The sequence below is a fragment of the Sorex araneus genome, chromosome 8 (genome assembly GCF_027595985.1).
Source record: "Sorex araneus isolate mSorAra2 chromosome 8, mSorAra2.pri, whole genome shotgun sequence".
In the NCBI taxonomy this organism is placed as follows: Eukaryota; Metazoa; Chordata; class Mammalia; order Eulipotyphla; family Soricidae; genus Sorex; species Sorex araneus.
This window is the reverse complement of record NC_073309.1, coordinates 24,350,520-24,493,429: the sequence shown is the minus strand read 5'-3', so window position 1 is coordinate 24,493,429 and position 142,910 is coordinate 24,350,520. Positions and strand designations below refer to the sequence as shown.

The window sequence follows — 142,910 nt, the reverse complement described above, 5'->3', positions numbered from 1 at the left end:
AGAAGAAGAAGAAGAAGAAGAAGAAGAAGAAGAAGAAGAAGAAGAAGAAGAAGAAGAAGAAGAAGAAGAAGAAGAAGAAGAAGGAGAAGGAGGAGGAGGAGGAGGAGGAGGAGGAGGAAGAGGAGGAGGAGGAGGAGGAGGAGGAGGAGGAGGAGGAGAAGGAGGAGGAGAAGGAGGAGGAGGAGGAGGAGGAGGAGGAGGAGGAGAAGGAGAAGGAGGAGGAGGAGGAGGAGGAGGAGGAGGAGGAGGAGGAAGAGGAGGAGGAGGAGGAGGAGGAAGAGGCGGAGGAAGAGGAGGAGGAAGAGAAGGAGAGGAAGGGGAAGAAGAAGACAGTAGCAGCAGAAGCAGCTTGTTATCTCTGTTTACCTGCATGAGTATGTAATATTCCCACTGCACAGTTTGGGGTCTTCCCTCCATAGAACCCATATTCTCCACCAAACCGCTCTGTGTTCGCAGCCGGAGCCGAGGTCAGATAGATACATTGGTGTGGACTAGTTGGCTAGTTTCTGGACACCAATTCTCTTTCTCTCCGCCAGTTCCTAACACTGTGTGTGTGTGTGTGTGTGTGTGTGTGTGTGTGTGTGTGTGTGTGTGTGTGCGTGCGTGCGTGCGCGCACCCTGAGAGAAACAGGGAGGGATTAAAAAACAGGCCACCGTGTTTTTTTTCTGCTCTGAGCGCTGTTCCCTTTACCTCCTCTCCCTTTGTTGGCAGCAAAGCGCTTGGGGGAAGATGCGGGGTGGCCAGAAACGTGGCAGCGCTTCCACAGCTGTGTTCTAACAAGAGGGGACACGCAGTGTGCCGCCCGTCTGGCCATAGTAGTTGTTTCATTTTTCTCATCTGAAAACAGCTTTGGATCGCCAACCTTTAATTAAGAGACCGTTTTCCTTTCAAAAGCAATGCGTGCTAATAAATACCATCTGAGTCGGGGTGGGGGATACAGAAATTATAACTGCAGCTGAAAAACCCCACGACTGGCAGCGGCCTCACCAGAAAAGCCTTCTGGGAGCGAATGGTTTCCATGTGCTCTGGGGAGGAGGACATGCCTCGTGGCCCGTGTTCCCGGCTTCAAAGCCAAGCCACCGAGCTGTGGGTTCTGCCTTCTTGTGGAGGAAGGACAGGAAGAGGTGGGGCCTGGCCCCGGTATTTCGTGACCTTTGACTCAAGGAGTCACGGGGAGCGGGGAGTGGGGATGGGAAACTTAGCATGTTCTTTTTGCAGCTGCCACCCCTGAGCTTTGCAAAGGAGGTTTCCAGCAAAAGAACAGTTTCTGCAAAGAGAAAGGCTCGCCCGCGTCTCCACACCAGTCCCCCATGCAGCGTTGCCAAGAGAAAGTGCAAGCTATCCGGTTCCGTGTGAATGTCAGACAAACAATGAATAAGTTCTTGTTTCAGTCTGTTCCATGCAAATACACTAAAAATATATACAAAAGCATGAGACGTGTGTATCTGAAATTCAAATTTCAGAGAGCATCCCGACATTTCATTTGCTGAATCTGCGCCATCCCTCTCCAAGCCAGATTCTAGAGCATCTTCTCAGGATCTTTGTAAGGAAGCACGGGAGAAGGTCAGTCTGGGACACATTGAGGGGCAGCCTAGAAACTTCTCCAGGGTGAGCACAGCTGCTGTGAATGTGAACTGAGAGCAGCGTCCAGCTCAGGCCTCTCGCTGCTGGTGGGTTGGTCTCTCGCAGAGCTGACTTGGCCTCCTAGAGACCCATCTTTGCCTTCTGCAGAATGGGGAGACTGAAAATCAGAGCAGATGTTCAGCCCTGGCCATGGTACATCCAGCACTCCTTGAACAATGGAAATGCTTCCCAGCCAGCTGCTCCATGGCCAGCCCTTAAAACCAAACCAAGCCTCCTCCAGGTAGTCCTCCAGTCCTCCACGTTGAGGAGAATCTGAAAGGAGCCTGTGGAATTGCTAGAGACATACTCGCCCATCTTTGACCCTTCGCCACAAGCTGACTGTTCCTTCAATGGCCCACTGTGACAGTTGTACATTTGTGTCCTTGCATAGTTCAGAAGGACAAGATACCACTAGTACTGATGATTTCACTCCAAAGACCGCTGAGAAGCGGCTGCCACCACCCCACACACCCACCACAGACACAAACACCTGACGCGAAGCAAAACTAAGATTTTCTTACATTACTGGTCAAGGGTTTTCAATTGGATGGAGAAAAATGTGTTTTCACACATCTATAAAGCATGCATGATAAAATCAAAGCCCCCAATATGAAGGGGGAAAAAACTGTAGCCAAGCTTGTCTTGATTCATTTGCACAAATTGGTGTCCCCTCGGGTTAATGCTAACCAGCCACAACAGTTCAGTCGGCCTTGTCTTTGGGTATATCATTATCTGCTGTCCTTTAAATTCACTCCACCTAAATGCTACTTGGGCGACAGGTGGTAAAAGCGAACCAGCTGCCAGTATAGACTGGACCATTGTCTTCAAAACACAACAAACACAGCCTCTAATAATTCACTGGCTTGATAGGAAAGATCAGAGCCTAGGGAAGTGAAAAAAGAAACTTCTAGAAAAAAACGGGAGTCCCAATTCTGGCATTTTCTCCCAATAACAATATTTGTGACTGATTAATTACCAATGGATGATCACTATACAATGATTTTTCCCAACAGTGTCTAATTAATTTCATTGTCTTTTCTCTGAGTTCTATTGTTTCCCACTCTACTCATCAGCCGCCTGTTTTAATTAATTTTGCACTGCATTCAAAGGTTTTGCTTTTGTGCCCCTCTGTTTGATTTAAATTCCTTTTTGCAAATAAATAAATAAATAAACATCAAAGCTAATGAGACTCTGAAGATTTGAGATGTAAATATCATATGCAGATTCCTTTTTTTGGGGTCCCAGCTCAGCGGAAGACCAAAAATAACACTTGGAAGTTGATTAAGAAATCTCAGACTTTCCCTACCTTGCCTCCCTCCAGACAATCTTTCCACTGGCAAGTTTAGTTATTTGACAAAAAACATGCCCCCCACGCTCAAAATCCCACAAGCCATTTCCTTTCAAGAACAGCTCAGGCAAGACTGTGCAGAGGTGCTCTGAAGATTCAGCTCCAAGGCTTTGCGTCTGTCCTGAGAGCCTCCACTCTGTGAGCGAGCGAGCAAGCGAGAGAAAGAGAGAGAGAGACAGAGAGAGAGAGAGAGAGAGAGACAGAGAGAGAGAGAGTGTGTGTGTGTAGAGTCTCTCACTGACACACCCTCTATACACATATTCTTATATTCTCAGACACACACACCTCCACTCACACACAAACCTACCCATATTCCTACACACACACACACACACAGAGCATTCCATACACATGCATACAAGTCAACTCAGCACCCACATTTTCACACTCACAAATTCACTCATATCTATGTACACAAGTTCATTCACTCATCCACATACACAGTCACACACATACCACCCCCCCACACACAAATAATATATATTACTTTGACTGGCACTCATAGTCGCACATGTACCACCACCAACACCACACACACACACACACATACAACATAATTTTGGCCAACATTCACAGTCACACACATACACACAAACACACACAGTATACAACTTGGTCAGCATTCACAGTCATATAGGACATAGTGTCCCCCACAGTCACATAGTGTCCCCCACCCCAACACACACACACACACACACACACACACACACACACACACGTGCGCTGCACAACTGGCCACTTCAGGCTTCCAGCCGCACTGTGCTTTGGACCCGTAGGAAGTCTTCCCAAAGACACCTCTGCCACCCATCCCGGGGCCCCTCCTCTCAGGCCCCCCCTTGAGCCACGGGGCCTGATGAAACTGTCTCTGAAAAGCTCTTACGTGGTGCAATCTGCTTTTCTCGGGGTGTTTGTATCCTTTCCCGAGAAAGTCTGATTCACTTCCCAGAAATTCTCATCTGCTATTAATCTTTCAGGATATAGTTAGTGTTGTGATATTTTCAGATATTGTTTTCAGAGGGGGGGCCGGGGGCGGGGCGGGCGGATTTCCAGTGCTGTCCCCTGCCATTTGCTAAGATTACTCTGTGCTTATAAGCAGCTCACAGCTTTGTGACAGCCCTTCCATGCAAGAGACTTACAATCATGTTTCATTAATTCGACGTGAATGAAGCCTCATTTCTGGCCTTGAGGAGCTTAAGATTTATGTGAAATTAATAACAGAACAGATGTCTTCACAATTTGGTTCCTCTGGAAAAAAAAAAAAAGGAGAAGAAGAAGAAGAACCTGATTACTTTGAAAACTTCAATGCTTTCAAATGCAAAGCCGGGGAGTTTTCACTCCAGGGTAAAACCCCTCCTGGATGGTGTCCACGTCTCAGAACTAAGTGGAATTTAAATGTCAGACTTATATTAAATAGTCATATTCCCCATTATGACATATAATAAACAACAGCTTATTACTTTCATTAATAAGAGGTGTTGGACATTTAAACTAAAGCTTCCGAGATAAAACTGCCACTTCATAAGCAGGAGGCACGGGGTGGGGGGGGCGGGGGGGGCTCTGCAGCAGCCGGTGTTTTATCTCGGTTTCTGATAATTTAATCATCGAGTCCTCCTAGGAGAACTAATGGTTCCTGTGCACTCACGGGACGCCCTGTAGAAGGGAACCAAGGTGCCTCCCGAGAGGACCGCGTGCAGGGGCCCGAGATGTACACAGCCCTGCCTTGCCTCTCCTGTTGATTTCTTCCTCTGACCTAAAATCTTTTTTTCTTTTTTTTTTTAATGTAGCTTCTGTGGCATGAGATGTGGTATGAGTCCTCTGCCTTGATGGAGCTGGGCTCATTTCTCCTGTTCCAGAAAAAGAGCATAATCGTGGGCTGAGGTGTGTAATAGAACAAAGATCCCAAACCCAGGCCAGAACACCCACCTTCTGGCCAGACAGAGGGTTCGTGAGAATTCTTTACTCTGGCGTGTGCCACCATCCAAAGGGGAGCACAGGAGTTCATGTTAAAAGGTGGCTGAGCATGCTCAAGGCCACTCTCCACATGCTCGGACGAGCCTCACACATGAAGGAATTGTCAGAGGAACCCAGTTATGCAGGACCCGTGGCTGAGATCTCCAAGCCTGCTCAGATCGGGACTGGGCCTCCTCCACCCAGATCCCCATTTTTCCAGTAGCTTGGCAGTCACACCCACAAACTTCCCCTGGAGCCATGCAATCCTATCAGCGGCCAAGACCCAGAGACTATAAAACAAAGTTCCCGGAAGAGAGCGGTACAGTTTTTCCTGGAGCACATGGCTGCATTCGCAGCCACGCGACCTTGTATACTCTAGCCCACTGATTTACCTAAAGCAGCACACATGTGTTTGGTTTTAACATACTCGCTAGTATTCTTTTATATATGGGCTTAAAGGGCCCCAGAATGAAATCAACAACCTTTACACACTTCCCTCTTATCGTGGTAGGAAGATGCTTGCTGGTTGGGTGGGTGTTTGAATATTATCTGTAATGAACTATTGTGAACTACTTTATGAAAATTAAATGTATAAAAATCGCAAAGAAAAAGGTGGCTGAGGTCAGCTGTCAGGGTTCGTCAGGAGGGAGATGCTTATGAGACTGAATGACTGTAGGAATCTAGGTTCCAGCCCCAGTATCGCATAATACACACATACACACACACACACACACAGCACAGCAAGCACCACTGGGTGCTTCCCCAAACAAAAAATAAAAAATGATGTTAGATTTCAGAATGAGGCTTCTCCAGCATCTGTGAGGATCCCTCTCCTACTTTTTTGTTTGTTTGGAGGCCCTCCCAGAGATGCTCAGGACTTCCTCCCTGTTCTTGGCTCAGAGACCCCTCCTGGCAGGGCTCTTGGGATTGAACCAGAGTCGGTGACATTCAAGGTCAGAGCCTGAGTGCCTTAAAGACTAATATCCATTGGTGCCTAGGCTGCACTGCTTCTTGGTCCAGTTCTAGTTCCAGCTGGACTTCGGGGAACCATGAGGGGGACTGACAGGAGGTGGGAAGATGTATGTTACCTCGGGGACCGGATTGACCTTCTCATTTCCCTGGACAGACTCAGAGTGGAGCAGAGCTGGCCAAGACCACACACAAGAGACCTCATGGCTGGCGATGGATGCTGGGTGGGGCCCAAGCCCAGGGCTCCGACCTCCCTGGCCTACTCCCAGCCTTCCACTCCCTTCTGCTCCCCACGCAGCTAGGAGGAAAGCCAAATCTCTGAAGGCCCACGAGCACCCTAAAACCCACGCACCAACACCGAAACAAATGTGCTCTGCCTACACATCCTTCAACCCATTCCCACACTCTACTCTCGATGTCTTCATTTCCACCTGCGCGGACCCTTTCCTTTGGACCCCCACTTCCCTTTGGGTGGGGGGCGGGTAGGGAATCACTCACTTATTCCTGGCTCTGTGCTCAGATCCCCACCTCCTGGTGGGGATCGGGGTCCCTACCGGAGGACAGGGATGGAACCCCAGGTGGCCACGTAGTGAACAGGCACCCTCCCACTGTCCTATCACTTCAGCCCCTTTTGTTTTATTTCGTCTTCCTTTGCCTCCGATCCACATTCATCCCAGCCCAACCCCAGGGCTTCCCAGTGTGCGGGGAACTCAGTTCACTTCCTAGGTGGAATTTCACTCTGTTTGTCCGAATAGGAAACAGATTCCAAAGCGGGACTGTAAGCCATGTCCTCCCCTCAGCCCCTGGCTCCGCTCCTTGTCCGCCGAGTCCTCCCGCCGGTCTTCTCCACAGCCGGGAAGACCAGCGTTCAGGTCTCCCCTGTGGCAGCCACGAGAAGCATGTGACTCTTCCAGGCCCGCCGCCAGAGAGACATTTGCTCTCTCCGCGTGCTCTGTCTTCCTTCTTTCTCTCACGTCTGAGGCTGCGAGGGGCTTGGCGAGCGGAGGACACAGGAGAATGGACAACAGGCCTCGGGGATTAAAGTCCTGTTGATGGGAAAATGCTTCTCCTTGGGCTGGAAACTATGTTGGCGACAGTTAACGGAAAAGAGTTTGGAGCCTCCAGCGGCGCTGTGGAGAGAGAAGGAGGCGCTGCCTCTCCCTGGGACTAACCCAGGCGCTGGTCTGGGCTTTTTCAGGGATGGAAAGTCTCTCTCACACTTTCACCTCCTACCCAGCTTCTCTCCTTTGAGACAAAGACTTTAGTTTCTCCTGGTTCTATCCAGGGAAGGTAAAGCATGGAGCCCCAAGACTTGGACTCCAGAACCAGTCCCAAACAATATACGATCAAAACTAAGATATTTGCCCTCCAATCAATGAAAACCATGCTCCTCGCTCTTAAATGGAGCCATCCTAGCTAAGATAACATCTTCCTCTTCAGTATGGCTCTTTCTTGTTTATTTATAGACACTCTAATTTGATGCAGTAGATTTATCTTTGTATGTTATGAGTTCTAAGTATTTTTCTATATTTCTGTTGCTTTTAACTTGAGTGTAAGCATTAAAATGTTTTCATAAAGAATACCTTTCTAGGGGCTGGAGTGATAGTACAGCCGGTAAGTTATTTGCCTTGCACGCAGCCAACCCAGGTTCGGTTCCCAGCATCCCATATGGTCCCCCAGCACCGCCAGGAGTAATTCCTGAGTGTAAGCCAGGAGTAATCCCTGTGCATCGCTGGGTGTGACCCGAAAAGAAAAAAAAAAAGAATACCTTTCTATATACATTGATTCATGTTTTTCTTTTGGTGCCTGATGTCTGATTATCTTTTGAAAACTCTTACACATTTACAGTTATTCTCAAGATTGCCCCATATTTTCCTTTTATTCTTTTATATTTTATTGTAAGGATAAAAGCAGGAAGTTATGCAGAGCCTATTTGTTGTAAGATGTGAGGTAAGCATCTAGTGTTATATTTTCCAGGTGAATATCCCGTTGTCCCAAAGATACTTATTAAATAAGGCACTGTTCCCCATCCCCAGTTCTTTAAAATCCCAATCCTTGGTAGCAACTGCACTTAGCACCCTTCACTTACACATCTCTCTGCACCTACGATGGGTTGGTTTGCCGCTAAATCTGTTCTCAAAGTACCACACGTCAAAGATGCGTTTAGAACACCAAACATCAAATGCTGGGATGCATTTAACATCAAGCTCCCTAACTCGGAAGCTTAGCTTGACCTGCCTTGTATGGGCTCCACCTAGTTCCGATGCAGTGTTGGGTATGTTAGCTGACTCCACTGAAAGGGAAAACTAGAACAGGTGTTTTCGAGGGCCTCGCGAAGGCCCAGGGCAGAAGCACAGCAGACCCAAGCAATACTGGGGACCGTGAACTGAAGTTTGTCTCTGGATGATGAAGATGCTCCAACAAGAAGACCTCCAGAGATCTTGTAGCACACCCGTTATTCTCCTTGCTGGCTGAGTGGTGACTGAAGCCGGGCCTCATCCCAGCGCAGTCTCACAAGACGGTGTGAGACTGTGTCTCCTGGGGCTAAGGAAAGACCCACCTTCAAGTCTGCAGTATGGAGAGAGAGAGAGGGCAGCAGGTGCGGCACTTGCCTTGCGTGTAGCCGACCCAGATCTATCCCCAACACCCCATACGCTCCCCTGAGCATTTCCAGGAGTAGGTCCTGAGCGCAGTGCAGAGCCAGGAGTCATTAACCCTTGAACACCACTGAGTGTGCGCCCCCCCACAACCAAAAAACACTTGAAATCCGAAGTATGGTTTTTATGGCACACGTGTTGCATGTTGCCATCCCAAGTGGAACCATTGTAAGCGGGACCCATGTGCCTTCCAGGGTATCGTGGCTCCTGAATGATCTCTGACTGAGACTGCTGTGCTTACAGAAGCCATTTCGCATGCCATTTAGAGGATCCAGATGAAACGATTTGATAGAGAAGGAGGGTGGCAGGGTGGCGTGTGTGCATCCACTGAAGCGCAGCATCAGACTGATGTAGCAAGTGAAAGCATGTGGCGAGCCTCGCCTCACCCCTCTCTTGTGGCATTTGGGCTCCAGCCACCAACAGGAGCAGAGGACGGTACTGAAACAAGACATAATAGACTGTGCGGCTCTGCCAACACAACTGTGCAACGTGAGCACCGAGGTGGTTCTTGGGGGAGATACACTTCCTCGCACCCGTGCATACGTGGGCAGCTCACGGAGCTTCCGGAGCACATGGGGACAAGCGTGCCTCTCCCGCCGTTGTCCCACCCTGCCCCCTCCGCTGGATGCCACCTCGCTGCTTAATTCCCGGGGGCAGACCTGTGTGCCCTTTAATCTTCTTAGAGCAGAATGCACTGAGCAAAATTCTAATTTGATATGGCCACACTTAGCCAATGGAAACTCATAAAGCGTCTTAACCTCCTAACGCTTTGTGAGAAAGAATCGCTAAGTACCATGAAACATACGAGGACCCCAGGCTTCTATTCATCTCCGGCTTTATGCAAGGGCAGCATATTAAAGTGATTTCAACTTCAGAGCAGAGCTCCCCAAAGAGTGCTCCAGTCTTAATTAAAATGTCAATGAAATACAAAAATGCATCGGGGACGTTCTCAGAAAGCATTCCCTTTTAACTTCCGGCTGGCGGGCTGTTCCTTCCCCAATCTGGCCTGCCCGTCCACGAGGCACAGGCCCTGCAGTCACCTTCTTCTCTGCCACAGGAGCCCCTTCCCAGACCCTTGCTCTGCCCCGTGGGGACTTAGAGGGCGGCGGCCCACCAAGGCTGCCTGTGGCATCTCTGTACCCCACGCTGCCGGGGTAGAAGGGCAGAGGTCAGCACCAGCTGGACCTACGCACTACAACCGCTGAAGCGGGGAAGCACAGAGCATGAGGCAGGTGTGTTTGGGCTGAGGGAGGGAGGAGCACCAGCCGCAGTCTGGCTGCAGCCAGCCTCTCGCACCCAGGGCCAGAAGTGGAGCAGGATTCTCTTTCACTCCGGAGTCAGGAAGGCAGATGGCAATGGGGTTGAGTAGACCATGTGACTGAGAGTGTGCAGAAGCCACGGGGATAAGAGGGAATGGTGGGGACTGAGGCAAACTCGAGTCATTCTCCCTCAAAGAGGCAGGAGCTTCTCACTGCACGGCTGCGAGCATGGGAGAAGCAAGAGGGTGTCAAGCGTGTCTTCTGTTACTGTGTTTAAGAAAATCCAGGGATATGTATTTTTTTTTAATGAAAAATCTTTTGACTTTGTATTGGTTACTTATTAAATACTTGGGGTGGATCAACTCTGTTTTCAAAATAAAACAGAGTTCTTGGATGAACTCTGGATTTCAGTGCGAAGGGAGGACTGACGCCTCAACCTCACCCCTTCCTTTAATTTAAGTATCAATCCATACATCCATTGACTTATCCACCACCCACCCATTCATCTTTCTGTCCATCATTCCATCCATCTATCTCTCCATCCATCCATCTTTTCATCCATCTATCTTTCCATCCATCCATCTTTCCATCCATCTTTCCATCCATCTATCTTTCCATCTGTCCATCTTTCTAGCTTTGTCCATCCATCCGTCTGTCCATCCTTCCATCTGCCTATCCATCCATCCATCCATCCATCATTCATCCTTGAGCTTATCCACACACTCATTCATTCATCTGTAAATCCATCCTTTGACTTAGCCAGCCAGGCACCCATCTATCCATCCATCTGTCCACCCATCTATACTTGGAGTATCCATCTACGCATCCATCCATCCATTCCATTCCTCTGTTCATTTCTCTGTGCATGCTCCATTGGATATTTGCTTATGACTCCAAGTGCAATCTATGCCATTATGGCCCTAGCTTGGCCTTTGAGAGCGAGGCAGCCAGTTATAGTTTTAAAATAATATTGTGTGCACGTATACTTTTTTTAATTGAATCACTGTGAGATACACAGTTCCAAAGCTGCTCATGGTTGGGTTTCAGTCATCCAGTGTCCCAACACCCATTCCTCCACCAGTGTACATTTCCCATCACCAGTGTCCTCGGTTTCCCTCTCGCCAGCCTCCCCACAACCTGTCTCTGTGATAGGCTCTCTCTCTCTCTCTCTCTCTCTCTCTCTCTCTCTCTCTCTCTCTCTCTCTCTCTCTCTCTCTCTCTCTCTCTCACACACACACACACACACACACACACATGCATGCTCACACATGTATATGTTTTAACCACAGCCCAGGGATCAAAAGTCAAAACTTTTATACCAGTCCTACCTTGGCTTCTACATTTCATCTGACCTGCTGCTACCCCATCCCTTCTTCGGGCTACTCTTTCCTCATAGAAAAAGCTGGAGAATCTTTGAGGTTCCTTTTAGTGGCCATCGTGGCCATTTCTGGGCCAGTTCTCAACCTCAGCAGACCCCAGGCCCGGGCTCACCAGTTTGCCCATCCCTCTGCACAGCTGAGCTACTCTCCCCACCTGCCCAAACCGGGAGGCCTGCTGGGACCATCCCCCCGAGAGAGGCCTTGAGGAACCATTGCTGAAATTGTGCTTTTAACCCGAAGTGTCATCTGTCATCTTCCGAAAGACGCGCCCACCAGGCTGCAGTCAAAGCGCTCCTGCTGAGAGGCTCTTCCTCCTGGCTCCTTCCTGTCCTGGGCCCTGGCAGTGCGGGCGGAAGGGGAGGGGGTCCCTCACTAACTTGAGCAATGCAGACCCTGCTCTGCAGGTGGTAGCCGTCCCTGTTTCTGGCGTGCCCGCCTGGGGGAAACGCCAGGCCTAATCGGCCCCCGCTGGACTCCTGATGCTGGTCCCTGAGGTGTCTCACGCTCTGTGAAGTGCTGAGCACAGGCAAGGCAGAGGACGGGCGACCTTCTTTCATCTGCGAACAGACCCACCGGGAGGAAAATCATTCTGCTGAGGACTTAGGAAGAGAAGGGGCTCGCCGGAGGCCTGGTCCTCTTTTCTTTCTCACTGTCCCTGTCTTCACACACACACACACACACACACACACACACACACACACACACACACACACACACCATAGGCATGTGTACACAGGCAGATGCAAAGACTCAGACACACAGAGGCTCAGATAACAGGTATCCACACACCTGTATACACAGACATTAACTACAGAGAGGCACATACATGCACACATGCACTCAGCCTCCTACATCTGCTGTCAAGCAAAAGTCAGGGGAAGACACAGATGAACATTCTGCCATGCCTTATACGTGGACAGGCACATGTCTACTCACACACATACACACACACACACACAGACACTCTGCAGATACGTGTTTGCATGCACAGATATGTGCACACGCACATACCCGTAGACACACACACACACACACACACACACACACATGCCCTTGGACTACCGAAGCCACTGCTGTACCCACAAGTCACTCCCAGTCTCAGGCCCTCTGTCAGCGGGGCAGGCTCTGGGGGTCTGGGACTCTCGCTGACGTTGCCGGGCTCTGGCACACGATCCCCTCAGCAGGGACCTCCTGGGCCCCCATCAAAGGAACACACCCAGGGGAGCATGATGCAGGGATGGGGAGGAAGGCACCTCGGTCTTGAAGAACCACTGAGTCTTGAAGAACCCTCTGGAGAACCACTTCCCCGTGCCACGGCGTGAGGAGTGGGCACAACCCAGCAGGGTGGGCAACCCGCCCCGCCCTGAGCTGCGGCATGAGACACAGATGCCCAGAGAGAGAAAGCTGCCCCCAGCTTTTATCTTAGGGGTGATATTTTTTTTGGGGGGGGAGGTGGTGCTTAGGACTCACCCCTGCCTCTGTGCTTAGAGACCACTCCTGGCAGGGCTCGGGGAACCAAATGGGATCTGGGGATTAAACCCAGGTCATCTGTGTGCAAGGCCGAGGCCCTCCCTGCTGTCCGGTCTCTCCAGCCTTTACAGGCGATTCTTCTCTCCACTCTCAAGGTGGTCGTGTCAGAGAGCTCGCAGTCTCTTTCCCGGACGCAGAGATCTCTGTTTTCTGTAGTTCCTCATTCTTTTCTTTCAATAGGTCTTCAGCTGTGAGTAGATCTATATTCACATCATGTCCGGGTTCACGTCTGTTTCCATACGTCTGTCTTGTCCAGATTCACACCCAGATCCACGACCATCCCTGCAAAGAACTAGAACCACACACACACACACACACACACACACACACACACACACACACACATTTCCACACCCAGATTTCTATCCACGCCCATGTCGGGGGTCTCTATCCACGTGCACATGTTCCCATACCTCTGCCAGGTGCATATTTAGACCCAGACCCAAATCCCTGTCCCTGCTGACGACAGCTGTGACCATACCTATGCCCAGATCCATATTTCCCTCCTTCTCCGTGTCCACACACGTCTATATCCACATCTATGTTATTGTCCATGTGGCTGCCAGAGCTACCTCTACCTGTCTACCCACACACTCACTAACTTGAGTCCTGGTAGGGTCTGTTTGTTAAGCATTCAGCCTCAGACCCTTATTCAACTGCTTCTGATGTATTTGCTTATTTCTTTTTATTTTGAATTTTGGCTTGGAGACCACCCCTGGCCGTGCTCAGGACTTAGTTCTGGCCCTGGGCTCAGGGATCACTCCTGGAGGGGCTCAAGAGGATCCAAACACGATGCCTGGAGATTGAACCCAGGTTGGCAAGGCAAGTGCCCTACCCACTGCACTATCTCTCTGGCCCTTAACTGCTTTGTAAAATGTATGGCTCTGCATCTTCTCCAGCAGATAATGTGGCCACAGCTTTAAATCTGTGTCTCTTCTACTGCCTCATTTCTCCTTCCTGGGGCCAGCTGCTGCTCCTCTGGGCAGGGGCGGGTGGGAGTGGACAGTGCAGTTCTCTCGGCTGCATCTGAGCCTGTTGTGAGAAAATCAGGGGTATTTTGTTCCTCGTTTCTGGCTTCCCAGCTTTTGATCAATAACAGTGTGTGTTTTTCACATGAGACCTAGTGAAATTCATTCTACGGATTACACATTAATTTTTACCGCTCTGACATTGGACGAACAGATAATCCACCCCAAAACGCTTTGGATTCTTAAAAGTGAATTTAATTATAAGTAGTAATGTGTGCTGGAGAATTATAATTATGAAAAACCATGTTCCCTAAGTCTGAAACGACAGATTATATTTCAAAGGCTTATGGCAGCGGAATTAAAGGACCAATTTATTAGTTGTAAATGTATGATTATTGCAGCTTTGCTTTAAAAATACACACACACATCCACACGCGCACACACACACACACACACATACACACACACATGCGCGCACCGGCATATTCTAGCAGAATTGAGTCTCCCTAATCCTTTGGACAAGAATTCTGGTTTGTACCAGAAGCTGCCACTCTGTTAATTTACTCGTGAGACAGACAGCAACTAATCTTTGCCTTCTGACCCCTCTGTGGCAATCATTTCAAGTGCTTGGGGGCAAGAGTGTCCTGTTCTCCCATGCTCCTGGGGTGATAAAGAGGTTGGCGGGAGGCGTCAGAAAACAGGTGAGCTGATGTCAGGAAGGAAACAGAGAGGTTCTGTGGGCGCTGGTGGGGAAGATCCCAAGCTCAATGCTTCCACGCTTTATTGAGCACCTGCTTTGTGGCAGAGCACAGTCCATGATACCTCTGCGAGCCACCCTAGGGGTAACTACACTGTGACTTTATTCTACAGATGGGGAAACTGAGGCACAGGACTCTGTGCTGCGCTGTGGAGTCCCCTGGGGCCCTTGGAGCCCTCCAGTCCATCCAGATCCTGCAACTCTGCAGGATCACCATGTTGATGGGGAGGGGGGCTCAGATTTGGGCATAGTTCAATCTGTTCCCCAATGTCCTCCTCCTCCCCACAGCCTTCCATCCTGCCCAACCGGGACTCACCCCTACCTGGGGAGATGGAGGCAGGAGTGTCCTTTTGTCCTTAATGCCCAGGGTGGCATTGCTTAGGGAGGCCAGGGCTGTGGCTTGGGGGCACCCAAGTGGTACCCAGAAGGCCTAGGGGCCCCATGGGGGATTCTCAGCCAATCAGACCCCCAGTTTCATTCAGGACCCCAGAATGAGATGCCACAGGGTCCCTGCAGGACCAGGGATACTGGGCCCCCCAGAGCCGTGCCCCGTGGTGCTGGGGGCCCGTGTGGTGCCAGCCATCGAGCCTGGGCCGGGAGCTTGAGAACTGTTGTGCGTCTGGGAAGCATCCTGGCGGACAGGGTGGAGGAAGGGGTGGAGGGAGGCAAAGTTCTGCAGGGTGGAGTGAGATTTCACAGCCCGACCCCGACCCTGTTCACCCTGCAGGAAGGAGAGCTTGGGAGGCGCGCAGAGAAGCTGCCTGCTGTGCGCAGACTCGGGGAGGAGGGAGGAGGGGTGCGGGGGAGGAGGCTGAGGTGGGACGGTGGGGAGCCGAGAGGGTGAAGCTTCTTCCCGTAGACATGGACGAGCCCAAGGTGCTGGTCCTGGGGGCCGGGGTCGCCTCTGGGGTGAGGGACAGGAGACAGTCAGGCCAGGAGAGGTTCTGTGCTCGCGAGGAAGCAGCCCCAGGTGCCCCTCCGCGGCCCTCCGCGGAAGAGTGAGTGTCCAGAAGCCCAGCTGGCCGGGGTGGGGGCAGCCCCGAGTCTCGGCTCCTGGGGGGGCGTTGTCTCACGTGCTTGTCCCCGCTGGGTGCCACGAGGCTGCCCTCCTCCCACGTGCCCCAGGACCGTCCAGGGAAAGGGCAGGAGAGAATCTGGGCTCCCGGGGGCTCCTTATTCCCTCCACACCTGGGGAGACCCCGGCTCCACCCTGAGGGTAGCCGGGCAGAGGTGGGGGGTGGGGGGTGGGATGGGAGGAGGGAGCCCGCCCCCACTCTGCAGGGAGAAGACTCCACTCAGTATGCACCAGGGAGCACTGCGTGAGAGCTCTGGATCTGCGGTGGCCCCAGGAGACCCAGGACTTCCCTCACGCTGCCCCCCTGTCCTGTCTGCCCCCCCCCCACTCCTGCCTGCCGAGCCCCCAGCGGCGACCTCTTTCCCCAGGACCACCACTGCTGGCTTGTCCGCGTCTACAGGAACAAGTTCTCCCTGACTCAGTCCAGACCCGTCTCCCATCTTCCCAGGAGGGGCCGTGCGCGGTGGAGTCCCCTGGGGCCCTTGGACCCCTTCAGTCCAGCCTTGCCTGAGCCCTCCCCCCAGCAGGCCCCCTCCCCCACTTCCCAGAGCTGCCTCTGCACCCAGGCCAGGCCCCAAGGGGCGGAGCGCGGCCCTAGGCATCAGAACCCCAAAGTCAGAGATGGGATGGAGGTGCAGCAGACCCACCGGAGTTCCATCCGCAGCACCCCACGGGGTCCCCTGAGCCCTGCGAGAGTGAGCCCTGAGCACAGAGTCCAGAGTTAACCCTGAGCACCTACAGGTGTGCCCCTGCCCCCCTCCCAAAATGGAAGCCAGCCCCCTCACCTGGGGAGAAAGAGGTGCTGGTACCTCCTTGGAAGGGATTGACCAGACCTGCTTTTAGAACAACTCCCGGGCTGCATCTGGAAAGGGGGCAGGGTTGGGGGGTGCGGGTGGGGGTGGGGGTGTCACCAGCTGGCTGTTTGCTATCCTGTCTGGGTCCTGCTGCTTCAGAATCCAGGGCAGGAGGCCTATGGGGGTCTGGGAAACTCGGGCTCCACCTCCCACCCTGCGTCCCCCAGATCTGTCACTGGCCAGATTCCCCCAAGTCCTGCCCAGAGTGTGGGAACAGAGCCCTGGGGGCTGGGGGGGGGGCAGGTACCTGTTGATCAGGCTCTCTGGGGAGCTGAGTTAATTTTTCACACTGGAAAGGCTGGAGAGATGGTTCCATTGGAGTGGAGCAGGCAGGAGACCCAGCATTTGTTCTTAGCATGAAATTTGGCAGGGTGGAGGGTGGGGTGGGGTGGGGGAAACAAAGTGAAAAACTGGACCTGAACCTTCCAGCTGTGCCCAGTGGGTGGCGATTGTACGACTGGGTGGGTGGAGAGACAGATGCTCAGAGAGTAGGAAGACTCATTAGCTTGCATTTCTCCAAAATCGAACTTTCCCAGAGTTAAGAATCATCTGCGGGTTTTATATGAAGGGTAGGCCCTAGAGATGCTATCCTGCCTCGATCCTGCCCCAAATCTATTTCAATCGCTCTACAGGGGAGTCCCGCATGGCCTTAACATTTTCTTCCAACTTTGCGCCTGAAAAATCCTTTCCCGATTCTGCGGCTGAAGCTGGGTGTGATTTCATATTCTCACCACAAGATGGAGCCACGAACCCAGAACAAGGTCTGCCCGGGAGGCGCCAAGCCCTGAGGCTGCTGCGCCTAAAGTAGCCACCAGATGGCGCAGACCGTATGCAGAAGGAGCCTCATTTCATTTCGGTTCCTAGTCTGCCCGGGAGGGCCCAGCCTTACAGAATCAGGGGTCTGTCCATCCTGAGTTGAGTGGGATCCAGCCCCCAAGGACGAGTTTTGAGGCAGGGGAGATCCAATTGTATTTCATCCAACCCGCTCCTCCTTATCAGAACTGACAGCAGGAAAAAGATCTTACATTCATAGGTGCTTAATAAAGTCTTTCTCTCCCTTGAAGACGTACAACATTCTCTCTCTCTCTCACACACACACATATGCACACGCACACACATGCAAGCACGCACACACATACACACACATGCACATGCACACACGCACACACATGCGTATGCACACAGATACACACACACTCACACACACACACATGCATACACATTCACACACACACACACACACATGCACATGCACACACTCTCTCACACACACACATCCGCACGCACACATGCACACCTGGTTGGTGAGCTCTTTGGAGGAACACGTTTGGAATGAGTGATCCATGATTAAGTGCCAAACACAGTTTCATAGGCACCAACTGTTCTCGGTCCCACCCCCTTGATGGCACCCAGGACGAGAAAGGAGAGAAACTCCCTGAAGCAAAGTCCCCTAGCGGCCACTCGGTCAGCCAGCATCGTCCACACCTGACTGCCTGGTCTCAAGCGTGGTTGCCCTAGTAGGGCTCAGGCTCAGAATTCAGGACAGAGCGCTGGTGCCTGAGTTGTGAGGCAGCTGTTAATGTAGAGTGGCGCTGTACTGGCCCAGGCAGAAGGCCAGGGAGCAGGGCCCAGAGCTAGGGCACAGCACGGAGGGTCCGTGCACACGGCAGAGCCTGCTCAGGTCCCCGGGGCCCCAGGCATTTCCAGGGGTGATCCCTGAGTGTAGAGCCTGGAGTAAGCCCTGAGCACAGCCAGGTGGAGCCCAGAAACAAACAAACCAAAGCCAGGATTCAACCCCTAGTGTCACCAGGGGTTGCACTCTATAGTTGTCTGAGTACCAAAATAGATAAGAGAGAAAGAAAGGAAGAAAGGAAGGAAGGAAGGAAGAAAGAAAGAAAGAAAGAAAGAAAGAAAGAAAGAAAGAAAGAAAGAAAGAAAGAAAGAAAGAAAGAAAGAAAGAAAGAAAGAAAGAAAGAAAGGAAGAAGGAGGAGGAGGAGAGGGAGGGAGGGAAGGGGAGGGGAAAGGGGAAGGAGAAGGAGAAGGAGAAGGAGAAGGAGAAGGAGAAGAAGAAGAAGAAGAAGAAGAAGAAGAAGAAGAAGAAGAAGAAGAAGAAGAAGAAGAAGAAGATGATGATGAAGGAGGAGGAGGAGGAGGAGAAGAAGAAGAAGAAGAAGAAGAAGAAGAAGAAGAAGAAGAAGAAGAAGAAGAAGAAGAAGAAGAAGAAGAAGAAGAAGAAGAAGAAGAAGAAGAAGAAGAAGAAGAAGAAGAGAATGAGAAGGAAGGAGACAAGGAAGAGAATGAGAAGGAAGGAGGAGGAGGAGGGGTGGGCCCGTCGCTGTGCTTCAGTGTCCCCATCTCCCCAGGGAAGCCGTGTGCCATGGGGGCTGGGTACAAGGACTCTGATGTCCTAGAGGAATGGACTGTCCGGCTGTCCAGCATGGCCTGTTCCCGCCGCGCATCGCCCACAGCTCTGGGTCTCGGGCACAGAGCAGCACCTGGGGCAGAGGAACGCGTGGGCACTCAGCCGCTCTGCCCAGCGCAGGGGTCTGGCGAGTCTCTGGCTCTCTCCGCTGCTCTTCCCTCTCTCCGCTCCCCCCAGACCAGGCGTGGCCCTCCTAGGGCACCGGGGAGCCTCCCCACTTACACGAAGGCTGGTCTGAGGGATCACAGAGGGTCCCCGGGCACAGGGACCCCCAGCCCGGTGGGGGGGCCGCAGGAGGGAAAGCCTGGCACGCAGGTCTGCAGTGAGGGTGCTGAGTAGGAGGCACACTGGCTTAGGGAAGCCGGGCAGAGCGCAGAAGGGGGTCCTGCCCCCAGCCCCAGCCCACTGTGAGTCTTCTCGGAAGGCCCATCAGAGATGCCCAGATGGGGCAAGGGCACAGAGGCTGACCCGGCCTGGCCCAGGCCAGGGAGAGCACTGTCTTCGGAGCCAATGCCCTGAGTGCAGGCAGCGTGTGCAGCGGGAGTAGCAGGTCCTCCAAGGCAGAGAGGAAGCAGGAGGCCGGGGCCAGGTGGCAACCAGGCGTGGCCCCTGCAAAGGGCTCTTGGCAGGAGACGTCTCTGCAGCCTCCCCGCAGTGGGCAAGCCCAGCGAACCAGAGCTTCCTGCCAGTTTCCGTCCACCTCCGGGGAGGGCGTCTGGGCCCCTGAGGTCACTCACGCAGCCCCAGGACCGGGTCACCTTCCTGGCCGGGCCCCTGCTTGCCGGGAGTGAAGTGATGCGTCCAGAGCAATTGCGGTCAGCCCAGAAGGGAAAGTCCCTATTGAAGGGCAGGGGACAGGGGGTAACAGCTGAATCCACGCAGACCGCGGCCGCCCCTTCCCCCGCGTTACAGGAAGAAAATTCCTTGATTAAGAACCTGTGGTTGGGGCTGGAGCAATAGCACAGAGGGTAGGGAGTTTGCCTTGCATGCAGCTGACCCGGGTTCGAATCCCAGCATCCCATATGGTCCCCTGAGCACTGCCAGGAGTAATTCCTGAGTACAGAGCCAGGAGTGACCCCTGTGCATCACCGGGTGTGACCCAAAAGGAAAAAAAAAAAAAGAGAACCTGTGGTTTACAAAATTGATTTCTCACGCACACAGTTTCAAGACCACGCCCTTCACCCATGTGCCCACCTCCCTCCCCCAGGGTCCCCGGCACCCCCCCCCAGCTCAGCGGTGGGGGTCAGATCCCCCAAGTAGTCACCGTTAAGAAAGAACAGCACGCCACTGGCAGCGACACCGATGGCCCGAGAGGACCAGGCTGAGTGACACCAGTAGCAGGCAGGGGACAGAGACAGAATGACCTCCCGGGTGGCGGTGGGGGGACTTGAACACACACAGTAAGGGTGCAGCAAAGGCCCTTGCAAGTTTGTTTCAGGGAATATTGACAGCCACGGGAAGGCATAAAACTTCTCTCTTGTCTGTCTCTTGAAACACTACCGCTGGGCTTGGGGACCCAGCGGGGTGGGGTCTTAAGGAAAAGCGGGAGGCCTGACCCTGGGAGCCGTCCGCCGAGGGCCGGTGTCCACCCCGAGGTCGGGGCCAGTCACCTTTCCTCTGGTTCGGGTGGTCCCTGAGCTCTGCCGAGAGGCGGCCTCTCGCTCCAAAGGCTTCACTCCTTCTCCCTTCTCGACACAAACACACAGAGTATAGGGGGGTAAGCTGTACCCCTGAGATCCTATGGTGTTGGAGAACCATAAAAATAAAGTATTTAAAAGTGAAAACAACAACAACAACCAAAGACAGACCCAAAATGCCTTCTACGTTATTCCCGCAGGTAAGGCATCGGCCCTGCACGCAGCCGACCTGGCTTCAGGCCCCAGGTCCCCTGAGCCCCCTGGGAGTGCTCCCTAAGCACAGAGCCAGGAAAAGCCCTGAGCCCCCCTCGGGTGTGGCCCCCAAACCAAAGCACCTACAGGCCCGGCAACAGTGAGGGTCAAGCTCACAGAATCTTGCAAATTCACTCTTGAAAGATGCCAGCGGCCACCTCCACCGGCCAGCTGGCTCCCCGCGGAAGCCATCTTTCAGGAACAGAACGGCCAGAGCCCAGGGAGAGGAGCCCAGGGGGCCGGGCACCCCCCTTTGCAAGTCTAGATGGAGCGTCACTGCCCATCGGGCCACTGAGTCATCTTCGTCTCTGGCCCTGGCTTGGGGGTTTGAGCCCAAGAAAGAATGAGGGTGAGACCAGGTGCTTACTCCTGGCTCCGTTCCCCGACGGCTGGGGTTGCCCGTTTCATCTCAGGTGTCGTCTCCTTGCACAGCCTGAGGTTCCCCCGCACACACAAATACGTATCCGCACACACGCACACACGGGCCAGCACATTCGCCGTCCCTCCCGCTGCTGTGGGCTGGGGTGGCCGGGGCTGAGGCTCCTGCCCCGTCCGCCTGCTCTGGGTTTAATCTCTGTCACTGCGTTGTTGCCTTTGACCTGACCGCACCTGGAGTGGCCATCTGCTCCCTCCAGGCAAACCCCTGGCCGCTGGGGGATGGTCCTGGCTGGCCGTGTCAGACTCTGCCGCCTAGAAACATTAGGAAAGAGGTTGATTCGAAGAGTGCGTTAACTCAGTGAGAGTTCCAGGCAGATCCAAGGAACAGGGCTGCCAGGCCTGGGACCCAGGGGCCGGGTATGGGGGGAGCCCCTGCTCCTGAACCCAGACGGGGCTGGCTCTGCTTCTGTGGTGCCCCTCTATCTGGGGTGTGTGTGTGTGTGTGTGTGTGTGTGTGTGTGTGTGTGTGTGTGTGTGTGTGTGTGTGTGTGTGTGTATTGGCATCTTGTGTGCTCAGGTGTTTCCAGATGTCCCTGAAACTGAGGGTTGCTCCTCAAATGCCTGTTCCCAGAGGGCTGATCTGGGGAAGGCCGCGGGAACTGAAGCGGATGCAGAGAGGAGCCTGCCCAGAGTGGGCAAAAGCCCTGCCAGTCCCGCAGACAGCTCTCAGGCTGGGTGCTTGGCCCCCGCCCCCAGCCCCCCCTCCACCGGGACCGTAGGACTCAGGAGCCGTGAAACTTGAGTTAGAGCAAGACTTTCTTCCTTTAGTGGAAGGACAGGGGAGTGGGGGTCTTAACCTGGACCCCAGGGCCTTGGCGTCGTAGAAGAAAGAATTCACGTGGGAGACAGCGTTTATGGGAAGGAAACGGATTTATAAACCGATGTCCCAAAGGAGGGCGGGTGTGGGCGCCCCCAGCCGAGGGGACCCGCTTTGAGGTTTGGGGTCAAGGGTGAGCGAGCAAAGGTGTGAACTAGCTTGACCCATGACACTGGGCTAGTCCGAGGGCAGCTGTGCTCATGAGGCTAGTGGCTTTGTGGGCTCTCTTCCCTACCCCCTGCGCAACCACATCTCACTCCACGGTGAGGGCCGGGGGAGAGAACGTGTGTCTCAGCCTCAGTGGGGTGCAGACGGGGTTTGGGTCTCCCTGGTGGCGGTGGGCCGGGAAGCTGTTAGAGTCCAGTTCCTCTGAACCAGCCGGCAGGGGGCTTGCCCTGCACACAGCCACTCCGGGTTCAAACCTGCGTACCTCAGACAGTCCCCTGAGCACTGCCAAGTGTGATCTCTGAGCTCAGAACCAGGAGTCAGCAAACCCTGAGTGCCACCAGGTGTGGTTCATGCAGAAAAATAAAAAGTAGAACATTAAGAAAGCCAGAAGAGGAAGGATAAACCCAGGGTGATGTCGCCGCTATGTGGTGTTCAGAATAGCTGGATGAGGGATGGCAAAGGTCTGAAGGGGGTGGTGTGGGGCTGGAGCAATAGCACAGTGGGTAAGGCGTTTGCCTTGCAGGCAGCCGACCCGGGTTCGAATCCCAGCACCCCATATGGTCCCCTGAGCACCGCCAGGAGTAATTCCTGAGTGCAGAGCCAGGAGTAATTCCTGTGCATTGCCAGGTGTGACCCAAAAAGCAAAAAAAAAAAAAAACCAACCAAACAAACAAAAAAAACTAAAGGGAGTGGTGAGATCACCCTTGGAGAAGGGAAGAAAGTGAGTGGAGAGGGAAAGAGACGGATGAGAAGCAACAGGGGGTGGGCCAAGGGGATTCAGGAACATGCGTGGGGTTAAGGATAGAGCCAAATACCCAAGCCAATGGCATGGAGATCATTAGACCCAAACTTGAACAACCAAACTTAGGAAGGATCCTGTCGAGAGGGGTCATGGAGAGAAGCTGCGGACACTGGTGGAAGGAAGTTAACCCTGATGGAGGGATTGGTGCTAGAACGTTGTGTCTAAAACTCAACTATGGACAACATTGTAAATCATCACTGTATCACTGTCATCCCATTCTCTGTTGATTTGCTCGAGTGGGCGCCAAGTAACATCTCCATTTGTCCCAGCCCTGAGATTTTAGCAGCCTCTCCTTACTCGTCCTTCCCAACAGTGCCGCATTGGAGGCTCTTTCAGGGTCAGGGGAATGAGATCCAACATTGTTTCTGTTTTTGGCAGATCGAATATACCACGGGGAGCTTGCCAGGCTCTGCAAGCTCTACAATCTATGGTTGCAAATCATAGTGCTTTAAGAAAAAAGAGAGAAAGAAAAAAAGACCCTAGTTCTTCTGAGTTCCCTTATTATTTCTGGAAGCTGATCATGTCAAAAAGACTAAACTAAACAATCTTAAGAATCGTGGTTCTCCGCCAGGGAAAATAGGAGCTAGGAGGACCAGTCAATGGTTAGAATCAACCACAAGTATTGTGTGTGTGTCGGGGGGGGGGGGGGGGGGTGGGGGGGGGGGGGGGGGGGAGGGTAGGTAAGAGAAAGGACCAGGATGGCAATAATAGCTGGAAATGATCGTGCTAGATAAGAATTGGGTGTTACAAGTAGGTAGAAGAATATACCAGGTAACCTTTGGGTATCTGTATTGCAAACTACAATATCCAAAAGGAGGGAAGGGGGAGTAGGGGAGAGAAAGAAAGAGAGAGAGGTAGGGAGAGAGAGAGGGAGACAGAGGGAGAGAAGGAAAGTTCCCCATGATAGAGGCGGGGGGGGGGGGGGACAGGAGGGTTGATGGGAGGGAACCTGGGGACACTGGAGCTGGGAACGTACCCTGACGGAGGGGTGGGTGTTGGAACAGTGTATGACTGAAACCTAATCATGAACAGCTTTGTAAGGGTCTATCTCCCAGTGATCCAATAAAATAACAAATTATTTTAAATATTTAAATAACAAACGTTTAAAAGATTAAAAAATAAATAAAAATAGTTTATTGTGGTTCTGGGCATCAGGTGCTGGTACCTCTCTGCCACCTCACCTGCAACACGTCCCCAGATTAATGTCCACACTTTGCAAGGAGCCAGAAGCCCACCCTGAACCAGGACGCCAGCGGCCCCACAGGGCTCTGCCTTAGGTTGCAGGTGGATCTCACCCACCCGGAAGTCCCGGGGGAAGTAGTTCATTCCCACAAACCTTGTAAACGAAACAGCTGGGGAGAGGCGGATCCTCGGAGGGAAATTAAGGGGCAACTGCCAAAAGTTGGAGGATAGATCCCACCTGACCAGGCCCTCTTGCAATTCTTCTATTCCTCCTCCTCCTGCTCCTCCTCCTCCTCCTCCTCCTTCTCCTCCTCCTCCTTCTCCTCTTCCTCCTCCTCCTCCTTCTCCTCCTTCTCCTCCTCCTCCTCCTTCTCCTCTTCCTCCTCCTCCTCCTTCTCCTCCTTCTCCTCCTCCTCCTCCTCCTCCTCCTCCTCCTCCTCCTCCCCCTCCTCCTCCTCCTCCTCTTCCTCCTCCTCCTTCTCCTCCTTCTCCTCTTCCTCCTCCTCCTCCTTCTCCTCCTCCTCCTCCTCCTCCTCCCCCTCCTCCTCCTCCTCCTCTTCCTCCTCCTCCTTCTCCTCCTTCTCCTCTTCCTCCTCCTCCTCCTTCTCCTCCTCCTCCTCCTCCTCCTCCTCCTCCCCCTCCTCCTCCTCCTCTTCCTCCTCCTCCTGCTCCTCCTCTTCCTCCTCCTCCTGCTCCTCCTCTTCCTCCTCCTCCTCCTTCTCCTCTTCCTCCTCCTCCTCCTCCTCCTCCTCCTCCCTTTTCCACACCTGGCAGTGCTCAGAGCTTACTCCGGGCAGTGCTTGGGGGACCATGTGTGGTGCCAGGGATAGAACCCAGGTAAGCCACGTGTAAGGCGAGCACCTTACCCACCAAGCTATCTCTCCCCTGCCAGCCTGCGCCAAGCCTGTTCCAGGGGGTGCCAGCCCCTTCCGCGTGCTCTCTCCTGGGATTCTCACCTTCTTTATCAGGTTAAATGCCACCTTGGTGCCCCTGGCTCCCGGCACCTGGGACAGTGTTCAGGAAAGTCTTTGCAAATGTTTGGGTGAGTGAGTGACTAGGACAGAAATTTCTGTCGCACACTTGAACGCTGTGTTCAAGTCCAGAGCAGCTGCTTCTGAAGGTCACCAGTCAGGAGGCGGAAGCCACTAGCAATGGACTCTCACGCAGTCCAAAGCCAAGGTGGGCAGGGGGACGGGTGGGGGCAGAGGCTCCCTCGGGAGGTTCTCCTCCCCTCCACTCCCTGGTGGCGCCCAGCCACCTCCAATATTCTTTATTTTCAGTCTGTGCCAGGTCGTGCGGCAATCTGTCCCAGATGGTGCCAGTCTCACCAGGTAGTGCTGGCCTGTGCCAGTGGGCACCAAGTAGTGATAGTCTTGCCACATGGCATCAAGCAGTGCCAGTGTCTGCCAAGTGATGCGAGGCTGTGACAGTCTCTGCCAGTGCCAATCCATGTAGTGGTGCCAGTCTGTGCCAAGTTGTGCCAAGATCCCTCAACCAGTGCAAAGCGACGTCAGTCTGTGCTAGTCCATGCCAATCTGTGCCAGACCGAGCCATCCTGTGCCAGTCTGTGCCATCTGGTGTGGGGCAATGTCAGTGTTGCCCATCTGTATCAGCCTCTTCCGGGAGTGGCAGATGGTGCCAATCCATTCCATTCTGTGTGCCAGGCAGTGCCAGTGATGCTAAGTGTGCCAGAAAATGCCAGTATTTTCCAAGTAGGTGAAGTCTATGCCAAGTGGTGCCAAGTAGTGTCAATCTGTACTAGTCTATGCAAAGTGGTGCCATGCAGTGCCAACTGGTGCCAGTGTTACCAACTGATGCTAGTCTGTGCCACAGTGCCAGGTGATGAAAATCTGTGCCAGGTGGTGCCAGCCTTGCCATACAGGCCACGTGGTGCCAGGCAGCACCAGCCTCGTCAGTCAGTATCAGCCTGTGCCAGGCCATCTCATGTGGCATCAAGCCATGCCAACCTGTGCCAAGCTCTGCCAGTTTCTTCCAGGTAAAGCCAGTCTGTGGCAGATGGTGCCAATCTGTGTCATGAGACACCAGCTTTACATCCTGTGCCAGGTGGTGCCATCTGTGCCAAGTGGTGCCAACTTGTGTCAAGAAGTACCAAGCTGTGCCAAGAGGTATCAATCTATGCTATATGGTTCCAGATAGTGCCAGCCTGTACCAAATGGTGCCAACCTCCATGATGGGGATGACAAAATTCTATATTCAAGCGGCTGGGTCTGTGATTACCCTACCACAGCATCAGGAGGGCCAAGGCAGAGGAGGCAGGCCAGAGAGGGCAGCTGGCAGGGCAGACGAACGGCTTCTTCCCTGGCATTGCCAGGGGCAGCCATCTGCTGCCACTGTGAGCAGCTTCCAGGGGCGACTTCTGGGGATCGGCATGCACCAGATCAAGAGGAAGAGGCAGAGAGGCAGGGGAGACACAGGATGTGCTCGGTGGAAGGGAATCGTGGCCAACCCAGGGACTTCCAGAATGTTCTGAGTGGACGAGAAGGCAGAGCCCTGAGATCCCCCACTATAAGCAGACTCAGGAGGGAGGGAGGTCACCCACGAGAGGGAGAGGCTTGGGGTTCCTGCCTTGGGCGTTCGACATAGCGCTGGTACGGTTAGTCCCCCCCGGTGCACCCCGGTGGTCAGAACCATCTGAGTCCCTGTGTCTTGGGACACAAACTCCCCTCCTGAGAAGTCCCGGCGGGCCCTGTCCAAAGCCGTGATTTGGTGCGGAGCAAACTTTCACAGGTGCATAGGCGAAGAAGAAAATGAAGAACAGCAACATTTTCCTTCTGGGGGGTAGGGGTGCATAATTCTACATGACACCACCCCTCTGCGCCTGCATTTGGAGTATCTAAACGCTGCTGCAGAAAATAAAACAAAAACAAACACCCTCTCAAATCTCAGCAGCTTGTTTATGAAGAGGTTTGTTTCTCCTGTGCAAAGTCTCCAGTCTTCCATTTTCCAGCTTCTGCTAATGTGGGTCTCTTAGGGCCGTGTGAGCTAAAGGGGTGCACCGGGACCCCGGGGTGCATCCTCAGTTGCTCACGAGTCCATCCGCACTGGACACTCCCCTTGTGGCTTTACTCAGCCCCAGGTGGGACCATCACCCCGCTGGGAACTGACCCCACCCCTTTCTTACTAATGGCTACTCCTGCTTCACTCTCTCTCTCTCTTCGTGGGCATCGAGCCCCCACCAGCCCCCCTGGGAATGAATGCCCAGGGCATTAAGGTGACAGCTAGGTGGTATGGCAAAGTGTCCTCTGCCAGAGCACAGCCCTGGGGCAGGTCTTGTTTAGGGTCCTGAAGACTTTGGGAAGTGCTCAGACTTCATAAGGATCGTGTGGTCACGTGACATGCACGGGGCGCCGGAGAACGGAGGTTCTCTGCACAGCCCTGGCCCTCTGCAGGGGACAGCTGTGGTCAGCGGCAGCTCAGGGGTGCTGCAGGGAAATGGGTACCTGGTATCCTCGCATCTCTGGGGACTAACAAAAACCCCAGGCCAGAAAGTCTGCTCTGACCTGAAGTTTCCCAATTTTCAGGATGCCGTTGAGGCTGGACTCAGCCCACAGGCCATGAGCCTGCAGCTCGGCCCCAGTGAGACAACTTTTTCCATCTCCACTCGCAGCCGCTCTTGGCCCTAGGACTTGGCTCTCAGACCGTCCACAGGACGTGGCCTGTGGCCAAGGGGGAGGGAGCCAGGAGGCCCCCCAACCCCCGCCCCACTGACCTCAGGCTCACTCCCCTAGGGCAACCAGCTTCTCTGCTCCCTCTGGGGGTGTGGGTAGAGTCCGTGGTGCCCCAGAGACCCACCCCTTCACGGGCCACTTCCAGCTGCCCTGCACGCGCCCACCGGGCAGGCCTGAGGCCCCCTGGACTTAGCAGCAGATAAAGGGCAGACTCCACAGGGACCACTGAGGTCCCTCCTCTCCTCCCTTGATGACTGCTCCCCCCTCCCCCCTCCAACCCATCTCCTCCCTCCCAGTTGCTCCCACCCCAGAGAGTGAGCCCAAAGCACCCTCCCCACACACACACACCCCCAGCACATCTGGCCTCTTCTCCCTAGCTCTGTGCGACCCCATCCCCCGCTGTGTCCAGACTCTCCCCCATCTCCGCTCAGGTCTCAGCCCCCAGGTCCCTTCTTCTTCCAGGTCCCATCTGGACCATTTGTTTTAACTTAGGAGCTGAGTTCAGGCATTTTTTAAACAGCCTGCAGGAGTTCCAGGTCTCAGTGAAAAAGACATTCCTCAGGGGACAGAGGCTCTGCAGCTGTGTGTCCTGGTAGGCACGGAAGGTCTGGTGTGCACAGCCTGAGACCAAACGTATAAGCATTTTAGGAAGGAAGGGAGGGAGGGAGGGAAGGAGAAAGGGAGAAGGAGATGGAAGAAAGGAGGAATGAAGGATGGAAGGAAAAGTGAATGGAAGAAAGGAAAGGAGGATGGCAGGAGAAACGGAGGAGGAAGGAGGAAACGGGGATGGAGGGGAGGAAGGAGGAAGACGGGAGCAGGCGCCCCTCCACAGCTGCCCCATCTCCATCTTTCCATCTCTCCGTTTGTCCATCTCCTTTCCGTCTAAAAAGCCTTTTCCGACGACATCCACCGGAGCCAACAATCTGTTTCTGGTCATCTCTGCCCTGAGTCCCCCCGGAGTGCAGGGAATCCTGGCCCCGGGCCGCCCTCCAAGAGCCGGGGCTGCCCTCCAACCTCCGCACGTCAAGCGTCTCGAGGGGTCGCGCCAGATGTTTCCCCCGCGGGGGAGCGCAGGCTTGCGCGTCGGGAGAGGAGGGTCCCGAGGTCACGCGCTGGAGCAGCTGCGGCGGCGGCGAAAGAGGCGGAGAAAAAGGGAGAGAGCCGAGAAACGGGAGGAGAGGGGAGGAGGAGGAGGAGAAGGAGGAGGGCGGGGCGGGCGCGCCCCCTCCCCCCGCGCTGCCCGCGTCCTCCCAGCCCAGCCGGCCACATCTGGGGGGCGCCCGCCCTTGGTTTCCGCCGCCTGCAGACTTCCTCCGGCGGTGGCTGGAGGCTGCGCATCTGGGGCTCGGCGCATACAAAGGGGCCAGCCCGGGCGCGAGCGAGCAGACGGCGGCGGGCCATGAGCCGCTGAGCCCCCGCGGAGCCCCTCGGAGCCCAGCGCGGCGGCGGAGCAGGCGCCAGCCCGGCGGGGACCCAGCGGCGCGCACCGAGCCAGCCCGCCCGGCCCCACTCGGGGCCCCGGCGCGCAATGACCGCGGCGCTGGCCGGCCCCCTGCGGGCGCTCTGCATCCTCGGCTGCCTGTTGGGCCGCGCCCCCGCGCCCCCCGCGCCCATCATCAAGTTCCCCGGGGATATCGCCCCCAAAACGGACAAAGAGTTGGCCGTGGTGAGTGAGAGTCACGCTCCGAAGAAGTTGGTCTGAACTTGGCTCCGGATGGTGGGGGAGGAGATCACCCTGCCACCTTCCCAGCCCACCCCCCACCTCCACCCCCCCCCCATCCCTCCCCTCCTCGTTCCTGCAGTGCGCACCCGGCGAGGGGGAGGGGCTCTCCTGGGCAGCTCCGTGGGGGGCGGGGGGCGCGCGCTACCCCGATCTCTCCCTCCCCGGCGGCCCCGGGCCGCTGCGCTCCAGTGGAGAGGCACTTGGCTAAAGCACTTGACAACTTTGGGGGGGGCCCAGCGGGGGGCGGGGAAGGCGAGAGTCCAGCAGCGGAGGGGGAAGGGCCCTTTTGTCAAAGAGGACTTTGTCTGGGAGTCCAGGGATACGGCATCAGCGCGCAGACTTGGTCCACAACTTTGGACACATCTGGGGGAGGCTAGCCTGGCCCTTGGCAAGATTCTTGGCTCTACGCGGAGGGTGTGTGGGGGGAGGGGACTCTTTTGCAGACGGTGGGGGCTCCTTTTTAAGCCTCTTGGGGGGCACTCGGGATCCGTTGGCACATGATTCGGTTACGCGTTTGCAGCGTCGAGGAACGGAGCTCGGGGCAAGGTGGGGCTTGGCAAACGCCGGGCAGCTTTGGCACACGTCGGGAGCGCTCGCGGGGGCCTTCTGGCTGCTCCGTGGACGGCAGGACAGCGCACCTTTCCCTGTCTAGTGGCTCCAGCTGAGCGGGAGGGTCAAAGCTTGCCCCCTTGGCAAGTTTCCTGGGACTTCTGTCGAGGGGTCGGGAGCTCGGGAGGGGAGCGGCGGGAGGCGGGCGCGTGGGGCGGGGGCGGCGCGCTCCCTCCTGGCGCCGCGTCCAGCGCCGGCTTAAGCGGTTTACGAGCGCCCCTGCCCGTGCGGGCCGGACGCCCTGGCCCCGCGCTGCGCCAGCCGGGCACTGCCCCTGCCCCAGGTCCGCAAGGAGCCAATCCCTGTATCTTCTCAGCCCCCCAGGAAGTCTCTTCTTTAACCAGGACCCCCAAACTTTCCAAGGCCACCCTGCCAAGCCGAGAGCCCCGGGAATAGCACCCCCAGGAAGGCACTCCCCTCCCCCCTTCTGTCATCAAGGCCTAGGTACCCCTGGGAGCTGAGGGGAGGGGGGGGCAGAGAGACCTGAGCCCCTCCCCCCTGGGGGTGAGAGGGTGGGGCTGATGAGCTCCTGCGCCCTTCTACAGGCCGTGGGGGAGGGGCGCATGTTGCACTGGGGGGCACAGTGGGGCTAGGGGACTCAGCTCTGGGCTTGACTGCCCGAGTATCTGCAGTTCCCGAGCACCTGGGTCTGTTATTAACAGCCCGCCCCGTCCCCTCCTTCAGACTGAGCCCCTAAAGGGTAAGGGGCCTGGGGCCCCTTTTGCTCTCCTTCCCCTCCTCCACTCCATCCTTCCCTTCTCTCCCCAACCCTCCCATCCCCCTTACCCTCTCTTCCTCTCCCTCCCCTTTCCTTCCCTTCCCCACTCATTCTCCCTCCCTCTCCCGCAGGGCCCCCCTCCTCCTTTCTTTCCTCTCCCCCCTCCCTCCTTCTCTCTCTATCTCTCCTTCCTCCACCCTCTCTTCCTTTCTCCCCCTCCCTATACTCCCCTTTCTCCTTCTCACCTCCCCCCTGTCACCCTCCCCTCCCCACCCCTTCTCCCCTCCATTGTCTTCCCTCCTCACCCCTGCTCCTCTCCCTTCCATCATGCTTTTCCTCCTCTCACCCCTCTCCTCCCTCCCTTTCTCCCTTCATCTCCTCCCCTTCTGGTGTCACTCAGGCAACCTGCCCAGATGGTCCAGTGCAGACCCTAGCCAGGCCTCCAGAATTAGCCTGGTGGGGACTGGGGGTGGGGGGCCCATGGTTCTGGGGCCGGACCTCAGGGCCTGGTCACTGCTCTGGCAGCCTTTGAGCTGGCAGCCCAGCCCCTGCACCGGGAGCCGAGCCCCAGAGACTGGAAACAGGGCTTGCTCGCCGACATGCCCCTGGCACTCACACAAGGCTTGGCCCACGCAAGTGCCAGGGAGCGTTTGTTGAATGGCCATGGGCGGTTATCACTGACCCTCTGCCCCGGCCTTTCTGCCTGTGGCCTCGGGACGCCCCTGAAAGACAGGGCCATTGTCTTCTCGGAAATGGCAGCCGGAGGGTTCAAATCCAGCCTGCCGGCAACTGTGCACAGAACCCCTTGGGTCCCCTTGTAGGGAGAGGGGGCTGGGTGGCTGCTGGGCGGATCCCTGGGGGCTCTGGGGTCCCTGGCACCCACCGCAGAGCCCAAACACCAGGACACTCTCAGGCCCGCTGTCATATGGAGCTGCCCAGTCCTGAAGGCCTGGTGACCCCAGGGCCCCTCACACTGCTTGGAAGTCACCCCCCATCCCCACCAGAGGGCTAGAGAGAGAGGTCGGGCTGAGCAGGTGGGCTGAGCAGGTGTCCCTGCGAACCTCATGGGCCCCGGGGCACCCTCAGGAATAGCCTCAGGTGTGAAAACTTAACCCTGGGGTCCACCAGGGTATCCCCCAAACAATAATGTACTTATAAAACGAAGAATAGAAAAATCGCCCTTTTGTCACGGGCAGGGAGGTGGATTCAGAGGGTGCCGAGGTAAGGGGGTGCCGGGACTCGCCCCGTCTCTGCCTTCCATGAGCTGTGTGGGCCTGGCCAGTCTCTTTCTCTTCAAAAAAATTTTTTCCATCTATTTATTTTGTTATTTATTTACTTTCATTTTATTTTTATTTTTTAATTTTTTAAAAAACTGGGTTACGGTGAGGTACACAGTTACAGAGCAGTTCATGATCGGGTTTCAGTCATACAGTGATCCAACACCCCTCTCTCCACCAGTGCACATTTCCCACCACCAGTGACCCCAGTTTCCCTCCCACCACCCCCCTCTCCTAGCCTGCCTCTATTGCTCTATGCTCTAAGGCATGCACTTTCCTTCTCTCCCTCCCTCTATTTCCCTCTCTCTCCCTCTCTGTCTCCCTCTCCCTCCCTCTCTTCTGTCTTCCTCTCTTCTCTCTCTCCCTCTCCCTCTCTCCTTCTCTCTGTCTCCCTCTCCCTCCCTCTCTCTTTCCCTCTCTTCTGTCTTCCTCTCTTCTCTCTCTCCCTCTCCCTCTCTCCTTCTCTCTGTCTCCCTCTCCCTCCCTCTCTTTCCCTCTCTTCTGTCTCCCTCTCTTCTCTCTCTCCCTCTCCCTCTCTCCTTCTCTCTTCCTCCCTCTCTCTCCCTCTCTCTTTCCCCCTCCTCTCTCTCCCTCTCTCTCTCCTTCTCTATCCCTCTCTCTCCCTCTCTTCTCTCTCTTCCTTTCCCTCCTTTTCCCCCCTCTCTCTCCTCTCTCCCACCCTTCCTCTCTTCCTCTCTTCTCTCTCTCTCCCTCTCTCCCTCCTTCTCTCTCTCCTTCCCTCTCCCCCTCTCTCTCCCTCCCTCTTTCTCTCCCTTCTTCTCCTTTCCTCCCTCCCTCTCTCTCTTCTTCACTCCCTCCCTCGCTCCCTCCCTCCCTCCCTCTCTTCCACCCTTCCCCCACCCCTCTCTCTTTCTCTGGCTGGTTTCTTTTTTTTTTTTGCTTTTTTTGGGTCACACCAGGCGATGCTCAGGGGTTATTCCTGGCTCTGCACTCAGGAATTACCCCTGATGGTGCTCAGGGGACCATATGGGATGCTGGGAACTGAACCCAGGTCAGCCGCATGCAAGGCAAACACCCTATCCGCTGTGCTATTGCTCCAGCCCCTCTGGCTGGTTTCTTAACCCCTCTGGGCTCTAGTTCCTTCCTCCGGACTGTGGAAGCTGAAGCTGGTGTCTGGTCCATGTCAGAAGGTCTCTGGGAGCATTCACTGACCCACATCCGACACGTGCCACCAAACCAGGAGACCTGCTGTGAGCAAGGACCCTTGGGTTCGAGAGACCCCCGGCGCACGTGTGCATTGCGGGCTGGGCTGGGCTGGGTGTCCGCCTTGGCCGGTGTGGCCCAGCCTGACGGGGCTGCCCCCTCGGGGGCTGGTTTCTTCCAGAAATACCTGAACACCTACTATGGCTGCCCCAAGAACCGCTGCAACCTGTTCGTGCTGAAGGACACGCTGAAGAAGATGCAGAAGTTCTTCGGGCTGCCCCAGACGGGCGACCTGGACCAGAACACCATCGAGACCATGCGGAAGCCGCGCTGTGGCAACCCCGACGTGGCCAACTACAACTTCTTCCCCCGGAAACCCAAGTGGGACAAGAACCAGATCACATACAGGTGCCCAGGGCGGCGGGGGCGGGGTGGGGGGTCACAGGGCACCTGGGCCCTGCCCTCTGCTCATCTATGCACGAGGGTTTGCATCTTTGGGGGAGGGCAAAAGGGGCTGGGCCACACCTGGCACTGCTCAGTGGCTATGCCTGACTCTGTGCTCAGGGGTCACTCCCGGTGGGGCTCACGCACCCTGTGGGTGTTACGGATCAGTCAGGAATCGGCTGCGTGCAAAGTGAGCACCTACTCTGTCCTAACTTCTTTTTTTTTTCCCTTTTTGAGTCACACTTGGCGATGCTCAGGGGTTGCTCCTGGCTTTGCACTCAGGAATCACTCCTGGCGGTGCTCAGGGGACCATATGGGATGCTGGGAATCGAACCTGGGTTGGCTACATGCAAGGCAAACGCCCTACCCACTGGGCTATCGCGCCAGCCCCTATCCTGTTTTCTTAATCCTTTTACATTTTGTCTTCTTGGGGGCTCACCCTCAGCTATGCTCAGCTGACTCTTGGCTCTGTGCTCAGGGATCACTGTTGGCAGTGCTCAGGGGCCCGTATGGGGTGCTGGAGACGGACCCCAGGTTTGCCTGGTGCAGGGAAGCACCCTCCCCGCCGTGCTATCACTCCCGCCCCGGGGCTCAGCAAGTCTTAAGGCCCTTGTAGGCAAGTTCTGAGGAACTGGGGTCAGGAGATCTGAACTTGAACCTCACACTTCTCTGTCGTGGGACGGAGGTTGGTGGGGTAGTGGTGGGGGACACAGGGACAAACTTCTCCCCACTGTCCCGGACCTTGACTTTCCTGCCTGCCGAGTGGAGAACACCTCCCTCGTGAGGCCGGCTGGAGGTGAAACTGAATGTTAGTGGTGACCAGAGGGAGAGGGAAGCAGGTGTCCATCGTGTCGCTGGCCCCGAGTTGTGGCTCGCTGGTTGCTCCCTGCATTTGCTTTGACATTGGAGCGTGGTCGTGGCCCCTGGGCTGAGGGTTCTGTTCCGCAGGGCTCGTGCTGAATTCCACAGGTGAGATTTCTGCCCGGTGGCTCTTCCTATACCATGGATGCCTCAGACCACTCCCCACCGCTCCCCGCCCCCCACTCAGGAGTGAGGATGAGGTTCCAGGGGCCAGAGGGGACCGGCTGACGTGGGCCCTCCACGGGCTGCTCTGGCAAGGGCTCTGGCACTGGGTGGAAGTCTGTGCACAAGGCCACGAGCTCTCACTTGCTCAGCGCTCGCGTCCGTGGCCTGAGTGCAGCCACCTTCCTTGGCATGCACATGCCCACGCCCCCCGCTTCCCCTCCCCCCCCCCCGACACCTCTAGGATCATTGGCTACACGCCCGATCTCGACCCAGAGACGGTGGACGACGCCTTCGCACGCGCCTTCCAGGTGTGGAGTAACGTGACCCCGCTTCGCTTCTCCCGGATCCACGATGGAGAGGCTGACATCATGATTAACTTCGGCCGCTGGGGTAGGGGGCTCAGATCAGGGGAACAGGGAGGACACGGACATGAGGGAGGAAGTTGTCTTGGGGGCAGGAGAAGCTACAGACAGCAGAGGTGGTGCCCGAGGAGGCAGACACGGTAATTACGGTCGTGGATGGAAGTCAGATGACGCACCGGAGCAGCCTGAGCTGGCAGCACGTGGCCCTCCGGGGCCATCTCGGGCAGCTCCTGGGCCGGCCTGCAGGGCCCCGACCCCGTTGCCTTAGTTTCAATGACATGGCGTTGCGTCTTCAGTGACGTTGGCCACATTTGAACTCGAGGAGTAGACTAGCCCGAAGAACTTTCCCCGGATCACAGCTTTAGTCGGTAAAGCGGGTAGACATCGAGGAATCCCAGATGTGGGGGCATGCGGTGGGCAGGGGGGGTTGGTTGTGTTCCCATACAGGGCAGTGGTGTAGACAAGAGCGAGAGGCCCTTGATTCTGGGGTCAGGTGGTGTGAACACTGACCATTGCCGAGTTGAAGGCAGGCGGTGTAGACACAGGGATGAGGGCAGGCGGTGTTGGCATGGGTGACAGCCGGTGACGGGGGCGGGGAGGAGCTGAGGGGCAGGTAGACGAGCGGTCATGTCGGGGTGCTGAGCCCTTGGGTGGTGTGGTGAAGAGGGTGGAGAAGACAGAAGGGGGGTGGGGGGACAGTAGGGGTGAGGGGCGAGGGCACTGGCTGTGCGGGTTGGCAGACTGCCTCTGGCGGTCGTGTCGACAGTGAAGTCGGTGGTGCCCGTGCTGGGCACTGTGTGGACCTGAGCGAGGTGCTGAGCACCAAGGCCCCAGCTCTCCGCGGCGCTTGGATCATCCCGTGAGCCAGGGCGGGGACAAGCGGAAGGCGGATGCCGAGCGCTGCTTGGATCTGAGCCCCCATGGGAGGTGGACGCTGGGGGCCGTGTGTGTTTCAGAGCACGGAGACGGGTACCCCTTCGACGGCAAGGACGGGCTCCTGGCTCACGCCTTTGCCCCCGGCTCTGGAGTCGGGGGTGACTCCCACTTCGACGATGACGAGCTGTGGACCCTGGGCGAAGGGCAAGGTGAGACAGTGACGGGCCACCCCCCCCCCCCGCCTCAGTCTCCACCTGCCACGGGGAGCTGGGGAACGAGGCCCCCGTGGTCTTGAGGCTCCATCACCGCGGGAGGGAGGCTGGCCCCTTAGCAGGGGTGCCAGAATGGGCGGGGGGGTGCGTCGTGGAACCATGGTCCCGTCTCGCCTGCAGTGGTGCGGGTGAAGTACGGGAACGCCGACGGGGAGTACTGCAAGTTCCCCTTCCTGTTCAACGGCAAGGAGTACAACAGCTGCACGGACACGGGCCGCAGCGACGGCTTCCTCTGGTGCTCCACCACCTACAACTTCGACAAGGACGGCAAGTACGGCTTCTGCCCCCACGAAGGTGAGCGCCCCCCGGAAGCCTGCCCGCGCCCAGCCCCTCCTGCCATATCCCGCACTCCACACTGGCACTGCCGGTCACCCATGGCCCCCAGCGTCCATCCTTCAGCCCCCTCGCCACCGGGCACCCTCGCCCGTACGCTGTTCACGTAGGCGTGCGCGAGTCAGGCCCGAGGCAAATCGTTTCTTCTGATATACACTAGAGTGAGCTCAGAGCCGCTCTCTCCCCAGGACTGGGCGTTTGGATCTGAAGGGGGGCTAGATAGGCTGGCTCAGACACCAAGGCCCGCTGGGGGAAATGAGCAGGGAGCTTCAGCCTTTGTTTCTGCTCCTGAGGTTGATTGTGAGTGTGTGTGTGTGTGTGTGTGTGTGTGTGTGTGTGTGCGCGCGCGCGCGCGCGCATGAGTGTCTGTGAATGAGTGTGCGGGAGTGTGTATGTGTATGAGTGAGCATGTGTGAGCGTATTTGTGTGAGAGTGTGTTTGTGTGTGAGTCTGTGTGTGAGCATGGGTATGTGTGTGTGTGAGCGAGAATGTGTGTGAGTGAACATGTATGTGTGTGTAAGTGTATGTGTGTGAGTATATGTATGTGCGTGTGTGAGTGAGCATGTGTATGTGTGTCTTGGTATGTGTATGAGTGAATGAGTGTGTGAGTGAGCATGTGTGTGAGTATGTGAGAGCATGTGAGTGTGTGTGTGTGTGTGTGTGAGACAGAGAGAGAGAGAGAGAGAGAGAGAGAGAGAGAGAGAGAGAGATCTATCTCTTCCTCTTGGCAGAGACCCTAGGTTTGACTCAGTACATCTTTGTCTCTGGAATATAACATTTTCAGAAACTTTAAAGCAAAATTTTATTTAAAAAGGAAAAGCTTGAAAATGCAGTAAAGGTATATTCAGTCTTTTTGTTTGTGTGGGGGCCACATACATCCAGCAGCACTAAGAGCTTAACCTTGGCACTCTGGGGGAGCTCGGGGAATCATATGGGGTGCCAGGTATCGAACCCAGGTCACCCATGTGTAAAGCAAGCGCCCTTCTCACTGTCCTATCTCTTGCGCCCCGGTATAGTCAGTCTTTAAAAAGTACCTTGGTCAGGGCTGGGGAGACAGTGCCGGAGGTGAGGTGCTGGCGTTGCGTGCTCTGAGCATGGTTCAGGTCCCCAGCACAGCCAGGGACCACGTGTGAGCACAGAGACTGAAAGAGCCTTTGAGCACTCTGGGTGTGACCCCCCTAAAAATGCCCTTGACAGAAAGCATTGCAGACGGGGTTTGGATAACTTCCTCCTCGTATGTGCCGTCGTACTTGCTGGTTCTGAAAATGCAGAAGTCAGGACTTTGAAGTGAGAGAGCATCTAAAGATTTTCCTAGTTTTTATTTCCCATCCCATAAACACATTTTGGTCTCCCTGCGTCTTTAGGGTGGCCTGGTGGCGGGTCCGTGATTCTCTTGACCCCTGTGTAGTGGAGCAGGCTGCACCAGGCACTTTGGCCCCAGAAGGCCCGTAGCACTCTTGTCCCATTGTTCATCAATTTGCTAGAGCTTGCACCAGTAACGTCTCCATTGTGAGACTTGTTGTTACTGTTTTTGGCATATCGAATACTCCACGGGTAGCTTGCCAGGCTCTGTCGTGCAGGCGAGATACTCTTGGTAGCTTGCCAGGCTCTCCGAAAGGGGATGGAGGAATCAAACCCGGGTTGGCTGCATGCAAGGCAAATGCCCTACCCACTGTGTTATCATTCCAGTCCGTTGTTGTTTTTTTCAAGTTATTATATTATTTCCTTGATTTATTTTTTCTCTTTGGGGCCCTACTCAGTCAGACTCAGGGACTCCTCCTGGCTTCGTACTTGGAGAACCAGCTGGTGCTGAGGTTGACCTGGGCCTCCTGCCCACAAACCCTGTGCCCCCGTCCTTTGGACCCTCCCCTCGTTTAAGAATCACTAGTATTTAAACCAACAGGACAGCCTATTAGGAAGGAAATGAGCATGGGGGTGGTGGAACAGCGCACAAGACTTAGGCTGGACCGAGAGTACTGCTCAGCCAAAAGTTACTCACAAATCTTACTGAAAAAAAGGACCAAAAAGAACCCACAAGACAAAAGGAAAAGCGGTTCCACTGAATAAGATGTTTTGTACAAAACCATCACCACAGAAAAAGAAAAATCAAACTCCCAGCCCTACCACCCAGTAAACACACCGCAGCCCACGCCAGGCGTGCCTAGGTGAAAATTGTCAGTCTCTTGCATTCCTCCGCGAGGACCGAGGTGCTCCTGTGACCAGTCAAGTCCTGCGGTTACAACAGAGACCCTCGATATCAGGAGTGGAGACAGCTGGCTTTCAGATGTGCGAGATTAGGGACAATCCTCTGCATGGGACAGCACCCCCCCAGCCCCACCCCCCTCTTGCTTAATCTTCAGTCAGATGCAAAAAAAAAAATGCCTCGTGCTCTGGCTCGGGTTGTCCTGGCCGAGGCTCCCGTGACTCTGCGTCTCCTGGTGCTGAATCAGTGTCTGTGTCTTCATTGGGGGCAGGATCCGGGAGGACAGGGTGCTTCCCGGGTGGGACAGAGGCTGCTGGGGGGTGTCTCGAGGTGGAGACGGGCCTCTGCAGCTTAGCACACGCCCTCTCCTGTGTATCTCCTGATGGGGAGGAAGAGCCCCCCCAGTCATCGTCGGTGGGGGGCTGGGGCTCCCCGCTCCGTCCTGGCCATGGCGGGGTTAACGGGGGCTGGTGAGGTCACCGCTGGCTGGCGGTGTTGCACACAGATGGTCCTTGTTACGCACTTGCGGTTTTGCTCCTTGGCAATCCCAGACCCACACCATTCTGTAGCTTTGGGGGTGGCTGAAGGCTTGCGGGGGGGAAGCAGGGGAAGAATCCAAGACAGATGAGCCCCAGACGCTGGATCCCCTCACTCGCCTCCCCGACTCGCCGTTATGGCCCTTGTCTCCGAGAGAGCGGAATGGGAGCCTTTAGAAGGTTCTGGAATAGAGAGGTGCCTTCTCCCTCCCTCTGCCTCCCCCGCCTCTCTTCCCAGCAGGGTTTAGGAGGGACGCATTGTCCCTTCGTGAGCATGTGTGGACGTGCCTGCAGGCACGGATGTGTGGGTCTGCGTGTGTCTGTGTGACGGAGCGAGATGAATGCGTTCTGGACTGTCAGCTCCAGCCCTCACTTACTTGGCCTTTGTATGTGCCCTTAAGTATTCCGGAACTTTCTCAGAGCCTCAGTTTCCCTGCTTGTGCATGGAGAGACTCTTGCCCCCAAGCTGCCCAGTGATGACATATTTAATGGACCGTGTGGGCGCCGATCAACGGAGTGGACGACAGTGGCCTTGAGGCCGAGGCCGGGTTCAGAGTTCGTGTTCTGCTCTGGGCCTGGTGCTCCCCATTGTCCTGTCGGGAACTAGTCCCAAAGACCCCAGATTCCCCGGGACGAGGGATGGGGTTGGCCCCTGGGGGCTCAGAGCAGCAGGAGTTTCCCTGAGCAGAATCAAACACAGTTTTGTACTGGAGTCAGCCCCCTGGGTGGGTGACCGGCCGGCTCCTGGGGTGGTATCTCACCTTCGCACCCCCTCTCTCGCCCCCCCTCCCAGCCCTCTTCACCATGGGTGGCAACGCCGACGGGCAGCCCTGCAAGTTCCCGTTCCTCTTTGAGGGCACGTCCTACAACAGCTGCACCACGGAGGGCCGCTCCGACGGCTACCGCTGGTGCGGCACCACGGAAGACTACGACCGCGACAAGAAGTACGGCTTCTGCCCTGAGACCGGTGCGTGCCCCGCCGCCCCCACCTGCCCCGGGCAGGCCCGCGGGCGCGTCCTCACGGTTGGCAGCCGCTGCCCAGATCAAAGCAGATGCAGGGCACTGAGAGCCAGTGACGCCCAGGGCAGGCTGCCAGGGCACACTCGGATTGACCCAGCCTGTGCCCGCGTGGCCTCAGACAAGCCTTGCTCGCTCCACCTGTCTGGCCTCCAAGTCTCCTCCCTGCTTCTTCCTTCCTTTCCTTTATTCCACACCCCGTGCTGTTCAGGGGCTACTCCAGCTCTGCTCGGGGAGGGATCCTGGCAGTGCTGGGGGTCCAGCCCGGGCCTCGGGCTTGCAGTGCGTGGGTGCCAGCGTGGAGCTCTCTCCAGCCTGCCCTGCCATCCTTTACCATCGTCTGCCTCTCAGTTGCTCTCTTTTTCAGTAATGACTTACTCCCCTCCTTCCTTCCTTAGTTCCTTTCTTTCCTCCCTCCTTCCTTAAAAAAAAAAAATATTGGGATCACTCCTAGCACTGTGTCCATTGGCAAAGTATGATCCCCAAGCTTAATCTACTTCCCTAGCCCTTCCTTCCTTCCTTCCTTCCTTCCTTCCTTCCTTCCTTCCTTCCTTCCTTCCTTCCTTCCTTCCTTCCTTCCTTCCTTTCCTCCCTCTTCCCTCTCTCCTTTCCTTTCCTTCCTCCCTTCCTCCCTTCCTCTCTTCCTTCCTTCCTCCCTTCCTTCCTTCCTTCCTTCCTTCCTTCCTTCCTTCCTTCCTTCCTTCCTTCCTTCCTTCCTTCCTTCCTTCCTTCCTTCCTCCCTCCCTCTCCCTCCTTCTTTCCTTCTCTCCTTCCCTTCCTTCTCTCATTTTCTTCCTTCCCTCCTTCTTTCCTTCCTTCCTTCCTTCCTTCCTTCCTTCCTTCCTTCCTTCCTTCCTTCCTTCCTTCCTTCCTTCCTTCCTTCCTTCCTTCCTTCCTTCCTCCCATTTTCCTTTCTCCTTCCCTGCACCCTTCCTCCATCTAAAGGTAGTTCCTGCATCCCTGCTCCTGCCAAATGACATTGGCAGATGACACTGTCAGTCCCTAATACCAGCTCACTGCCCTGTTCCCATTGGCTCTCCCCAGCCCCCCACTGGCCTGCCCCTAGAGCCCCATTTATGGGTGGCTACAAGGAAAGTTGGACTCTGGGTGCCGGGATCTGAATCTCAGCCTCTACTGGGATCTGGCCAACGGTCTTTGTTCTGGCTTCCTAAGCCCGGTCTCCCCTCTATAAAATGGGGTGACGTCCAGTTCTTCTGGCTCAGTGCTTCCCCGCGGGGGCTGAGATAGGCCTATATCTCACTGTCAGTGCCTGGGACGGAGTGTGGCCTTTGAATGTCCGTCTCCCCGCACCCTGACCTGCGTCCTTCACCCCACAGCCATGTCCACCGTGGGCGGGAACTCAGAAGGGGCCCCCTGCGTCTTCCCCTTCACCTTCCTGGGCAACAAGCACCAGAGCTGCACCAGCGCGGGCCGCAGTGATGGAAAGCTGTGGTGCTCCACCACGACCAGCTATGACGAGGACCGCAAGTGGGGCTTCTGCCCGGACCAAGGTACCAGCGGGCAGGGGCAGAGACACGGGGCTCCCGCCCCTCCTGAGAGCATAGACCGGAGCAGGAGACTTCCGGAGGCCCTGCCCATCCGCGGAGGCTCCGCCCACTAGCCCCGCCCACAGCAGAGGCCCCGCCCACCCCCTAGTGGGCACCCTTCCAGAACCCTGGACACGCACCAACTCCATCTCTGGTGGAGCCGGTTCCTGCTTCCTGCTTCCGGCTTGCCCACTGGGCAGAAGCAAGGTCTCCACAAATGGCACCTCTCGTCCTTTACCCACTGGCCCGGGGGGAAGCAGACAGCCTGCCCGTCGGAGGAGAGGCAGCCCAGTCCACTTCCACCTGCTCGGGGCAGGGCTGCTATGCTCCCCTCGGTGTCTCAGTGCTGGTGCAGGGATAGGAGTGTCCCAGGAGCTCGCTCCCCCCAGCTAGAACCGCTGTCCAGGTGACTAGGCTGACCAAGCAACTGCTGGGGCCACAGCGACCTGGAGACAGACCAGAGCGAGCTCTGGGTCCAGTGGGTGCTCAGGGCCTTGTGTCCACTCCCGCAAGGCGGGCTGTGGGCAGAGGCTGGGGCTGAGCAGGCAGAATTCGGTTCTTGCCCCTTTGCCCCTTGGGGACTGGGGCGAGAGGAGAGACACCCCTCGTCTTGGTCTTCCCTGCTCTGTGCTGGCCTCTGCCTGGAGCTGGATCCTCCGTCTCTCTGAGTGGCTAGAGGCTCCCAAGCCAGTGGCACCCCTAGACTGTGGCTGGTGGTGTGGGGGGGAGGGGGATTCCTAATAGTCCCACGTGCTGCCCTCACCGAGTGCCACAGATGGCTTAAGCCACAGAGACATCCACACCTGCCTTCGGAGGCACCACGTGTGAAAGTGGGTGTGGGGGTACCGCTCTGAGGCCACACGGCCAGGCCTCACTTCCACCGTTAACTTAGGCGTGTGGCCTCCCGTGTCCCTCTCTGGGTGGCGTCCCTTCCCCGGCCTTGTGAGTCACTTGGGAGGCAGGCTCGCCCTGCGCCAGCCTCCCTTGGGCTGACATCTGAATCACAGCTGTAAGGACCCTGCTTCCAAATAAGGGCCCGTCTCTGGCACCCGAGGGAGGGCTTTGATCAGCATTCAGGGGTCACAGTTAAGCCACACGGTGTGTGCCAAGGGGTTGTGCCCTCTGTGGCTGCGCCTGGGCTGTGCCTTTCCCCAAGCAAGAGTGGTTTTTCCTGTTTTCCTTGGGAGGAAATGGTGGCACCCTGGGCCAGCCTGCCTGGGCCACCATTACCGCAGAGTAATGGCTCCCCTCGGCCCCCAATGGTCTTTGTAGAGAAGCACAGACATGCAGAAAGTCCCATTTTTAGATTTGAGGGAGTTTTTTCTAGTTGGGGGGTCACACCCAGCAGTGCTCAGGGCTGAATCCTGCTGGCATTGTGCTCAGGGATCACTCCTGGCTGGGCTTGAGGGACCACACGGGGTGCCAGGAATCAAACCCAAGCAAGGCCAGGCGAGCACCCTACCCAGTGTACTGTCTGTCCAGCTCCAGAAAATTCCATCTTTAGAAAGTGGGAATTGAGGGGCTGGAGTGATGGCACAGCGGGTAGGGTGTTTGCCTTTCACGAGGCCAACCCTGGTTCGATTCCCAGCATCCCATATGGTCCCCTGAGCACCGCCAGGGGTAATTCCTGACTGCAGAGCCAGGAGTAACCCCTGTGCATTACTGGGTGTGACCCAAAAAGCAAAAAGAAAGAAAGAAAGAAAAGAAAGTGGGAATTGAAGCAGGGTGTTTGCAGAAACTCTTCATTATAGCACGGAGCTGGAGAAGGGCTAGGGTCCGGGACAGTCCCCACTTGAAAGCAGTGGACGCCATCTGGTCTGTTGATCCCAGAAGGCTCAGAGAAGGAAAACTCAGTGTGTCCCACTTCCCGTGTGTTGGGATAAGGGGGTGGTATTTGGGGTGACAGATCATCACCTCTCTTTTCTCGCTCCCCAATTCCTCTGCTTCCCCCTCCCCTCTCTGTGGCCCCAGGGTACAGTCTGTTCCTGGTGGCAGCGCATGAGTTCGGCCATGCAATGGGGCTGGAGCACTCCCAGGACCCCGGCGCCCTGATGGCCCCCATCTACACCTTCACCAAGAACTTCCGCCTGTCCCAGGATGACATCAAGGGCATCCAGGAGCTCTACGGTGAGCCTCCGCCTGGGCCCTTGGTGGGGGGTGGGCAGGAAACACCTGACCTCTAACCAGCGCGAGGGCGGACCTGCTCGGAGCACTCAGAACCGCACTGCCGGGGGACCCCCAGGAAAGCCCCTTCCTTTCCCAGCTCACCCCGGGATCGACGCCCCTTCCTGCTCCCAGAGCCCCTCGGCCAGGCGGGTGCAGCAGCCCCCGGCCCGGAGAGGCCGACACAGGCCGCTTGCCTGGCCTTAGGGTACCCGCTCTGGGCTGTGCTCTATTTAGAGAGTGGGACGGTCGCTCAGTGGCACCCCCCACCCCCGTTCACAGCGCGTGGGATCACCCCGCTGCTGCTGACGTCAGCGGATGTTCCGAATGGACCTTAGCGAGCAGAGGGACCCCGAGGGTTGGTCCCGGGAGCCTGCGTGTTATATCCTATGTGGCTCGCATCAAGGGGTGTCTGACGGGAGTGGGGAGCATATTGTTCTCTATGAGTTGGTTTCCCCCTGGCTGACCCCTGCCTGCTTGCCGCGAGGGGTGGCAGGGTGAATCCTTTGCTCGTCAGTCTGCCCACAGGGCTCCAAACCCTGGGTTCCTAGGGGTGCGGTCTGGTGGGGGGAACTGCTCGAGCCGGGCGAGTCTGACTCAGTGACCTTCCCAGGAGCCTCCCCCGACACCGACATCGACACGGGCACCGGCCCCACCCCCACGCTGGGCCCCGTCACTCCCGAGATCTGCACACAGGACGTCGTCTTCGACGGCATCGCGCAGATCCGGGGGGAGATCTTCTTCTTCAAGGACCGGTGAGTGCTGCAGGCGGCACCTGCTTCTCTCCCCTCCCTCTGTGCTGGTGTCCCCCATCTCCCGTGTATGGGCTTGGACTGGGAGCCTCGAGGAAGCATCTGTGTTCGGTGGATTTTATCACACACTAGGGCCCCATGGGGCTCCACACAACACATTCCTAGTCCCGACCAGTCTGTGAGTTGGAGGGGGGTCTCAGCTTTGGGTTCTGGTTTGAGCTACACGGCTCTCTCTCTCTCTCTCTCTCTCCTCACTCTTCTCTCTTATCTCTCCTCTCTCTCCTCTCTTCTATGTCTGTCTCTCTCTCCTCTCTCTGCCTCTCTTCTCCTCTCCCCTCTCCCCTCTCTCTTCTTTCTTAGCTCTCCTCTCTGTCTCTGTCTCTCTGTCTCTCTTATCTCTGTCTCTCTCTCCTCTCCTTTCCTCTCTCTCTCCTCTCTCTTTTCTCTTATCTTTCTTTTCTCTACTCTCTTCTATGTCTCTGTCTCTCTCCTCTCTTTATCTCTCTCTCCTCTTTCTTTTCTCTTATCTCTCATTTCTCTCCTCTCTTCTCTGTCTCTCTCTGTTTCTCTCTTCTCTCTCTGTTTCTCTCTTCTCTGTCTCTCTCCCTCTCTCCCTCTCTCCCTCTCTTCCTTTCTCTCTCTCTCTCTCTCTCTCTCTCTCTCTCTCTCTCTCTCTCTCTCTCTCTCTCCCTTGTGGGCAGCCCATGACTGATGATGGAACAGCATGAGTGAGAAGTCAGCACATCAAACCACTCAGCTCTGGGGCTTTGTTCTCAGGCACTCAGCAGTCCTCAGAGGCCACACCTGGCTGGGGTTGCTCATGGTACTCTCAGGGGAGCGTGTGTACGAGGAATCAAATCTCCCGCAGGCTACACAACACACCTAAAACCTTCTGGTATCACACTTAACTTTTTTTTCTAGGGGTTTTTGGCACAGAAGCACTTGGTTACATACATGGTGAATGATCCTAAAGCCAGGATCAGGAAAACATGGGAGCCTCATCCAGGCTCCTTCAGGCCAGCGGGAATGACTTTAACCTCAAATGGCCTGTTTTATAGAGTGGGAGCAAAGAACCTCCAGAGTAGAGAGAGACAGCGTCCTTAGTTCTATGGACAAAGGCCTCTCATCGATAATCAAGGACTCAGACTAATCCTACTGACCTGCTCCTCCTGAGAATGGTAGGCAAATTCTAGAACTTCATGGAAAGGTCCATCCATGATCTCTGTGCACATACACATCTATGCAACCATTCATCCTCATCTCCTCAGGAATTACTCATTATCTGTCCGCATCCATTTTTCTTTACCAGCCCATTCATCATGGCAGCCATCTATACACTCATAAATCCATCCATTCATCATCTATCCACTTATTAATCCATCCATTCATCATCCTTCCATCCATCCACTCATCCATCCATCTCTCCACCCATAATTCTGTCCACCTATCCATCCATTCATCTCTCCACTCATCGATCCATTCATCCATCCATCTGTCCACTCATCCATCCATCAATTCACCATCCACTCACCATCCATCCACTCATCATCCTTCATCCATCCATCCATTCACATATTTATTCACCCATACTTTCTACCCATTCGTGCGCTCACCCATCCTACCATGCATCTACTCATCCTTCCATCTACCCATCTGTTTGGAGAATATGGGACAGAATGAACTCTGGAGCCAGCAGGCCTGGATTAGAATCCAGGAACTGCTGCTTACTGGTTGCATAGTCATGGGACATTTAACTATTTATCTTATTTTGTACATAAGTACTAAGGACTCACATCCGGTTGGGATGTTGGGATGTTGTATCTCATAGGGTTGTTGAAAGAGATGAATGAGTTTGGGCTTAGAGCAGTTCCTGACACAGAGTGTCCAGCCTCTGGCTGGAGCAGGGTTTCCCAAAGTGGCCAGTCCCACCCGCTGTGAGGAGCACTGGAATGCCCCACGAGTACAGTCATACCCCTAGTCCAGAGGTGCAATGTCAGGGAGGGGGGACACATTTTAGTGGGTCTCCTTGATAATTTGGAAACACAGTTTGAGCCTCACTGTCTCCTTTGGAAAGCAGAGGCCTTGATAAATGATAAGACCGTGAGAGAATGATAGAAAAGTACTAGCAGATGCTCTGGCACATGGTCGAGTCAGCAAAGGCTCCAAGGATGAGACAGCCCTTGAGCCGGGCTTTAAAGGAGAAGCAGAGATACCAGGAAGACAAAGCAAAGGATTGAAACATCTGGTCCCAGCCCCCACATGCCTCCCAAACCCCGTAAGGCACGGCCCTGGAGCACTGAGCCAGGAGTGGCTTAAAACCCAAACATAAGATAACGAAGCAGACCTAGGAAGGGGCCATCTGAGACAGGGAAACTGCAGGAGTGAAGCCAGAGAAATGTGAAAGCTCTGGGTGTAGTTAGAGGAACAGAGAGTCAGACCGGAATGAGGGATGTGCCATGACCGTGGGTGGGCCCTTCTCTGCTCTGGGTGCAGGGCTGGGTCCTGGGAGCTAAGGCTCTGCCCTCAGCCAGAGGGAAAGGCTCCCCGGGCAGAGAGGAGTGGGGCACAGTGGCACAAAGGAGATACCACCAGGCCCAGAATCCCAAATGAGGTATGATGAGATGGCGGAGCTACCTGGATGGGGCAAAGGCCAGGATGGGGCAGAGGGACCCCATTGCCCACCAATGACTTGGTCCAGAGCACTTCCTACCGAGGAGGGCCTGCCCATATAAACAGATGTCAGAACCTCGGGCCTAGGGAAAGGTGAGGCAGGCGTCTAGCCAGGCTAGCTCCATCCCTGACCTGAGAGATTCCACTTTCTTGCAAAGGGAGGTTGAGTGTTTAATGGGCTCATTCAGTCAGTCAGTCAATATTTTAAGTGTCCACCATGTACAAGAGTTGGGGTGAGGTTCTAGGGGTTGGAGCGATGAGTTCAGCATCCCGCATTCTTCAGGATGATGCGGCTCAGACTTTGGATTCAGATCTGGCTTGGAATCCTGGTTATGCTGTAGTGCCTCTGAGTGCAATAAGGATGATACTTTCCTGTACAGAGTATCTTGGCTGCAATGAACAGAGAACCACTCTCCCCAAACTCAAATTAGCATAAACATGGGAGAGAAATCTCTCATTCAAGAATAGGGGTCTCTCCCTCAGTGAGCGACTCATAGATGTCGGTATCTACTGCACTCCTTTGCGTGAACCCTAAGGCTAGATCCCTCATGGTCCCCAATGCTTGCCACTGGCAGTTGGGACAGCAGGCTTCCTGGGCCACATCCAGCAGGAGAGAGATAGATTGCCAGGTGGGAAAGACCAGGTCTGTTCATCTAACTATGCCAACGCTAGTCATAGGACAACTGCCGGGAACGCTGAGCTCTGATAGGCTTAGCCAGTGTTCCTCTGACTTGGGCATGCATCGAGTCATCTGGACGGTATGTTAGAACACAGTCAGATCCGCAGCTATCAGGTGAGACCCAATCATTCGTATTGCTAATCATTCCTAGGTGATGCCAGTCCTGCACGTCATGTTTTGAGAACCAGGAGCCTAAACCCATACCAGTGGCGATGGGGTCCCCCAGTGGGGAAGGATGAATCTTGAGTGTGGGGTTCTGTGAAGAAGGGGGGTAGGGAAATGGAAAACAGATGTGGGGAGCCTCTGAGCTTGCTGTTACGAGTCCCAGGGTTTAAAGAACAGGGAGTGTTTGGCACTTAGTAGCCCCTCGGTCACTGAGAGTTCTTGCTTTGGTCAAGGTGTTTAAATCCCTTCCATCTCACTTCAGAAAATGTTCTTCTGGGCCAGATATGTAGTACAGCGGGTAGGGTGCTTCCCTTGCAGCCTACCTAGATTCTCTCCCTGGCACCACTTATGGTCTTCAGAGCCCTGCCAGGAGTGAACCCTGAGCACAGAGCTGGGAGTAAGGCGTGAACACTGCCAACTGTGGCCCCCAAACCAAACCCAAACAGAAAAAAGTCTTGCAAAAAACCCTGTTGGCTCTTAATCTGGTAAGAGGAATACATGGTGACAGAAGGGACGGCGGTTGGGTGTAAATCGTATTCAGCTAAGGGGGTGGATTACAAGGTGACGGGTGAAACCAGACTTAGGGTGGGGATCTTAATGTAGTAGTAGCAGATGTCAAATTAAAATGTCACATGTCTACATGTCTGAAACTTAAATAATGTTATAAATCAATATTATCTCAATAAAACCCATTTTAAAATATGAATTAAGCTTTCAGAGACAGATTCAGATCCCCATATCTCATTTTATTTTCTAATTTTTGGTGGTTGGTTTTTTTTTTCCTTTGGTAACACCTGGTAGTACTCAGGGTCTACCTCTGGCCAAGTTGTTTTTGGCTCACTCCTGGCAATGCTTGAGGGATGGGTGGTATCAGGAATTAGAACCAGGGCTTCCTGCATGCAGAACATATGAACTGGGCCTTTGCACACTCTCTAGCCCCACAGAACTTTTAAAATTTGTTTTTCTAAAATTGCTCATGATTTATTAACTTCAATATTCCAACACCAATTCCGCCACCATTGCACCTTCCCACCACCATCATTTCCAATTTTTCCAATCACCCCTCAAACCTGGCCCTATGGCAGGCTTTGGATAATTTATTTTATATTGCTTGTTATAATTCACAAAAGAAGAATTAAAAAAAACATTTCCTTAAAAGAAAGTGTGTGAAATATTGTTGTATTTCACCATGGAGCCATTAAGCCCTTGTACTAACACGTTGTTACAAGTTAAGCCTTGTGTTATTTTTTTTTAATTGAGATTAGCTGCCTTCTACTTTATTTCCCATCCAATCCCACAGATCTCATTTGTAATAAAATTTGATTGGAAGGTCTTAAAGTACATATAATAGTGAAATCCTGTTTTTAGGAACTTAAAACTATTCTAGTTGTTCAATGTGGATGATTTTGAGGCACTCAGAGGAGGTGGAATGCAGGATGGACAGAGGTAGTTAAAAAGGCTTTCTGGAGGAGGAGGCAGGAGGCATAGCCCAAAGGTAGCCCCTCAACCCTGGCATCTTGCTCAGGGGGCACAGCCCCCCATCCAGCCCTCCCCCTGGACGTCTGCTGGCTGCTTCCAGGTGGGCCTGGTGGCCACTGCAGAGACTCAGACGTGGTTTTCTGTGTCTTCCCCTCGGCCCCCAGGTTCATTTGGCGGACCGTGACTCCGAGTGAGAAGCCCATGGGGCCGCTGCTTGTAGCCACCTTCTGGCCCGAGCTCCCGGAGAAGATCGATGCTGTGTACGAGGCCCCGCAGGAGGAGAAGGCGGTGTTCTTCGCAGGTGTGTGGGAAGGGGCGCCGTGCTGGGGTTCCGGACTTCCCCTGTGTCTCTGGGGTGGTCCCGTTCATCTTGGGCCATTCTTCTTGTGGCCAAGTGTGGGATTTTTCCTGGGAGGTGGATTCAGAGCATAGAGCCACAGAGTGACATTTCCTCCTCGGGCCTTTTGTTTTTAAAAAAGGCTTTATTTATTTATTTATTCATTTATTCATTCATTCATTCATTTATTTTTGGTCTTTTTGGGTCACACCCAGTGATGCTGAGGTATTACTCCTGGCTCTGTACTTCTGGCGATACTCGATGCTCGATGCTCGGGGAACCATGCTGGGGATCGAACCTGGGTCACCGGTGATGCAGGGCAAATGCCCTCCCCACTGTACTATCACTCCGCCCCCCACTTCTCATGCCTTTCAGACTGTTTGATCTTTGACTTTGGGGGAAGCACTAATGGCCCGAGGTCTCTTAACACTTTTCTAACAAGCGTGCAACTAGCAGGTAACAGTTTCAGTGAGAATGGTTGCAGCACCGATTGGCTTTCATTAAATATTTCGAGTCAGGTTATTTCTAAGGAGTCTAGGATGAATTCCTTGAAAGCAAACTTTAAAAAAAAATGGGGAGCCATACCTGACTGTGCTCAGTGCTTACTCCTGTCTATGTGCTCAGGGGTCACTCCTGGTGGGGTGGGGAGCCAGATGAGTGCTATGGGTTGAGCTGGGTTGGCCTCATCTCAGGCAAGCGCCTTACCTGCTGTCCTGTCTCTCCGGGTCCTGGAAGCCGGGAAGTGGCCCGTAGGATACTGTAGTCTTTGGGGGCCCAGTCCCTGGAGGTGTGGCTCTGTGGCTCTATGGGAAACTCTGCTCACTTAGCATCTGAGCACCCCCCCCCACACACACACAGCCCAACCATGGGCTAGGGAGCTCGTGAACTAGTTTGGGGCTCACGGGGGCCAGGCTACACGGAAGGGAGGACAGCTGAGGTTGGCCATAATGATAGTAACCAACCAGCTCCATGCCATAATCTCAGGAGGGATCCAGGGTGACTTCCAAGGGGAGCTGCGGGTTTGGTCAACACATGGGTGAGGTGGGGCACTAACCGCTACCCCTCTACCACTATCCTAGTCCAGTGACCTGCTGGCACAAGCTGCTGCTTCGTGGCAGGGTTATGTGTGCAGGCCTGGCTCGTGCCCGTCTCACCTGGTGAGCCTGGCATCTTCCAGAAGCCACCACCAAAGCCGTGTCTGGCCGCTGTGATTCTGGCCTCTGGACACAGCCAGGACCCTGCACTTCTGTCCCTGTTGGGAATGATCCCGGGGGGAGGCACAGACAGACCTGGGATGGTCACACTCATACACTCATGCGCACGCGCGCACACACACACACACACACACACACACACACACACACACACTCACACACACCACACCCTACCTTGGCATCCTCCGCAGGGGACCAGTACTGGGTCTACTCAGCCAGCACCCTGGAGCGAGGGTACCCCAAGCCCCTGAGCAGCCTGGGGCTGCCCCCCGAGGTCCAGCGTGTGGATGCTGCCTTCAACTGGAGCAAGAATAAGAAGACTTACATCTTCGCTGGAGACAAGTTCTGGAGGTAAGGGAGTGCGCTGGGAGGCTGAGCACACAGCTGGGTGCGGGGGTGGTGTCCTTCTGGGTTGAAGTTCAGAGGTTACAGGCCTTGGGCTTGGGCCTACTGAGAAATGGATGAATGGCCCTATGTATGTGGCTAGTCGGACCCTCTCTTCCCTCTCAGACATGGATTGAACCCCTGCCTGTGGGATCTGTGGCTCCTCTCAGGGGGTCTCGCTGCAGGGGGGAGGACCACAATTGAAGATCATTGCTGGTGCCAGAGCGATAGCACAGCGGGTAGGGCGTTTGCCTTGCACGCAGCCGACCTGGGTTCAATCCCCGGCATCCCATATGGTCCCCCAAGCACCGCCAGGAGTAATTCCTGAGTGCAGAGCCAGGAGTAACCCCTGAGCAACACTGGGTGTGACCCAAAAAAGCAAAAAAATTTAAAAAAGATCATTGCCGTGATGATGAGGGTAGAAATGCTGATGCTACAATAATAATAGTGTGGCCATTTCAGAGGAGGAAGTGAGTGGGGAGCGGTGGAGAATCGAGCTTCACATCAGGCCGCTGGCGAGTGCGGGCAGACAGGGCGGGATTTGCACCCTGGACTCCGTGGGCCTCCACTTGTCTGCCTGGCGGTGCCAAGGCAGCTGTGGTGGTGGAGGACGTAGGGGCTGGATGGAATATGCTGGCATCTATGGGAGGCGCACGGTGCCCCCGGGGGCCCTCTCTCACAGATGTCTGCAGGCCCGGAGGCCTGCTTGGAGGCAGTGGCCCAGGACAGGACTAGAGACTGGAAGGGCGTGTGGCGGGGGAGGGGCTGGCGGGCTGAGACCTCATCCCTCCCTTCCTCTCTGTCCTGGAGCAGGGCACTAACTTAACAGCCTCACTCAGATGCAGGCCGGTGACCCACAGCCAGGATTCCAGCTGGGCTGGGGTGTGTGTGTGGGGGGTTCTCCCCTAATCCTCAGCCCCACTCTCCCGTAGGGGTTGTCTATTTGGGGGGAGGGGGAATCTCTTCAGCCCTCCCTCCTGGTGTCCTGCCCTCTGTTTCTTCTGTGACTGCCGCTGCCAAAAGTTGGCCAGCTCTGGAACATTCCTGCTTCCCTCACAGGGCCTCTCGGGCCCCCCTGCCTCCTCCCGCCACCCCGCCCCCAACTGCCCCACATTCAGAAGCTGTTTATGTCCAGGCTGCCCGTGTCCGCCTGGAATTCCAGAGCTATTGCTAAGATTCTTAGCCACTTAAGCTGATTGATATCTCGAGGCTCGAGAAAGAAAACAGGAGTCAGCAGCATGGAGCGGGCGGGCCGCCCACAGGCCCGGAGTGCCAGGCGCACCCACGCACGGCGGGCTGGCTGGCGCGGGCACAGTCGCCCGTCGCCAGGACTCTGGATTGTAGACGGCGAGAGGCACAGACCGCCGAGTGCTGGCAGCCGGTGAACGGACCTCAAGCTCAAGGGCATTGAATCTGGGTGTTTTTTTTGGGGGGGTCACACCTGGTGATGCACAGGGGTTACTCCTGGCTCATGCACTCAGGAATTTCTCCTGGGGGTGCTGGGGAGACCATATGGGATGCCGGGGATCGAACCCAGGTTGGCCGCGTGCAAGGCAAATGCCCTACCTGCTGTACTATCGCTCTGGCCCCTGAATCTGGGTGTTTTGAATCGAGGGACCAACCTCCATCTCCCATGATGGTGCCTACCTGGGGGACAGTAATGTCTGTGGGCAAATGAGGGGTGCAGACACACATAGACACACACAGAGAGACACGTGCAGACACACACACTGACACCTGCACAGACATACAAACACAGACATTCACAGACATACACAGACTCACATAGACACAGACATTTCCACACGGATATACACACTGACACACACAGACACACAGAAACACAGGCATACTCATAAACACACACAGACACATATGGGCACACACACAGTCAGATAGACAGGAAACAGACTCGTAGAGATACATTCACACAGAGAAACAGACATACTGACAGACAGACACTCTTACATACAGATATGCACACTCACACTGATATACACAGACGCATTCACTCACACAAAAGCACATTGCCACGCTCAGACACATCCGGACTTACGGAGACACAGAAACATACTCATGCAGAGACAACGGAGACACACAGAGACACACAGAGATACCCACAGACACACTCACTTATACAGACATATATACACAAGCACACACACACACACACACACAAACACACACACACACACACACATTTTCAGGCTCCGGCAGTACCTTGCTGGATTATGGGCAGAATTAGTGACTTGCCTTCCCCTGTAGAAAAGGATGCTTAGGAGGAAGCTCGTGGAGAGAGGCAGGGCGCAGACTGAGGCACATGTTTAGAACAGCACGATTGTGGGCAGATAGCCCGAGGGGGTGGAGTGTGCACTTCTGTGTGTGCCCTGAGTTCTGACTCCGGCACCACATGGCCCCAAGGCAGGCTGGCCCCCGCAGCTAGCGAGGCCACAGAGCAAAGGCTTCCCCTCAAACGAAAAGACAGAGGCCCTGCTAGCCCAGAAGCGGACACACCAGTTAACACTCCAATTACTGGTGGAGATTGAAGGTGGGGCGCAGGAGAGAGGAGTGTCTGGGTAGCTGGAGCTGGGCAGAGGTCGGGAGAGGTGACTAACGGATCTGAGACCCAGCGTCCCAGCAAGCAGACTCTGGGACACGCTGGACCAATGAGGAGGGAGCAATTTGTCCAAGTGCCCAAGAGAAAGAATGATGGGGCAGGACCTGCACCCCTAGACTCCTGGTCCAGTGCTCCCCATAATACAGTAGGGATCAGAACTTGTCAGGGACCTAAACTTTCCCAGACCTACACAGTATTGGGTGCAGGGAGGGGAAATGCATGTTATTTCATTTGATGTGTCCCTTAGACACAAGCCCACTTCACGGTGGGGGAAACAGGCTCACAGCAGCCTCCAAGCAGACAGGCTGGGTGGGGGTCCCACTCAGAAGCCTGATGCCCCCTTATGTGTGGGGGAGGGATTTGGGACTATGGCTGGTGATACACAGGACTCTGCCTAGGGGACGCATACGTGGTACAAAGGATCAAACAGGGGTTGGCTTCATGCAGGACAAATGAAGCCTCTGCCCCCCTATACTGTGTCTCTGGTCCTGGGTGTCCTCGTTAGCCCCTGGGCTGGAACATGAGAATCACAGCAATGGCACTGAACAGGGTTGCCCTCCATCCGACTGGATGAGAATGTTTGTGAGAAGTCAACACAGTGCAAGAATAGCACCAGAAATCGCTTTTATAGGACTCCCAGAGGTGACATTTTGAGGGCTGCTGCCCAAATCACATCTATGTGACCGAGGTGATATGCTGGGAGTGTCTGAGATCATCCGTACGGGACATCACAAGGTCACGCTTGATAGGACAGCCCAAGGTCACACAATGAGTAACCATGTCACTGGATTCCAGTCCAGGTCTTCCTGTCTCCCCGGCTGCTGCCAGCTGCCTCCCCGAGGAGCTGACCCCTGCTCCCAGCCGAGGTGGGGGGAGAGTGCGGGGGGACGCAGGGGGTGCCCGCCTCAGGAGGACCCCCCTGTCTCACCGTGTCTGCGTTCTTGCAGGTACAATGAGGTGAAGAAGAAGATGGATCCCGGTTTCCCCAAGCTCATCGCAGATGCCTGGAACGCCGTCTTCGACAGCCTGGACGCCGTGGTGGACGTGCAGGGCAGTGGTGAGCGTCCCGGCCTCCCTCTGCTTTCTAGGACTCCCTGCCCCCCGTCTGGCCAGCTCCTGCACGCGCCCACATACTTATCACACAGGAAGCGCTAGGCGCCTGGGAGAACAAACCGGCCCCTTCAGCCCAGCGCTGGGAAGGCATCCAGCCCCCTGACCTCTGCTCACTCAGCCAGCGCCAGGCAGAAAGACCCAGAAAGGCCCCTCGCTCGCAGCTGCGGGGCCTGGAGCCACGGAGGGGGGAGGGCCAGCCTTCCTGGGACCAGGAACGTGGGCTCCGTGCCCTGACTTCATTCCAAGTTGGGTCCAGGTGCTTCTGGGCTCTGCAGAAGGCCTCGGACTTCCTCTTCCACACGGAAAGATGACCCTGTCTGGGACGGGACAAACTTGGTCATGCCTTGTTGGTGCCCTGGTTTTTATTACGCAATAAAAACACTACCGGTGGGAATAGAATGGGCAGTTGGGAATCCTCTTCCCGAGGAGGCAGCCCGGGCAAGTCTTCCAGGCCTGGCGATGACTCCAGTTTGGCTCTCTCGAGGAGGTTCTTTTTTTTTTTTTTTTTTTTTTTTTTGCTTTTTGGGTCACACCCAGTGATGCTCAGGGATTACTCCTGGCTTTGCACTCTGGAATTACTCCTGGCAGTGCTTGGGGGACCATATGGGATGCTGGGGATCGAACCCGGGTCGGCCACATGCAAGGCAAACACCCTCCCCGCTGTGCTATCGCTCCGGCCCCACGAGGAGGTTCTAATGACATTGTTCCATGATGTTTTTGAGCTGAGAAGAAGCAGAGTTGGGGAGGGGGTGAGAGGTTCCTTGTGATCTCCTGTTGAACTCCTACTATGTGCTTGGGTATCTAGAAGAAATAAAGGAGACCATGGAGGTCATAGGTCACACCATGCTTTACCCACTGGGCCCCAGACCAGAGCCTGGTTGGAGTGTGGTAGGCCAGGCAAGTTGTAAGGAGGGGTGAGGTCGCCGGAACCAGAGGTCCCCTGGGCCATCGAAGGACAGTGGCTTTTCTGCTTCTGGTGACTGCTGGCCTGCCTAGTGGGATTGCTTTTTTCTTTTTTTTTAAGTAGTGATTTGGACATACCCACTGATGCCAGGAGGCTATTCCCAGCTCAGTACATGGAGATTGCTTCTGGCAGTGCTGAGGCTCGAACCTGGGTCTCCTGCATGTACCAGTCCTTTGAAAAAGTTTCTGCTCCAGCCCTGGTATTCTAGCTGCTTTCAAAGCAAGTCAGAGTCTGTATGTTCATGTGACATTTCCACAACTTCACTTGGGTGGTGACTTCTAAAACAAAGCCATTCAGATGTGCCATGTAAAGCCCACTCTTACAAGCCTCCTTTGTCACCTCTGGTTTGTGGGAAATGGCTTTGTTTGGTACTGTTAGTTAGCCTAATGGGGGTGTGACTTCTAAGTGAATCCTCACCCAAGTCCCTGGCGGTTGGTCTTAAAGAGGGGGAGACAGACGCAGAGCTTACCTCCCTCCCCATTTCCCTTTCTCCAGCCTCTGAGAGGGGTCCTTGGGGGCAGGCAGACGTGCCAAGCTCCCGAAACCTCCTCCCACGAGCTGTCATATCTGAGGATGGGGCAGTCACAGCCGCTCTCCTGTCTCCTGCCAGGTCACACTTACTTCTTCAAGAACACGATTTACCTGAAGCTGGAGAACCAAAGTCTGAAGACTGTGAAGTTGGGAAACATCAAATCCGACTGGCTCGGCTGCTGAGTTGACTCAGCTCCCGGCCCTGCTGCCTCGTCCCCTTTCTGCATCCGGAAAGGCCCGGATGGGCTGGGCAGCCTTCAGCTCTGTAGTTAACCAGCAGCGCCTGGAAGTTTAGCATTCCAGAGTGGCTCTGCTCTGTGTCCACGAAGGTTCTCCCAGATGCCCACGCCCCTCCTTGAGTTCCCCAACCCTCCCCGCCCCGTCACCTCGGACTCGCCCTCTCCAAGGATGGGTCTTCTCGTTGCAGCCCTGTCTGGGGCTGCCTGGTGCTGTGACCCTTCAGCCCTCTGCCCCCTTCACAACCTCGGTGGCTCACAGCACCCGCAGAGCTGACAGAAACCATCTCCGGGGGGCCACTGGTGGCCCGACAGCCTGGCCTGACGGGGCCAGCGAGAGAGAGGGCTGAGGCTGCCCCCGTCCACTTACAGTTTCGTTTTGCTTCCGGTGCACTTTGCCCTTTCCTTTGGATTTTGGAAACATTTCCACTTTAAATGCAATTTCCTCACTGAAGGACTCCGGTCTGAAGTCACTGCAGCATTCAGCCCAAGTCCCCCGTACCCTCCACCCCGACCCCTACCCAAGGGTCCCACATTCTCTCTCTCTCTCTCTCTCTCTCTCTCCAGTCTGTCCCCGTGCTTCCTCCACTGGCTGGAGGGAAGCCTCCCCTCCCACTTCTCCTGCAATTCCCCCCCACCCCCTGAAGTGCTACTAAGTGTGAATAGACACAGGGTTTGAGCCACACGGTCCACGCCATCCAGGGCTGCAGAGGATCAGCCCAGAGCAGGGGCAGGGTCCCGAGGGCATGCAGACACTTCCCAAGTCCAAAATCATGGCTCCCTGCTGGGCACAGGTGGCCACTGCTGGAAAGATTAAAGCTGCCAAAGGAAGTAAGTAGGAGGCCACGGGGTGAATGAGTCGGAGCTCCGCCACCCTGGGCAGCCCTGGCACCAGAGACTCTCTTGCTGTCATTGCGGTCCCGGGCTTCCTTCCTCTCTGGGGCTCAGCTTCTTCCCCGACCACACTCTCAGCTCTAGTGCTCCCGCCAACAGCGGGGAGCAGTGACAGTAATAAAGAGTGCTTCCGATGGCCCAGGTATCTGACATGCATCATTTACTCTAAGCAGAGGGTCCCAGATTTATTTGCCTGACTGCCCCCTTTTCAGGACTGGAAACAGCAGCTCCCCCACCCCCTGGAAATCTGCCTTAAGGAAACAAACAGAAAACACTGGCCAGTTGAAACGGACACTACTCCAGCCGCTGGCTCTCTCCCAACTCTCAGGGCTTCGCCACATAGCTAGGTGAAGGAGCTGAGACCAGGAGGAAAGGAATTCCCAGGCACCAAGGCTGCTGGGTCTGCAATGCCATTCAGTCTCCAACAGGGCTCCCAACCCTCCTCCCCCAATCACCCTGAGTAAACACAGCTAGGGGAGGAATGCCTGTTTGCTTTCCAAGCCCAGCATTACAATAGCGCACTCTCCAACTCTTCACCCCTCCTTCCCAACCGTGGCTTATTGCTGATTCTTCCCTATATATAGTTCTGGGGCTGTCATTATTTCAGGGGCTTCCTCTAGTTCGCATAGGCTGGGTAGACTTGCTCCAGGCATCTTGCAGGGAGCTGGTGGGAAGGATTTTTTGTAGGGAGACAATGGGGGAACCCAGAGACACCTTCATCTTCGGGGCCAGCCCAGTGGCTCAGCTTCCGGAGAGGCGTGGAGGGTTCGCCCGAACAGCTCTTGGGGTAAAGAGTCACAAAAATCCACCTCCTTGAAGATCCCCCCAAGACTTGAGAGGCACAAATGTTACATCATGGCTGCAACAGGCTGCTCCTTAGAAAACACAGCTGTCCATTAGACCTGCCAGGACTTCTCAAGGTCTTTTTCCCTGCACGTGGCACATGCATTCTCTCCTTGCTATACACCCTTACGGGATAGGACTGAATCTGTTCCCATTCCTACAGGAGGAAATGAGGTCAGAAAGATGAAGTGCATAGCTCAAGGACCCCTGACTGGGTGTCTCTGGAAGATTCTGAACTTTGACAATGGGCACCTTGGGAAGGTGCAGAAATCTCATCACGGCTCACAGCCTGCCATGAGCAGGCCATCTCGGTCCAGACTCTCAGCCCTAGGAGCTGGGAAAATCATTCTCCCTCAACCCATCCCTCCTGCAAGTTCAGACAGACCAGGGACATCCTCGGGATGAGAGGGAATCATAGCCCTAGTCACTTCGCCTCCGGAGGCGGGCCTCTTCTTCATTTAGCACAGAAGGCAAGCGTTTTCTTGCCTCCCCCTGCGCCCCAGTAGAAGCAGCAGCATTTTCCTTTAGAGGGCCACTCCTCCACCGCCCGTGTTCTGAGTGGAACAGACCAATTTCTGTATTCATGAAGACTGTCTGCTGTTACTGACCAACATCCAATCCAAACTGGCTTAAGCCAAACAAAAACATATGCCAGCTAGAAATCAAACCCATAAAACCCGCCCTCGGCACATGAACTCAAACCATCCAAGGCTTGCCAATAGATCTGTGGCATGCAGGTTATTTATCTGGGCTCAGTCACTCCCCTTTTACAGGAGGCAACTGCTGTTCCTGGAGACAGTGGTTTGGCCAGCCCGAGCTGGAGGCAGATCTTTTGCCTAAACTCCCGCTGGCTCTTGCGGAGGCAGAAAGTCACCTCCGAGGGGCGGAGCTGTTTGCCAAGATGCAGAGCATGTCACCTAAGGGGGGCGTGGCCAGGCGTTGGTGTCGTCGGGCCGGGGGCGGGGCGAGGTCCGAAGGTAACCGGCGCGTGCGCAGAGGCGCCGCCGCGCACCTCGGGCTGGGACTCGGGCGTGCTCCGACGCGTCTCGGTGCCCGGCGCTGGCTCGCGCGCTTCGGCTGCTGCCTTCGGTCCTGGTCCTGAGCCTGGTCCGCGCCACCATGAGCCGGTGCGCCGAGGCGGCGGCGGTGGCGGCCACCGTGCCGGGCGCGGGCGTCGGAAACGCGGGGCCGCGGCCGCCCATGGTGCCCCGCCAGGCGTCCTTCTTCCCGCCGCCGGTGCCCAACCCCTTCGTGCAGGAGACGCGGGTGGGCGCGGCGAGGCGCATCCAGGTGAGGGCGCGGGTCCGACCGGGGAGGCAGAGCCAGGGGAGGGCGCGGGTCCAACCGCGGAGGCATAGCCAGGGCAGGGCGCGGGTCGTACCGGGGAGGCGCATCCAGGTGAGGGCGCGGGTCCGACGAGCGTCGGGGGGCGCAACCAGGTGAGATGCGGGTCCGATCGGGGAGGCAGAGCCAGGGCAGGGCTCGGGGTCCGACTGGGGAGGCGTATCCAGGTGAGGGCGCGGGTCCGACTGGGAGGGAGAGGCAGGGGAGGGCGCGGGTCCGACTGCGGAGGCATAGCCAGGGCAGGGCGTGAGTCGTACCGGGGAGGCGCATCCAGGTGAGATGCGGGTCCGATCGGGGAGACAGAGCCAGGGCAGGGCGCGGGTCCGACGGGGGAGGCGCATCCAGGGGAGGGCGCGGGTCGGACAGCTAAGGCATAGCCAGGGCAGCTTGCGGGTCCGACGGGTGAGGCGCGACCAGGTGAGGGCGCGGTCCGACCGGGGAGGTGCATCCAAGTGAGGACGCGGGTCCGACCCGGGAGGCAGAACCAGGAGAGGGCGCGGGTCTGACCGGGGAGGCCGAGCCGGTTGAGGGCGCGGACCCGACTCGGGAGGCAGAGGCAATGGGAGGGCGCGGGTCCGACCGGGAAGGCAGAACCAGGGGAGGGCGCAGGTCCGTCGGGGGAGGCGCATTTGAGTAAGGGCGCGGGTCCAAGCAGGAGGTAGAGCCCTATGACAGGTGGTAGTCCCACCGGGGAAACAGAGGCAGGGGAGGGCGCGGGTCTGACCAGGGAGCAGAGCCCTATGACAGGTGGTATTCCCACCCGGGCGCCAGGTCCGAGTGCCTGGTGTGGATCCAGTGCGGGAGAGGGGCTGGTCTGAGGGAGGAGGTAGCTTAGATGACAGGTGTGGGTCTGAAAACTCAGGGGCACCAGGCGAGGGGAGTGACCTGCTAGGGGCGCAGGGGCAGCTCTGTGAGGAGGCTATGTCTGGCCCCAGGATGGGGGCGCCTGAAGGCCCAGGGGGACCTGGCCGGGAGGGCACCAGCCTGGGTAAGAAAGAGATGGGGCTCCGAGAGGGGTGTGTGCCAAGGGGCATGATGGAGTCTGAGAACCGAGGGTGGGGAGGGTCGTGGAGGATGCTCTGGGGGTGGGAGAGTGAGAAGAGAAGGTGCCAAGAGCCGGAGGGGCTACGAGGACCGGGGCTAAGGGGAGAGGGGCCAGGGTCTCCCAACTTTAGCCATTGTCCGGGTGTGCGAGGGGTGGTGGGAAGCCAGCCTGCCTTCCGCCCCAGAGAGCTTCTCTGCCTTGGTGGAGGAGAGGGGGCACCGGGGGTGGGAAGCGGCAGCTGCAGGTCTGGAATGATTCGGTGGGACCCTCAAGCTGAGCCGGGACGTCAAAGAACAGGTGTAAGGATGAGTCCACTTCAGGGGACCAAGAGTTTGGGGGTGGGGGGGTCAAATCTTCTTCCCCAAGCACTTCTGACTCCTGATGAGAGCTGGACCCAGCTGTCTGCTGCTGTTCAGAAATGACTCTCTGCAAAGCGGAAGTTTCTTTTTCTTTCTCTTGCCAAGAGCTGCTTTTACTGTAGCAACACTTTGACTTCCTTTTTGGTGAGGTTAGTGACCAAGAAACAAGACAGACGATCCAAAATAACACGTGTCCATTGTGTTCTGCAAGAAAAACCAAATGATTTTAGTGCTTTCCTGTCCCTCACACATTTCTTTACTTTGGATTGCAAATAGTGTAACTTTCTACATAGCGTACTGTATGTGCTGATAACATTGTCCATTATATTACTGTATGCGCTGATAATGTTGTCCACTATAGTAGAGGGAAGTGCTGGGCAAAGCATTTAGAGGAGCCGATAAGCGTGATGGTAGATGGGTATCTATCTGGCAACAGAGAAGTGGGAGAGGAAGAGGAAGAGGAAGATAAGAAACAGAGTAACAGGCTTTAGAAAGGAACTGAGTATTTAGAAACTTGATCTTTATGCCTTTAAACGGGTGCATGTTCCCTTTGTATCTTAAAACTTCTGAAACTTCGAAACACTACTACTTCGATTTAATCAAATCAGTCATGCTTCAAGTAGGCTTATCTCTTTGGTTTTAATTTTTGGAAGGTGAACCAAAGTGACCTGTTTGTCATATTTATAAGCATCTTGCATGTAGAGTAAAATTGTCTAGTAAAAATTTATTTTTTGCAGGGGAGCCACACTTAGTGTGCTCAGGGATCACTCCTGATAGCGCCCAGGGAAACATATGGGGTGCTGGGGATCGAACCCATGTCAGCCACGTGCAAGGCAAACCCACTGTATGACCCCAGATTTAATTTTTTATTAAATATATAGCCCATTATTATTTAACGAGAGCTTTCAATTAACCCTAAACATGTGGTGGTGTAATGGAAATATCTCCTTAGTCAAAAAACCCATTTAGACTGTCATTTACTAGTCACATAAATTTATATGACATTTAACATCTCTGAACTTCACTTTCTTCATCTATTAAATTGGAATAGTAAACTATCAGTGGAAACTTAAAATTAAGTGGAATAATATACTAGGAATCTTACTTGATCATCGCAATATTGACAGCTATGCTCCTTTTGTCTACAATTTACATATTCTTAAATTTTACTACATGGATTAATAGAACTTAATATGGTCTGAGTATATTTTTAAAATCTCTATATACCCATAGGTCCATATAAAGATACCAGAGATTTCAGTCACTTGACTTATCTAGGGAAGAGTTAAATAAACTCTGATTGAAAATATTTTTATTATCCGGTTTAAACGTTAAAAATATTTCCTGCATGATTTAATTTTAAAAGTGGTAATTAGTCTTGATTGATGACCGGTATCTAATTAAGGATTATTGCCATGTTTATATTTAATTATAGGGTTTAATTTTGCGACTTTCTTTTTCATTTTTGATTATTTCAGAGTCTACTACTGCATGGTTTGGGAAAAGTAGCCTAACTTTCATTTCCTCAATAAAATGTGGAATTGAAATGGATTTTTTTGGTTGTAGCTGTGTTATCATTTATCAAACCAAAAATATTTGTTTAGTCCTTTTTATGTATGAGACACAGAGCTGATTTCTATCTGGGAAGTAAATCAGTTAAAAATAAGAACCATGCTTATCTAAAGTTTATCTTTCATTAAAAAGTTAAATGAACATGAAAATATATTAATGAAAATACATTAATTCCATGTTTTAGTAAATGCTGATCAGCTAGCTTGAATGGATGTCGGCTGAAATTCTTTGGTCTGAGAAATAGTAAGAAAGAATGAAAGCAAATGAACTGAGTCTCAGAGACTAAGAGACTCAACACTAACAAACAAACGGGTACAAATGTAATTGGAGTCCAAACACAAACAGAATGAGGAATAAGAGATAAAATGAACATTAAAGAGAGCTGAAAATTTGCCAGATTTTGTTAAAGAAAGCATGTAATCTACACCTTTGAAAAGCTCAATGAATACCAGATACTAAACTCAGTTACCTATAGGCAGCACAAACGGTTGAAAGCCAAAGAGAGACTGGTGGAAACATAAAATAGAAACAATTGTCAGGTATAAGTGATCCTCAGTAAGATTATTGTCTGATTGTTCATCGGGATTCTGGATGTGAGAAGTCAGGAGAAGGTTACTGTTAAAGTGCCGAAAAGAGGAAACTCATCCAAAAATAGCCAGAGAAATTATCCTCAAAGAATGAAAGGGAAATGAACAAAATCAGAGAATATGTCAGTAGCACATGTTGAAATTCCTGAAATAGTTCAGTCCTTCAGACTAAAATGAAAGGGCTCTAGAGAGAACAATAATCTACACTAAGAACTAGAATACTGATAAGAGCATCTTGATATGTCTATGAAAAAACAGTATAAGTCTGGGGTGAACAAATATATGAATTGAGGCTTGTGCTTTGCTAGTGGCAGGGAAATGAAAATAGAACACCATAACATATCTATTTAGCACAGGAGAAAGTAGAAATGGAGACACATGGAAATAAAATCATACATAGATATGTGGTGGTGGTGGTGGGGAAGCCTTATTTATCTTATAAGGAAGTATATCAGATATAAATGGATTAAACAGTCCAATTTAAAGGCAGATATTAACCAAATAGCTAAAATACATAATCCAGCTATATGCTTTATAAAGAGGCATGCTTTAGATTATTCAGAGAACCAATAGTTTGAATGTAAAAGAATAAAAGAAAGATAATTCTATGCAAATAGTAACTAATAATGTGATATTAATATCAGAAAAAATAGACCGTAAGGCAGAAATTATCAGAGATAATGGAAAATGTTTCCAAATAACAAAAGGGTTAATCTGTCAAGAGAGGTTATCTATTATAAATATATGTGTGCCTAACAACAGACCCTTCCAGGTACACAAAGCTGAAACATTCTGAAGTGAAAAAGTATACAATTCAAGAATAAAAGGTGGCTTCAATTCCCTACTTTCATTTGTGGTAGAACAATGAGACAAAAAAGTGTCAACAAGGAAATAAGAGACTTGAGCAACTAACCCATTGGCCCTAACAAACAGGTAGATCATTCTACCTAACAATAGTAGGAGACATGTTCTTCTCAAGTGTCCATAGAACATTCTCTAAGATAGATCACTACTAAGTTATAAAACAAAGCTCAGAATATAGATTACTATAAACTACATATGTTCTTCAACCATAATATTGCATTAAAGTTAGGTATCAATACCTAAAGAGAATTTGGGGAATTCACAAATATGTGAAAATTAAAAAAAAATTCCCTGCATCATTGGATGCAGAGAAAAAAATTATAAAACTAGTAGGGGGCTGGAGCAATACCGAAGTGGGAAGAGCGTTTGCCTTGCATGCGTCCGACCCGAGTTCAATTCCCAGCATCCCATATGGTCCCCTGAGCACCGCCAGGGGTAATTCCTGAGTGCAGAGCCAGGAGTAACCCCTATGCATCGATGGGTGTGACCCCAAAAGAAAAAAACCTAGTAAAATCTAGGTGATCACTGATAATGAAGACACCATTTACCAAAAGGAATTGGAAATATATTTAGAAGAAAATCTATAGTTATAAAATGTCCATATTTTTTTTGATGAAGAAAGGCTAGGGATGTGGTTCAAAGTGATATAGCAGATGCCTTGCTTATGCTAGGCTCTGGGTTTGATCCCCAGCATTGCTTGGTATTCCTGCTGGGGTATTCCTGGTAGACTCAGTGTACTGCTGGGTCTGGTGCTTCCAGCCACCATAGGGGACCCTGGTGACTTCCAGCCACCCCTGGATTCAGTAGTCCTGAATTACTTACTAGTAAAACAATGTAGGGACCTCTCAAGTAGTAATTAAGGAGACACAGGGGACACTCCCAGGGATGTTGGCCCAGGAAAGCAGTGCTGCTTTGGTCCAGTGGTACTGGGGATGGGGGCTCCAGGGCCATGCCCAGTGATGCTCAGGGGGCCCTGTGGTGCCAGAATCAAACTTGGGGCCCTGTGATACAAGGCATGTGTCTGACCTCTGAGTTATCTCCCAACCCATCTCCCCAGTTTTAAATTAACAAATGTGAAAGACCTGAAATCAATAACATAGGTTTCCACCTTAAAAAAGGAAATGATTGAAGAGCTGGTGCCCATACTTTATGGATTGATTCTGCGAGACCAGTACTACCATGATACCAAACACCAGAGAAGTACATCAAAGAAAAAGAAGCCATGGATCAATGTTCCTAATGAATCTAAGTGTAAATGTTCTCAACAGAATGCTAGCAAAGCAGAATTACTGAAACATAAAAATTATTATACCATTACAAGATGGGATTTGTCACGTGAATGTGATTTTGGTTCAGCATAGATAAAGGTGAATGGGATATAGCACAATAACAAGAATTATGAAAATACATATGCAAGAAATTATCCATAGTCATTAAAATAAATGATCATCTCAATAGGCAGAAAATGTATACTTTCATGACTAAAAATAAAACCCCTTAAAAACGTAGGAAAAAAGGAACTTGTGCAATCTGATAAAGGGCATGTATGAAAAAATAAGAAAGTAGATAATAGTAGAAGAGAGAAAGCTTTCTCCCTAAGATTAAGAACCTAACAAGAAGACTAGAGTGATAGCACAGTGGGTAGGGCATTTGCCTTGCACACAGCCAACCCAGGTTCGATTCCCAGCATCCATATGGCCCTCAAGCACCACCAGGAGTAATTCTTGAGTGCGGAGCCAGGAGTAACCCCTGTGCATCGCCGGTGTGACTCAAAAAAAGCAAAAACAAAACAAAACAAAAACAAGAATGTTCACTAATTACTTCCATTTACCATTGTACTGGAGGTTACAGCAAAGGAATTTGGCAAGAAAAAGCTTCTGCATTAAGAATAAAGCAATAAAATTATTATCAAATGGTATGATTTTTTTAAATAAAGAAAACCAGGAGGAACTGACAAAAATATTAGTTAACATGTCTAACAGGGTTACAGAACATATGAACAATATAGACAAATCACTTGTGTTTCTTTTCATAAATAGTGAACAATATGAAAATTAAATGAAAAAAATTTCAGTTGACAAGAGCATAAAAAAACACATTGGAGCAAGTTTAACAAGATTTGAATATAAAGCTTCAAAACATCATTGATAAAATGTAAAGAAGACCTAAACTAAATGGAAAGACATTCCATGTTCTTGGATTGGGAAATACCATTAAAATGGCATCACTCTGCAAACTGTTCTACAGGTTTAATATGATTCTTTTCAAATTCTCAACTGATGTTTTTCACAGAAATTAGCAAGCTGACTCTAAAATCATGTGGAAACATGAGGGATACCAAATAGCAAAAGAATATTGAGAAACACAAGATTGAAGTATTTCTATTTCTCAATTTTGAAACTTACTATAAATAACTACAATAATTGGAACTATTTTATATTGGCATAAACATAGACATACAAATCAATAGAATCAAACTTAAAGGATCTGGAAGTAGTACATAATTTTTGACAATGGTACCACGACCATACAGTGGAGGAAAGGCTTGTGTTTGTATTTTAACATGCACCCCTAGAACTGAAATGAGGGTAAAAGAAGGTTCCTTATGTCACAGCTCATACACAAAAATTAATGAATGGATCATAGCCCTAAGTGTGATGGTTAAAATGCTTACAAGAAAACACAGTTGTAAATATTTATAATTTGGAGTATAGGCATTAGACCTTTGGAAAGACATTAACACAAGCAGCCAGATAAATAGCTAAGACTTCATCAAACTTAAAACCTTGTGTTTTCAAAGTACAAGAGATTGAAAATCCAACCAATAGAAGAAAAGAATGTTAGTTGTGTGTCTGGTACAGGTCCAGTGTACAAAATATATAGTGAACTCTCCAAGTTCGCCAACATTCTAGACATCACAACTGTCAATCCAGAGTTCTATATTCAAAGAAAATACTCTTTAGAAAGGAAGGAAATGAAGACATCCCCAACTAACTGGCAGAGGAAGGAATTTGTTACTCAGGACTGCATGTGAGAAATGAGAAAGGAAGTTCTTTAGACTGTGAGAAAATGATGCAGAATTGAGACACAGATGTATAGGAGGAAGTGGAGAACATTAGAAATCAGATGTGGGGGAAAAGTTTTTTGTTGTTGTTAAAGAGCTAGAAAATGTTACCATTTTGTGTACTAAAATGATAGTACACAAATGACATTAACTTCTGAGGTTTAAATAGGGGTCCATGTGAAAAAAGCATGATGGAAATACTAAAAGAATGGGGAAAGATGGAATTGTACCATATTTCTAACCTTTTATTTGACATGGCACAATATTAAATTTTGGTAGATTTTGATGTGTTAAGTAAACTCATGGTAATTCTCAGAAGAAATGCTCACTAAAATTACAAAAATGTATGGCAAGGAGCCAGAGCAGAATTTAAAGGAATTCTTTAACAAATGGATAAATGGACCCAAAGAAAACAAAGAGAAAAATATGAATGAACTATATAGAAAAGAAATAGTAAACCAGTAATAGACTTATACCCAAATACATCATCAGTATTGCATTATGTTAAAAGGAACTAACCATCCTAGTTTTACAGCAAATGTTTTCAGATTGAGCAGAAGAACAAACTTAGTTATGCATTATCTGTGCCACATGCATGTCAAAAATACATGAGGCCTAAATAAAAATGGAGGAAATGATAAATATACAAGTGGAAAAAGTTGTGCCATGAATATAGTATGAAAAATTTATGTGAACATATTAATACCAGAGAAAAATCAGCTTCCAGGGATTATAATACCTGATATAAAGAGAGGCTATTTGTGAAAAGACAAAAGGGTTCATTAGGAAACTTCGCAGCTCTTTATTTATTTATTTATTAAATTTTCAAAAACTTTATTGAGTCACTGTGAGATAGTTGCAAGCTTTCATGTTTGGGTTACAATCACACAATGATCAAACACCCATCCCTCCACCAGTGCACATTCCCCACCACCAATATCCCAGGTATGCCCCCCTTTTCCCACCCTCCCTCTGCCTCCATGACAGACAATATTCCCCATACTCTCTCTCTACTTTTGGGCATTATGGCTTGCAACACAGACACTGAGAGGTCATCATGAGGAAACTTAGTAGCTCTTAGTTCATTTAATTTCAGAAGACATGAAGGTAAAATTGAGAGGGCTAAAGAGAGAACAGAAACTTGATAGGAGGTATTAATATCTGTTCTCAGTAACTGATAAGCCCACTGGACTAAAGATGTCCAAGTCTGTTGAAGGTATAAGCACTTTGCATGATCCTCAATAACTGCGGCATTCTTTCTAAGAAGAGGAGAATGCTTACCAAAAAGAGAACAAATGTGGCATCGGAGAGATAGTACAACAGGTAAGGCCTTGCACGTGACCGACTCAGGTTTGATCCCTGGCATCCCATATGATCCCCCAAGCACCACTAGGCGTGATTCCTGAGTGCAGAGCCAGGAATAAGCCCTGAGCATTGCCAGATGTTGCCCCCAAACAAAAATCCTAAATAGAACAGATATTTTTTTTTAATTGAATCACCGTGAGCTACAGTTACAAAACGTTCATGTCTGAGTTTCAGTCATACAATGATAGAACACCCATCCCTCCACCAGTGCACATTATCCACCACCAGTGTCCCAAGTACCCCTCCCCCACCCCACCCCACCCCTCCCTCTGCCTCTATGGCAGACGATTTCCCTCTTACTCAATAAAGCAGATGTTATAGGGGCATGCAGCTCAGTGATAGGGTGCCTGCCTCGCATGTAGGAAGGAAATCTTAAATTCAATACCTGGCATTAAGATGGTAATAGTAAAGCAAATGCTAGACCATAAAATGTTTCAATAAATTTCTAAAGATTGACATACTGTTGAGTCGTTTCCTCACTGTAATAAATTAAATGGGAAATCAATGACAGAAATAAATCTTTTATTTTAATTCCTTAATTCCAAGTGCCTAGCCAGTCTATAAAATTAATGCATGTTGGTCTTCACGCCTCGAATGCCTTAACTAATGCTCTTACTTATGGTTCTCAAAGGGGAAATTCCCCACCTTCCCTTGCTACTTTCTGCTGATCTTTTAAGACTTTTTAAGGATTCGGCTCTTCCAGGAAGCTTTTCTAGCTGCCAAGTGGAATGCACGTTCTTTGTTCCGCCAGCATGCTCTATCTGTTTTCAGATATGCAGATAAAGTTGCCTTCTAGTACTGATTTTCTTCGCTTAGCATGTTGATGCCAATGACCCCACCAGCAGCCCACACATGAATGTGGCTTAATTAACATGATCACAGGACTGATATCTTCATGCCAATAGGGAGCTTTGTGGCATCAGCCAAGTCTTTTTTCCTTGTGCTTAGATCCTTTTCTAACAGGGTCTTATGTCCATTTCATCCTTGGGTTCATGCATGAATAGCATAAAATTTTCCTCTTCCATGTGTCTATAACTACAGCATTAAAATAAAACGTCCATGCATCCATTTTTATCAACTTTGATTTCCAGATTTTCTTTCTTGGAATTATCCTGCTTCCAATTCGTGCCTTCTTGATTGCATTCATTCTAGTGCTGGCATGGCCCTTTGCTGCAATTCCCACAGCATGCTGTCCCGAAAAGCTGACCCACCCGCTAACTGGTTGGAGGAGGTAAGAAATAATTATACTTAAGCACTAGGCAAATCAAGATGAAGAGGAGGAGTTTGTTTTGGCTTAGTCAGGGGACAAGTTTTCTCTGATGGCTCCCTACTTAATTTTAATCATTTATTTTTGTTTCTCAGATGAAACTTTTAATTTATCAAATGTAGAAATTACTGCCCAGCACTTTTGAATTTCCTGTTAAAGCTTTAATTTTCTGGGCCAGAGAGAGAGAAAGAGGGAGGAGAGAGAGAGAGAGAGAGAGAGAGAGAGAGAGAGAGAGAGAGAGAGGAGAGAGAGAGAGAGAGAGAGAGAGAGAGAGGGAGGAGAGAGAGAGAGAGAGAGAGAGAGTGTCCAGGAGACATACACTTGCCCTGCATGCTGCTGACCTGGGTTTGAGCTCTTGTACTCATGTAGGCCCCCTGAGTACCACCACGGGTCCCTCCTGAGTACCGCCCAATACCCGCCTCCAAAGTTGTAATTTTCTGATAGCAAAATATTTTATTTTCTGAGTTACCTGCAAAAAGTGATAGATTTCAAGTTCTGAAAGACCCAATTAGTGTGCTTAAAACATTGGCACTGAAAAATCTGACTTCCTTTTTGCTTTCTCCTCATTTTTCACATTTGCCGTTGTCCCCCAATAGTAACTGTATATTTTAAGCAGTGATATACTTCAGTGGAACAGTTATGTAGTCATTATTACTAATAGCAGTTTATCCATAAATGTCACCTAGTTTTTAGAATCATCAATTATTGAGGCAGAACGGAATTGCTTCTCTACCTAATTAGCATGAAGGAAGAAGCTGGCCATGAGTTAACATTGGTACAAGTCTGTTCCTTTTGGGAAGAGCTGACTCATAATCTCTGTCCTGAGAGCGAAGCTCTCTCAGGATTCTGGAGAAATCTGGAAAAGGATTTCAGGGCACTGTAATGAGCACATAGGGCTACTCCTTTCATCTAACTCATGCTCCAAGACTTTTGGGAAACACCATTCTAGAAACTAAGAAATACAAAGTTTATTGGTATGCTGGCTTCATGTACCCACCCCTTACACACCCTGGGGGGTATAGGAATGATCCAGGGGAGCCACTGTAGCCTTGGGTGCAGTTGGTGGTGTTTTACGTCTTTTCTCTTAAGGAAGGTTGATTTCCAAGGGGTTGGGGACCATGCACAGAGTGTTTTTTGTTCATTATAAGTTTGGGGACCCCTGTTCCAATGAATGAGCAAATATCAATGTTGAATACAGGCTGGTGTGAAGTGAAACTAATGACACCTCAGTCTTTACAAATTCTCCTCTTTGATTTTAGACCTCCAGTTCATGTGTTGTTAAAACACACACACACACACACACACACACACACACACGAGATGTTTTTCATGATTCATCTATTCCTTCAGTTTTCTATTAACAATAGCAATCAAATGAGAAACATATGATGTTGGATGATAACCTGAATCAAGAAATCATGCAGGGCTGGAGAGAGAGCTAAGTGGTAGAACATTTATTTATTTACCTACTATCTGTAAGGCCCTAAGTCTGTTTCCGCTGATCCTGGGTGGTTCTCAGTGCTCCATCCCTGCCCCACACCAATCAGTATAGCCCTCGTTTTCCCCCAAAGCTGCCAGTGTGGCCCTGATGGCTTCCAAGTGTTACACTAATGGGCTGATCATGGCTAGGAGTGGCCCCAGCCCTGGAGCACAACTGGGTGTGGCTCCTATGTTTAAGAAGTGTTTACATCTATAAAACAGGGATGAGTGTGAGTAACCCCTGTTAACACCAGCATGGGTTCTGGTCTCTCTCTATATATACATATATATCACTGTCACTGTCATCACTGTTATTCCGTGGTTCATCGATTTGCTCAAGTGGGTGCCAGTAACGTCTCCATTTGTCCTAGCCCTGAGATTTTAGCAGCCTCTCCTTACTCGTCCTTTCCAAGGTACCACATTGGAGGCTCTTTCAGGGTCAGGGGAATGAGACCCATCATTGTTACTGTTTTTGGCAGACCGAATACACCACGGGGAGCTTGCCAGGCTCTGCCATGATAATTGATATTGATATATATTATATATAATATATATGTAAACATAATATATAATATATATAAATATAAAATACATCACATATATATAGTGTCTGACAGGAAAGCTCCACACACGTTAGCTGTTCTTCATAGCTCATGTTTTTTCAATTCAGCCTTTGAGCATGTTCGGGTCTTGTGTTGTGTTTTAGGGTAGAGTCTTCCCATTAGCACTTAGCAAAGCTAATTCTGTCTTTGCAATGCTTCTTTCCAAAGGACAGTGACCCTGCCTGTTCTGAAGTTTCTGGCTCACGCCTTGTTCTTTGTCATGGGATTCATGGTTTCCGTGAAAGGCAAGATGGCCAGCGCCGCGGAAGCACCAATTTTTGTCGTGGCTCCTCATTCGACGTTCTTTGACGGAATCGCTTGTGTGGTAGCGGGGCTGCCTTCCATGGTGACTCGAAGTGAGAACATGCAGGTGCCTCTGATTGGCAGTAAGTACTGTTAAGAGCACGTGCCCCTGCTTTTTAAAAAAAATTTTATGCCCCTGCTTTAAGTGGGAAGTGTCATAGATAGCTTATAGGCAGACTTTTTCAAAAATAATTTTTTAATTTTTATTTTATTTTTTATTTTGGGACCTCACCTGACGATGCTCAGGGTTTACTCCTGGCTCTGCACTCAGAAATCTCTTCTTAGGGGTTTGGGGACCATATGGGATGCCAAGGATTGACTGATGCCAAGGTCAGTCTTTTGCAGGGTGAATGCCCTACCTGCTGTGCTGTGGCTCCAGCCCCCTTATTAGTAGCTATTTTAATAGTTTTAAAATTAACAGAGCCTTTAATGCTTTCCTTCTTTCAGTGAGGTACTATATCAAAAACTGAATTTGGGAAAATAATTATTCTTCCTTTCTGTTACCTTATAATTTGTTGTTTTTTTAATGAAACTTAAAATTTTTGTTGTTGTTTGGGAGACATCTATCAGTGCTCATGGCGCACTCCTGGCTCTGCACTCAGAAATCCTTCCTGTCAGTGCTTGGGTGACCGTATGGGGTGCCAGGGATTGAACCCAGGTTAGCTGTGTACAAGGCATGCACCCTACCCACTGGACTATCTTGGTGGCCCCCCTTTATAATTCTTAAAAATAATATTTTTAACACTGTACCATCACCACTTTCTGTTGTTTTGTTTTGTTCTGGGGCCCCACCCAGCAATGTTTGGGGGTTACTTCTGGCTCTGCACCCAGGAATTACTTCTGGCAGGTCTTGGGGGACCACATGGGACATATGCAATGTTGGGGATTAATCCCGGGCTGGCCACATGCAAGGCAAGCTCCTTACCCGCTGTACTAGGGCTCCAGCTCTGTATTATCACCGTTTTATTTTCTTGTTTGTCTGTACATTTGTTTTTGAACCACACGCAGCAGTGCTCAGGTATTATTTCTTCTCAGTGCTTAAGAATCACTCCTGGTGATGTTCACAGGCCCATATAGAGTATGGGGATCAAACCAGGGTCAACTCCATTCAAGACAAGCATCTTAATCCCTGTACTATCTGGCCACCACGTTTTGTTTATATATGTATATGTATATATGTGTGTGTGTATATATATATTTAGAAATAGGTAACATATATGATTATATTTATTTCAAATGTACCACTTAATGATTTGATACTTGTACTCATTATGAAATGCTCAGAGTCATTTTAATTAGCATATGTCAGCATGTAAAATGTACTTTTGGCATTTTCCCTCTTGCTCCTTTCCCCATTTCACTCTTCCCTTTTGTAACCACCATTCTCTTCTCTTTATAAGTTTCATTTTTATGTGTTCTAAGAGATTTTATTTTTAAATTTCACAATAAGTGAAATTCTATAGTATTTTTTTTTCTGACTTATTTCACTTTCTTTATTCCCTTCAAGCCCATTCAAGGGCTGGAGCCATAGCACAGCGGTAGGGTGTTCGCCTTTCACGCGGCCGACCCATGTTCGATTCCTCCGCCCCTCTCGGAGAGCCTGGCAAGCTACCGAGAGTATCGCGCCCGCACGGCAGAGCCTGGCAAGCTACCGGTGGCGTATCAGATATACCAAAAACAGTAACAATAAGTCTCTCAATGAGAGACGTTACTGGTGCCCGCTCGAACAAATTGATGAGCAACGGGATGACAATGACAGTGACAGTGAAGCCCATTCATCTTTTCACAGATGACAAGATTTCATCATTTTCTATGCCCAAATGTATCTTTGTGTGCTTATGAACATGCATGCATGTATAGATGGACACGCGTGTGTGCACACACAACACACACACACACACACACACAGTAGAGTCCTGTATCATTTAGCTGTGGGGATTCCATTCTGAAAAATGTGTTACTAGGAAATTGTCATTGTGTAAATGTCTACATGGTATATACCTGTGCCTTGTGTCACTGGCTGTAAAAAACTAAGGCACGCTGTCGGGCGCGCGCACTTGCGAGCTCTCCGGGCGGACTGGCAAAGTACCAGGTGGCACCTGCCAGTCAGTTCCTTGGGCATTCACCTACTGCTGGCCACTTTGGTTGTTTCCATACCTGGGTAATTGTGGATAATCCGTGAAAGAATCCAGTGGTGCACGTATCTTTTTCAAGCAGTGTTTCTATTCTTATACAGAGCTGCAGAAACAAGCTTTTAATACCACACATGGTTGATTTTTGTTTGTCGATTTGTTTAAGCAAAGGAGGATTTAACTAGAGAATTCGTGAAAACATCCGACCCACACTATTTCAAAAATGTCTCTTTGGGATCTTAGGGCTGATAAACACACTAAGTCTTTTTCTCCTAACTTGGTTTTCTTCATTATTACCCCAGAATCTCCACAAGGGAACAATGTGTAACTCTTTGAAAATGATGATGTGGAACAGTAAGTGCTTCCTGCCATAAAAAATAATGAAGCAAGTAAAATGTTTTTTCCCACCCGGTGCTTTGGTCTCTCCCTAGGGGATTAGTCTCTAAGTAACTGGTCTCAGATGTCCCAGGTTATTGCCAGCATGAGCAGTGACAGAGAGGGCGTGTAAGTGCCGTCTGATCGCCTGGGGACACAGGAGAAATAAGAGGATCTTTGCAACTTTATTATTCGACTATGAAAGACTCTTCCTTTTTTCTTGACACCCCTGATTTGTTTAAAAAAGAATTCACCTAAAATTTTTTAAAATATGTCACAACAGAGTTTTAGTAAATAATAATTATAATAATTGCCCCTTAATCAAGAATTCACATGATTCACTTTCAGGATATTCCTAAAATAAAACAAGATAGTCTTGTAGTCTTTTCCCAAAGCTAAATGTCATCTGAGGGAGAATGCCGCGAAGGAGAAAATTGCATTGTTGTTTGTTGTCACAAAGACCAGGAGTTACATGGACGGACACACAACACACACACACAAGCACATACACACACACACAGCAGGATTTGCTGCTTGCACTGTTAGTTCTGGTGCCTGCACACTTGGGTTACACATTCTGTCTTTTCATAGTCTTGCTGCTGACTTCTGTTAAAACAGTTTTTTTTTAGGTATAAGTAAATATTCACTACTCTTTTTGGAATATCACTGGGAGCCCAGTTCGAATAAACTCTGAATTGGAGGATTTTCAAAAAATGACTCTGATCTCAATTTTTCTATAGAATTTGTTCTGTAATTTATCTATTGTTCATCTGTTGGTTGCTTTAGCCAATATGATGACATCATTGTGACTTTTTGTTTGTTCTAAAGGATTGTTGCAGGCTATTCAGCCAGTGTTGGTGTCCCGGATAGATCCAGATTCACGAAAAAACACGATAAATGAAATAATAAAGCGAGCCACGTCAGGAGGAGAATGGCCCCAGGTAGTATGCAGGTGTTTATTGAAATGTATTGAGAGTTAATTTTTGTACATTCTACACATGTTGTTGGCATCTCAGCAAAATCTGAGGATACGTGTGATAGATGGCTTTAGCTTAATAGAAAGAAGCAGAAGAAATGAATGATTTTAAAGATGTCTTCTTCCTCATAAGCTACTTCTTGGACTTAAATATGTCACTCATTAAAAAAAATTTTTTACATTGTTTTGGGGCTGCTATAGTGCTCAGGAGCCAGCAAACGCCACTTTAGGTGCTGTTTTTTGGGAGAAGGGCTTATCAAGTGCTGGGGATCGGATTCAGGGCCTCGCACATGCAAACTGCATGCGTGATAGACCCCATTCTGGCTCTGTCATTCTCTTTGAAGTCTCCAGATTCTTCAAAGCAGCTTTTGTTTCATGTCAGGTAAAACCATTCCTTGCATCTGAATTTATTGACTGCTTTAGGAGGAGGTCCTAAAGTTAACTCAGTTATGTCAACTCAGTTATGGTTGACTCAGTTATGTCAACCATATGGTGGGTTTAAAGAAGAAAGTGGTTGAGATCTTTAATCTTTAGTGAGGAGAATTGGGCACGGATTTTCATGGAATCGGTATATCAGAGTATCTGTAGAGCTCCTTCAAGGAACAGTTACTCCTTTTACGTACCACTTCCTCTGGATTTCCTTTTCTTGTTTTTTTTTTCCCTATTTAATTTTGGAACCACACCCAGCTGTGCTCAGGGGTTATTCCTGATTCTACACTCAGGGATCACTCCTTGGTGGGCTCAGGGGACCAGCTGGGGTTCTGGGGCTCGAACCTGGGTTCGCCCTATACAAGGCAAACATCCTACCCAGTGAATAATTGCTCCAGCCTAGATTTCCTTTCTAAAGAGAAAGGAGGGCTGGAGAGAATACAGCTGCCAGAGCTCTGTTTTCGCATGCAGCTGACCCGGGGTTCGATCCCTAGCACCGCATATGGTCCCCCAAGCTTGCTAGGAATGATGCAGCTCAGTGGTAGGAGTAAGCACGGAGGACCCCTGGGTGTAATCTGAAACAAAAATAAATAAATAAAATACCAAGGGTTGTTGACTCTTAAGTCACTCTTAACAGTCAAGGCATTTGAGAATGATGTTTAAATAGAAAAGAAAAGAAAATGCTTGAGAAGAGCTAATGTTGGGGGGGGGGGGAAGGTTGATTTTTTTTCTTGGTTCCAAGAATTTTATATAGTGCTTGTAGGTGAAAGTGAACAGTTAGATCTGGTTCTGCTCATTTTGTTCATCTCGGTAGCTTTCTCTCCAGAGGTAGACGGGTATCTTTTGGAATTCTTGCCTGGAATTTTCAGGCATTGACCAGTCAACCACTTGGGGGGGATATTGTAGAAAGAATTCCTCATTAGAGATAGGAGATGACTATTCATGCTCCTGCCAGCCCCGAGAGTTTATGATTTATTCTCTGTTGGTCCATGGGTAATAGTGTAGCTGTAGGGTTTCTGCTGAATGAATCAGACTCAATAGTGGATCCTTCTGTCATAAGAATGTCATAAGAGGGGCTAGAGCAATAGCACAGCGGGTAGGGCGTTTGCCTTGCATGCGGCCGACCCAGGTTCGATTCCCAGCATCCCATATGGTCCCCTGAGTACCGCCAGGAGTAATTCCTGAGTGCAGAACCAGGAGTAACCCCTGTGCATCGCCAGGTGTGACCCAAAAAGCAAAAGAAAAAAGTATGTCATAAGAAACCCATTGTTTTTTGTTGGAGGGTAGAATTTTACCTGTTCATAATTTTTACTTTAGAAGTAAAGGGTTATTGTTTCAGACTAGCCTGGTAATATTTTTATTCTCTTATAAAATTGCACATCATTGCCTACTTTGAAGGTAGAAATTGTCAATTTTAATTTTAGGTACTTAGCAATTTATACATAGCTAAATTCTAGAAACTTCAAATAAAAATCAAGCTGCTATTTTTATTCAGTTAATGGGGAAAGTACATGTGCATATTTTTAATATGGAATGCATAAAGAAGTATGTCAAAAGCTTAAAATACTCCCTCAAAAAGATAGTAAGTGGTACTTCAGACATCAACTAGTTCTAGTACATATAACATATTATAAGCATTTCTTCTATTTCCTCAGTACATCTCTATTATATGACATAGAAATTAAAACCATTAATAGAAAAACAGAAACAAATAAGAAAGGATTATATATAGAAGTAGAAGAAATACTTTAATATTATCTAATGTACACTTAGAGCATGATTTCAGATCTTTTATATTTGTTTTTAATCATTAGAATAATTATTAAGAAACATTTGCTAAGTATATCCTCTAGTCAAAGTTTTAATCATTATCTATTTTAGTGATCAGACTACACTTTTAGAGTAAAATTAGGTAATCTATTTCTAGCTTTCATTAGAATCAGCTATCAGCTTTTATTTTATTTTTACTTTCTAATAATTGGGAACTACATGAGAAGTCATAAGAAAGTGAGTAAAGAGGTCATCTATTAGTTAGACTGAATTTGTAAGTAATCTATTTCTTTTCTCCCAAGATACTAGTTTTCCCAGAAGGTACTTGTACTAATCGTTCCTGTTTGATTACTTTTAAACCAGGTAAGATAAATTAAATTATGTATTATAGCAAAGTAGTATGAAAGTGCTCTCAAATTATTTGACATTAATACACAAAATACTCCTTAGATTTGTTCTGAGAGTTACTTTCTTTTCTGATAAAAGGTTGTGTTTAAGGTTGTGAATCCATAAATTCACTACTTTCCTTCTGAGTCATACCCTTTCTTTCTTGAAGTAAAGTGTAAGAGTTGTGAATAGAGGTTTAATTGTGTGTATATGTGAGTATGTGATAGTATTGTGAATGTATGTGAGAGAATGTGTGCATGTGTGTGTTTATGTTGATGTGTGTATATGTGTGTGTGTTGGAACCCAGAATACGCACAGAGATCTGGGCTCATCAAGTAGAAAACTTGTGTCAGTGCCCATAACACTATCTCTCAAGGTTCTTTAAAAAAATATGAGGTTGTACATTTCATACCGATTGCTAAGACTTTAAAATGCTTTGGTCTTGCCTGCTAGACTGCTCAGAGCCAAAGTCAGAACTCACTTCTTGCAAGTGTGCTTGTTCTTGCTTCAAACATTAGGTTTCAGTTAGATATTTCTTTCATATTGATCTTAATGTTTTGTTTTGTTGCTTTTTGGGTCACACCCAGCGATGCACAGGGGTTACTCCTGGCTCTGCACTCAGGAATCACCCCTGGCGGTGCTCAGGGGACCATATGGGATGCTGGGAATCGAACCCAGGTCAGCCGTGTGCAAGGCAAACGCCCTACCTGCTGTGCTATTGCTCCAGCCCCTGATCTTAATGTTTTTAAAATCTTCTTGAATTAGGTATTTGGAAAATGAAAATGTAGGTATTTGGAAAATGAAAACATAAGTTAATATATTTAAGTAACAGCTACCACATCCCTTTGCTTACTTAATTCTGAATTTTAAAATGCCCAACGTAAAAAAAGAATGTTCAACATGATAAATGCTTAAAATTTACTAACATTTAGCAAAAGGATTTTTTTTTTGGTTTTTGGGTCACACCTGGTGATGCACAGGGGTTACTTCTGGCTCTGCACTCAGGAATTACTCCTGGTGGTGCTCAGGGGACCATATGGGATGCTAGGATTTGAACCCGGGTTGGCCGCGTGCAAGGCAAACGCCCTACCTGCTATGCTATCACTCCAGCCCCAAAAGGGTTTTTTTTAATCTTTTTTGGCAAGTAGCTTCTTTTATATGTATTTTAAGACATTTAATATGAATATACCGTTTATTACTAATGTTTGTTTTATTATAAGACTTGTGTTCACCTAAAGTCTTACATGATTTTGATGTGGTTCCAGGAGCCTTCATTCCAGGAGTTCCAGTACAGCCCATCCTCCTCAGATACCCAAACAAGCTGGTAAGCATGGTCTTTCTTTTATTAGAAGAATCTCAACTACTTCAAATAGCATACATTCTCTTGGATACCTTTTTATAATAGAATCAAAGTTAGAAATACATATATGGTGGGAGTTGATGTTTAAACTTGCAATATTTAGGGTTTTATTTATTTTTTATATATTTTTTTTCTTTTTGGGTCACACCCGGCAATGATCTGGGGTTACTCCTGGCTCATGCACTCAGGAATTACTCCTGGCGGTGCTCGGGGGACCATATGGGATGCTGGGAATCGAACCCAGGTGGGCTGCATGCAAGGCAAACACCCTACCCGCTGTGCTATTGCTCCAGCCCCGAATATTTAGTTTTTAAAAGCTTGCAAGGTAGGCACATATTTGTCAGTTCTGTTATTTATTGCATTTTGTTTTTGCTATTATGAAGCTTCTGGAAGTTATTTTCTAGTTTCCACTCCATTGTCATTAGAGTGGTAAAATGACTTTAGATGCCGTCTCCTTAAAACTAGACATTAGAAAAACTGACTAAGTTTGTGATTTGCATTAAGCCTAGAAGGAAATTTTTTCAAAATCAGTGGTCATCATTGGTTGGAAGGAATTGAAGTAACAAGATGACAAATTGGGGAGAGATGTGATGTTTAATTATATACTCAGTTATTACTACCTGTGAGACTTTTGACAATTAACTTTAAAAGATATTTGAAAAGACTTTTATCCTATACAGTGTTCACCTTTGCTCAGGAAATTGTCTCTTCTGTTCCACAAAATTTGTTGTGGTCTTCTGCATACTGATTGAGTTACTGTTTTTCCTAAAAGAAAGGTTTTGGGAGTTATTTTGGTCTTAAATGGAACTCTTTTACCATAAAATTCACATTCAGAGGCAAGATACAGTTATTAATTATTATGTACAATTAAGAGTTGTAATCTAATCTACTTTCTTTTCAGTAGCTGGTTTCCCAACTTTGGACATCTTGCACTAAGAAAAAAAAATCAAACTTTTATCTTTTTCTCTATGTGATTTGAGAGCTGATGTTCATTGGGTTTTGTAGGCAAATTACTCTGTTAACATTTATATTAATGGTTGTAATTACAAAAAATGGTTATTTTTCTCTTAATATAAATGTTAGCAGAGTAGTTAAAGCTCTTTAAAAATTTGGAACAAGAGGGACCAGAGAGATAGTGCAGGGGTTAAGGTGCTTACCTTGCATGGAGCCAACTTGGTTTGATCTCTGGTTTGATCTCTTATTTTGATCCTCTGAGTGTCAACCAGAATTGACCTCTAAGTACAGAGTCAACAGTAGCCCATGAGTACTGTTGAATGTGCCCCCGAGCCAAAAATAAATATACTAATAAAAAAATCATAATGCAGAGTGCTGCCTGTTCAGTGGGAGGGCCTGTGTCTCTCATTGTGAGCTTTGGGGTCTATCTGCAGATCCCACCAGAACAAAATTAAGAATTATTGGTTCTCTACAAAAGATAGGTTTTTGCAAAGCAAGCTGACCTCTTTGGCTGGGTAGCTTTCTAATTCAAGAGCTCATGGATAGGTTCACAGTTGTTTGACAATAATAATCTGCTTATCTTAACATGTTACCTTTTATTCATAAAAAAAGTAAGTAAATAGCAATATGGCAACAAAATTGTTTCAGTTGGTGTTTTTCCTCTGGACTAACAGTCACAATGCTTTTGTTGTAGGACACGGTGACTTGGACATGGCAAGGATATACGTTGTAAGTCTAGTTATATAAGTTATTTTTGGAAAGCAGAGAACTTATTACTTCAATTTTTTTAAAAGCCTTGTTTTGTAAAAGTAAACATTTCAAATTAGGTCTTTCAAACTTGTGACTGCCAAATCTTTGTAGAAAGCATAATTCTCTTGCCTGTTCACTCCTGGCAGCACCCAGGTAGAGAATTATAGTCATTCTGGTAATGGACTATCTACACATACTATCTGCTCTTGGGTATTTGTATCCCAATTCTTTTTTTCACAGTTAGAACATGTGTCTACCAATTCTTAAGAAACATTTCCGATGACTTCATTCTCATCGCCCATGCCTGAGTTGTTTGGCTTACCATATTGTGTTAGCAGTCAAGAATGGTAGAATCCTGGGGTCTGATATAGCTGTGATGTGTCTGATTTGATTTGAAAAAATAGCCCAGCTTTCAGTTCTGTTTTTGGATCTGAAAAGCATAGGGATCAGCAATTTCTAAAGCATTTAGGAGAGGGTGGAGAAATACAATTTCATTATCAAGCAAGTGGAAGTAAAATGGGCCTTTATGAAGGATCATGTAGAGTCTTACTTTCTCTTACTAAGGTGGTCTATTATTTTGTTTCCTTTTCTGAGCCTGAGACTGTTTACAATTTGATGAGAGTCATGAAGCCACCTGGACTTCAGGACTTTTCCCAGGGACTTACCCAGTAATGAGTGTGTGTGTGTGTGTGTGTGTGTATGTGTGTGCATGTGTGTGTTTGTGTATGTGTGTGCATGTGTGTTTGTGTATGTGTGTGTGTGTGTGTAGTGGTGGTGGTGTCCAGGATTGAACCCAAGGCTTCATGCATTGCAAGGCAACTGCTATTACTAATCCACCTCCCTATTCCCAGAAGTGTCTTGATAATAATAATACATACAAAGCTCAAATAACCTTGCTCACAAATAAGTGACAACTACAACTACATGGAAATATTTAAATAAAATAATTTGCCTTTAGATACCTTTAAGGGTTAAAACTACTTCTAAAAGCCAGTTATTAAAAAAAAAATTCCCTGAAAAACGACTGCATGCTTGTTTTCTCATGTGCATGTGTGTGTGTGTGTGTGTGTGTGTGTGAGTGTGTGTGCGTGCACGTACATGCATGCAAATTGCTTTGAAATAATCAGTGTTAATCAGAATAGGGAACTGATGGGGGTCAGTTACATGTGGTCATAAATATTAAACTTAGCAGGTATATTCTTTCCTGCTGTGTTTCAGGCCTGGGTTAGTTGAGGCAAGTAAAGGACACCAAAAATAAAGAATGAAAATAATACAAGAAACCTGGACAGGATGTGATCTTTAACTCTCTGGGAAATTAGTTTATTTATTTGGCTAAAACACATATTTTATGTCATGACTGATTTTTGGATTCCTGGTCTACAGCTTTCATGTAAAGGAAAAATTAAGAGAAATAAGTAGTTTTTTTTAAAAAAAGCACTTTTTAACATGGCCTAAGAAATTGTGCAGGCTGTGTATTTATATTTCCTGAGCTACAACATTCTTGGGGCTTTTGCAGATTAAGTTTCTTCTGGACATAGTGACTTCGGATTTACTGTTTTTGTTTTTGTAGCCATTTGGGTAGATAGGAAGATCAAAAAGAAGACTTCTGGTAGGAAGAACATGGCTAGAAAAATAAAGTGACTTAGTTAATCTACCTTCTAATCTGGGGTGTGTGTAAAAAGAAAGCAAGGGAAAAATAGAGATAATTCAAAAAAGAAAGCAAGCACAGTCATTTTTTAAAAAAATTAGGACTTATAAACACCAAACCTTCAAAAGTGTGTGTGTATGTCAAAAGGCATAACTTTTCTTTTGTTGAAATGCCACATTACAGTAATGATTGTTAGCTCCTCTATTCACACTTATCCTCAGATCAACTTTGTATTGTTTTTAGTACTATGTCATTTACTTGGGCTGGAGTGATAGTGCAGAGGGTAGGGCAGTTGCTTGGCACACAGCGACCCAGGTTTGATTCCTCCGCCCCTCTCGGAGAGCCCGGCAAGCTACCGAGAGTATCTCACCCACACGGCAGAGCCTGGCAAGCTAACCGTGGCATATTCAATATGCCAAAAAGAGTAACAAGTCTCAAAATGGAGACATTACTGGTGCCCGCTCTGATACTGTGTCTTTTACTTCTAAAACAGTTCTCTCTATCTCTCCTGCCCCAAGTGCTACCTTAAGTTTAGGTTCTAAAAAGAGATTTTACACCAAACACAGATGCCATAAGGGAGATGCAGCCTCATGGCATAAGAAGGGAAGAACTGTTCTAAAAAGTGTTTGGTTATTCGGATATGTGAACATTTCAGGTCTCATGAGACCATATATCATTACATATTTTTTTGCACCAATCACATTTTTCTGCACAGAATATTCAAGTAATGAACCCCAAGGCTGTGATTTAAGTAAATACAAAATTAAGATAAATCATGTGAATTGGCTTTGCTTGGGATTGATAGTAAAAGATTCCATTTCAGATGGAAGAGTTGAAATAGATACATCGATGAACAATTTTTAGTTAATTATTTGAAATCAGTAAAATCTATTTACTCAATTCCTACGTACCAGAAAGCTGCTAGTAGGAACAACTCTTTCAAAAGTTTTTTTTTGAGGAGACTGGACTAAATAGAATCACTTTGTCTAGCTTTACAATGAAATTTGAAACTTTGCAGAAACATAATCCCATAAATAGAATATTTATTTCTTTGTAAGAAGAACCACTGTGAGGTATATATTTAGTATTGCATTTGGTAAGTAGACTTTTGCCCAGAAGTGTTATAGCTGCGTTTATAATGCAGAATAGTCAGAAGTGAGGTAGCGGGTATTGTGTGTGAAGAAGGAAATGAAGAGGGGGTTAATGGGTGGGCCAGACATTTGCATATCCTCTAAGTGCCACTTCTTTCTTCCCTCCTCAGCCTTCAACTTTGCATCCTTACTTTCTGCCAGCCTTTCACCAGGGTGGAAGTGGAGGTAAGTCATTCAACACATAGCCTCGGGACGTGAGATTTGCCCTTGCCTTTTGTTTTGAATTTTTGTTCTAGAAAGACCAAGATGGACAAAAGTCAGAATTAAGCCAAAGTCCCCCTTTGAAATAAGCCCAGATGGCCTCTATAGGCGACTGTGTGTTTCAACCCAGACTCTTCAATCTTGTCCTCAGATCAGCGTTAGGAAACTTCTTTCTGGAAACTTCTCTCCTTTCTGGGAACTTTCAACGCACCACCTCCCTGGCCAGTCCAATGTATCCTCTCTTTGTCTCCATTTCCATGCTGACCTCTACCAAGTGGCCTGAGATCCTCCTGTCCTGACGAAAGTTGCTTTTGGCCGCAATGAGGCTGCTCCTCAGGGGGTGGGAGAAGGCCTAGAGGTCAGAGTCCCCACTCTCCTTCACACAGACAGTGCAGGAGGCAGCTCAGAGATTCCTCCAAGAACTGCCTTGCCCGTGTGAGCTAGAGTGACTGGCAGGCAAGGGCTGGAAAAGATAGTGGTGGACCTGAGGGGGTGGAAGAAGATTATTCTGAAAATTCTGACCAGTTTTTTAAGACTCTGAAGCTGGGTTCCAGTCTAATTGCACTTAGTGATTGAAAGCCGCTGGTTGCCTCTGAAGAGACTCAGGATGGCAGGGGCCAGGAGATTAAGTACAGTGGGTGATGCGCTTAGGGGTCAGCAATTTTGGTTCAATCCCTGGCACCCCACATGGTCCCCAGAGCCTCTCCAGGAGTGATCCCCAAGTGATCCAGGAGTAATCCCTGAGCACTGCCAGGTATGACCCTCAAACAAACACCCCCCCCCCAAAAAAAAGGAAAAAAATGGTGGGTCCCAAAGTACTGGGGTCATGTGTGGATTGTAGGGTAGAAGTCCGGAGTTAATGTAGGGAATTGGAGTTGGGCTTTGAGGGCTTCTGGTCCAAGTGCAGGACTGTGGGGGACGTCCCAAGCGGATACCCCTTTCCTCTGTCAGATCCCTGAGTCCTGCAGGTGTCAGTTATACTAAACGATCCTATTTCAAACTGAGTTTAGCTTTAGTGAAGGTTTTTTGGAGACTTGGCCTGTTGTCTTCCTGCCTTCGAAGTTGCTCACATGTCCCCTTTCCCCACCAACCCAGCCCCTTCTCGGAACAAACGCCTCGTTCTTGGTCTGTACTTGGATGAGTCTAGAGAAATGTTTACTCTGCTCTGGGTCAGTTTAGGAAGTGGCAAGGTGAGGGGGAAGTGAGTCAGGTTTGGTTTCTCCTTGCAAAACATCTCCATTTCACTGAAGCATTTTGACGACAGAACCTTTTTTTGTTTTTGTTTTTGGTCTGGGAATTTCCTGAAAATGTGTTGCAAAGACAGCATTTCAGGAAACCATATATCAAATTATTTTCAAGTACGTTGAGCATGGCACCTCTTTCCTTAATAGCTGCTCCGATGGTCTAACTTTGTTTGCTTTCTTTAAAAAGAGACTAGCACGCTTCAAATGGCCAAGTCATGTCTTCTCTGCAAATTTGCAAATCCAGGAAAAGCCCATGCTCTCCTTTCCTCCAGATTTCCCCTCTCCAGCAACAGATGTGGAAAGGCATCTAGAACTGTGTTTGTTTTTAAATCTAGCACATGTCAGTGATAAGACTGCCATACAACAGAGCACTGAAGATTTTTCTTGCTGAATTTCTCCCCCTCTGACAACTATTACCACATTTCCTTTCTGTGTCACAGCTTTCTTTACTCTTTCTTTTGGAAAAAAAATTACAATATTTTTATTCTCCAGCTGGTTCTTAGAGCTGTTTGGATGGTTTTCTGGCACTGAGAAGAATGTATCCTTTGTTCTGGAACTCCACAAACGGCTCCCAGCTAGTGTGAAACAGCTGCCAGTTCCAAGTTGCTGACTCGGTAGAGCATTGATGTGCTGGAGCTGTGGTGAGCAGCAAGAGAATCAGAATTTGTGGACTTCAGATTCGCCTTTAGGTTCTGATTATATTTTAGGCGCTTGAAGCTACTTTTTTGTAGCTTTCTGTTTTTGATTCATTTTGGCAGTGTCAGAAATCAAACTCAGGGCTTCACACAAGCAAGGCCAGTGCTCTATCCATAAGCTGTGTCCTCTGTCTCCAAAGCTACTTTTTTTTTTTTTTTTTGCTATTTGGGTCACACCCAGCAGTGCACAGGGGTTATTCCTGGCTCATGCACTCAGGAATTACTCCTGGCGGTGCTTGGGGGACCATATGGGATGCTGGAAATCAAACCCGGGTCAGCCTCGTTCAAGGCAAACACCCTACCCGCTGTGGTCCAGCCCCACCAAAGCTACTTTTTACCCATGAGCCTTTGGTAGGTGGGGGGGTAGGGGGAGGAGGTTGTTGTTGGTATGTTTTTGTTTTGGGGTCACATCTGGCATTCTTGGGTTATTCCTGCCTGTGCCCTCGGGAATCACTCCTAGCAGTGCTCAGAAGACCACATGGGATGCCAGGAATTGAACCCAAGTCAGCTGTGTGCAAGGCAAGTACCTGCTGTACAATCAGTGTAACCCTATCCATGAGACTCAACATTTTCCTTTTTGGATTTTAACTCCGTATTGTTTGGAGATAACCTGCAAACCGTTGGGACCCAATGTCTGGGATCTGAGGTTCCACCCCCACCTGAGTTTCCAAGTTCTCGGCAGACCTGAGGGGAGGCCCGTGGACTGCAGGGCAGGCAGTGCGGAAGGGCCAGTGGCGTGCTGAGTGGCTCCGTTCTTCACTGTCCTGCATCTTCAAAAGCATCTTCTTCTCTTTCCTGTTTTTCTTTAAAAATTGATGGAACACCTAGTTATTATTTGTAACATAATTGTAGCACATACTCCTGGATATTAACTAGGTGAACCTGATTCAAAACGTGTTATTCAAGAATGTGTAGTTTTGGATCCAAAATGGGCCTTTTCAAAATCCTTCATAACACAAATGTGGAGTCTTAAGGTCTTAGAAATCAACTTGGAAGGCTGGAGAGAGAAGATCTTGCCTTGAATACGGCCAGCCCCAGCTTCAAAAGCTTCAAGACCATTTGGAACTGCAAATGGTCCTCCAGGCCCTGCCAGGAGTGATCCCTGAGCACAGAGCCAAGACTAAGCCCTGAGCACCACTGGGTACTTGGCCTCTGCTCACATGAGGTCATCTCAGCCTGCTCACAGCAAGACTGTTGGTGTTTTCAGGGCTCCCTCATTCATGATGCACATCAGTCTCATTAATTACTAAAATCAGTGCATCTGCAATCTAAAGAAAGTCATATTTAGAAGGGTTCCCCATGCCTCTCCCTCCTCTTTTCTTCTCTGTTTCCCCACCACTGAGACTTGTTTTTGAAAAGTGACTTGTTGCTTGACTCTTGGATCTTAAAAACGTTGTGAGGGGCTGGAGCAATAGCACAGTGGGTAGGGCATTTACCTTGCACACGGCCGACCCGGGCTCGATTCCCAGCAGCCCATATGATCCCCTGACCACCGCCAGGAGTAATTCCTGAGTGCAAAGCCAGGAGTAGCTCCTGTGCGTCTCCAGGTGTGACCCCAAAAGAAAAAAAAAACCAAAAAAACAAAAAACAACATCACCAACAACAAAATAATTAAACGTTGTGAGTCAATTCCAAGCCCCAGACCTTCTGCGATTCATCTTCAGTATCCTTGCTCAGTGATGCCTCTAACGGAAAGACAGACTTGGCATCATAAAGTGGCCCAGTGAGTGTGCTTCCAGCATCCCTTAGTGCTCACTTGTATCAGCTAGTCACTGCGCAAGGGTCAGCCTTGTAAGCACACTGCTTAGGGCCACAGAGAATAAGCTAGCTTGGAGGAAACATCCCCAAATAAGACATAAACCAGGAGCTTGCTATTTTACCTCTTGAGAGAGCAATGCCAGATTTTGCCGTGTGCAGCCCCTGGGGACCGGTTTGTAGCTAGAGGAAGTCCGGCTCTTGCTCACTCTTACCTGATGACTTCCTCTTTGTAGAGTGCATCTCAGTTTGAATGCAAAGCTCATTGACTTCAAATGCTTCTCGTATAGCATAGGATGCAGAAAAATGATTTGCAGATAGAGACACACGTTTTTCTTTTGGAAAACTTGGAAATGCTCGTAGTGAGCTAATAGTGACTGACATTCATTCTTATTACAATAATTATCACAATAAATATTATTACAATAATTATTAATTATTACCACCACAATTATTGGTGGGAAGTTCTTTAAGTAATTACAAAGGGTTTTTTCACTAAAAATTTAAAATTCAGGTTTAGGAAAAGATTATAATTAATAATCAGTATGATGCTTAATACCGATAGATGTATATCACTCTAAAAGTCTCCAGAGAGCTGATTACTTATGGAAGGCTTAAATCCATACATACAGTTTATTTAAATACCCAAATAGACTAAAAACCTTCAAGTTTTAAATCTAAACATGAGGATTTTAAGGGTCAGTCAGAGAACATAGGGATTAAAGCACATGACTTGCATGCAGGTAACTCTGGTTTGACCCCTGACATATGGTTCCCTGAGCATTTCTGCGTATAGCTGTGGAGACCCTGAGCACTGCCAGGTGTGGTTCTGTAGACCTCTGGGTAGCACAGGGGTGACCTAGGTTATCCCTAGCACTCCAGGACCTGAGCAACACCATGTACTCAGACCCTAGCACTGAACTACCAGCCCAGTTGTCCAAGAATCCCTAAGTAGGGCCCCTGGGCCTTATAAGCACTACCTGGGGGGGCCCAAAATAAATAAATTAGCAAATAGGCCAGACCTATTAGAAATCCTCCATCACATACACACCACATGCATACAAACATGTATACATCTCATGTATACTTGATCTAACAAAACATATTTTTTTGCAAATTCTGGTAGTAGTAGTAAGTAGCCAGAGAGGAATGGAGTACTATCAGAAGGATATCATCTGGGGTTTTCTTTCCAGTTCTGCTCCTTTTTATCTGTATGTGCCTAAGAGGTTTCCTTAAACTTCTCTCTCTATAAGGTTATGAGAAGTTATGATTCCTTGGTGCTGGCTTGTGGTTTGTGCTGACTAAGCATTGACTTTCATTTCCCTGATCATGAGACTTTTCTGTTCTCTGGGGAAGGAAGAAGCAAATGTGCTCGTATCCACCTTTCTTCTTTTTTGAGGACTGAAAAGAAAAATCACAGGAAGACTTAGAGCTGCACAATTGCTAAGACTAGCCTGTTGATATTATTTTCTGTTTCTTGAGAAAAGAAGAGATTGATCATTGTATCATCATTCATCAGTCTTCCTCCTTGTAATATATTTATTTCGTGGAAGGGAATGTACTGGATAGGGTCTAGAAGACTGATGTCTTCTGGTTGTGCTAATAGCAAGTCTTGTCTGAGAAGGGCTGTCTCTGCTTCAGGGATCACAGGGCTGAGGGAGGCTGTCTCTCTGGAGTCTGACTTTAGGAGCCCGAAGCGGAGACCGCAGACACTGGGACAAAAAGCACAAGCAGGAGCTATCGGTGTGAAAAACAGGCCAGTTAGTGCCCACTTAACTTGGGCGGGATGGTGTAGGCCAGCTTGCTAAAGGGGTAATGATACCGAATAGGGTGGAGTGGGTAAGGAACGGAGGTGTAGAGCCAGTCACCGAGATGATGGGGAAAAGCACTTGAAGACATCCATGTGGGCTGCCTATGGGAGTGTGTGGGATCGACTGCCTTGGACCCCCAAGATTCAATACTTGGTCCCTGAAATAAGCCAGTATATGAAGCAGCTTAGCAGGAGAAAAGGTAAACCAGTTGGCCCATTTTTAAAATTATGTACAACAGATCAGCAAAGGAGAATAGAAGTGAATACCACTCCCCAACCCTGCGCCCAGAGCAATGAGACTTGAGTCTTAGTAGGGGAGAGAGAAGGGGGTTATGCAGCGCTTAGGGAATGGGGGGAGGGTTTTCGGGAAGGTGAACGGGACCTCAGAAGAATAGATGGGAGATGTAGTTTGTGGTAGAGTATGTTTGGGGGTGATGTCGCCTTCCTGTTTTCCTTGCCTCCTGAAGAGTCCACCCCACCTGTTTGTCGAAACTCTCCAGGAGGGGCGTTATCCAGCTGGGTTCCTTTTGAGGGCCCTGCCTTTGGACGCCAACAGGAGTGGCAGTTCAGAGAAGGCTTCCTGAGTAGCGCAGGCCAGGGAGGAAATAGTGAAACACCAGAGCAGCCGAGCCGAAACAGCCAAGCATACACAGCAGCGAGGCCGCAGTGAGCTTCCAAACAGACTCTCCACCGAGATGGTATTATTTTGGCACATCTATCTAGATTGAAGAGAGAAGAAAGATTTTTGGTGACACCAGACACATAGAGAAATATTTTAATACTCAGAGGCAGTCCTTAGGACTCAGTATTAAACCAGCACTGCCAAGCAGCATTAAGGACCAGTAGAGACGCAGGTGAGTTTGTGACAGTGCCACCCGCTAGGTGTTAAGGTCTTTCTCCACGGGCCTCAATGGAGCGGGAAGGCAGGATTCGGGAAGGTGACCCTGGGCTTGTGATGGGCACCATGACTGTGGCAGAAGGGATATTTCTAGGTGGTGGAAAGGCCATTTGGATTGTGTGGCTCAAATCCAGGGGAGATAGGCAGATACTTCAGGACGGAGAGGGATGAGGGATGGTAGGTTGTGTGGTTCACTGTGAGGTTTTGTGGCCTAAGTAGGACCAGGTTAGGGGAGAAACCACTGAGGAACTTAGCAGAGGAGATGAGTCGTGTTGGTTTGAACGGCTGAGGTATAGGTGGCACAAGTGGCTCTGTCCAGGTTCGGGACCATAACTCCAGATGGTTAGATGGGCCATCGAGTGATGAGAGAAGACGTCAGGATGTGGGGTCCTGGTCTCCGGCGGTATTTTGAATGTGCTAGGGGACAGCCAGTCCCGTTCTGCCCTTTGCCTCTGGCCAATCTTCTGTTCGAAACAAAGGGGATGTGTATGCCCTCCGCCATGAATTCTCCGTACAAAATGTAAATGTGAGAGAGAGAGAACAAGGTCTTGTCCGGGGAGAGGGAGCTTTTTATTAGAATTTCCGGCGAATTGCTTCTCAGGAGTCATGGGTCAAATCCGGGCTTTTAATTATTTTGCATTCTCACTGGAGTTCTTCTCCTCAAGAATAAAATGCCATGCCAATATGAGAGTTATTAAAAACTCATTTTCATGGAGACTCTGACCTGCATGTGAAAGAAGCAAATCCACAATTCCCTGTGTTCTGTGGCAGTGATTTACTTGTCAGGGTTTTCAGCATGTGATTTTATGACTTATACATCCAATGCATTATAAATGATCACTTACTTTGATTTGTTTGTTTGTTTGTTTGTTTGGAGCCACACCTGGTGATGCTCAGGGGTTACTCCAGGCTCTGCACCCAGGAATCCCTCCTGGTAAGCTCAGGGGACCATATAGGTTGCTAGGGATCGAATCCGGATCAGCTGCATGCAAAGACAAGCACTCTGCCCCCTGTACTAGCTGTCCATCCCAATTGCTCATTTTGGGAATGTAGAATTATGAGGGTTGGAGAGATAGTAGAGAGTGTAGGTGCAGGTTTGCATGCAGCTGATCAGATTCAATCCCCAGCACCATGTGGTCTCTCAAGCTTTGCTGGGTGCAGCCCTGGAGGTGCTCAGTTCGACCAGGGTAGCTGACTGATCCCCAGCATCATGGGCGCCCAAGAAGCAGTGCCTCCTTGGATGCTTACCTTAATCAAGAAACACCAGGAGGGGCCCCTGAACCTCCTGGCCACTGCTTGGGAGACACCACCCCCAAATCTTTAAGTGAAGCATTATATATAGTACAAGCTTTAAAACTTTATTAATTTTAGCAGGTGTACGAGCATCAGTTTTATTTTATTTTTGTTCAGTTTTGATTTGGGTTTTGGGGGTCACACCCACAAGTGCTGAGGGCTTCCTGGGCTCTGTGCTCAGGGATCACATTCCTGGTGGTGCTCAGGCCTTACTCTTGGCTCTCCACTCAGCGGACAGAGTGCAGGGTGGTGCTAGGTACTGAACCTGAGTCAACTGCAGGGAAGGCAAGCCCCTTAAGCCTTCCCTATACTATCTCTCTGGCCCAGATTTTATTGTGCAGTTCTCTCCCTTGCATCTCAGAGTAAGCATGGAAGAGATTTTCCTAGAAGGACCGGAAGGCCATCTTGGAAACATTTAGAGCTCTGGATAGGTAAGGGATGTGGAGACCTCTGGTGGCTTACTATATTTTTAGAATCTGAAGGAATAACTGGGTGCTAAGTGAAAAGCTGTAGAATTCCAGTTGGAAAGAAGTATGAAGAATGTGCATTATTATTATTATTTTTTTAACTTATTATTTTTTAACCTGACAAAAGGGGAAACGGAGGCCCAGAAAGGCTAACTGAACTTGCCAGGATCACAGGGCCGAGTTGAGACACTGAGCAGGTCAGGTGCCGACAGAGCAAGCCTGGGCCAAGAGAGCAAGCAGCCCAGGAAACGTGGCAAGCACAGGGCAGGGAGAGCCTCGTTCTCTGCTCCCTCCCACACGTGGCCCCACAGTGTCCACTGTGCCCTGCTTCCTCTCTCCCCGGCTTCCGTCTCTCACTGGCCACCACAGTGAGAGAAAATCAAGGGGAAACCCCCTGCTTTATGTTTCTCCCTCCTGACTCACCTGCTCCTTACCACTGAGGGGGCCTGACCAGGTCACTACCTCCTGTCAGAGCCCTGCCTCTGAGTCTCCCGGGCCCTTGCCTCCTTGCTGTGATGTTTGAAAGCAGGTCCACAGGTGTCCCCCCCACCCACCGTGGGCATCGGGGACCCAGAGCATGCATTCTCTTACACGTCATGGCCCTGCCACTTGTGTGTGGTCTCAGCTAGATTGTTGCACCTCTTCGAGCCAGCATTTTCCTTTACCAAGTGGAAGCGGAAGAACTTGCTCAGGAACTGTTGGGATCGTCAGCCCTGCAGAGCCCTTGCCTTGGAGTACCCAGCCTGCAGTGTCTGGTGGACGGTAGTTCTTACTGGGAAGGCTTGGTCATCATACCCTACATTTCTTGCCCCTGCCCAGAGAACTCATCATAAGAGACGGCTTCACCGTCCCCTCCCCAAGGCACAAGTGCAGCATCTGGCACAGAGAGGTCCCATGATGAAACTTGTTAAGTGAAAATTAGTCATGATCCCATGAATGAGTCATTTCATCTTTCTGCACCCCAGTTCTTTATGACTAAAATCAGGTGGAAGAGAAATGATGCATACTAAGCACCTAAAATGGTACATAGTACATAGTACATAGTTTTAATTCAAGAAATAGTAGCTATTGGTGGCACCGTGTGCATCCTTTAAAAGCCAAGGTCAAATGTTAGTTCTTTGACTGATACCTCTTTCGCTATTTTTTTCTATCCCTTGACCAAAGTAATTATTTCCTGTTCTCTTGTAAAGCTAGGTCAGTGAGGAAAAAGTTTTAGAATCTAACAGAACTTGTCCTGAATCCTGATGACTTGTATGATGTTTAAGCAAATTAACTAGGCTCTTAAGCCCTCTCTGTAATTGGGCATCATATGGTAATGATACAGAGCTCTCTCTGTTCTGGTTATTCTGTTAAATTGCAGATCTTTTTTTTTTTTTAACTGCAAAAATAGGGCTCTGTTGATCTTGCTGCTATAGTGTAGGTGGTTCAAATATGTAATGACTCAAGCACCCCACCCAGCCCCTGGGGATGTTAGATAAATAAAATGTAAATTTAATGCAGGGCAGTACAGATGAAGCTTCACTGAATATCCACTGGAGAAATTAGTATAGTTATAAACGATGAAACAAGATAGGGTTAGGGGAAAACGCTAGAAAGCCAGTACTAAGGGTTTTATGAAACACAGAAGAAATGCCAATGTTTGATCCGATGATACAAATACAGTGGGTGTAGGAATGTCTAGAGAAGATCAACTCTAACAGATGCCTGACTGCTAATGACACTTTCACACAAAGGAGTGGGAGTGATGAAAAGGAAGTCAGGAGAGTAAGATCTTTAGTTGCTCCGGCTCCACAGGTTCTGTTTTATGGTCACTTCCTCGAATCATCCACCCACCCCACACGCCCTCTTGCTCAATCTTTTTAAAAGTGAGATTATTTGGAGACCAGAGTTATAGTATAACAGGTTGGGCTCTTGCCTTGCATGTGGCCAACCCAGGTTCCATCCTCAGCATCTCGTGTGGTCCCCTGGACCCCACCAGGAGTAATTCCCAAGTGCAGAGCCAGGAGTAAGCTCTGAGCTTTGCTGGGTGTACTCCCCACCCCCCTTAGAAAGATAAGACTATTTTAAAATGTGTTCCTAGTATCGGACTGGAGCAATAGCACAGTGGGTAGGGCATTTGCCTTGCATGCAGCCGACCTGGGTTCCATTCCTCCATCCTCTCGGAGAGCCAAGCAAGCTACCCATGGCGTATTCGATATGCCTTAAACAGTAACAACAAGTCTCACAGTGGAGACATTACTGGTGCCCGCTCAAGCTAATCAATGAACAACAGGACGACAGGACGACAGTGTGACAGTGCAGTGCTATCCATATCGCTTTTTGTGTTTATTACTAAGGGGCACATTGAACAGCATATACTTCTCCTTCAAACTTCCCCTTCAGTCTCCTAGATCCTGGCACTGAGGCCCCCAGTCTGCTCAGATGAGTTCCTTGCATGACCTGTGGGATCATATAATGTGCTTAGAGTCCTGGGGTCCAGACCTGCTCTTTAGTGTTGGGGAGAGGGCTGGCTCAGAAAAGCTAGAGGGCGTGCTCACACCCGCCCAGGGAAGCTCAGAGCTGCACTCCAGGATTCTCGGGGCCACGCCCAGTGTTGTGCTATATGCAGGTTTCATCAGGGAGCCCTGGGCTAGAAAGGCACAGGATCTAGTAGAATTATCATTTATCTATGAATTCATTGATCCCTTAATGTGTGAAGTCTAGGGTTCGTTAGAGACAGATGTGTTTATCTTTCAGTTTATGCCTGTTCAAGTACCCAACGATGAAGAGAAAAGTGATCCTGTCCTTTTTGCTGGTAAAGTTCGGGATTTGATGGCTGAGTAAGTATTTATGCAGAGTCATAAGCAGTAAGTAGTTTTAGCATTGTTTGTAATGGCATCTAATGTGGCTGGAGTTTTTTAGGGTACGGGGTGCATTTCTGGCAGTGTTCCTATCAGGCTTCTCCCAGAGGTCACTAGCGATACCTGGTGGTTAGTTGCTGGGCATCAAAGTCATGCACCTCCACCCTTGCCCCATGCAAGGCATACTATTCAGGCACCCCCTAATATAATTTTTAAAGTGTTTCTTTTTCCTCAGGGTCTCATTCCCCAGCTTATTTTGTAAAATAAGTAAAACAATGTGTCCAGGAACTTGGATCAATAAAACAACCTATGGTCACTATTTTCCCTTGCTGCCACCCCAGACTAATGGAAATGTATCTTTGCAGAGACAGAGGGTTCCAGTAACCCAGGGAGCTAGCCAATGTTTTCCACAGGGCAGACTCCCAACAGGCCTGGCACTGTCAGAGTCTTGCTGGGGTTCGAACCCAGTTCCTGGGTCCCTGCCATGGCCAGAGACCTTCTACTTGCCTTCCTTCTGTAGCGCTGCCTCAGGCTGGGCGTTTCACCCCCAAATCTGCAAGGGAACTCAGTGTCTGCAAGGAAAGGGGGCAGGTCATCTCCGTTAAGAGAGGGCGAGAGATTTAAGACTTAGGAACTATGACATGAAAGGCAGATATTTCCCGGCACATGAGCGAGTTTGAGCCGGCCACGATTATTTCTCGTGTCTCATGATCAAAGGATGCATGTCCTACTGTTGCACCCCCCCCTCCGGGCATCAGGTACCCGATCCCTGCATACCTCCTCCCAGTCATTCCTAGTAGCTCTGGAGCTTCTAGTTCCCCAATATTTAAAACTCAACTGGAGCAACTGGGAAGAAAGAAGAGTTGGACTGAAGTGACATATGGACATCGGTGGGGGGATTAGACACTGTAGTGGCGGTGAGGAGCAGTCGCTTTGGCTATCAAGACCATGAGCTATTGTAGCCAAGGCCCCTGAGACACCAGTCTGCAAGGTGAAGAAAGGTTGGAAACTCGTGGTCGACCACTGTGGTTGTAACTGCTGGTCCATGGACTGGGATGCAGGCCAGGTGCCATTCTGTGTGATGGCAGAGGTTGAAGAACACTGATTTAAGGTAGAAGTTTGAAACATCCTTAAGCAGAACAAGAACTCAGTGGGAGCTTTGAATTGAGAGTCACAGCTGAACATACGTACGTGAGTGTGTGTGTGTATAAAATCTCTATACACACAAATGTATAATCAGATTAGTATACATGGGCGGGATCACACATAAACACGTACGTATATATTCTTATTGCTATTTCCCAGCCCAATAACGCTATTATTGATGTGTTTAGCCCCAAACAGCCTTCTGTTACCGTGTGTCCCAGGAGTGCTTGGTTTACCTAGTTTCTGGAAGAGCTACAAAACCGGCTTTTCTGCTGTTCCTCTCTTCATGCTTTCATAGCAGTTTAGCTCCAAAAGTTAGGATAAAGGCGAGCATTAGGGACCGAGAGAATTCATAACTGATAGTTGGGCTTCCTGATAAGTGCCTACAAACACTTGGGAACTGTTTAGCCTGACGTAGGAGGCATAAAGGCCACTGATAAGAGGAAAGGCCTCTGTGTTTCACAAGCCTGGACTTATCCCTCCAAGGCTGAGGACTCACTGTGATGGTTTCCTTAGAATATCAGTGAACAAGAAATGGAATGAAAAGAAATTTTCAGGAAATCATTTTTTATCTTAGATGATTTTTACTGGGTTTGTGTTTTTAAATTTTTTTTAATTTCTTTTTTTGTGGGGGCTGGAGTATCATCCCCAATGTGCTCAGGGCTTCCTCCTGGCTCTGTACACAGGAATCATTCCTGATGGGTTCAAGGGACCATATGAGGTACCAGGAATCAAACCCAGGTTAGCCACATGCAAAGCAAATACCCTACCCACTGTCCTATCGCCCCAGCCCCTAACTTAATTTTTTTTTAATTTTCTCTTTATTTACCTGTACAGTGCTGGTAGTGATGGTTTCTTGCATACATCATTCCAGCTACACCAAGGTTTTTAAAAATTCTTATTTATAGGATTATTTCCAAGTTGAGTTCCTATTTCTGAGAAGGAACAAGGTAATAAGAGTCCTGTTGTTCTCCGAAGACAGAGGAGGTTCGGGCTTGAAAGAAATGTTACCTTGTTACCAGTTCTCATTGCATGTTTAGATGGCCGTCAGGTAAGAAGGTGAACTCCAGTATGGATGGATAAAAACATGCAGAGGGATTGTAGTTTGGATGGATCGCTTATGCGTTTGCACAGATGCCCTTTATCTATTTAAAGTCCTTCCAGGGGCATCCTTTGCCCTTCCAGTAATCCTGTGGACTATGGGGAGCAATAGTGCCCATGCACAGATGAGAAAAGTGAGCTTAGGTTACGAGCTCAAAGGTAAAAGACTCCACTGAGCTTTGAACCCAGGCCAGTGAGACAAAGATCTGTTATGACTGTGACAGTTACACACACACGCACACACACACACACATCTGCTGACAGAGGCATGCAAACATAGGGAGATTCACTTTGGTCTCAGTAAGTCTAGAAGCAAGGAAATATGTCCCTTTGGCTATTTAAAACAAAAACAAAAACAAGTAACTGACTTAAAGGCTAGAGTGGTAATACAGGGGGTAGGGAGTTTGCCTTGCATGTGGCTGACCCAGGTTTAAACCCCAGTACCCCATATGAGTCTCTGAACCCACGAGGAGTGATCCCTTAATGCGAAGCCAGGAGTAAGCCCTGACCATGGCTGGGTGTGGCCCCAAAACCAAACCAATCCAAAACAATAATCCCCCAAAACAAAGTTGCTGGCTTAAAAAGAAGTAAATGTATTTTCATTTACTGTTGTGTGTTGCCTACTTCATGCATAATGAAGATAAAAACCTTCCTTTAAAAAAATAATACAGGCTATTAGTGTGCTTCCTAATGCTTTTCAGAGCGCTGGGAATTCCAGTCACGGATCATACCTATGAAGATTGCAGATTGATGATTTCAGCAGGACAGCTTACATTGCCTATGGAGGCTGGATTGGTAGAATTTACCAAAATTAGCCGGAAACTAAAGTAAGTGAACATTAAATTCCCTAAGCTTTCAGGGTGTTCCAAAGAGATCGAAAATCCTGTATGTGGCTTTGTTGCTGCTCTGCTCCAGAAGCTGTATGATGTTTATGAGGGAAACGAAGGTTGTGGATTTATCTCCCATCTAAGTCATCTAGTTTCACATTTTCAAGAAGAGGTAATGCAGAAATGTGTGTTGGTCCCTGGAGGAGAGCTGGAGGTGGTTTACGTGAGTCAGCCTGGCTCTATCTCCCTGTTCAGAATTGACTTCATGTTGTTTATCTTGCTACCTTCTTACAAGAAGGCAATCAGCATTATTAGATGGACTACTTGTGTGAAATATGAGTTGACTTGTAGAGGAAGCAATTCTATCTCTGAATTTTAAATACCTTAACTTTTTATTCTGGGCTTATACTTTTAAATATATATATATATATGTATACTCCTTGTGCCTTTTGGACATTGCCTTTGAATTATGCAATATGAAGTATAGTAATTTACTACATACTGTTCATTCTGCTTCCAGACCTAATAGGGGTTTTCAGAATTTATTGGTTATCTTCAGGGAGACTTTGATACCCGCCCAGAAGGATGCTGCAGAAGCAGTTGCTAAAGAAAAGTTTAACATTCCAACATAAAATTTTAGTAAAGTATTTAATAAATATAATTTATGCTATTATTATAGGTAGGTTATTTCTGCAAGGAAAATATTAAGTGTTTATGTCATGTTGGCAATATTCACTCCAACATGGAAAGTTTAGATAGCACTGAGATTGAATCCAGAACAAGTTTGCGTTAAGTCACCTGTTTAATTCTCCAAGACAAAGACAGGATATGATGCACATTGCAGTATTTTTTCCAGTGATTTATCACCCTGATTTTTCATAACTGATATTGGGGAAGTCCAAGTAGTCTTTTTTTATCCCAGTTCTCAGGAATCTCTCCTGGAGAGTTTGGGGGACTCTGGGGTGCTGGGGATTGAACCTGGATGGACCACGTGCTAGGCAAGCGTCCTAACCACTAACCAATCCCCCCAGCCCCTAGGGAAGCACAGATAATCTAAGGACAACTTTCCTGTCACAGCATTTTGTGAAATGGGAATTTATTATCATCTTGAAAACAAGCTTTTAAACCACTCCATGAGTACTGTTGACTTGGTTATGGCTCATTCAAATGAACTTTCTTATTTTCTTCTCCTAGTCATTATCAATTCACTGCATTTCCCTTCTCAGTTATGCTTCTTTCCCTCAGGTGGTTAGGATAATTACATTTATACTCCTATCTTTTCATAAATTAGACGTCTTTCTACTTTCTGATTTAAATACATATTTTCAGATTTATCACTTAAAGCACTTTCCTTCAGACAAACTAATAAAGCAGTGTTTATGAAATGTCTTTGAGGGTTGTAAAGAGCTAATAGCATGTGTGTATAATTCTTGCTTTGTCTAGATTAGACTGGGATAGCATTCGGAAGCACCTGGATGAATATGCAGCTATTGCAAGTTCATCCAAAGGAGGAAGAATCGGTATTGAAGAGTTTGCTGAGTATTTAAAGTTGCCTGTTTCAGATGTCTTGAGACAACTTTTTGCACTTTTTGACCGGGTATGTTAAAATTTATTCTCTAACATTTTTATTTTGCCAATCCTCATAAGCAAAGGAGCATAAATCAATCTGTCAGACATTAGGAAAACATACTGGGTCAGTGTTAGAAGAAGTAAGACTGAGCCATGGCACAGTGATAGTACAGCAGGTAGGTGTTTGCCTGGCACAAGACTGACCCAGGTTCAATCCCTGGTACCACATATGGTCCCCAGAGTTCTACCAGGAGTAATTCCTGGTGCAGAGCCAGGAATAAGTCCTGAGCACTGCTGGGTGTCGCCCCAAACCTTAAAAAATTGATTTTAAAAAGACTGAGTCTTGATTTAATTGCATGATTTTGTTTTCTCACTGTAGCAGTGGTCGTAGTATTGGTATTAGCAGTAATAGTAGCGATATAGTAGTAGAAGTAGTAGGAGAGGAAGTAGGAGAGTAGAAGTTGTGATATGGGAGTAGGGAGAGTGGTAGTGATATTACTGTAGGAGTTGTAGTACTGTAGTAATAGCAGTAGAAGAGTAATGGTAGTGGTAATAATAGTAGTAGTGATAGTGGAATGAATCGTGGGAAGAGTATTTAGAGGAGGAGGAGGAATAATGGTTATGATAGTGTCTATTTTAATTACTATGTCTGAAATAAAAACTGTGGTTATATAGCCATGCTTGTGATGTGGAATTAGACATGTTGATGAAACTAGCAAGAATTTGAAAATTTATGTCAAAAAAACTACAAATTGACAACATAAGTGATGCTATTCTGTTCTAAAGGCTTGTAGATTTTCAAAATTACCACATGTCTTAATTTCAACATTTTATACAAAAGTTTCCATTAAAATATTTGAAACTATATTGTGGGTATACAGTTTTTACTTATTAATGTGTGCTTTGGGCAGTGAGAGCATTGAATTATCTTACAGTTTCCAAAAATGTGTCACGGTTTTAAGTTCGCTATTTTTAATATCCTCTCAGAGAGCCCGGCAAACTACCGAGAGTATCCGCCCACACGGAAGAGTCTGGCAGGTTCCCCGTGGCGTATTCGATATGCCAGATGCAGTAACAATAACATGTCTCATTCCCTTGACCATGAAAGAGCCTCCAATCGTTGGGAAAGATGAGTAAGGAGAAGCTGCTAAAATCTCAGGGCTAGGACGAATGGAGACGTTTCTGGTGCCCACTCGAGCAAATCGATGTACAACGGGATGACAGTGGTGACAGTGATTTTTAATATGTATAATTTTTAGTAATACACTTTATGGTGCAATACTTTGAGTTGTAACCAACACAGCGGCCTGTAACTTCTACCATAAACAAGATAAGCTACAACAGTTGTGAAAACATTTTCCTTGGAGCTCTGTGTATGTGGTCAGGACTTTCTCCACTTAACCTCCAGAACCTGTTTCTCATTCCTGCAGTTTTGCCTTTTAAGATTCCGCACAGGTAGATTCAGAGAGCATGTCTCCTGAGTCTGGCTTCCTTCACCTCGCACAAAGCCTGTGACATTCTGCCCTGTGGTTGCATATATATTATTGAGTAGGCCACACACACTGTGTTTGGGGGGCCCCTTTTGTTCTTAGTACTTCACTGTGTGGATGTACGTCCTTGGCTTATCCACTCCCCATGTAAGGCAGAATTTTTCTTCCTTACAGTTTGAAGTGATTATGAATATAACTTTTCAGAGCATTTGTGACAGGTATTTGTGGAAATATATGTATTGGGTTTTTAAATTTAAATTTACTTACTTATTTTCTGTGGTGCTCACCCATGCAGGGCAAGTGCTTGACTCCTCAGCTATATCCCTGACCCGAAATGTAAATTTTCATTTCACTTGGCTGAAATGAAATTGTGACTTGTGATGTCTTTCTTTTCCTTTACCTGAGAGTGACTTTATTTTGCATTCATTCTTGCAGGGTTTTTTTTTTTTAAATTGATAAGGAACTCTTTTTTTTTTTCTTTTTGGGTCACACCCGGCGATGCACAGGGCTTACTCCTGGCTCTACACTCAGGAATTACTCCTGGCGGTGCTGGGAGACCATATGGGATGCTGGGAATCGAACCCCGGGCCGGCCGTGTGCAAGGCAAACGCCCTACCCGCTGTGCTATTGCTCCAGCCCCTGATAAGGAACTCTTTACGTTGCTACTTCTTCTCTCCTTTGAACAGCTGAATGATGAGGTCCTGTCACCTTTGTTTCGTGCCTGCCTGGTTGTTTGTTGGTCAGGTTCTTAATCTCCCCACCAGCCCTCCTGCCCTTGGTATTTTGCAGAGGTAGTTTGTCATGTTTTATTCAGAGACTCTATAAAAGAGGGACTAAGCTGGGTCCCTTTCATCCTGACTCCCTCATCGAAGTTTCCCTTCTCTTTTAGCCCCTGGGGATGGCGGGGGGGGGGGGAGATATTTTTGAAAGAAACAAAATAGATGGATTTATGACAAAAGCCAGAACAAGGCTACACCCACTGCACTCCTTGCCCTGAGCGGTCAGGATCCCCTGACTTACCCTGAGACCTCATAGATAAACTTCCAAACAGCCTTCGGCTCCTATAGACGGTGTCCGGTGTGGGCCTTTCTGGCACCCTGCCTATGACCTTGGCTCAGTGGTGGGGCAACTCTAGAGCACAATGAAGATTTAGACCAAGGAGAAACAAACCGTGGGCTCTAAATGCAAGTTGGGAAATGGGAGGAACAGCTCTCCCTGTACTGCCTTTTTGGGAGATTAGCGGTTTCCAGTGTGGCTCTAGAATCCATACACGTTAAATAGGAACTTGTGCCACAAATCAAGACGGCAGAGGGAAAGGAGGGTCTGGACACCTGCGTGGGAGGAAACTGAGAATGCGTCTTACTTAGCATGCTCACAGGATTTTTCAGGTGCACAGTTAATCTCCCTAGAGGGGACTCTGCCTTTCAGATGTCAAAGTGCCATAAGTCGCAGCTAGAGAATTTCAATGACCCCAGGTCTGTCTTGACTGCTGACACCTGCCGGCAGCAGCCCCCAGCCCCGTAGTTCCAATGGCACCCTGAGCTCTGGGAAGATGGGTGTGGGGAAGGGCGGAAGAGCCCGGGATTAGAGTCCCCCAAGTCACGCCTGCTTCACCCAACTCTGAGCAGGAGTGCAGTGGGCTGCAGGCGTCTGGAGCCTGGGGAGCCTTTGGAGTTGATTCCGCCTCTTGCTCCTCAGTTTCTGCAGGGACTGCGTCTTTAAGTTCATACAGCCATGCTCACTGAGAAGTCTCTTCCTTTCTTTGTCCGGGTTCAGCCGTGGGCCCTGTGCTGGTCTGTGAATACGCTCTTCTTTTCCTCCCCCAGCATATTGCAAGGCAGAGAGTAGTCTGGAGAATTAATTGCTAATGCATTAAACTTGTTTTCCTTCTTGCATCCTCCTCCTCCTCCTCTTTATCCTCCTCCTCCTCCTTCCTCTCCCTTCCCTCTCCCTCCCTCTCCCCCCTTCTCTCCTCTCCCCCCTCCCTCCTCCCCTATCTTGCCTGCATGTCTGTGCCTGTGAAGATGTGCTTTGCTGTGGGGAACTGAATGATGCAATAAATGTTACCACACCCCGTACACATCCCCAGTTCCACGCTAGGTTTGTTTTCTCACCAGGTTAAAGAGATCTAGCAGGGGCAATGTCTGATGGGAAAGACAAGGAATTCCAGTAATTTCATAGTTTGTTTCAGAAGCGCTTATCTGGCTAAATTCAATGCTTAATGAGGGGCGGGGGCTGGGGAGGAAGGGTGGAAAAGAGAAAGGGCGGAGTGTTCTGTTGCTCTTTCCTAGTTATAAAGTTCTGCAGAGAAGACTGCTCCCGTAGGCCCTCCCATGTTCCTTGTCCACTTGGTCTTCCTTTTCCCCTTCCTGCTGTTCCCTCCTTTTCCCCAAGTCTGATGCAGTTGTTGGTTGGTGTTCTGGGGCTCAGGGAAAGTTGTGCTCTCGCTGAATTGCCACATACATAGCCTTCCCACGTACATTCTTGGGGAGTATACAAAGGCTTCCTAATGATATTCACACTGATCTTTCCTAAAAATTACACTGTCTGTTCATTCCTTCTAAGCATCTCAAATTTTCAGAATTTTAGATTCCTGGCTATTTGATTGATATCTAATTTGGAAGTCTAACAGAAGTGTGGCATTCATAATCCAAAGCATGGCCTAGTCCTCTAGTTTGGGATCCTTTCCTTTAGAGAGGTCACAATTCTTTGAAAAAAAAAAGGTAATAATAAAGAAAAAGAAAAGAGAGACAGGAAGGGCTGGAGCAATAGCACAGCGGGTAGGGCGTTTGCCTTGCACACCGGCGACCCGGGTTGATTCCCAGCATCCCATAAGGTCCCCTGAGCACCTCCAGGAGTAATTCCTGAGTGCAGAGCCAGGAGTAACCCCTGTGCATCGCCAGGTGTGACCCAAAAAGCAAAAAGAGAGAGAGAGAGAGACAGGAGAGAATGTTTCCATCTTCAGATTCAACTTTACTTCTTTAGCTTCCGGTATGGATGTTGAAGTTCCTGAATGAGAGGTCAATTGGGATTAATTGAACTCTCACATCCAGGCGTGTGAGAGTTAAAGGCTGAGACAATGTTCAAAGAGTGACTCTGGCCACTCAGTGGTCCGGTACTTGCTTTGCACAAGTGAGGCTCATGATTTCATCCCTGGCACCACAGGACAAAGAAATCAAGTAGTGGCTTCTGTGCTCAGTGGTAAAGTACATGTGCTACATGCCAAAGACCTGGTTTGATACAGAAAAAAAACAAAGAGGAAAGAAAGCCGAAGGAAAGAAATTGCTGAGAGACTACTTAACACTTTCTGTATTCCTAATTCCATTTTAGTGACTAAGTATTTTACCAGGACACTGGTAAAGAATTTAATGGCCTCCAAGGGAGTATGAAATGTCAGTTTCTTAATTTAGAAACAACTATGGCCCATTTTTATGGTCATTTGTGCATTTAGCAGTAGCCGGAGGAACATCATCATGACGGCCTTCACTGGCAGTGCTGGGGCATGGAGCATAGCTGGGTGCTGCTCTACCAGCAGTAGCTTCTAGAACTCTGAGGCGGAGTCAGCTATTTTAGTACACAGGTCAGCTTTGTAGCTCTCTGCCTCTTGCCATCTGTGACTAGATGCAGTCACCAAGGCAGCATGTATACTCCGTGGCATCAAAGCTATGTTTAAGGGCTCACAAGACTTCCGGTAACAAATTACATGGTCAATATTAAACAACTCAGTTCCAAGCTTTCAGGAAAATTCAAACACCTGCATAGGTAAGGTTATCCAGACCACTCAGGAAAGCTATACAGAACAACTAAGGATGTGGTCCTGTCTCTCAGCATGAACATCAAATCTGTATTCCATAGCATCTACCTTTTCATACAGGAAGATGCAAGCAAGGAGTTGTTATTATGGCTATTCATGCCTTTAACATTTGAACTAAGACCAAAAACAGGGATGATAGGAAGAGCCAGAAGAGTGTGGGATAAAGAAACACACTTATTCCACATGATGTGAATGAGCTTTAAAAAAGAAAAGAATGAAAAACAAACTTAGACATGTTTGCAATAGCCAGAACTGCTGGATGGCCAAGGTACGAAAGCACGTGCACTTTTCCTATCATCAATTCCAACAAAGTCCTTGGTGATGCCAGCAAGAATTGAGTGTCAGAAAACAGAAATGGGAAAGAATCGTGACGGATTGCAAATATTTTTACTGGAAAAAAATAACGATCTATGTAAACCTCAGGGGTGTTTGCACAGTGGTATTGGTGGAAAGTGAGTAAGAGCTCATGCCAAATACCAGGAGAGGAATCAGAGACCAGTGTCTCTGATGATACTGAATGAAATCCCACTATTAATATGATGGGAGGCTGTGAAAAGAGGCAATCTGCCGAGGATTCAGAGGGACCCCTGAAATCAGTGATGGAATGTCTTAGAAATGAACGATCTATGCCCTGATTGCAGCCCTTCACTCCAGTCCTTCCCAAAGTGTGATCTGTGTGCTTCGTTTTCACCAGCTTGAGAAAGAGTATGCCACGTGAGCTTCCCATCCAGTTGTCCTGAAATTTTGATGATTCTAAAAACCTGACTATTTCGCTATCCAGTTCCTAGATTAATTTAGCTCCCCCATATTTTCAGTTCATAGGTTGATTTAGCTCTCCCATATTTTCATAGTGGTATTTTTTACTGAGTAATTTACGCTTGAGCATTTGAGCATTAAAGACTTTATTTTTGACTTCTCAGTGCCAAGTATAACCTCAGCAACGCTTAGAAAACATAGAAGGGAGAATGCCCCAGTGTAAACTTGACCTTTTTTTTTTTCATGGAACAATTACTAACCTCTTCCAAAAGCATACGGAAGTAGAGAGCTTTATAAAAACGAATTGTGTCAAACCAATTTAGTTTTCTCCTATGACAGAGTGACAGCTCAAAGATGATAAAGAAAAATAACTATTATCTGTGTGGGCCCTAGAAAGACTTTTGATTTCACCCGGCCTGCCATTCTCATCAATAAATCAGTCAGGTCTGGCCTTATCTGTTACAGTTAAGTTAAAGTCTCTTTGGACAGAAAGACTTTATTCACTCTGGTCCCTTGCACATTTTTCTACACCTGGTTCAGTCTCCACCTTGGAATTCCAGTTGGACTAGCAAATGCTTGACGGATTTCAATCAGGAATACTTTTGAAAACCAGACAATAGGTCCAAGTGGGGATAAGATGTAAGTAAGCATGTCTTTAAAAAGTCGTGGAACCAAACCCAAGATAAAGAAAGGTGGAACTGACTTACTATATTGCCCAAGCCACTTGAACCCCGGAAGGAAACTGGACAGGTCTCCCAACCGGGGGGGCCTGAATACGGTTGCTGCCACTCCGTGACACACATGAAAACCAAACCCAGAGTGTCAGAGCAGACCTTCCGTGGCAGATTGCCCGTCTTCCTCATTTTGTAGCAGGCTGCTAGCCCGAGAGGAAGTTGGTTACATGCTCTGGGCTGCCCAGTTGGTTAACCGTGGAGCTGGAAGTAGACTTCTGATTTAAGTATTATTTTTACTACAGACTAGCTCTGTAGATTTATTTTTTTAAAAAAGAAAACTTCTTGAGGCCCATTTTGCATAGTGTACAGTTCATCCCTCTTCAGGCTTACGAGTCAAACACGTTTAAGGTAAATTTACCAAGTTGTACAGATGTCCCCCAAAGGAGTTTTGTGACATTTCTGTGAGTGCTGTGTCATTAAGAGTCCATTCCTATCACATACCTATCCCCCCAGTCTAAGCACCCACTACTTAGTTGAGAATCCATCTGTGTTCTTACAGATCAGGTGTAGGATAAGAGACTTTCTATCTCTGTAGGTTTGCTTTTCCTGGACATTTCATGTACGTGAACTCATGTAATAATATAGTCTCATCTCTGGTCTGGCTTCTTCACTTAGCATAACTTTTATTTATTTTATTTTTTGGGGGGAGTCACACCCGGCAATGCACAGGGGTTATTCTTGGCTCATGCACTCAGGAATTACTCCTGGCAGTGCTCAGGGGACCATATGGGATGCTGGGAATCGAACCCGGGTCGGCCGCATGCAAAGCAAATGCCCTACCCACTGTGCTATCCCTCCAGCCCCACATCCACTTTTTTTTTTTTGCTTTTTGGGTCACACCTGGCGATGCACTGGGGTTACTCCTGGCTCTGCACTCACGAATTACTCCTGGCGGTGCTCAGGGGACCATATGGGATGCTGGGAATCGAACCCGCTGTGCTATTGCTCCAGCCCCAGCATAACTTTTAAAGTTGGTACAGGTCCTAGAGTGTATCAGAAACTCATCCTTTTGATTGTCAGTTTTTCTATTCATCAGTGGGGCTTCTAGGTTATTTTCCTTGTTGTGCAGTGTTGTTGGAGTGTGCCCCTCCCAAATTGTCAGCTAGTTACTCGCTGGAGTTAACTGACACGTAAGTCAGTTTAGAGTTTGTGAAATAGGAATGCCCCTCCCCTGCCCACCCCCAATATCAAGTATATATGAAGTAATTTTTTTTTTGTTTGGACACCAGCACATCTGTGTGGTTTGGGATTTAGAGGTTTGAGAGATGCGACATACGGCCAACCAGTGCCTTGCAGAAGGAGGGGGTATGACAGTGCAAGACTGCAGGATGGGGTTGCAGGGCTTCCTTTTGTGTGAGTCTATGTGGCTTCTACATTGAGACCACTATGAGTAATTCTGCTACTATCACATGCTGCCACTGTTTACTGTTTTGAGGGGGCAACACCCTCTGGTGCTCAGTGGTTATTACCAGCACAGTGCTCAGGAGTCACTCATGATGGTTGGACCGTGTAGTGTTAGGGATTGGAACGAGGGCTCCAACATGAAAATCTTGAACCCTGGCCCTTTGGGCTATCTCCTGGGCCCTCGAGCTTTTAAGTTTTCTATCTCTTCCCCATCAAACTGGGTTTAAATTTTCCTTCAGACTGCCTTCTTCTTTACCCTTTTTATTTTTTCTCATCTGGATGATAGAGCCTCCTGCGACAGACAGCAACTCGGTTGCTATTAATGTTCCAATAAATGGCTGTAGGGGATCCAGGAGTCAAGAGAAGAAAAAGCTTGTTAATCTAATAAGTCTTTTATTCTGTGATGCTTTATGAGAAACTGTTAGCCAAATGCTCTCCATCTTTACAGAAAATAAATGAGATGGATTGGATTTTAAACCTCAGTGCAAAAAGACTTCCCATGGACACAAAGATGCACATTTTATGGGGCGGTAGATGCTACCAAGTTAATTTTCAGTATTATAAATACAAGGTTTATGTGATTTTCTCAGAGAAGCTTATATGAATGGGTTTTACTCTCTCTGGGGCCAGATGCGGTCCCCGAAAAGAAAGATAATCTTTTTGTGATGTTTCTTCTGTGTGGTGAGGAAAAAAACACGTGGCCTTGGGTGTCCACAAAAATCTCTCTCTTGTGCCAGGGAGACCATTATTGGAATGATTTTGTCATAAGCAGTTATTGAAGCGTTTTACCTAAACTAAGGGGCATGGCAGAAAAAAAAATGTCTGTGTCCTAAGTGGAGCAGTACCTCCAAGCGACTATTCTCTCTTTAATAACCAGCATAGTCATCATTTAATTCTAGCATGGTATAGTTCGCAAAGTAATTTCACATCTTATTGGCCTTTGACTTCACATCTGAGCTGTTAGCGGCTCCCACGGTGGTGGAGAGATAAGACTCTTCCTGACAGTGCAGACCCCTTTCCATTCCAGGCCTATTTGATCAGTCTTTGTCACTCATCATGCCCGTGACCTCCCATCACAGGGAACTATGCTCCATCTCTAGGATGTCTCTCATCATTTTACTGCTCTTTGTTTTCATTCTACTCTCCCTTTACACCCTTTGTTTGGAGTTCTCTAACTAAACCCATAGTCAGATATGTATTTTCTCTTCTGTAAGTAACTATTCTTCTTTCCTTTCCCTCAACAGAACTCACTGGGCCACCTTCATTCACCTAGAGTTGTTTGATAGCACTGTACATTGGTCTTTAATAGGTATCTTCTCTAAGTGTTTCCCCTGATATCGGGTGTATTTGTATATGTCAGAGTAAATTTATGAGACATAAATGCCATAGAACTTAATATAAAGTTATTAATAGTATTAATAGAAAAAATGGGAATGTAGACTTCAGATTATAATTACTGTCAGTTTTGTGGAGGGTTTCCTTGATTCTTGAGCACAACAACAATTGATGTATTTGACTTTGTAAGCTAAATGTTGAGGTCAAGTCCTGGTTTATAATAAATGTATTGAATCATATGAAGTAGCACTACACTGCATTGTCATCCCGTTGTTCATTGATTTTGCTCAAGCTGGTACCAGTAATATCTCCATTGTGAGACTTGTTGTTACTGTTTTTGGCATATCGAATACGCCACAGGTAGCTTGCCAGGCTCTGCCATGCGGGCGGGATACTCTCGGTAGCTTGCTAGGCTATCCAAGAGGGGTGGAAGAATCAAACCTGGGTCAACCTCGTGCAAGGCAAACGCCCTACCCACTGTGCTATCGCTCTAGTCTGCATTATGAAGTAGATAAGGAAAATAATACTATCAATGGAGGCCTAGAATGTTAAGTGGATATCATGATGTAGTAATATGATCTTGCCACCTTTCCTTGAATGTACCAATGAATGCTCTGAGACTTTTGGAGGACTTTTATTTTTTGACTCTACCTAATATTAAAGGTAGGCTTAGTATTACTTAGAAATATCTGTCATAGACTGATGCTTATTTAAAACATCAAGCAAAACCTCGTAAATAAGATTTTGAGGACCTAAAAGGCCTAAAACCAGCAATAAAAAGCCATTACTATGACATTTCATATCAATATAATGAAAATTAAAAATACTACTACTGTGAGTGACAGCTTTCCAAGAAATAGAATAACCTAGATCAGAGAGGCAAAATACTAGAAACACACAGGCTTCTCAAATTGAATCACAAATAAATAGAAAATGTGAAAAGACTTATAACTAGTAATTAAGTGGAATCAGCCATAAAAAGTTAAAATATTTCAATAAGATTTGAAGAGGAGGGAATCCTTCGTAACACATTTTATAAGACCAGCATTATCCTAACACCAAAGTTAGGAAAAAATCCTATGTGATGAGAAAACTACCAACAAATATTCTTATATTGATTCTGAAAATCCTGAACAAAATAATAGTGGAGAGAACTTAATAGTATGTAAGAAGAGTTAACATAAGAATTAAGTGGATCGCTTCTCGGACTTTTGGCTAAGATCAAGTGTGAAGAATTAAGTGGAATTTATTTCTGGAATGCAGGAATGGTTCAATGTGTGCAAATTAATTAATGTAATTTACCATATTAACAAAATAAATGGGGGGGGTGTTAATGTATGATTATCTTAATGCAGTAGAAGCATTTTACAAACTTCACCACCTTTTAGGAGAAAAACTTTCAAGTTAGTGGTACAGGGAAAGTTTGTCAACATCCAAAAGGCCATATATAAAAAGCAGACAGCCTGAAGACTGGAAACTGTTCCTCTAGGATCTGACACTGAAAAAGGATTCCAGCTTTCACTACTTTTATTTAGCATAGCATTGGCTTTCCTTGCTAGAACATTTAGACAAAAGAGAATATAAAAAGTTATGAATTAAACAGAAACAAGTTAGATTGTTGGTTTTAATGACCTTGTATCTAAAAAAAATAATTCAACAGATTATGTTTGCTCACATATGAGTAAGCATGCACACATACAACCATCAGGACCCAAAACCTAATGAATTAAAGTTTCAATATCTAAAAATATGTACACAAAACCCAATAGTGTTTCTATACTCTGTATTTTGATAGCATCATAAAGAATAAAAGACTAAAATACTTGAGAATTAAATTAACCAACAAGGTAAAAAACCTAGTACACTGAAAGCTACAAAATATTGCTGAAAGAAATTAGAGACATAAATAAGTGGAAAGTTATCCTATGTTCTTGGATTGGAATGAACTTGATACTTTTAAGATGACAATCTATGAAAAACTGTCTAAAGATTCCATACAATTTTTATCAAAATCCTAGCAACAGTTTTTACATAAATGAGGAAATCTGTTTTATAATTAATATCAAGTCTTAAGGGATCCTGAATAGCCAAAACAATCTTGCCAAAGAACCAAGTCTGGAAGTTTCACAATTCCTGGTTCTAAAGTTTGCTAAATTTACAGTAAACAAAATTATAGTGTTTTGGCATAAAGACAAACAGACACAAATCCAACTACCACTTCATTACCAAAAAGGGGGGAAATAACAAGTGTTGGCAAGAAGGTAAAAAATTAGGACTCTCGTTTATTGTTGGTAAAAATTAGTAATATTATATCCAGTGAGGAAAATAGTATGATGGTGTCTCAAATTTTTTAATAGCATTGCCATATGATTCAGCAGTTCCGCTTCTTAGTAGACAGATACTCAAAAACATTGAAAGCAGAGACTTAAAGGGGAATTTATTTGTACCCCACTTTCATTTATTTATTTGGGATCATTTAATCAAAATGTAGGAGCAACCCAAGCATTTGGCCTTGGATGAATCAATAAACAAAAGTTGGCATGTCCATGCAATGATGTTACTCCATTTTTTAAAAGGAAATAAATGATGATATATGCCATACTATGGCAGAAACTCAAAGATGGTATTCTAAGTCATGAAAGGACAAATAAGGATGCGCTCTCTTATTTAAGGCACGAGCGTGGACTGTGGCATTAGGTGGTGGGTGAGTAGTTATCCTGGAGAGAGGAGAGCCCGAGAAAGCACCATTAGGGGCTTATATGTGTGATGGATGCTGGTGGTGATCTGTGTCTTGATCTGGGTTTTAGATGTGGATCTGTGCAATGTATGAAGTCCTGTGAACTAGGTAGTTGTGTTTTGTTCTCTACATGAATGTTACATTAAAAAAATTCTGAAACTATAGGTCATTGATCCCAAAGCCAACTACAGAATTAGGATCTCTCTGGGCAGGGCCTTGGGACTCTGCCTTGAAACCTCTCCCTTGGGTGTCAGCCTCACCTCATGTGATGTTATTCTATACGCCACAAATGAGTGCAGTCCTTCTATGTCTGTCCCTCTCTTTCTGAATCATTTCACTTAGCATGATACTCTCCATGTCTGTCCATTTATAAGCAAATTTCATGACTTCATCTCTCCTTACAGCTGCATAGTATTCCATTGTGTAGATGGACCAAAGTTTCTTTAACCAATCATCTATTCTAGGGCACTTGGGTTGTTTCCAGATTTTGGCTATTGTGAACAGTGCTGCAGTGAATATATAGGTACAGATGTCATTTCATTTCAAGGACAGTAGATACAAGGGCCAGGAGGATTACCCCATAGCTAGAAGCCTGCTTCATGAGCGGAGGGGAGAAGGCAGATGGAATAGAGAAGGGATCACTAAGAAAATGATGGCTGGAGGAACCGGTTGGGATGGGAGATGCATGCCGAAAGTAGATAATGGACCACATGATGTCCGCTCAGTGTCTGTGTTGTAAGCCGTAATGCCCAAAAGTAGAGAGAGTCTGGGGAATATTGTCTGACATGGAGGCAGGGGAAGTATACCCGGGATATTGGTGATGGGGAATGTGCACTGGTGGAGGGGTGGGTGTTTGATCATTGTGTGATTGTAACCCAAACATAAAAGCTTGTAACTATCACATGGTGATTCAGTAAAATAAAATTAAAAAAAAAGAAAGAAACCTCTCCCTTTTAACCTTTCTTAATAACACTGAGGTTTTGGAATCTTTGCTAAGAGTAGGGCTTTTGTTTTTCTTCCATGCCCAAGAATTCTTTCATTCATGGGGGTAGGTTTTGGGCCACACCTGGTAGTGCTCTGGACTTATCCCTGACTCTGCTCAGGGGGGTCACTCCTGGTGGAGCCCGGAGACATGTACCCCTGATTGAACCAGAGATCCATCACAGGCAAGGCAAACGCCTTGTCCCTGTGCCCATTCTCTGCAGCCCAGGAATCCTTCCATTCTACCCTAAGAATTTCTTAAAAAAGAAATTCTTGTATTTGATGGCTCCTTTACCTTTTCCTAGCAGGAAAATGCATGCCATCTTCTAGGTGCTGAGAAAAAAGATCTAAGAAATCAGTGGTCTGCAGAAACGCATGGTTCCATGTAGGCCTTTGAAATGGTTCTCACTCATCATACAGAATCTATGAATAACTTAATTAAAAAAATTTTTTGCATGGGAGGGGCTCATACCGAGCCACACCTGGCAGTATTCTCGGCAGGCTCGTGGCACCATATGGGCTGCTAGGAATAGAACCCTGGCCGGCTACACGCAAGGCATGCACCTTCTTCCCTGTGCTATCACTCCAGCCCCTGTGAATAACTGAGTTAACCCCTCGAAAAAATGGCAGGTGTTAGGACCTAGCGGGATTCAGACACCTGTGGGAGGAGGAGGCGGCCAGACCTCACACCCTGGGTGGGGCTCCAGGTAAACAGGTACGGAAGAGCCAGTTCTTCCACATGTGTGCGCCTCAGACTTCCCTGGCAGCTGTCTCCATACCACCCCAAAGATTGCAGCGGCTCTCGCACTTGCTGGTTCATCCGAAACATGTTTCTGGCCAAGGCTTTATTAGAAGGAGCAGATCGGGGTCTTGGAGAAGCTCTGGGAGGCCTTCTTGGAGGAGGTGGTCAGAGAAGAGGAGGGGGAGGAGGAGGAGGAATAGGAGGAGGAGGAAACATCGGCGGACTAGTTGGGGGCCTTGTGAACTTTATCAGCGAGGCCGCAGCCGCGCAGTATACCCCCGAACCCCCTCCGGTCCAGCAGCATTTCACCAATGTGGAGGCCAACGAAAGCGAGGAGGTTCGGCGTTTCCGCCAGCAGTTTGCGCAGCTGGCTGGCCCCGACATGGAGGTGGGCGCCACCGACCTGATGAATATCCTCAACAAAATCCTCTCGAAGCACAAGGACCTGAAGACGGACGGCTTCAGCCTGGACACCTGCCGGAGCATCGTCTCCGTCATGGACAGCGACACGACGGGCAAGCTGGGCTTTGAGGAGTTCAAGTACCTGTGGAACAACATCAAGAAGTGGCAGTGCGTGTATAAGCAGCACGACAGGGACCACGCGGGCATTCTGAGGAGCTCCCAGCTGCGGGGGGCCCTGCAGGCCGCCGGCTTCCAGCTCAACGAACAGTTGCACCAGATGATCGTCCTCCGCTACACCGACGAGGATGGGAGCATGGATTTCAACAACTTCATCAGCTGCCTGGTCCGCCTCGATGCCATGTTCCGTGCCTTTAAGTCTCTGGACAGAGACGCAGATGGCCTGATTCAAGTGTCCATCCAAGACTGGCTGCAGATGACCATGTATTCCTGAGAGCTCCAGGAAGCGTCACCTGGCCTCCTGCGGCAAGGGCGTGCCCTCCTGGCCAGCCCTGTCCCAAGCCTGTGTCCTCCTCAGCTCGGGCCGCTCTCGGCTGCTTCATTAAAACCGATTGCTCGTGAAATCGTGTTCCGCGTGGTTTGTATGGCGGCTTTTGCAGAGATGCTGGGTCGCCCTGTGGTGACGGGGGTGCTGGGAGGCACCGTGGAGCTCCCGCAAAGTAGATTTAGGTTTGTTTGAAAAGGCCACTGCCGATTTGATGTCTGAGTGTGTTCTTGGAGCAGCTGTCCTGTGCAAGGTGTAGGAAAACTCTTCTAAGAAAATGAAGCTGCTAAGAAACCCGAGGTTCAGTCAGGAAGGCACTTAGGAGAGCTGGTTTTCTCTTTACAAGGCGAGGGGGGAAGTTCAAAATCTGTTTGCCTCTTAATTTCACATCTGGTCTTTCCATTAATGTGTGTGTGTGTGTGTGTGTGTGTGTGTGTGTGTGTGTGTGTGTGTGAGAGAGAGAGAGAGAGAGAGAGAGAGAGAGAATGAAGGAAGAGAAAAAACTGCTTTTCCTGGAAACCTTTTTTAATTATATCGAAACAGGCTTATAAAAGGAGTGACTAATTTCATCTAAGGCTTTTTAAGTTTTTGTTTCTAATGGTGGAACAGCTCTCAAAAGTTCTAGCATACTTTAGTCCCATTTCTCTAGTAAAATAAGCCTGTGGTCATTTTGTTTTGCTGTCTTGGTAAGAAGGGTAAGGACACTGGAGCATCAAAGGGTGCACCCAGAGTCTACAGTGCCTTTGGCCGCCTTCGTGGGTCGGAAAGCTACTTCCAAATGCGCTTCATGCAGACCCAGGCATGTCCCTGTTGAGGTTAGCTGGCGCCTGTCATGTCTTGCCCTGCCTTGGAGCAAGGAATATTCGTTTGTTCCACTTTGAAAACTGCAGGCAGGAAAAAAGTAAACAGAAAAGAAAAACGTGCATAGATCACAATGAGTCATTTGGCATCGAAAGCCACAGAGAGAAGTACACATAAATATCGCTGCCTCTCGGTCTCGGTCGCTGTGGTTCTGAGACCAGGCTGCCGGGCGCTTTGGGAGTGCTGGTGATTGAGTCTCACGCCAGGCCTCAGAAATGTTGTTAGAGGTGGAGTGGAGCCCAGAGAAAAGAAAATAAAAATAATTTATTTATTTACAAAATATGTAAAATATGTGTATTTTTAAGTATATACATATTTTTAATGTAAATGGTAAATATATATATACACACATTACATATTTCTCATTTGTTTTGTTGTGCTCTGGGCATCAAACCCAAGAAGAGTACTTTGCCCTGAGAAGAGTACTTTGAGGGGCTGGAGTGATAGCACAGTGGGTAGGGCGTTTGCCTTGCACGAGGCCGACCCGGGTTCAATTCCCAGCATCCCATAGGGTCCCCTGAGCACCGCCAGGAGTAATTCCTGAGTGCAGAGCCAGGAGTGGCCCCTGTGCATCACCAGGTGTCACCCAAAAAGCAAAAAAAAAAAAAAAAGAAGAAGAAGAGTACTTTGAAAATTCTCAAGTGATTCAAACGGAGGTTGGCAACCACCCTGTTCTAAAGTTAAGGTTGCCTCAAAACATTTTTTCACATTCATCTCTGCTACAACAAAGGCCCTGCAGGGTAGAAAGTGTCGGCCAGAACCTAAAGACAGACGATAGCATCCTGGGACTCAGCGGCCACAGTCCAGCAGAGTGGGGGGAGAAAGGAGGGGGGTGGAGAGAGAGAGAGAGAGAGAGAGAGAGAGAGAGAGAGAGAGAGAGAGAGAGAGAGAGAGAGAGAGAGAGAGAGCGCTAGAGAGCTTTCTGGCCCTCCACCCTTGGCTTAGCTTCATTGCTGGCGTGAGGCTCTTGGAACCTGAACATGCTGATTCCAGTGGTTCCGTGTGGTAGACTTGGCCTTTTTGCAAGCACCCCACGCACCTTCCTGCTCTTTAATTGGTTTCTACCCCTCCGGCTTCTTGGGCTTTTACCGCTTCCCCCACCCCCACCCCCACCCGTATTTCATGCTGCTTTAGTGGGTCCTCTTGAGTTTGCAGATCAACTCCTCTTCCTCGGAGGCCCCTCGAGAACAGCTGTCACTCCGGTCGTGTTGTCAGTACACCCTTCACACCCCTGCGCCGCCTGTTAGAAATTCCCGGTGAAGTTAGATGAGGTTGGCACGTGACCCGTCCTCGCCCTCAGCACCGTCGTGGGAAGGGACTGGTGAAACTGCGCCGCCGGTCATTCTGAGCAGAGCCAAGCTCCCAGCTCGTGTCTGCGTTCCTAAGGGACTTGTAACTCAAGCTTGTCTGGGGTGCCACTTGGACCAGGTTGGTTATATAACACCAGGCAGCCGCCAGCAACCGCACGTTAATATCCCCATCCCTGTTTTAGAATAAACCCAGTGTTATGTTAGATTTGGCTATAGGAGTGGAGCCAGGAAGGGGATGGCTGCCAAGACGCCTTTTAAGGTCTTGGGATATTAAGCTTATAATTTAACCTTGCCACATGAGGGCGGTGGAATGGCCGGTGTGGCCTCACTTTTCTCACCCCCTCCCCCCACTTTATTTTAAACATTGCATTAACGTTCAGAAAATGATGTTATGCTTGAGGGTGGTTATTAACTGTTTCTCTTGTTCCCTAAGTTAAGGAATTAACTGCTGTTTATCATCCTCTTCCTGGATACATGGGGCAGAATATCATAAGATTCCATGTGTTTCTTTTTTGTTCTCTTCTAAATTTATAGTTTGTACAAACATGGCCAGAGAGAGCTCGAGAACAGAAGGATAGGATATTTCTCTAGAAGACCCATATTTGAGCCCCCGTGCTGCATGGTCCTCTGAGCATCTCCACAAGAGACCCCCAGACTGAGACTAGTCGCTGAGCACCATTAGGGGTGGCCACAGAGATGCTACAATTTGCCTTGCATGCAGCCCACCCAGGTTTGGTCCCCACCACCATATTGGCCACATTATGGTCCCCCGAGCACAGAGCCAGAAATAAACCCTGGGCACTGCTGTGTGTATTCCTAAAACCAAAAGGGGGAGAGGTACCCACAAACAGATTTGTACAAATAACCCTAGTCATTAGAGAGGATACAAGAAACTTCAGTACAAACTCTGGCTTTTTCCAAGTAACAAAATCTTTGGCACTTTGTCGTGTCAGCAGCCTGACAGTTGATTGAATTTCTTAGTTGGCATCCAATATTTCATGTTTTAAAGGCACACTTCCCAATGTAAAAAGGAATATTTTCTTCACTTGGGAGATTTGTGCTGAAAGTAGACTATGGACTGAACATGATGGCCACTTAGTACCCATATTGCTGACCATAATGCCCAGAAGGAGAGAGAGAGTAAAAGGGAACATGCCTGCCACAGAGGCAGGGGGTGGGGATGGGAGGGGGCGGCAGGAGGGATACTGGGAACATTGGTGATGGAGAATGGGCACTGGTGGAGGGATGGGTACCCAATCATTATATGACTGAAACGTAATCACGAAAGTTTGTGAACCTATAACTGTATCTCATGGTGATTCATTAAAACAAATTTTTTTAAATTTACTTGATAAAAAAAATTTTGACCTTTCCATATGGAAGACCAATTATAGTCTAAGATGAAAGTTCTTTGAGTCCTGTAACTCCATCCCATTATTTAACAGATCTCTTAATATCAAGCAGTATAATGAAGATAGTACATTAAAAATAATGCTCCGTGATTTGAAAAATGTTAAGTGATACCATTACACATTTGGAAGAAGGGTGCAGCCAGCTCTGTGCTCAGGGATCATTCGTGACAGTTGCTTGGGGAACCTATATGTGATTCCAGGGATCAAAGCAGGGTTAGCCCAATATAAGGAAAGTGCCTTGACCACTCTGCTATCTATCTTGACCACTCTCTCCAGCCTATCTATATTTTTTAATTTTTAAATACTGTAAATGATTTTAGAGGGTATCTTTATCTTAGTATAATCTATTGAGTTTTAAAACCTGTAAACACAGGGCAAAATACTATATGTTGTACCTAAGAACAGAAGATATTCAAAGATTTTGATCTTAAGCATCATTAATTTTTTATTGGTTTACACTCATGGTATTACCAGAGTTTAGATTCCTCTGTGTGTGCGCTTGCATATGCATGTGCATGCGTGTGTGTGTGTGTGTGTGTGTGTGTGTGTGTGTATGCGTGTGTGATTATCACTGCTCAGGCCTTAAATTCTTCCTCTGAACTTGCAAGGACTTCAAGTTCTCTGCCTGTCCCTTCCATGGCTCGCCTCTTTCCCTCCAGTAACCTCCATATTTTCAGTCTCGAAGACAGTTTTATTGTTCAACATCATTTTTTAAAGCTTGGGGTGGGGGGTGCAGTTCAGTTGTATCTGAATCTGTTTTTTGGACCATGCCCAGCAGTTACTTGGGGCTTACTTCTGGCTCTGTGCTCAAGGGTTCTTGGTGTGCCACACAGGGTGCCGGGGAACAGCTCTGCACGCACCCTACCCATTCTACCATCTCTCGGGTCTGCAAGTATTTAAACGTTGATTTCAATAACAACCTCACTCAGAAATACCATCGTACCTTTGCACAAGGAATCCATAGGAGAACCTTAGAAACTCTTTGTGGGATCACTCATAGCACCTTGAACGTGCCTGCCAATCTCAGTAAGCTCTCACAATGGCTTTTCTGAAAACACTTACTTTCCATGCTCCGTGACTTAAAACCATTGAATTCCTAGAAAACTTGTAAAACAGTTATATGCCTGGACAGAAGATTTATCTTGGTATTATATTGATGGGAATAGAATACCTCTTTCTGAGTCAGCTGGATCACTGAGCATTGACTGTTTGAATATTACTACCCATTTACATGTATAGAGAATCTTTAAAGCCTCAAAGTTCTTTTTCTGTTGCCTACTACCTAAAAGATTCTACTTTATGCAGATATATTTCAGGACACTGATGATCATTTGTAGAATTGATGTTATAGTATAAATAACTCAGTGAAAAAGAAAAAGAATCCTATCTCTGAAAGTTTACCACTGCAAAATATATTTAAAGCTCTCCTAAAGATGGGGCTGGAGAGATAGCACAGCGGGTAGGGCGTTTGCCTTGCACGCGGCCGACCCGGGTTCGAATCCCAGCATCCCATATGGTTCCCTGAGCACCGCCAGGGGTGATTCCTGAGTGAAGAGCCAGGAGTGACCCCTGTGCATCGCCGGGTGTGACCCAAAAACCAAAAAAATAAATTTAAAAAAAAGCTCTCCTAAAGAGTAGCTATCCTTAGCACAACGGGTAGGGCGTTTGCCTTACACCCGGCTGACCCGGGTTCGATCCCCAGCATCCCATATGGTCCCCTGAGCACCGCCAGGAGTAATTCCTGAGTGCAGAGCCAGGAGTAACCCCTGTGCATCGCCAGGTGTGACCCCCCCAAAAAAGAGTAGCTATCCTGAAGGCCAGGGAGAGAGAGTACAAGAGATAAGTGCTTATCTTGCATGTGGTTGACTGCTGTTTCCAGAATAGCCTTTGAGCACTGCTGGGTATGACTCCCCCCCCAAGAAATTAAACAAGTTGCTAGATTGAAAATAAGTATCTGTGTCTATGTGAATAAAATCACTGGGTGAGACTACAGTGTGGATTGATGGTAGCATTCATGCCTAGCATGTGTGAGACCCTGGGTTAAAAAAGAAAAAGCTAAGAAATTCATTTATGAAGGCATCTAAAAGAGCCAGAGCTGAGAATCAGGTGCGAGGCAGGCACCAGGAGCTCTTCCTGGAATTGCAGATGCACCATGTGTGAATGAGTCGCCAAGACTTCCTGTTGATCCTGTGGAGTTTTGGACTTTTGTATAAAATGGAAAATATTTTACCAAGCTGTGGCTCAAGTTTGAATGGTTGGGGTATCTCAATGTTCACTGTAGATAAGGCAATAGTGAGTTAAATAAATATTATGTCTCTGGTTATTCTTTAGCAAAGATGAAATTGTGTGTTTTCTGAGATTCCTTCCAGTTGAACCCTGACGATATAATATTGAGGGGAGGTGGTGTCGTTTGGGCCCCACCTGGTGGTACTCATGGCTTATCCTGGCTCTGTGCTCAGGGATCACTCCTGGCAGTGCTCAGGGGACCATATGGGATGCTGGGATTGAACCAGGACCCTTTAAGTGCAGGCAAATACCTAAATTCCTGTATTACCTCTTTAGCCCAATAAGATAATTTTTATTATTTCAGTCATAAAATCTCCCAGAATAACTTCCATGGTACTTTCCCTCCTTTGTATAATTAGGAAAATTGACATAATTTCTCATAGTTTTCAACTTTCTCAAGTTTTCTTAACGTTCTCTTGTCAGTGAAAACCCTTCCAACATAAGGTTGTTCGTGAAAAACAGGGTCCAGAACTCCAGGACATGGAGTTTGTTTGTGAATAGTGGTGGTATTAGGGCTCATTTACATTTATTTCCCTTTTGCTGAAGAGTGGATGATAGCGCCTTTGTCCAGGAGTCTTAAAAAACTGGATGTTTCACAATGAAGATTTTATAAGTCCAAAGGAGTGTTCCCAATCATGAACTTTCAGAGTGCCCAGGGCTCACCCTGATGGCTAATCTTCAGAGCTTTGACTCCTGACATCCTTGTGGTCAGTGAGACGGCCAGGAACAGAGGAAATGCCCCTATGTCAAGCAAGGTATCTGTGGTTCAGTAAGCTGCTCGCCCTCAGAGGCTAATGGGAAACAGCTCACAGCGTCTGAGAGAGTAAATGGAAAGCTTGGGGCCCAAGAAGGAAACTCCACCTTCTTGGATGCTTCTGGGGTGATGAAAATGGTGTCAAAATGAATGGTGATGGTTTCCCTGGTGGATGCCTTGCCAAAAACACATCAAACTGGTTGCTTAAAATGGATCCTTTTCTTTTCTTTTCTTTTTTTGGTTTTGGTTTTTTGGTTTTTTAGGTCACATCCGATGGTGTTCAGGGCATATTCCTGGCTCTCTGCTCAGGGATCTCTCCTGGCAGTGCTCAGGGGACTATTTGTGGTACTAGGAATTAAAGTCTGCTTGACTGCAGACAAGGCAAAGGCCTTGCTCACTGTTTTCTCTCTTTCTCTGTCTCTCTGTCTGTCTGTCTCTCTCTCAGACACACACACACACACACACACACATACTCACACACACGAAAGTGATTCTTCACCTCTCAAGTCTTGTTTGCTTTGAAAAGATGATCAAAGTTATGTAATTTGAGACCAGGGACCTGACTCAAAGGGCTGGAGCATATGCTTTGCATGCTAGAGGCCCAGGTCCAATCCCCAGCACTGCATGGTCCCACTATGCATGATCCCCAAGTACTGAGCCTGGAGTGTTCCCTGAGCACCAATGTGTGTGGCTCCATTTCTCCCTTCTTTCCCCTAGGAAATGGGTATATAAGATACTCACCCCATTTGACAGATTTCATGGCCTCCCCTTCACCATGGCCCAGTCAAGAACACATACCTTTGTGTTTTATTGTTTAGCGGGGGGTTGGGTTGGGGGGTCCACATCAGCAGTGCTCAGGACTTCCTCTTGGCTCTATGTTTAGGGATCACTCCTGAGGGTGCTCGGGAGAGAATTAAACTGGGATCAGTCTCACACAAGGCAAATACCGTAACCTCTGTACTATTCCTCTGGCCCCCCCTTGGCGTCTTAAAGTGAACCTCAAGAAGCAGAATAAGTGTCTGAGAACAGGGGAGCGTTGTTTTAGAATCTGCATGTCAGTGGTGGCGGTGGGAATAGCATGCCACGAACACACTCTTGATGGTTGCCGTGTCAATACTTTGAAGCGAAGACTTCACGCCTATGAAATCTTCGTGAATGCCAGGCATTTTTGTTCATCTGTCAAGTACTGCACCCACTTTGTTGTTGCTAGTTCATAGATTATCTTGGAATTTATCACTTGAAGATTTTGCAGCTGCCTCTAACCCGTGGGGTGAGAATCACAGTGCTTGTTCGGTTTTTGCCACTGCCTCCCCACCCCTCCAGCCCTTTCCCTTCGTGGCCATCTCATTTGCTCTTTCTTCTCTTCAGTTCTTTGGCTCCTCTATCCTCCTTCAGCCCTTCCTTCCTCTGCCATGCCTCCTTTCTCTCTCTGTCTCTCTCTTTGTCTTCGTCTGTGTGTCTCTGTCTCTGTCTCTCTGTCTCTCTCTCTCTCTCTCTCCCTCTCCTTATTTCCTCCTCTCTATGTCTCTTGTCTAGGTGAATATTTAGTGTGTAGAGGAAACTGCATTTGGCCAGGATGGATTAGAATGATCACTTCCTGTTTTATATTGTTCTCATAAGATACCTCCTGAGGTTTGTAGATATAAATTTTGTACAAATTTGGTTTTATTTTCTGTGGCTTAGAGATATAGGATCTCTTGGGGCCTGATAATCACAAAGGACTACCAAAGTGGCCTTGTCAATTTTTCAGATGCTCTTGGCTTATTGCACATAATACAAGGGAGAAAAGAAGGAAAGAAGGATGGAGGGAGTGAGGAAGGAAGGACGGGCAATCATCGCCTCAAACTTGCCCTTCTCCTTTTCCTTCCTTGTTCAACCTGTGGAGGTTGACCAGTCACTTTTGCTGGCCCACGAGTGTGGGCCGTCATGGCGGAGCCAACTTCAGTTGTGGTGCTGACACATACTGCTAAACAGAAGTGTGTTTTCCAGGGGAGGTGGAGTGATAGTAGAGCAAGGAGAGCACTTGCCTTGCAGGCTGCCGACCTGACCTGGGTTCAATCCCCAGCACTGTATAGGGTGCCCTGATGCCTACCAAAGAGTGATCCCTGGGGCCAGAGCGATAGCATAGAGGGTAGGGCGTTTGTCTTGCACGCGGCCGACCCGGGTTCGATCCCTGGCATCCCATATGGTCCCCCAAGCACTGCCAGGAGTAATTCCTGAGTACAAAGCCAGGAATAACCCCTGAGCATTGCTGGGTGTGACCCAAAAAGCAAAAATAAAATAAAATAAAATAAAATAAAATAAAAAAATAAAAAACAAAGAGTGATCCCTGAGAGCATGGTCAGGACTAAGCCCTGAGCACTGCCAGCTGTGGCCCCAAAACAAACAGAAGAAGAATTCTGTTTTCTTTCTGAGATGGGAAAGCCTGGGCTACTTGCCCGCCGTTTCCACCTCAGGAAGAGCTTTGCTTCTGAGTCAGCTCCCTGTGGGGGTGAGGTGAGCTTCAGCTCACCTGCCTTCCACCTTGTGGGCAATGATTCCTGTCGTCCAGCTGCTCACCCATTCCTCCCTCCCTTTCCCAGAACCGAGATGGCAGTATTGACTTCCGCGAGTATGTGATCGGCCTGGCTGTCCTGTGCAACCCTGCCAACACAGAGGAGATCATCCAGGTGGCATTTAAGGTACTGTCAACCCCACTGAGAGCATTGCGGTCTGCCGGGCAAACGAGTGTTGACTCTAAACATATTATTTGAAAACCCCTAAATCTATTAAGTGTGTTTATAGATCCGCTGTGACACATCCACAGGGTAATGTGATTAAGGCGATTGCTGCTGAGGCTCAGGAAAACACAAGCATCCGTTTAAGCAAATAGAAAAAAAAAAGGAAAAAAAGAAAAAAAGATGTCTTGGAAAAGCAGCCTAGTTCCTGGAGCAGGAGATTCTACAAATTACCTTAAAACAGTGTTTCTTAGGGCTGGAGAGAGAGATATCACAGAGGGTAAGGCACTTGTCTCGTATGCAGTGGACCCAAGTTGAGTCCCTGGCACTACATAGAATGACCCCCCACCCCAGCTCTGCTAAGACTGAGGGTTGGAGTGATAGGGCACAGCAGGTAGGGCGGATGCCTACCTGGGTTCAACCCCCGGCATCCCATAGGGTCCCCTGAGCAGCTCCAGGAGTAATTCCTGAGTGCAGAGCCAGGAGTAACCCCTGAGCATCACCAAGAGTGACCCAAGAAGCAAAAAAAAAAGAGAAAAGAATGATCCCTGAGTGCAGAGCCAGGAGTAAGCCCTAAGCACCACCAAATGTGGCCCCAAAACAAAACAAAACAAAACAAAAAACGTGATTTATTTTCAGCCTCTCCATTTTGAGAGCCGCAAAGTGAGGTTTATATATGAACATCCCCCTCTAAGATGCATCTTAATTCACTGTGCCAACAGTTCTACTCTGCCCTTCATTTTTTCACTCTGCGTGGCAGAGGTGTTTCAAGTGGTATTTTTCTGAGGGAATGAATGTTGTGGGAGGTGCTGAAATGTGCTTCATTTTATCCATTCTTCTGCCTTGGACAGGGCTTCACCTAGTGGGTATATGGTGGTGGGGTGTTCCCATCATTAGTGGAGGAGTGTTTGGCGGAAGAAGCATTCATATGCATGGAACGAGGAGGTATCCATCACAGAACCTCAATCAATTGAAAGTAAAAGAAAAGTGGAGATAGTAATACTCAGGACATAGAAGACATTTCAAGATCAAAATGTTAAGATGTTTAGAAGTCTTAGCAATCGTTTGGTTATATTAGAATGCATTGAATTTACCCAGTACACTTGGGGTTTTGTCACTTAAAGTTCACTGTCATCCCGTTGCTCATCGACTTCCTCGAGCGGGCACCAGTAATGTCTCCATTGTGAGACTTGCTGTTACTGTCTTTGGCATATCAAATACGCCATGGGTAGGTTGTCAGGCTGTCCAAGAGGAGCAGAAGAATCGAACTCAGGTTGGCCGCGTGCAAGGCAAATGCCCTACCTGCTGTGCTATCGCTCCAGCCCATCAAAAGAACAAAGGAAGAATTAAATTTATTTATTTATTTTAATTTGATGCACCAAAATTTCTACTAATGAGCCAGTATAAATGTGGGGAAAAGGCCCATCGTTTACCTGCCTCCCCCCTCCAGACTTTGTGTATTTCTGGGTCCTTCTGCCACTTGCTGGTCTCTGTCTCCATCTGACTTAACAAGTGAGGACTTTTCCTGAACCCTGTTTCTGCTCTTACCCATCCTGGTTTTCTCTCACATTCCTGCCAGACCCCAGCATGTTTATTTCCTTCCATGATCCAGAAAGACTCTCTTCTTCCAAGAATATGTTCTCAATTTCCCAAAGACCACCGAGGACCTCCTGGGGGTGTCACCCCATCCCATCAGTGGCAGAGGAGTCCCCAAGTCCTCGTTTTGTTTCAGACTGGTTTCCGTGGAGTTAGCTGCTCAACCTAAAGAATCGAAAGACCTGATTCTCGGCCGATGGTCCTAAAGCAGGGGCCAGAAATTCCCTCCAAGTTGAAAACTTTTGGCTTTTGCAAACTTACTCATCACCAACCCTAAAATGACACACATCGCTCACTTATTCCGACCCAGATAGTTCTGTTTCTGTCTTGGGAATGCACGTGTAATGATAGGTTCAGCTGGACAAATGGTCGCTTTCGGTTTACCAATGAAAGGCCTGATCAAGAATTTGGTTCCCTCATCACGGTAATTATTGTTTTGAGAGAAGTTGTGAGATTTTTATCTAGCCTAGACTTTGGTTTGGGGGAGAAGCAGGGAAGAACCGAAACTATCATTAGCTCTTTCTTTCCAGTAAGGCCAGGGTCAGGCTCACAATAGGTACTTCCCAGACTTCGTCCTCAGGTGGGCTGTGCTGTTGAAAATGTTTGGAGGCGCAGGAGGATTTGGGATTCCGAGGATCCGTCACCTCCTTTTTTTTCTCAGGAGGCCGGGGGAGCATAGCGCTCTTTCTTTCCTGCCTTTGATCTCCTTTCATCGCCACAGTGACCTTTAGAGGTGGAAGCAGATTAGTCAGAGTCCTCCAGTTGGGTGCCAGGGGCAGGCAGTCTGTGGCTGAGGGTGAGCTGGCAGCTGTGCAGTGGGCTCCAGGGAAGACTGGGTCCTGGCAGCTCTAGACCCCCAGCTGCAGGCGTTGCCCACACTCTCCCCTCGGGCATCGCAGTTAGACTGAGCAAGCTTCAACTCTTCCTTCGTGCACATTCCAGACGGGCCAAATGGTCCCGGGTTATGTGCCGACCAGACAGGATGTTTCTATTTAAGAGTGCTCGGGACAGGGAGGAGGGGGGGTTCTGGGGGGGGTCTCAGGGGGTGGGGAGGGGGGTTCCTAGGCAACGGGGAGTGCTCCATTCCCCATTCTTGAAGATAACAGGGTGTGGGGGCTGGAGTGATAGCACAGCGGGTAGGGCGTTTGCCTTGCACATGGCCGACCTGGGTTCAATTCCGAGCATCCCATATGGTCCCCTGAGCACCACCAGGGGTAATTCCTAAGTGCAGAGCCAGGAGTAACCCCTGTGCATCGCCAGGTGTGACCCAAAAAGAAAAAAAAAAGATAACGGGGTGTTTTGCTTTCTCCCAGAGCCCAGAGCACAGAATTGACTGGAGATCCTGGCACTTGGCTGCGGCGAGTGTATTGAGAGTGATAGTCAGTGAGGAAAAAAAGATAGGAGGGTGTCTTCGAGGGGCACAATCTGGGGGAGCTGTGACAAAGGATGGAGGAAGTCAGGGCTCAGTGTGGATACCTGAAGGGAGCTTTAAAGAAGTGAGGCCCTTGGGTCCCTGGAGAGTTAGATTGCGGACTAGACAGAGAAGGGGCTCAGAGCTGCTTCTCAGTGGGAGATCTTACCAGAGTCCAGAGCCCAGGAGGAGGTGACCCAGCCCGGCACACACTGACTGATATTCAAGGCCCAACCAGAGGCCTGGGGTTGCCTCTGGTGAGAGCAACTTCCAGCTCCCTTCTTCTTTCCCACCTCTCTCCTCCCCTCCTTAGGGCCTGAGAGGTGGAAAATGGACTCGGAGTCGGGAGTCAGCTTGCTCCCAGCTGGGGGCGGCAAACCCATCAGTTTGCTGGTGTTTACCCTCCTCCTCCCATCCCAGCGGGCAGTGGAAATGTTAGTCCATGTTTGCTTATTGTTCCTTTCGTCAGGCCTTACTTAGCTCATGCTTTTGTTTTTTTTCTTCCCCCTCCACTTCTGATCAGTTTGAGCAGAGGTTCAAACTCTGAGAGCCAGAGCTCTAGATACTCTCTGCTGAGGTTTGCTGGCCAGCTCTGTCACTCACAAGTCATGTGACCTGGGAGGTGACCCAACTGCCTGGTGGCCCAGCTTTCTCCTCGTAAAGTGAGGTCTACATTTCTGATCAGTGTCGGTCCAGAAAAAGTGCTTGTAGGAATGGATATTCGTGCAAGAATTTTGGAAAATGCCACTGAGCTTTTTAAAGAAGCTAATGAGAAAGCTTCTATTAGATCCAGTAGTACTACTTTTGGGGTGTTTACCCAAAAAATATGAATGTGTTAGCCCCAAAAATTGTGCCCACGGCAGTCTTTATTGCAATGTGAAGCTAAGATTTGGCAGCAACTAAGGTGCCTGTTGATGGGTGACTGGATAAAGATGTGGTATATTTTATTGTATATTTCATCTATGCTGGCATGCTGCTATTCAACTACCAGAAAAGATGAAAATTTGCCATTCACAACAAGACATAAGGAACTTGAGGGAATTATGCAAAACAGAATAAGTCTAGTGGGAGAAGACTTGGATGACTTCATCTATGTGTGTACAAAAAAAATGCAAAATGAATGAACAAGAGAAAAATTTAGAAAGAGTAAATGATATTGATAATATAACTGTTATCTGAAGAGAAAGAGGATGGGGTGGGAGAGGTGATTTTTTTTATGAAAAAACATAATAGGTAAGTGCTTATGTCATTTAAAAAAGTGTAATAGTTAGGAAAAGATTTTGGATTCAGAGACTTATCCACTATCCTGTTTCACTGCTGCCTTTCTGTCCGTCTCATACTGCTACTGCCTTTGTCCATCATTCCTCTTTTTTCCCAGGAATTGTATCCAGGTAGAAATTATGGACAAAGCAAAGGCAATAAAGGTAGTAAGCACAAATGGAGGCTGCCCCTAGGAAGGAAGGAATTGAATGTGTTTACAGGTAGAAGGGAACAGGCAGGAGTGTGAGACAGACACACTCTATCATACATAACACCACCAGCAGGGCCAGTGTGCAGTGTTCAGGCTCAAGGCTGTGGTGTTGCTCAGGCTCTGCTGTGCTGGAGACCACCAGGGCTGCCCTGGCAGTGCTGGGGCTGGGTGGACCTCAGGACCACACCCAGTGCTGCTGAAGAGGCTGTGTGTTGCCAGTAATGGAGCCCAGGGCAGGTGCATGTACCCTAACCCCTGTGCTGTCTCATGGCCTGTCCTTCCCATCATTTCTCCCGAGCCCGGTCTTGTCTCTTCCCTCCTCCTCCCCAGCCACTCTGTGATTCCCCTTCATCTGACTCCCACTTCCTGAAACTTGGTTTGCAGATGTTGCCAGCATCTCCCAGCTACCAGAGCCAGCGAGACTCTGCTTCTTGCTTGGCCTTTCGATGGCATTTCACCGTTGGCTGGTCCCACTGTGTTTTCTGAAAGCCCTTCGCTGACTTCCAAGATGCATGCACATCTCTGTTCCCCATCTCAGAGACCACTTTTCTGAAACTCTCTGGCCAGTTCCTCCTTCTTCCACACATCCCCCTCTTGCTGTTCCCAGGGATTTGCCTGCCTTTTTTTGCACATCCTCTACAGATGAGTGCCCACACACCCATAGTTCCAGTTCTTATCTGGGTTCATAGTTTAAACTGCATCACCCTCCTGATCTGAGGAGGCAATGCTCAGGAGTTGCTTCCTTCTTTCTGGTACCACTCTCTCAAAATTGGGCTACCTGACTCCAACTTTTTATCTCCTGAGCTCCATTCCTGGGAATGTAACCCACTTTTCACCCAGTGGCCCAAACTAGAAACGCTCCACCATCTTTGACTCCTTCCCTCCCCATCCTTTATCTATAACTAATGGGCAGACCTGGTCTTTGCTTCCATATTAATCCTGTTCCTTCTTCTTTTTTTTTTTTTTTGGCTTTTTGGGTCACACCCAGCAATGCTCAGGGGTTACTCCCGGCTCTGCACTCAGGAATCACTCCTGGCGGTGCTCAGAGGACCATATGGGATGCTGGGAATTGAACCCGGGTTGGCCGCATGCAAGGCAAACGTCCTACCTGCTGTGCTATCACTCCAGCCCCAATCCTGTCCCTTCTTAGCTTTCCACTTCTCCACCTGATTCTTTCTGGGTTTTCCAGCCTCTCTCGATCTTGTCCACCTTCTGCCTCCACACTCTGCCTCAAAACATTCACTCACCTACACTCTCACTACTTGACCTGGACTCTCACTACTTGTCCTGTGATTAGAGTCTCACAGGGGTGGGTGAGGCATTATATCTCCATCGTGGTTTCATTCCTGCTTCCATCTTATTTCCCCTATGCCCAGACAATCATGGGCCGGACCTTGTCTTATTCCAGGAATATCTGTTCTCTTTCCAGCACTCCATGATATGTAATGCGAGGGCAGCAAAGACCCTCCCTTCTTCATGAACAGATCCCTGGCTTCTGGTGAATATGTATTTGCATTTTTAAAGTTTGCTTTCTGGGGCTGGAGCACTAGTACAGCAGATAGAGTGCTTGCCCTACACGCAGCCAACCCAGGTTCAATCCCTGGCACACCAGGTAGTCCCTGGAACCTGTCAGGAGTGATCACAGAGCTCTCTGTGCTATCAGAGCACAGAGCCAGGAGTAAGTCCTGAGCACTGTTGGGTATGCTCCCCACCCCTATATATATATATATGTATATATATATATATATAATTAATTTTCCAAGACTATGACGTTTCAGTATCGCCCTAATGGAGCTAGTTTGAATGCTTTTTCTTTTTTCCTTCAGCTCTTCGATATGGATGAAGATGGCTTAATATCAGAAGAGGAATTCTCCACCATCCTACAGGCTTCCCTCGGAGTTCCTGACCTGGATGTTTCTGGGCTCTTCAAGGAAATAGCTCAGGGAGATTCCACGGTGTCCTACGGTGAGTAGCAAGTTGGCTCCTGGTTCTGTTCTTAAGGACCACATCCAGACTGAATGGGCCTTCATAGGAGGGTGCTGTTTCCCTGCACTGCTCATATTAATAGTAAAAACAATAGTAATAGAGATAATGACAGAAATAATAGTAATGTTAGTGGTTTTAGCCACAGCCAATTAATAAGGACGTACTTTATGCCGAGCACTCTTCAAAACATATATAAAACTCTCTCTCTCTTTCTCTCTCTCTCTCTGTGTATATATAAACTCAGTCATTACAATCAGCTTACTTAGTCTTCCTCATTCTTATTTAACTGAGATGCAAAGAATTCAACTCGCGCAGGTTCATCCAGCTAGAGGGTGTGTCAGAGCCAGGAATCCAAAGCCAAGACAGTCTGACTTTGCTGCCAGTGCCGCTGACCTCCACACCTTGGTCAGTGGCTCACTTCTCTCTCTAATCTGCTGCCCCTGCCCTCTTTCCTCTCCATTGGCCATGGGGCCACGCAAGCAAGCGAGTTAACAAGACTGAGTTGCAGCCACGGGGGAGGGCCATGGCCTGAGACAGCTGTAGTGAGGATGGAAGCAAGACCATGATGGTCTTGCCTCTTCGGGGACCTTCACAGTCCCAGGTCCTGTGGAGGTCGGGGCCAGGGTGGAAGATGACCTTGTGGTCAAGTAGTGAGTCCCATTCACCCACGACCAACCTTCCTCCCAGTAGCTGGGATCCGTGCCGTTCCCACTGGGCCTCATGTCTATCCCCTGCTGTCCCCCATCGTGGTCCTTGAGCCCCATGTCAGCCGGAAGTCCTCCATGGCAGTTTCCTGGGCTGAGTTTGGGTATGGCCACCCGTGCCCGTTCAGCCCTTCTTCCCTGGTATTTTGCTTTCCCCTGGAGGGGAATTTGTCTTCAGCAATCTTTCCTGAGGGTCTTCGAAGAGTTTCAGCTTGCTAGTGTTCATGGAGCCAGGGGATGAGATTACAGTTTCTCTTACTCTCTGATTTTAGTTACTGGTATTTTTGTTGCCCTTTCTTTGGTTTTAGATAATTAAGTGCCTCAGGCACTTACTCCATTGAGTTAATCTTCTTTTAAATAGAGAGGAATAAATATGGAAAGTACACACTTATGAGTCATAAACTCCATGAATACCGCATCCTCTGACAATTTCCCTTTCATAAATAAGACTCTTTATTGTGCTGGAAGACAAGTTGGAATAATTGTTTTAATGGAAACCTACACTATCATTGATGACAGGGTCCTCATAATTTTTTTTCTAGTCATTTTATTTGGAGCCACATTCAGCATTGCTCAACCTTAGTCGGTGTTCAGGATCACTCCTGGCAGTGCTCAGGGGACCGTGTGGTACCAGGAATTGAATTGGGACTGGCTGTGTATAAGGCAGGTGCCTTACCCCCTCTACCTCTCTGTCATTTAAATAATTTATTTGTTTATTTTTGGCCATATTCAGCATTGCTCAGTATTTAAACGTGGCTCTCTGCCCGGGGGTCATTCCTGACTGTTGTGGACCAAACTGGGGTCAGCAACGTTCATGGCAAGTCCCTTACTCCATACTATCTCTCTGGCCCCATTTTGGTCTTCCTTTTTTTGAGGGGGTTAGGGGTGGGCCACACCTGGCTCTGTGCTCAGGGGGACTCCATGAACTGCTAGAATTGAAGCTGTTGTTGTACCCATCCAATGCACTATCTCTTCAGCCCCTCTCTGGCCCTATTTTTTTATAATATTTTAGGGCAATTACCATTGTGGTTTAAAAAGATTTTTTAATATTGAGATGGCATGACTACATTGTGTTGTATTTCTGCTCTTGGCATACAGTTACTGCACCTTTCCCACCAGGAGTGTTTTCGGAATTTAGTCTTTTTCTTTTGAGAGTTCCCAGAATCATCTTCCTTTCCCCACTTAAGCAAATCCTCTTTACACACAGACACACACACACACACACACACACACACACACACATTTAAAGCATTTAAGTAAAATTTCATAAAAGAATAAGTATTAAGCTGGAGCAATAGCACAGCGGGCAGGGCGTTTGCCTTGCACGCGGCCAACCTGGGTTCGATTCTCAGCATCTCGTATGGTCCCCCAAGCACCGCTAGGTGTAATTCCTGAGTGCATGAGCCAGGAGTAACCCCTGTGCATCACCGGGTGTGACCCAAAAAGCAAAAAATAATAATAAATTAATTAATTAAAAAAGAAAAAAGAAAAGAAGTGGATAGAAATAGGACATTGGATTGGAGAGTCAAGTAGCAAGCAGAGTTAGCACTGCTCCCTTTGCTATATATGTGTGCGCCATTCCAAACCGGAGAAGCTAGAGAACATCCACAATTGAGGGGAGCATTCTATTTCCAAAGGTCCAGGTTCCTGAGGTTGAGATTCAAATACGGATGGTTAACATGTCGTGATCCCATTCCCTCTGCCTCTTCCTCAGTTCCTAAATCTAGGACACTGGAGTAGTCCAAGTCTGTCTGCCACATAGAGCCCCATGAGATGCTGACTCTGTGGTGGGTAACACTGGCCTTGGCCACCAGCAAGCAGCATCGCAGTTTTATTGGAGGTGGGGAGTAGGGAGCAGAACATGGAGGGTAGGGTTTGACCACCCCGAGCAGTACTCAGGGCTTAAGTCTAGCTCTGTGCTCAGAGTTCATTCCTGGTGGTACTTGAGCAACTATATGACATGGATCAAACCAGTGTTAGCTGCATGCTAAGCAAGTACCTGTATTATCTCGGTCCAGGTTTGGCTTTTTAAGGCTTTACGTTTCTAGATTATACTGTACTTCAAAAGCCAGTTATAGAAGGCCCTGGGTAATTGAAATTATTTATTTATTTATTTTTGCTTTTTTTTTTGGGGGGGGGGAGGGTCACACCTGGTGATGCACAGGGGTTACTCCTGGCTCATGCACTCAGGAATTACTCCTGGTGGTGCTTGGGGGCCCATATGGAATGCTGGGGATCTAACCCGGGTCGGCCGCATGCAAGGTAAATACCCTACCCGCTGTGCTATCACTCCAGCCCCAGTACTTGAAATGTTTAAATCATTTTTATTACAAAAAATATTCAGAACACCAAAAAATACAGAGCGTGGTGAAGTTTTATAAATGGGACGTATGTAGCAACTACTTTGGTCAATAAATGGATCCTTAGGAGCCAGAGAGAGAGTTCAGGAGGTGAGACGCTTGCCTTGCACACGGCCGAGCCAGGTTCAGTCCCCAGCACCACATATGATTCCCCAGATCCCACCAGGAATGATCCCAGAGTCCAGAACCAGGAGTAAGTCCTGAGCACAACCATGTGTGTGCCTTTCCATGCACTCCCCCCCCAAAAAAAAAAATGAAACAAAACAAATAAATGGAACTTTAGGCTGGGGAGGTGCTCAGGGGTCAGCTTTGTGGGTTTGAGGACCCAAGTTCTGTCCCCGGCCCTAGTGGCCTGGCACTGCTAGGCCTGAGCAGCCAGCCCCAACATTGAACTGCCAGCCTGATTGACCAAGTATTCCCAGGAGTGGCCCCACACACCCTGAGAACCCTGAGTGCAGAGCCAGGAGTAAGTCCTCAGCACTGCCAGCTGTGTCCTTCCCCATCCCATCCAAAAAAAATTTTTTTTGAACTTGATAGAATGGCCTCATACATATGTATATATGTATGAGTACATATGAAAGAATATGCATATATACTTTCATGTCTGTCATTTTCATTCAATATTATGCTCTCAGATTCTATCTGCATTGTTATCACAAGGCTGATAACAAGGCAGATAAATTATGTAAATAAAAATTATATTTTTATGACCATAGGGCATAATATTCCACAAACAAGGCACCCTTGGCACACTCATGGCATCTGAGTGTTTCCCTTTCCTTTCATGAGCAATATTGCTCTGAGCACTCCCCTGCATGTTTTCAGACACAGTTTCGCCCATTTCCCTAGGATGTAGCCCTTGGAATAGAGTGACTGGGTCTTGGAGTGTGTGTACCTCCAGATTGACGGGAACATGGAAACGCACTCTCTTCCAAAGTGTGGCAGTACTTTATGGGAATTGAGTGACCAAATTCTGCAGAAATTTTATGGCCATCGATGTCACGCCAAAAAAAGGCTCTCTTCAATTTACTGATTTTTTTTTTCTCATCTTCTAGAGGAATTTAAAAGTTTCGCCCTAAAGCATCCAGAATATGCCAAGATATTTACTACATACTTAGACCTCCAGACGTGCCATGTGTTTTCATTACCAAAAGAAGTTCAGGCAACTCCCTCCTTTGCAAGTAATAAAGTCAGTCCTGAAAATCATGACGAGAGCACCTCAGACAAAAAAGATGACTGAAAGCAAATACGCCCATGAAGGAAAATGGGCAAGTCGCCTTCACTTAACTTGAGAAAGACTTCATTGATAGTATTTCAGATGTGATTGTTGCTGAAATGATGCTGAAAAAAGAAAAGCTTGTGTTTCCTTATTAAAATGCTTCCATTCACATGTGTATATCAAGTAATATTTCTTTTCTGTTCTATGGTAATGTGCTGATTGGTTTACTGGTACTAAACATGAATTTTCCAGTTTAATTTGCATAGCAAATGAATGAAGGTATGACTTACTTCACACTGCAAGGAGTATATTTTGTAGTCTACTTTCCTCTAAGGAAATACATTAATATTAATCTCTAATCCCTTAAGGAAAGCCTACCCTTTTATCCTGATCTGGAGATACAGAACTTTGTCTTAAAGATAACTGCTATGACCAAAGGCTAAGTAGGAATTGCCTTATTGAAAACAATTCAATATTGATTGCTTAATAAGAAGATGAATTGTTTGTCACAAGTTTGGTTTAATTTGAGCCGGGGAGCAGTTGTAGCAGAGTGTAGCATTAGTTGTCTACTAATGAATCCGATTTTCTCTATTCATATAATATTTTATAATTAATATACTTCTGTCATTCAAGTAGGGGTTTCATTAAGTATACTTCCAAGCTCCAGAGCTTGTCTTGCATCTACAAGGAAAATGCAGAGATATCAAAGTTATAACCAAAAGCCAGGGAATCCCAAATACACTTTGTAAATTGGAGTTAAACATATTTAACCCCCAGGTAGGAGTCTGAGAGTGAAATGTTTCCTTTAGGCTAACCGATAAGTTTCTTCAGTGCCATCTTATTGGCTGTCATGTTTATTGTTCATCGTTTATGTATGAAATGCTGAAAGAACAAGCAGGTAATATGATATACAGAAATAATTGGTTGATAGTTGTCTGACAACAGAAATAGTCTGACAACAGAAACTGTGTCTGAATTTAGCCTTTAAATTCAAACTCTTTATCTTAGGTGTATTTCTGAATACATCGGTAATTCACCTCCAGACAAGTTTTATAAAACCATTTTGAAGTTAAGAAGGCTGGAGTTGGGGGCTGGAGCGATAGCACAGCGGGTAGGGCGTTTGCCTTGCATGCGGCCGACCCGGGTTCAAATCCCAGCATCCCATATGGTCCCCTGAGCACGGCCAGGGGTAATTCCTGAGTGCAGAGCCAGGAATAACCCCTGTGCATCGCCAGGTGTGACCCAAAAAAAGCAAAAAAAAAAAAAAGAAGGCTGGAGTTGAGAGATGCTGGAGTTTATACTTGATCAAGTCACGATTACAAACTCATTTTACGTAGTGAGCAATAGCATTGTAATTTTATAACAAATATGTCTTTGTATAGTTGCTTACTTATTAAGCATTTCATCCTTAAGTGTTTCTAATTGTTTTGCTTCATTTTTTAAGGCCATTTAGACAAAGCATTGAAGGAACTAAATGCAATTACTTTTGTAATTGGGAAAGTACGTGTTTTAAATAATCTCTGTCATATGCAGTTGAATGTATGTCATACTCTGGTACCAGGATTTTTTAAAATCATCTTGAAGTTACATTTTAATCATGGTCATCATGAAAAAAGTAGCATTGTAAATTTAAAACTTCTGTGAGACTCTTGAAAGTGATTTCATTGTTTTCCTGGTTTTAAAGATTTTATGTTTTTCAATTCCATGTCCACCAGTGTAATATTTTCTATCTTATTATGTTCCTGAGTAAACATCTGGCTCTATGAAGTTCCTATCAATTAAAAAATTCTGGCTTTGCCATTTTGTGAAAAATGTAATATGCCTTTTTAATATGTTGGTTTGAATATAAGTTTGCATATTTGGGGATGTGATTAATCATTCTTATTTGTATTTAAGCCTCATGAAATGTCAGACATGATTTTACTCTAATGAAAAACTTAAATTTTAGCCAAAGTGGCAATAGTTAATATTTGTAAAGAAGTTGCCTTGATGGAAGGGGGACATGCCTTGAGCATCAGTGTGCCCACAGGTGGAGTCTCTACTTTCCTGTGACCTTAACAGAGATTCCCTTTAGAGTCCTTCTCATTTTTAGGAATTAAAGTAAGGAATTAAATTTCATTAAATCAGTTCAGCTCACTGAAGTTTTTAAACAATAGTTTTTAAAACATAGTTTCCCCTTTAGGATGAGAAATCCCAAATCCAAAGACCGAAGTGCCATAACAATTCCCATCACTACAGTTCTATTGAAGGATAATGATATAGTAAATGCTTATAGGTCAAGCAGTTGCATAATGTGTATGTAAATCTCCCTTCCACTATTGTTGTGAAGACAGATAGTTGGGAGTGAGTAGTGCCTAGAATGGGTATTGAGAAAGGACCGCCTCCCTTTTCAAAGGTCACTGTCACTGTCATCCTGTTGCTCATCAGTTTGCTTGAGTTGGCACTAGTAATGTCTCCATTGTGAGACTTTTTGTTACTATTTTTGGCATATTGAATAGCCATGAATAGCTTGCCAGGCTCTGCCGTGCGGGCGGGATACTCTTGGTAGCTTGCCGGGCTTTCTGAGATGGGTGGAGGTCGAACCCAGGTCGGCCTCATGTAAGGCAAACACCCTACCCGCTGTATGTGGTCTATCTGTTTCCATAATTCTCAGCGATATGGAGGCCGGATTTCCAGACTTGGAAACTCCGCTTTCAGACTCTGAGAGGTGGTTTAGGTTCCTGGATGGCAATAATAGATGCTTTATTAAAGAGCGCGCCCTTGGCCGTGTTGGAACAGTTGGGTTCCCTTTACAAAAGTTACTGGTGCCCACTTGAGCAAATCAATGAACAACAGGACGACAGTGCTGCAGTGCTACCCCAAATAACTATTATAAAGTTCAACATTTTATTTCACCCTCTTTTCTAGACATTCATAGATTCTTGAAATAACAATGTATATGGTATTTTTATCCTACTCTTCACTTATAACAATTCGAGTGTCAAAAAAATTCTCTGTAGATGTATTTTGAAATGTACCTAACATACATATAGCTATAATAACATATCTAGTCTCTTTTCTAATATTGAACATGTGAGATTGATTTTTCACTTTGGAACTATTACAAGTATACAACTCAACATCCTAGGGTAGTTTATATTTATAATTTATAATTTGCTAAGGTACCTATAATTTATAAATTCCAAGATAAAAATTCACTAAAGGTTAAAAAAGCATGTTATCTTAAATGACAAAGGACTTTTAGTTTCATGGTAAGTGGTTAACATGTTTATTTTTAAGGAAAGTAGACTTATACCAGAGATTACTCAGAGATATAAGGTAAGTGATTAGAGATAGGGATGGACACTAATCATTTGTTAAGGGAACAACAGATTGAAATGTACTAACTTTAATTAACATATTAGCATCAGTATACGATCAGCAAAGTTTTTAAGGCTTTTGCTCACAAACTTAAAAAAAAAAAAAGATGGAAAAACAATAGTAGTAGAAGGCTTCAACTCACTTAAACTCTCAATGAGATGCAGTTATTGTTGTTCCTGGTTTCACAGAACAAAACTGAGGCCTATTCCTAAATCACCGTTAAGAGGCAGTGACTAGAATTGAACCCAATTTTGCATGATTCAAGAAATATGTATGGACATGATTTCTATAATCATTTATATGAAGCTTCATGATTTGTAGAATGTATAGATCCAAAGTATGTCAGACATCTTTCCATGAACAGATTCTAAATATTACCTATTGACTTAGTTCAATATATTTCTCTGCGGGAGCTTGGAATCCCTGTGTAGTGCTCAGAGGAGCCTGTCCCCACTCCCAGAGATGGGCCAGATGGTGCTCCGTGGAGTGAGCAGTGCTGGGCGTCTCCAGGGCCAAGCTTGTGGGTGCTCTGGGGCCACCAGAGCTATATACCCTGTGGTGCTGGGATTAGGGGCATCTTGTGATGTCAGGGATCCTGACCCCTGCCTCAGTTTAGTTCTTAAGTGCAAGAGAAAGCCCAGTGCTTCCTACTGGCCCTAGGAAATGGATGAGATTAAAATGTTGTTAAGAAGGCTAGAAAGATAGTGCAGGGGGCTGGAGCCATAGTACAGCAGGTAAGGCATTTGCCTTGCAAGTGACCAATCCGAGTTCGATCCTCAGCATCCCATATGGTCTCCTGAGCACCACCAGGAGTAATTCCTGAGTACAGAGCCAGAAGTAATTCCTGAGTACAGAACCCCTGAGCATAGCTGGGCGTGAACCAAAAAGCAAAAAAAAAAAAAAAAAAAAAAACCCATGAGATAATATAGTGAATAGGACTCTTCCCTTGCATGTGGCCAATCTCGATTTGATTCCCGGCACCCCAGGAGTGATCCCTGAACACAGAGCCAGGAGCAAGCCCTGAGCACCTCTGGGTATGGCCCAAAACCTAAATAAAAATATAAAAAGTCAATCAGCGCAATCTAGATCCATGGTGAGTGATCCACAGTTCAGATCCAGGGCTAGTCATCCTAGCCCTCTTCCTTGCTGTGCAGGGTGGGTCAGCTGAAAAGCCCCCAATGGTGAAAGGAAAAGTCAGGTGAATGCCAGGATATGCCCGGCGTGTTTTTTCCTCTGGGGGTAGCAGGAGAGCCTGGATGTGATTTCACCTGGATCCCCCCACTGTGATTGTCCATCACATCTTTGCTTCCAAATCAGGTACAAGATCAAGAATTTAAGGGAACTGTGGACAAAGTCAAAATTGGAGTAATCAGATGGTCGAGGAGCCTCTTGCTGTCTTCCAAGCTATAGCCTTTGCCCGCCTTTAAATTCTCTGGTCATTCATAAAGGAGTGATGGAAGCAGAAACCAGGTAGAATATCTTCAGTGAAATCTCAGAACACAGGTCTACTGATGTCCAGAACATGTGCTTTGCTCGTGGGAGCTCCAGATTCTGTCTCTGGCTCCATGGGGTATAAGCCTTCTTCCCGAAATCCTTTCAAAGATTGTTTATTTATTGCTCTTTAGATAAAATCCCAGTATTTATCATGGCTGACACGGATTGTTTTCCTCCAACTTATTTAAACCCAGCTTCAGACCCCTAGTTCTGCTACTGCTTCTTTCACCAGAGATTTTCACCTGGTGTCCTCAACTTCATTCAGGCAAAAAAGCAAACAATTTCTCCAGAATACCATTTTATACACCCTGCAATCCACCCATTTTAAAGTATACAGTGTAGTTTTTCTTAGCATATTCCCAGAGTTGTGAGCATTGCAGCTAATTCAATTTCAGAACATCATTTACTTCCTGATTTTAAATGAAATTTATCAAATAGCAGTGTCCTATCACCTAATCCATGCTAATTCAACACCCCCCAGTCCCAGTATACTTATTATTCTTAAGAATATTGAAAATTGGGGCTGGAGTGATAGCACAGTGGGTAGGACGTTTGCCTTGCACGCGGCCGACCCGGGTTCGATTCCCAGCATCCCATATGGTCCCCTGAGCACCGTCAGGAGTAACTCCTGAGTGCAGAGCCAGGAGTAACCCCTGTGCATCATCAGGTGTGACCCAAAGCAAAACAAAACAAAAGAATATTGAAAATTATGTGTCTCTTTATGGTCTGTTATTCCCAGCTTTTAGAAGGAGCACTCAGTATTTGATCAATGAATGAATACTAGTTGTCATTGTCATTCTCTTGTACTGTATATTGTACTAGAACATAGGACATCTTTACAAGGAACTTGAAATTCTGGGACTACGATCCCAAAAACTCATATAGAACATAAAGCTTAGAATGGTTTTATCGCTTGCTTAATTATCTGAGTGTCAGGACTAGAATTCAAACCCAAGACTATCTGGCTTTAACATGAACTTCAAAAGTTTTGTTTCCCATTTCATCATCTGTCATTTCTGGTCCTATTTGTATTGGCTAATTTTTCTCCTAATAACGAATCATATTTTCTTCTATTCATGTCTGTATACAACCTGCCTTACCTACAAATTTATAAAAATTATTTTTACAATGAATATTGTTTTATATCGAAGTTGTAATAGGTGCTCCTTTGAGTATCCCTATTTGACTAACCACCTTAGTAGAGAATCCATTTTTGTTTTTATTTTTGTTTTTCATTTTCCTTCAGTGTGTTTATTTAGAGAAACTTTCTCATTTACTGAACACATGGACAACTGTGACTCAAACTAGGAGGACCAGTAAACATTGTTTAGCAGCAATGAACCTTTCAACACTTGAAAATAAGGTTTATAATAATGCAAATGCCCATTTCACTTGAGTCAAATACATCTAATAGTGAACTAATTAGACAAGTAAACCAGTGTTCATTTCTGCAGACAGTAGAACCAATTTTTTAAACTTTTTTATTGAATTGCTGTGAGATAGACTCTTACAAAGCTATTCATGATTGGATTTCAATCATACAGTATTCCAATATCACCATTTTTGTTTTTCCAGGCAATTAATTTGTGTATCAATCTAGTCTTTATAAAACTTGTTTGTTTAGTTAGAAAGACTATAATAGACTATAAAAGACTATAATAGATGAGGTCTATATTAATCTTAGGTCTAAAATGTGGTTTTTGGGGTATCTTTTTTGTTGTTTTGTTTGGTTTTTTGTTATGTGTGTATTGGAGGGTGTTATTTGGAGTTTTGTTTGTTTGGGGATGACACCCAGCGGTGCTCAGGGCTTACTCCACGTTCTGTACTCAGGGATCAATCCCTATGAGCTCAAGGGACACTATGCAGTGCCAGGGATCAAACCTAGATCAGCTGAGAACAAGGCAGGAGACTGAAGCCCTTAAGAGTCATTCACCTATTTATCTCCACTGTGGGAATTCAGAGTTCAAACACTTCCACCAATTTGTGTGTATGGGGGGAGGGAGGGGGTCAATGGGGCAGAAAGCAGCAGAAGGGAGGAAGGAGGGCTTCAGTGTCTTTGGCCTTTGATTCTAAGGACCCAGTGCTATTGCCTTGGGTCCTCATCCTTACAGCTCATTTAACCACCTCCCTTAAAGTCTTACCTGCAAATTCACACTGAAAGTTCAAACTTCAGTGTAAGTGTTTGGAGGAGAGAGAGGAAGGAGGGGGGAACAACTCTATTCATTACAAAAGGCTACCTCACATGCTGGGGGAAAAGGCAGCTGAGATAGAGAAGGGAACACCTAGTAGAGGATGTTGGGAGGACCCACTCAGGTTGAAAGATGCGTGCCGAAAGTAGACTATAGACCGAAGATGATGGCCACTCAATACCTCTATTACAAACTACAACACCCAAAAGGAGAGAGAACAAACGGGAATGCCCTGCCACAGAGGCAGGGTGGGGTGGTGGGGGTAGTGGGAGGGATACTGGAAACATTGGTGGAGAAGAATGGGCACTGGTGGAGGGATGTAAACGAT

The 142,910-nt window shown here is 48.2% G+C and overlaps 3 protein-coding genes across 3 annotated transcripts; all 3 read left to right on the top strand.

Annotated features, from left to right (window-relative positions):
- The first annotated feature begins 29,115 nt into the window (after positions 1-29,115).
- MMP2 (matrix metallopeptidase 2) lies at positions 29,116-58,200 on the top strand. The gene is made up of 13 exons (XM_055145782.1): positions 29,116-29,444; positions 33,451-33,677; positions 34,981-35,129; positions 36,058-36,186; positions 36,370-36,543; positions 40,115-40,288; positions 41,676-41,849; positions 43,857-44,012; positions 44,662-44,803; positions 49,958-50,094; positions 51,536-51,695; positions 55,293-55,402; positions 57,033-58,200. The coding sequence occupies exons 1-13, from the start codon at positions 29,307-29,309 to the stop codon at positions 57,134-57,136; spliced, it is 1,974 nt and encodes a 657-aa protein (XP_055001757.1). The 5' UTR covers positions 29,116-29,306; the 3' UTR covers positions 57,137-58,200.
- A 1,779-nt stretch (positions 58,201-59,979) lies between these two features.
- Positions 59,980-137,342, top strand: LPCAT2 (lysophosphatidylcholine acyltransferase 2). Its single transcript, XM_004600665.2, has 14 exons — positions 59,980-60,216; positions 70,218-70,357; positions 72,643-72,860; positions 76,113-76,225; positions 78,762-78,822; positions 80,112-80,170; positions 81,855-81,889; positions 84,820-84,874; positions 95,809-95,891; positions 98,861-98,986; positions 100,430-100,583; positions 124,658-124,756; positions 131,097-131,235; positions 135,376-137,342. Exons 1-14 carry the CDS (start codon positions 60,046-60,048, stop codon positions 135,558-135,560), a joined length of 1,638 nt encoding a protein of 545 aa, XP_004600722.2. The 5' UTR covers positions 59,980-60,045; the 3' UTR covers positions 135,561-137,342.
- CAPNS2 (calpain small subunit 2) lies at positions 114,634-115,401 on the top strand. Its single transcript, XM_004600664.2, has one exon. The coding sequence runs from the start codon at positions 114,634-114,636 to the stop codon at positions 115,399-115,401; it is 768 nt and encodes a 255-aa protein (XP_004600721.1).
- Positions 137,343-142,910: the final 5,568 nt, after the last annotated feature.

Excerpts from the sequence above, each read along its gene's own strand:
- MMP2 (XM_055145782.1), top strand. The coding sequence starts at position 29,307 with ATGACCGCGGCGCTGGCCGGCCCCCTGCGGGCGCTCTGCATCCTCGGC. Across the intron at positions 36,187-36,369 it reads GACCCTGGGCGAAGGGCAAG|TGGTGCGGGTGAAGTACGGG; the intron begins GTGAGACAGTGA and ends TCTCGCCTGCAG. Across the intron at positions 50,095-51,535 it reads GAAGGCGGTGTTCTTCGCAG|GGGACCAGTACTGGGTCTAC; the intron begins GTGTGTGGGAAG and ends CATCCTCCGCAG.
- LPCAT2 (XM_004600665.2), top strand. The coding sequence starts at position 60,046 with ATGAGCCGGTGCGCCGAGGCGGCGGCGGTGGCGGCCACCGTGCCGGGC. Across the intron at positions 72,861-76,112 it reads GCAGGTGCCTCTGATTGGCA|GATTGTTGCAGGCTATTCAG; the intron begins GTAAGTACTGTT and ends TTTGTTCTAAAG. Across the intron at positions 124,757-131,096 it reads TCATCCAGGTGGCATTTAAG|CTCTTCGATATGGATGAAGA; the intron begins GTACTGTCAACC and ends TTTTTCCTTCAG.
- CAPNS2 (XM_004600664.2), top strand. The coding sequence starts at position 114,634 with ATGTTTCTGGCCAAGGCTTTATTAGAAGGAGCAGATCGGGGTCTTGGA.